The sequence below is a fragment of the Haemaphysalis longicornis genome, unplaced genomic scaffold, assembly GCF_048455015.1.
Source record: "Haemaphysalis longicornis isolate Haplotype H1 unplaced genomic scaffold, Haemaphysalis longicornis Haplotype H1 scaffold_6, whole genome shotgun sequence".
Lineage (NCBI taxonomy): Eukaryota > Metazoa > Arthropoda > Arachnida > Ixodida > Ixodidae > Haemaphysalis > Haemaphysalis longicornis.
The window spans coordinates 52,519,544-52,663,722 of record NW_027526407.1 but is presented as its reverse complement, the minus strand read 5'-3'; the positions used below and the strand labels follow the sequence as shown (position 1 = coordinate 52,663,722).

General features: G+C 48.4%; 2 protein-coding genes and 3 long non-coding RNA genes across 6 annotated transcripts in view; 1 reads left to right on the top strand and 4 right to left on the bottom strand.

Annotated features, from left to right (window-relative positions):
• LOC144142672 (uncharacterized) overlaps positions 1–1,663 on the bottom strand; it is a 9,134-nt gene extending 7,471 nt beyond the window's left edge. The window contains exon 1 of the long non-coding RNA XR_013317026.1: positions 1,424–1,663. This is a non-coding gene — a long non-coding RNA (uncharacterized LOC144142672). The remainder of the gene's footprint in view (positions 1–1,423) is intronic.
• Positions 1,664–10,827: 9,164 nt separating this feature from the next.
• LOC144142671 (uncharacterized) lies at positions 10,828–18,395 on the bottom strand. The gene is made up of 4 exons (XM_077674331.1): positions 18,229–18,395; positions 15,399–16,641; positions 13,389–13,672; positions 10,828–12,054 (listed from the first exon to the last, which is right to left on the bottom strand). The coding sequence occupies exons 2-4, from the start codon at positions 16,628–16,630 to the stop codon at positions 12,005–12,007; spliced, it is 1,566 nt and encodes a 521-aa protein (XP_077530457.1). The 5' UTR covers positions 16,631–16,641; positions 18,229–18,395; the 3' UTR covers positions 10,828–12,004.
• Positions 18,396–38,066: 19,671 nt separating this feature from the next.
• On the bottom strand, positions 38,067–47,166 carry LOC144142670 (uncharacterized). Its single transcript, XR_013317025.1, has 3 exons — positions 46,999–47,166; positions 42,474–43,716; positions 38,067–40,725 (listed from the first exon to the last, which is right to left on the bottom strand). It is a non-coding gene; the product is annotated as an uncharacterized LOC144142670 (long non-coding RNA).
• A 40,795-nt stretch (positions 47,167–87,961) lies between these two features.
• On the bottom strand, positions 87,962–113,764 carry LOC144142669 (uncharacterized). Of its 2 annotated transcripts, none has more exons than XM_077674329.1 (4): positions 113,031–113,764; positions 110,750–110,892; positions 106,472–106,745; positions 87,962–88,485 (listed from the first exon to the last, which is right to left on the bottom strand). In XM_077674329.1, the coding sequence occupies exons 1-4, from the start codon at positions 113,713–113,715 to the stop codon at positions 88,463–88,465; spliced, it is 1,125 nt and encodes a 374-aa protein (XP_077530455.1). In that variant the 5' UTR covers positions 113,716–113,764; the 3' UTR covers positions 87,962–88,462. The 2 variants fall into 2 exon arrangements, with proteins under 2 accessions (XP_077530455.1, XP_077530456.1); XM_077674330.1 differs by having other exon boundaries at positions 106,685–106,745.
• A 14,564-nt stretch (positions 113,765–128,328) lies between these two features.
• Positions 128,329–143,298, top strand: LOC144142668 (uncharacterized). Its single transcript, XR_013317024.1, has 3 exons — positions 128,329–128,463; positions 129,986–131,231; positions 132,833–143,298. It is a non-coding gene; the product is annotated as an uncharacterized LOC144142668 (long non-coding RNA).
• Positions 143,299–144,179: the final 881 nt, after the last annotated feature.

Here is a 144,179-nt window from a genome sequence, read left to right as displayed (position 1 = left end):
CGTGTCCTAGGGCCGTACGTCGGCCGTTCTTTTTTTGAACAACGGTCGCCGAAAGTACACTGACTATCTGGAAACCGGTTATGCCGTTGCGTGTATGGACGCGGGCGGCCGCAGAAATACCGAAGTGCTGGTGGCCGAATGTTGGCTGCTCAACGTACAATCAGTGGCTGCAAGTATATTGGTGCTGGCCGGACATGCCAGGGAGCGGCCGTAGACTGGCCGGTAACCAGACACACTTTCTGTGATGCCCAGAATAGGGATAACCACACAAGAGCACCGGGAAAACAATGGGCCACAAAACAACTGCAGCGGAAAACCCTAGCTTAGCGTCAAAGCACCTAGTTATAAGGTTACATCTGTGTGCGCGATTTTGTTTGTCCTCCCTCAATTCAGATGAAAAATACTTTACAGACTTCGTAGAAAATTTGCTACTTGAGGAAAATAAATTTTTCCGCCGATCCAGCGTGGGCTAAATGGACATCTATTCGTTGGAAAACTTGGGCGAGTTATGACGCCGATCATCAATATATTCTCATCATCATCCAGCCCAAAACTTGAGTGACAGAGAAGCAGATTGATACAAAAACGGCAGAAATGCCCCGCTGTTATTTGACAGAATTTGTATTCACGAACTGTAGCAGCTTTTAATTGTAACAAGCGTAAGATACTATGGTGGGACAGCGTTCATATATATTAGCGTTTATCTTGGTGTTCACCACGCTCACAGCACCCGGACGAAGACAAAGAGCGAGACGACACGGCGCTAACTCGCAAATATTTGTGTAATGAAAAGACGGAAGGATATACTAACTACTCCACTCGGAATGCGTTCATTTCGCCAAGACAAACATCATGAAAGCAGTTTTCAAATGGAATGTCGACAATGTGAAGCACACTTAGCAAGCATAGGGGAGGGCGTTGAAGAAGCCAGAACTAGCGTTGAAAACTTAATCCTTATTCAGGTCCATCAAAAAGGAACAATGGGCTAGCTTGACCCCCACACAAAAAGTTAGACGAGCACTTCCGAAACTATGTGCTTTCGACGAGATCCCCTCCTTTCAAACAACAGTTCCGCCGCTGAGGACTTGGATCTGTGCCCGACAAAACTCCAGCTCCGTCGTGTTACAGGCCTAACTGCGAAACTACAACTATAACTTGAAAAAAAAAACAACGCGGGCTCATACCATGATGAGGAACAAGAATTACTTAACTGCCGGACATTCAAAGAGAAAAACGCGGCAGCCGGACATAATTAAGCCCAATCACTTCAGGCCCAAGGACCCTACAAGAAACTTGCAGCAGCCACGACGATCTTTGGTCCTTCTCATTTACAATGGTGGTCAGGATTGGGCACATTCACTACTGGATTGTTCTCTCCCCAGACATTAGGTCACACAGAATGATTCGAGGCTGGCACACTGACCTCAGCTCGCCTGTTCTTCCGAGTTCCCGCGTTGAACTTCGCGCACGAGTGTGCACACTTGGTATGTTCTGCTCCTCTGGTCGGGACGTGACGTTTTATTGGTTTTTTGCGAGAGCGAATTGAGACACTCCATTTCCGAATCCCCGCGCCCATCGTCTTCTCTTCAAGCGACGACTTCCGCTTGAAGCAACATCCGTCCGCGCGCCGGGTAACGCGCCCTGGAGCCTCCGGTATATCTTTAAGTAAGGCCTGACGCATGCAGATTATGCTCACACCCACGGTGGGGCGGCGTCAAAACAGCCTGCGACAAAACGTCATGCCACAGAAAAGCACTGACGTAACAGCACAATGTCAAAGTTTCACGCGGCAAAACAGCACGCGACAGAAGAGCACGGTGTCAAAAGCGCACGCGACAGAAGAGCACATCGACAAAACAGCACAGTGTCAATGCAGCACAGCGACAGAAGGGCAAAGCAGTTATAGCAGTTCATTTTATTGTTGTTATTGACGGGGCATCCCAAAATTTCTACACGTGGCACAAACGCTGACTGCGCGTGGCCAGCTTTTTGAGTCGTCCACTATTTTTGTTTATCCCGGGATCAAATTTTCAACAGTATTTTAATTAAATTGAAAAACCTTTATTTCTCGTCTTGGCGAGACGAGTCCGCGACTAAAGGTGCAAACAGCCTCACGAAGGTCCTCAGCTCCCAACACATTGGGTCAGTAGCATTGCAATGTCAGCAGGTAATGAACAGAACTTATAACTCAGTACATCTGTCTGTGTATACAATCGAACAGAGCAATCGCTACCACAAATATGGAAATAAGGAAAAAGATAAAGCACTTTATAGCGCCGAAGTTTTTTCAGGGACGCCGAAGTGGAGAGCTCCGGTTTACTTTTGATTGATTGATTGATTGATTGATTGATTGATTGATTGATTGATTGATTGATTGATTGATTGATTGATTGATTGATTGATTGATTGATTGATTGTAGGGTTTAACGCGCCGACGCAACGCAGGAGATGAGGCGCGCCGTACTGGAGGGCTGCGGATTAAATTTGATCACGTGGGGATTTTTAACGTGCGCCGAAATCTCGTACACACGGGCGTTTTTGCTTTTCGCCTCCATCGGAAAAGCGGCCGCCGCGGCCGGGAATCGAACCCGCAACCTCGTGCTCAGCAGCACAACGCCTTAGCGACTGAGCAACCGCGGTGGGTGCGGTTTACTTTTGACCCCCTGGTGATCCTTAACTTGCGCCGAATTATCCACACACACGCGTTTACGATTCTCGCTTCCATCAGAAAAGCGGCCACCGCGGCCGAGAATCTAACCCGTGTCCTTGGGCTCAGCAGTAACAGGCTTAGCCTCTGAGTCACCACAGCGGGTCGTGTCGAAGTTTTGCGCTGACTTGCCGCTAAATTAGTACGAGGCAACTAGCCAGATTATGACTATTGTATAGATTACGCTCATTTTTCAAACACATGCTTGTCTCTTTTCGGAAGAGTAGCGTGAACGTGCGTTCAGCACGTTTTCTGTGCAGATAATGCAAACACTGCACTAGCCAATATCTCAAGAAGTTTCGGCTGGTTTTCTTGGATTTAACATGTCGATGCTACACTCTTCACCACATCATGGCCTTCCCTTCGAAGTTTGCGCGCTAATATGAAGCCAAGAATCTGAGGGTGCTAGTCGAAAATGGGAGTATTTGGAAAACGCTTACAACAGTGTAGAACGCACTTTAATGAAATCAGGTTAATTTAGTTACTTTAAAAAGTAAAGGGAACTGCACTTCATGGTATTTTCGTTCCGGCTGTTCAGTAGTGGTTTTAATAATGTAGAGAAAACACCTGCTCACCTATGATTTCACTATATAAATATATACCTTGAGGTACCTATTAAAAGCCAGAACTTTGCGCTCAGATGAAGAAATGGCTGCGGCTCAGCTCAGGTAACCCTGGATATTCAAAGCGAAAGCTTGCTTAGTCTGATTAAGTCGTGAATTCACTTGTTTAACCTTTGATTCAGTTGTAATTATTATACTAATCGTCCAAAGCCTGCCTTCGTCTACGGCCGTGATTCCATTTCTGGCTTTTTTCCGGGGCCAACGGTGCGCTCTTTCTCAATCTCCGACTCAGTCTCAGTTTCAGTCTCAGTCTGCGGAGACTCAGTCTCCGCTCTTTCTCAGTCTCAGTCTCACATCGGTTGGCATTCCTCCAGTGTAGCACCTCGCCCGGCGTTATACGAAGGGCGGTGAGACGCTGCTTTCCGCTGACTGCTCGAAGCTTCCACCTCTTGCGCAAGGCTCTGAGAGTAGAAGACGGCCCGGAAACCCTCTCATCCATGGCCAAGCACGCATCACTCGCACGCACGCGGCGAGTGACGCAGCCAGGAAGGGAACCAGCTACGGAGAGCGCATGCGCGAAGCCTGCACTGGCGAAGCACTGGGGATTGTTCTTACCGTGAATCAGCCGTGGCATTGCCCACTCACGCATGTAAATGAGTGATAACGCGTGTTTACTGTATATACAATTCTAATCCAATCCAATCCGATATAATTCAATTTAATCTAATCCAATCAACTTCAATCCGATAATAAAGATCGTTGTGTAGTTCGTTTCCCCGAGGTCCGGTGTCGATCAGGAACCCAATCGCCCGGGCTCCGGTTGATTTGGCAGGAGGCTGGCAGGGCGATGGTGTTGAAGGTCTTGGAGATGGCGGTCGAATTGACGAACTCGAGGCGTTGGGGTTGATTAAGTGAAACGGAGAGTTTATATACAGCTATTTACAGTAGGAAAACTGGGTACATGAGTAATCCAAAGAAAACTTCAAACTTCAGCTAGACTCTAGCTCCAAGTGCGCACAAATCACTTGAGCTTCTCAACTTCGTCTAACTCTCCTATTCTTGGAGCGTACACAAACCGCTCTAGAAACCACGCCCGAGACTCTGTCTCGCCGCAAGATCCGTCTAGTTGCCTGCGGGCAACTAGACGGATCTAGAACTAGACTTGCCCTCTCCTCGCTCGCAGGCTTGCCTGCGAGCGAGGAGAGGGCAAGTACTTGCCCTCTTGCAAGTACTTGCCCTCTTGCATAGTACTTGCAATGCTTGCAGCGCTCATGCGGCATGGCGACAAGACAGGCCTGCGAGCGAGGAGAGGGCAACATGTCGCAGTGGGACACGCAGCCTCGCTCCCGTCATCTCAACTGCGCATGTCCGTGCGTTTTCTGCGGCCGCTGCCAGGTGACGGCACCTGTATCTTCGGCCATGCGCTCCGCGGTTCGCATTTGAATTGTCAATGACTGTACACTGGGCCATTATCTACGAGGCACAAACATCGCATGCTGCTCCCAAAACAGAACCTCTCGTAAAATATACAGATATTCTGGCCGACTATCGCCAAAGCAGAAGAACATTCCCGGCTTCACATCCACCGTTATCGAGAGAAGAAGCCACCAGCCTGAGAAGAATACAAATAAACTCCTGTCCTCATCGCATCGTTCTTCCCGCGATCTACCCCACCATACACCCGGCAACCTGTAATGTCTGTCCCTTGCCCGGCACGCTATAATACCACCAAATACGGGAGTACGGACAAACCACAGGCCTACCCCGCAACCCTTCACCCTCTTACGAGCAGTGGGCGGCCTGCCTGAAAAGTCCAGACCCTGGGACCCATCGCGTACTGGTGAAGAGGGCCTGGTCTTTCAGCCAAGGCCAGGGTATCCCGGACCAAGGACGCCCCACACCGGGCGGGTGCAGTGACAGCAGCACCAGCGCTCGCGAAATAAACGTTTATTCCTCCTCCTCTTAATGGATACGTACTCACGTGGGCTGCTTGTGTTCTGCGGCAGAGTGGTCTAATCGTCTTGACAACTATATGTTCGCTTGATGAAACGTTGCTTGTTTTCCCGTGCTTTGTCGTTCCACACAACGGACCCTCACTGCTATTTTGATGACGCCGTTTCCCGCCGTAGGTGTATACTGGGAGTTGAGTGCATGTCAGTTGTGACGCTTACTGTTTGTATGCATATTAAGAGGTATTTTTGTTCTATGGGGAAGCAATCATGGTGTCTGTACCTGCTACTCCATTTCGTTATGATTTGGAGCGCTGCTGTTGAGATCAATGTTTTTACATACAGCTGCTATTCCGTTCAGAAATGCAACGTAATATCAATTTTTGCTGTATAAAGAATATCCGTCAGTGGGGTAAGCAGAACAGCTGTCCGCTGCTGTTCCGTCCCTAAAGCTTATAGTTATGTCACCATCATTACCTCAAAGACATGATTTCTTAACACAAACAACACGATAATCACACTTACATTTCTGCGTGATAAAAGGGACATTTTTTAAACAATGTATCAAATGTTCATTAGAAATTTATTCCGATAACAGTTTTTATGTGATCTATTCTAAGTCTATTACGAATTTCAGGGATGATTTTTGGGCGCAGTCCTTTGGAGGCCGTCTCTGTGCTGAACCGTGTTGTCGGCGTAATCGAGTGAGCGATGGCAGAACCGGTGAGTGAAAGAAAAAGCGAACGATGAAAGAAAGCAAAGGAGGACAGCGTCGCGAAATTAGGAGGGCAGGGCGATTTGCCATGGCGGCGCGACATAGCGCTCTACGAAAGTGTTCGTTGGGGAGGAGAGAAGGCAGTATGCTGTGCCCGCACGAGGCGCTCGACGGCGTGACGCTTGGTGAAAACGTGAGGGGGGTGTGCGCGTGTCAATGAAGTTCGTTCGCTTAAGACACAGTTCGCGGTCCCTTCCTGGGACCCACTTCGCGCCACCGACGCAGAGGCTCATCGTCGCTGCTTTTGGAGAGAACTCACGAGGGAATGCTGCCTCAGCGCACTGCTTCTGGGCCCAAATATCGCATTAGGGAGTATCGTAATCGCCAGCCATTTTTTAAATATTGAGATCCCTCACGCTCACACTGTGGCACATCCCCCTTAAAACATTGGTAATGCCTGGTAGCATCCGCCATAATATGCCTGAAAACAACTGGGAAAGCTTCGCGATCAGATGCAATGATGCAGTATGGTGACTGAGCATGTTAACGGTATACGCTTTTTGACACGTAACACTATTAGCTTGTCCCGGTTCCTTGTAGTTTCTTTTTGTTCAGAAAGGAAGTGGTATTTAAGGGCAGCATGGCCGCACTTATACACAAATGCAGGGTTCAGATAGAGGCGGTAATATTCAGTGTCACGATTGGATGGCTTAGTTCCACACAGTCCTATGTAGTCCATGTCAACTTCCCCTGGAATGGAGATCGGCTACAGATGAGTGTTACGCAAGTAACGGGTCAATGAAGATGGTGGTCTTGGTCAGCCGTGGATGAGCTGTTTGATGTTACTGTGGAGAGCGGATATTTCATAAAATATTTTGGGAGCATTTCCGAGGCATGGGACAATGATTGAAAAAGGGAGCAGATCCAGATCATTGCAGGGTGGTACGTTATCGTCGCGGAATTGATAATGCGTGAACTGGTTAGCGTTGCAATTCTGCGTCTACCTATAGGGAAGTGGCGCAGATAGTTGTGTAGTGTGGTTCTGTATATTAGTGTGTACATGTTGAGGACGTTTTGAATGGAAGAGCATGCGAAGAGTGCCGCTCGCTCTTTATATGTTCTGTAGGCAGAATTTCCGTTTGTAACAAGGCACTTCTTTCGCATTGCCTGAACATTCAGCGCCACAGCACAGTGTAACACATCACGCTGCTAACAGCGGCCGCAGCACAACAGCGCTACACAGCACCGACCGCTGCGGCGAGCCGCGGTCGCAGCTCGGTTGGGCCCCTGTGAACCCGCGCCCTCCATAATTGCGCATTCGGTGACGCCGTTAGCTCGGAACATGATCCGACGGCGGGGTGTCGTCACCTAAACACGGATGCCGCCCAGTTCCAAAATGGCGCCGCAATAGCTTGCCACGATTCTGACTGGACCGAGGAACACTCAGTCACCAATCTTGAGCTCATCGCTAGCCTTGCCATTACTCGAAAGTGGAAAGGCGGGATCCGTCATCTCGCACCTATTATTTTTACACCGACTCGCAAGCAGCGTACGCCTCCTGCCGTGCAGGGGGAGCGGACTACTCCGTTCTTAACACAATTCGGATAGAAACCCGTCGCCTACGGGAGGAAGGCTACAACATAGTCATCAAATGGATTCCTGCGCATGAGGGAATTACTGGGAACGAAAAGGCACACCCGGCAGCTCGCACTGCAGCTCTTTCCGCACCTTTGCCTGGATGCGCTGTCGTGTCCACTTCTTCGGCCACTGCCGATGCTGCACACCCACCGTCGCCTCTAATGGATAGGGCCGAGACATGGCATCCTGCTCAATGCTATCGCCGAATCATTCTCCGGCACTTTGCCAACCCCGAGGAAAAATATCGGCGACCGCACTGCACTCTTCGAAGGATAGAGGTGGCAATTCTTCGCCGAGCCCGGCCAACTCCTGTCCCCAGCGCGGCTACACCTCATCAACCCGCGCTCATACGTTACCCCACAGTGCCCGTTATGCCCCGAAAAAGGCACGACTGAACATCTTCTGTGGCATTGCCCTGCCATTACCGCGGTTCGGGAGACTGCAATTCAGTCTCTCGGCGGGCGCCGCCCTGGCACCCTGCAGAACTGTATCGATCCACCATCACACATTAGACCATCGGACGCACTCCGGCTCTTGCGGGCTTTTCATAAACATTTTAAGGACGAGAGAGGACCCGGACGCTTCTTTGCAGAGCCGACCTCGGAACCACCCCACCTCGAGGACGTGGACAGCGGCCCCCTCCCCCTCCACCACAAATTCCCCCATTTCTGTCACAAGGTTTATAACCTGTACAATGCAGAAATAAAAACGTAAAAAAAAACTATTAGGGGCGAATCACCTTAGGACCTCGCTTTGTCCGGGCCTTATCGTCCAGATACACCGTGTTGCGCATGCGCGAGGAGCATTTGATTGGATTCAATTGGATTTGGATTGGATTCAAATAAATTGAATTGTATCGGATTGGATTGGATTGGAATTGTATATATTGTAAACACGCGTTGGCGCTCATTTACACGCGCAAGTGGGCATTGCCACGGGTGATTTGCGGTAAGAACGATTCCCAATGCTTCGCCCACTCGTCATGATTGACTTCATGGAGATGTGTGAATCTTTTTCTTACACCGTGGTGCAGGAGTAGGGCGGCTCAACCCATGAGGGAGATGTTAGAGCCATATTGTGACGAAACAGCGCGGCACGTTGTTAGTGAGCGCTCATCCGGCCTGATTTCTTCTTGGTGAACTCGTCAAGCCGCAGTTCACAAGGAGAAGAAATTAGACAGGACGAGCGCTGACTAACAACTGGCTCCCGTGTTTCACCACAATGTTACAACACCAACTCGCCCAACTCTCCATTCTTCTGCGTTGTAGCCAGATATTAAAGGGACCCTGCAACACTTTTTTCAACCTTTTTTTTTTTAATCTTAAATGCTTGCAGAACGTACTCACCCAACACACCTAGTACCAAGATTAGGGGGACGCAAAGTAAAAAAAAAATTACTGCTCTATGTCCATCAGATAACTTGTAAGTAAATCAGATAACATGTGTGCAAGGACCCAAGCACTAGGTCAAAGAGCGTACATGGAGGAAGAGTGCATTGCCAATTCCCCTGCCCCGCTCGTAATGTTTGTACCCGGAAACGGGGTGGAGTGGAGAGAGGCCACACAATCTGCCTCTTTTCAAATATGTCGTGATAGCCAGACATAGTCCCACCTGATTCATATTTCTTCTCTCTATCCTTTCATAACGGCTGTTTTGGTACCATTGATTTTCCGTTGTATATTAACTATTTATCAACTCTTGTGGAGCCTAACTTTCAAATTTGATTGTTTGCAGATAAATGTGTATTGTTTCGTAAGGTGACAGGTATTAATAATCAGAATGAACCCAACAACGACATTCATCAAGTCGAAAAGTTGTGTGTAGAATGAAGAATGGATCTCAATGTTGAAACAAGAGTAAATTTTTCTGCGAAACAAAAAAAAAACCCCAGTGAACACGATTATAATCTAAAATCGCCTTCACTTTAACAGGTTGAGAGGTATAAGTACTCTGGAAAACACTCGCAGTTAAGTTATCATGGAACTTGCACTTAGATAATATTTACTCATCCGCCTTTCCCAAACTGTGCTTTTAAGATGGGAACTACGAAATTATCCGTGAAACCTTAAGCTTCTCACTTACTTTTCGTTCATTAAGCCGAATTGGTTATATGCGAGTTTCGTGTGCAACCCCGAAACTTCATAAAACATTAAAATCTTGGGAGGACTCAACGCAAGGCCTTTTCTTTTGTCTATTCTTACATTTTGCGAACAAAGTCCCCTACAGAGCTAAGTCTAGCTAATACTATTTATTCCCTTCAGGATCGAAGAAATAAGTCCCGCCTTGATTTTCTTTCTCTTTTCTGTAATCGCAATATTGCCCTTGATCCAACCCCAGTTTCTAGTGCGCACGTGTTGAGTGGGTGCTTTCTGTACTGATGTTTGCGTGTTGAATGGAATTAAATCAGTTCAAGATTATTTTGCATCCTTTCCTATCTCATTGGTGCGCCCCTGTCCTCTTAAGCTAGTAATCATGGTTTACTATTCTACGCGCTGATTTCGCCAGTTTGTATCCGCAAACCACGTCTTTCTCTAGCTGGCTGCCCTCAACCCTGCGGAAATCTGAAACGGGAATTCCTGTGGATCAGAATGCATGTTGCCCCTCTGTTCTGCCAGGCTGCCATCAAAACCGTCATCACTTACATGTTGAACTTCCACTGATTCAATATGCTTTGACTGGCTGCCGTGCCTCTTTCCTCCAAAACCTAATTTGCTAACGAATGACACAATGGCGGGCCAACCGCGTGCGGGTTTTTATATTAACTTCAAGAGCACGCAGGCTTGCCAGGTTACGTTTAAAGCATCACAAACACGAGCATAGTCGCGCACATCCACACACGTATGTGCGTGTGCGCGCATGCGTGCGACACGGACAATCTTTGCGGTTTGAAAATGTGATTGCCGTGATTAGGTTAGGTCACTTGTCAACTTCGTTTTGAAACGAAAGTGAGAGCACCATGTGAAAAAGACTAATTTTCAGGCAGTTTCATCTGTCCGGTATTACGTAGCCGTCAAAGTGACTGCAGTGAAATGATACTTGGGTAACGCGGATGTGTTCCGTCATCGATGAGTAAAGGCATGGTTGAGAAACAATCTGTGAAGTGGACACCATAATACATACACTGCGCTCATCTCCTTCATTAGGCCTTTCTATATCTGAGTGGGGCCTCATTTTTACAACGTTCCATTTATTTGGATCTTAATACTCAGGGTTGCAATATGCTATTCAAAAGCAACAAAAACTCATCTGGGCCTCTTTATGAAGACAAAACCGGTTTATTTATTTTCAAACATTCAAACATCTATTTTCAAAGATACACGGAAGCACTGATTATAAGCATCTTGCAAGAAGTATACATGCTATTTTTATGGCGAACAGTCACGTAGCACTCAGCCCATAGAGTACAATCAATGCACTATGACATCAGAGACCTTAATAAATGGCTTAGATGGATTTTGAGGAATTCCAACATGATAATCCTGCACATCGCAAGAACACCAGCAGGAAGTACAGTTTGGTAGGAGCAAAAGTCACTAATGCCGGATCTCGACTTAATTTATGTGAAAACATGTATACGCAGTATCCGCGCACGCGTTAACACAGAATAAAGTTCCAAAAAAATTACAAGTACAGAGAAACTTTAGATATCAAGTACTGCACGTCGCGGACACTGAAAAAAAAATAGACGCAGCTTACACTACCTGTGCAAGGCTGGAAAAACAGAAGAGCGGGGGCCCCTCCCCTTTCGTCGCCGATCCAGTTGTTGCATCTCAAATAGATTTCCGAATTTGGCGTCTAAAGTTCTTCATGTTTTTCAGGCACGGATCGTTTTGTCCGCAGGCTTTCGCATCCCACCAAAATTGGACGGCGTTAGCACACGCTACAGCCCACGGCAACCGGCTTCGCAAGCTGGGCGCCTGTAGCGCGAACTCGGCGTCTGTGCTCAGCATTTCACGCCCGAACGAGCGTGCACCAGCGAGTAGAAGAGCACGCGAGATCACGCGATGAGCGCTGGGCAGAGTTTTCTCGAAAGTCGAACTGGCAGAAGTCGGGCGCTCCTGTCAAGGCATACACACGCTCACGTGAGCTCGTTATTCTTTCCTAGTATATTCGGTGAGCTGGTCACGTGGCGCAAACGCAGATGCAAGCATTGACGACGCATGGTGCTCTTACTGCTGCCCACACTGCGGTTAAACAATCGGCCAAGAGTTGCTTGGCGCAGGTTGCAATCAAATACGTGCCCTCACCCCGCCCTGTGTCACCGCAGCTATCCGGATAGGTACACGGACAGATGCAAGTGGTGCAACATTGAAGCAGCCACACTACAACATATGGTCGGCCAATTCCCCAATAAACGACTGTACATATAAGAAGTAGTGAGCAGTGGCAAGCTGCATAGCTTAGCTGTCCTCCCGAGATACAACCTGTTGTCTCACAACTGGCAGAGGACGCCGCCGGGGACCACGGATTCCTGACCGCCGTCTGATGGGACGAAGAGAAAGAGAGAAATCTCTTTATCAGAGGAGAAAGCAGAGAGTTTTGCAGGAATCGTACCACCGACATGCTACTCGGCGGGGGAATGGGTAGGGGTGAGTAGAAAAGGCTCTATAGATACAGGGCAGAAGAATGGGAAGAAAAGAAGTCATGTCACAAACTACATGATGGGACGAAGGCACCCGACATTTCCTCACGGTGAATTTGTTTAAAAACGGATGACAATAACGTTTGCTCTCTCTCTCTCTCTCTCTCTCTCTCTCTCTCTCTCTCTCTCTCTCTCTCGTGCGTTTCACGAAGCGCACACTCACGCGCGTTGGGCATTTTTTCTATGCGGTTTTCTTTTCATGTAACGCTGGAGTGCGGGGCAATATATGTAAACAGCTTTGCTTTTAAAATACTTTCACTTCAATTGTGTGCCCCATCGACGCAACTGCTACGTACCTGGCAAACTCAAGGAAATGCACTCTCGCAATTTTTTCTGATAATATAATCGTGAATATATTGTCTAGTCAGCTGATCCGGGTGCCTAGCGAGGATTTCAGTGTTCTGAAATAGCGGCTTGCAATCATCCCTAATGTAACCCGGCAAGCAAGAATGCTGTCTCAGGTTTCCAGGCTGCTTGAGTTGGTTCAACCTCTGGTTTACACATTGGCTTGTCTGACCTATGTACACAGAACCGCAGGTGAAGGGTACTTTGTATACGACTCCTGTTGCGCACGGAATGAACTTTTCGAAGTGATTCACACCGCATCGGTCTACTCCACCTGTAGCTGACAAGACGTGAACTTTCGCTTCATGGTAAGACTTGCCTGACTCTTCCTGAACACGCTCAATGAGGGATGTCTGAGCTTCGAAAAGCTTGAACGCTTCGGCACACAGCATCTCAGTGTTTCGCCGCAGTACAAATCGAACAGCGCGGTTAAGGCACACACGGTTTTTCATTATTGCGACATGGATTGCTGTCTGGTCAGCATCCTTCTGGACATTGTTTATGGTGAAGGAGGTTATAAAGGGGTTCTGAGCCACTCCCTCAGAGAGAATATCAATGCATTCAGGGCTCACTGGTGTGGACATCACTGAGATGTCGATCTCATTCAGAGATCTACTTTTTGCAATCACATTTCTTAAATGTCTTGCACCGTGCGGTTGCATATTACGGCATTCAATTCCTAGGCAAGTCACGGTCGTGTTGAACAGAAGACCCCCCGCTACCCTCGCCGCCATAATAGAAGTTTCCCAATTCTGAATCAGCTTCACGCTTTTCAGGGATACATTTTCTGCGAGTGCATAGTACAGGTCGTCCTCGTAGTCGTACTTGCCTATCGCAAGGCGAAGTGTCAGGCTGCGGACCAGGAGGCTTGAAGACAATGCCTTGCACACAAGCGCGCAATTTTTCTTGTCCAGCTTAGCAATATCGAGTTCCAAATCGATAGCTCGGAAACGGAGAGATGCAGCGAGGCCCGAAGCGTCGTAGTCACTCCACTCCAGTTGCACGCGTCCGTACAAGTTCTTCTCCCGTAGTTTGGTGGCCAGCGTCTGCCTAGTTTTTTCCAGAGTCGCCCAGTACCTGTTCAGGTAGAATGAGTCGTTCTCGTTCGCTGGTCTGAAAAAGAAAGGGTGTTCCTTTTAGCACAATGTCCAGTAGAGTGGAACTGCTGCAGGTTTGTAGACGAAAGATCAACAGTAAACTGTTTTAATTAGACTGTTTCCTGCCTTAGAATGCGTCTAATATGGCTTCAACTTGAACTATTCGTCAGCCTTGTGTAGGTCACCAGTGCTTCACTAGTAATTTGGGATCACGTGACTCCCTGGGGACCAACAGGTAGGTAGGTCATGAACTGGTCAACACACAGGGTCAGCGGTCCAGCAGGCAAACCTGCACAATTTCCCGCTGACATTAGGGACAGACATAGACATCATCCCCATCTTTGTCTCTGAAAATCCCAACCTTTCGGGAACCCTATAAACCGGCTCAGGGAAGCGCTGTTTGGTATTCAGCAAGGAGTCGACCTTGAACGTAACAAAACACCCTCTAAATACTTTTTCGGGATTCCAAATTCTTGCCGCAATTCATTGCCGAAATTTTTTCTCCACATACATTTCCATGGGATAGTTTCATTGCGCTGGAGCGTGGTCGCGCTGAATTCTAAAAACAAAACTGCGAACAAATCAAGCTTTCACTTCCAACATTAACCCTGCGCAAATATTGTGCATTGCGCTGAAGAACTGCAGAGTCATTACTGCTGAAAGAACTGGGATGAGTGGAAAAGGTTCACTTTAAAACAAAATTTTTCCGCTTGCCAAACCCAAGGAAGACTACCGTCACTAAAAATGTTACAGGACTTACTGCAGATGGTTTATTCTTCGAGTCCCAGTTTGTGACATTGGAAAACTTTACGCTACTTTGACACAGCTCATTTAAATGTCACACAACACAGGAAATGTCACAAACGCAGCGAAGCAGCGAAGCCCGAAGCGTTGTAATCACTCCACTCCCGTTGCACACGTCCGTACACGTTTTTCTCGCGCAGTTTGGTGGCCAGCGTCTGTCTAGTATCTTTCAGAATCGCCCTATACCTGTTCAGGTCGAGTGGGTTATTCTGGTTCGCCGGTCACGACCTGTTCTACGCGGTGAAAGAACAAAGCAGTGGGAGAATTTCCGGGTACTTCCTGGTATCCAAGCAAAGATGACAACATTCAACGCGAGGATATTACTCATGACAGGCCGATTCTACGCTAACGCACCAACCTATTCTGATACTAGTGCCTTTATTTATGAAAGTACGAGCCCGCATGGCTCCGCAGCAAGCACTTGCCGATATTTCTTTATATACCGCGAGCATGTTTTCCTCGAGATTTACATTATACATGGCCACCGATGTATTACTGTGCACGAAACAACGTTTTTAAAATGGCACGATATTCTATCACGCAATACGCGTAATGGTGAAGGGGCCTGCGGCAACCCAACGGGAATTCTTCGCCCATCTGCTCCATTACCTGGAGACAACCTGCCTCACGCAGCGGCTGTAGCCCGGAGTGCAGTGATTGGCTGATATGCCCGGACTGACTGCTTTCTAGGACTGACAGCTCTCTTTATACCTTTTTCTCTCTCTCTACCTTATCCTATCACTCCCCCTCTACTACTCTACTCCCCTTACCCCGCACGGGGTTGTATGCAGGCGATCTCCCTGCCGAGCTCAAAATATCCCCAGAGCATTTCCTTTCCTTTAATGTCGCAAACCACAACCACCAAGTACATGCTGAGCATGTACTTGGCTGAGCACATGCTGACCGAAATGTGCAAATCCACACGAAAGCTTTCTTACCTGTTTATTGGCGGTGGCTCCAAACAGCCAAATTTCACTGAGCACATGTTTGTTGTCAATGCGTCGCATAAACTCAGGACTGACTGAAAATCCACATAGCATTCGGAAATGTCCAGACACTCCAGCGTCTTGTTTTCTGATAGTCCCTCGGCAATCAGTTTTCCGAAGGCGAAATAGATGATGGCATCCCGAATTGTGAGGGAGTGAAGGCTTCGGTTCTCTGAGAGCAGTACATTAAGCTGTAGCGGATTCGAGTTCTGTAATCCGCCGTGGATTGTCAGGCGTTTCAAAGTAGTGTGGTTTAGAAGAGCCCTCAGGACGTCATTGATAGAACCTTCATCGCTGCCCTCACACGGCAATTCTAGTTCGGTTAGTGTTTTGTTTTCGCTTATGAAGCTGCAGAATGCTATTTGTGCTTTCTCCTTAGGCGGGAGCCAAAATATCCTCAATGTCCTATTCGATCTCAGGAAGTCGTCAAGGCTTCGTATCCCTTTTGCGCCTAATTCTCCAGGATAAATCAACTCCGTCAATTTTCGGCATTTTGCTATACCTTCCATGAGCACATCGGAGATATGTTCATCTTCTTCGATGTTTCGGTATCTCGCGGTGGCGTCCATGAGCGCAGCAATGCCGCCGCCCCCGTAGTCACTGCACATGAAGCCCTCCACATAAACTTTCCTGACAGATTCCCTATTGGCTGCCAACAGCTCAGCTAACGTTTTAACCGAGGTAGGGCTGGCATGGATATGTAACAGCGTTAGGCTTTCGAGGTTTTCTATGGGGCCGATGGCGTCGAGAAGAGAAGCCCAGTTGTCGGGGGCGTGGCCTCCAATGGAGATGTGACGCAGACTGGACTTCAACTCGGCAACAGGTTCGGGTACAGTTACGTTTCCAAATGACCCGCTTTGACATTGCTGCATCGACACTTGGTCCTGATTGTTCAGCCGACCAATTTGGAGTGTTTCGATACAACGATGCTTCTTTAGTAACCACACAGTAATAGCGGCTGTGTCTTCAAGTTGCTGGAGGTTCGTTGCAGGAAGCGTCACATCAATAGTCAGGCAAATCTTTCCGAGCGACGATTCGGAGAGGCGGATGGCGAAATTAGTGAGAGCAACATTCCACTTTACAAGCTCGTCGCATATCCAGCAGCTGTCCGAAGAAGCGGAGCAGTCTGGCTGCTCTTTGAGGTTTGGCCATTCCTTTTTCCACCATTCTTCAACCGCCGTCATCTGTGCAGGTGCTGTAAAAATTGTGAAAAACGTTCTTCTGGTTTAGTCACGATAAGTACTCTTTGAGCTGGTTTCGGAACTCCGTTTTCATTCATAAACAGATGTCAGAAATTCGAACGTTCTTTTTTTCGTTCCCGAAGAGTCCCCGTTTCATAAAATATCAATCCAGCCTTTGGGTTTAACGAGGTATGGGAAAATTTGAAATATTGTGCTTTTAGCTGCTTCAAAAAGCCCACAGAACCACATTTAGTTCACACCATTCTGTGAAATGCAAGGAAATTGTGGAAGACCATGCATGGTTTCCAATATTTTTCATGTACTTCCTTGAACAACTCTTTAATAATGCTCGCATCAGGTCGCATAACACCAGCGTATGCAGGTAACACATACACAACCAAGCTTTAGGTTGGTGGCGAACAAACCGAATGTTTTGGTGAGAGCGTACTACAGATCGTAGGTTAATATTGTGTTTTTCTATCGCTGTCGGGGTGCGCGCTCGGACAAACGTAACGGCATTCGCATCGTTGTTACCATAGTGTTGAGCCTGAAGGTGCAAATTCTCTTCAAATGTTAACTTTCTTTGGGCTCTCCCTTGCCTCAATTCCTCTCTGCAGTTTGAAGTTCCCAAAATACGACCAGTGCGTTGCTTCGGTTGACGATATTTAAATATACGTCGGTGTGAACGTATAAACGGACTTCTGGCATGCCTGTTGTAAATAAAATATAACCACACAGGGGCACTCTCAAAACAGTGTGCTACAAAACAACTGCACGGAAAAAAGCAGCCTGAAAGTAAACAGAAATAAGAAAGTCACATCCGAGGCCGCTACATTGATAACCGGCTCCATTTAGCTGAAAAATATTTTCCATGCTCTCTCGAAAATTTGACAATTCAGGACAGTAAGCTCTGCAGCCAATAGAGCGTATACAAAACTCTCATTCATTTGTTGGAAAACTTAGGAAAATAGTGACGCCTATCATCTATGCACGATAACGTCCCATCCAGCACAAAATTTGGGAAGGACAGAGGCTGATACAGAGAAGCTTGAAATTCCCCGCTGTCTAGCGACGTTATTTGGGTTCACAAACTGTAGCGGCTTTAAGTTGTAATATGCGTAAGGTACAATGGTCCGAATATTTTTTTATCCAAGTTCGAAAAAAAACTAAAAACGCCTCGGCTAGCCGCGCACCAGTACAAGCTGTTAGACATGCATTTGCGCATTCCGCAAAATCTCCTGCCACGAAATCACAGTTCGACCAATGGGCCCTGTGACCTGCCACTGATGAAACCCCAGCTCTGCGTGTTACAAACATATCTGTGAGAGGCCAAGAGCCACTTAAAAAAACTAACGCAGGCTTCTAGCGTGAGGAAAAACTATTCAATGGCCTTACATCCAAAGAGGCAAATGCAGCAGCTCGTCAAATTTAGGCCTAATTGCTTAAAGGAGCTAGCGAACTAGCAAGAAACTTGCAGAAGTCACGAACTTATTTTTTCTTCCCCAGTTATAATAGCGGTCCGAATAGGGCCCATTTACTACCGAATTGTACTCTCCACAGGCATCAAGGCACAAAGAATGATTCGAGGAGAGCGCACTTACCTCAGCTCGTCCTGTCAGCGCAAATGTTGGCGCTGCACTTCGCACACGAGCGCGGCACACCTGCCAATGTCTGCTGCTGCTCTGATCGGGTTGACGTGTCAGTTTATTGCTTTGTTCCGAGGCCGATTAGATGCACTCGACGTTCCACTCACCTGGAACGCCTTGATACCAGCGCGGAGACACGCGTGCGCTTGTTCAATGTCTCGCCTTCACTCTTGAGATAACATACGGCGGCGCCGCTGATAATGCAATCTGGCAGCTCAGGCAGGCTCAATGTCCAGCCTGGATATTGCTGAATATCGCGAAATAATTTTCCGGTCAGCGTAAAACTTCAACACGCGGGACAAACGATGACTGTGGGTGGCCAGAATTGTGCGTCGTCCACCCATTGTGCTCGTCCGTGTTGCAGTTTTCGAGTAATTCAAGCGGTTTAACCCGCCGCAGCTACACCTGGCGTATAAAGTGCACCGTAGCGCAGGGGGGCGGTGTAATTTTGACCTCCTGGGTTATCTATGAAGTTCGCCAAAACCTCGACACGTGGTGGTTTTCGCTTTCCGCCACCGCGGCTTGAATCGAACCCACGCCCTTGGATACAGCAGCACAACGCCTTAGCCACTGATCCAACTCGGCGGGTCGTGTTGGAGTTTGGGGCTGATCTGGCGATAAATTACTATAAGCCAACAAGCTTGGATTGTACCTATTGTAGATTACGCTCATTTTTCAACTCCAGGCTCGTTTCTTTGTGACAGAGTAGCCCGGTCGTACAGTTAGGATCAGTTTCAATGTTATCGCGGTACCATCAACCAAGCAAGACGAGAGTGCCATTCCGTTGCACTTCTTTTCATTTGCGAGGATAATGTTATGCTAGCCTCTCTCGCGCCTTGGCTGTTACATAGGATTCGCTCACCTCCTTCTACAGAGTGTGAATGCCATATTTATTTTTTTCCTTTTTAGATCACGTATGGGCGTTTCATTCCTGTAGGTTGTTGTTGATTTTTATAATACCGCGGATAGCTCCCCGGTGCGGCACGGCTGAAGCGCATTTTCATGACCCCCTAGCAACAACTTGTGAGCGCTGCCCCTGTGGACCGCACTGGGGAACGCTGCTGTATGTATACAACAGTTTTAGATGTGACTGCATCTCATTCACTCGCCTTGTCACTCCATACGGCGTTGTTGTTGTCCGTCCACGCCCCTCCCCCATTCTCCTGGCCGCGCGAGCTGCGCTCTCCGCCGCTCACCCTCTCTCCTCTCCGGTAGCGAACACTTTCTCTCGCGAGGGGCATTGGATTGGATTCGATTGGGTTGGCTTGGCTTGGCTTGGATTGGATTTGGATTTGGATTTGGATTGTATTGGATTAAAGAGGATTGTGTTGGATTGTGTCGTCATATCCGCGCCACGTTGCGTCATAGCCGCGGTCGTTCCAGCACCGGCGTTCCGATTTCGGGCACGTGCATAGACTTGATCTTCGCTGCAAATTGCACGGTGTTCCCGTTACTTCACCATCCACTACCCGTACACTGCTGCGACCACAAGGCCTCCATCGTTAACGTTACGCCGCGTGTTAAATAAAGAATACATCATACGCGTTCCTCACAGGTTTCACGCAATTAGAGAATCAACCCAAAGGAAACACCAAGTGAACCCCCAAGATGCGCGCATCTCCACAGGGTTCCCCTCGCGGGAAGGTGGGGTACTTTTTCTGAACCACCACTTCCCGCATCTAGGAAGACACCACTCCATGTATCCTACAATTTACCCTTCAAACAAATATGCCCTTCTTGCCCAACTCAGTATGCCTCTCGTTACCATATTACGTGGACCTTCCCCAACATTCCAAGCATTTCCCAAATACCCACCCAACTCTTGAACAGTGGAAAGCTGCGTTGCTCAGCTCAGATATGGAAGATCAGCGACAGCTAGTACGACGGGCCACGCGTGCAGTCAGAGCTACCGGGCCCTGGAATTGGGGCACCTCCCCTGCTTAAGCTGACGACACCAGTTCCTAACCAGTGTAAAATAAAGTTATTCCTCCTCCTATCGCTGAAGTGACACTTAAACTATATATGCGTCGCATTTTAATGGGAGGATATGAAATAATTTTTAATGACCACGCATCTTTCAACGTCGTTGCAGTGGCGGCACGAAATGGAAATTTTTTAGAAAATCTCTTTTACCGGTGTCAAACGAAAACAAGCAGTTTTGCAACAGCTTTTATTCCTGCAAAAATAATGTTCATACTACATATGGGGTTCTTCCCTGCTGCGCGACAACTCACTTGTGTTTGGAATTGATGTTCTAGGATGCCATGGCATAGTACTTGTTAGTCCACCAGCTCACTCCTTCACTTTGGGAAATCTTCCTGGCTAGAATTCCCACAGAGATTCCACAAGGTCGGTGTCTTCCAGAATCCTATTCTGTTTTGCATGAATGGTTCCCACACGTGTTTTCAGAAACATCAATCAAAATGCATGCAAGCTAGGTTCCCCTTCATGACACCCCATCATCATCATCATCATCATCATCGTCACCAGCCTATCTACGCCCACTGCTGGGCAAAGGCCTCTCCCATTATTCTCCAATTACCCCAGTCCTGTACCAACTGTGACCAATTTATTTCTGCAAACTTCTTGATCTCATCTGCCCATCTAACTTTCTGCCGCCCCCTGCAGCGCTTGCCTTCTCTAGGGATCCACTCTGTTACCCTTAATGACCAACGGTTATCTTGCCTTCGCATTACATGCCCTGCCCACGTTCATTTCTTCTTCTTAAACTTTACTAATATGCCCTTAACACGCGTTTGTTCCCTAACCCAGTCCGCTCTCTTCTTGTCCCTTAATATTAAACCTATCATTTTCCGCTCCATTGCCCGCTGAGTCGTTCTCAATTTAAGTTGAACCCTCTTAGTGAGCCTCCAAGTTTCTGCCCCGTAGGTGAGTACCGGTAAGATGCAGCTGTCATACACTTTCTTCTTCAGCGACAATGGTAGGGTGCTATTCATTATCAGAGAATGTCTGCCGCATGCACTCCACCCCATTCTGATCCTTCTAATTATCTCTGCCTCATGGTTGTGATCTGGGGTAACAACTTGGCCTAAGAAGAGCCTTCCGCTGCCTCGCGAGCCTTCCGCTGCCTCGCCCCCTATCACGAACTGCTGTGCTGTCCCGAGGTTATTGATCATTACGTTGGTTTTCTGCATATTAATTTTCAGGCCCACGGTTCTACTCTGTTCGTCCAGTGCAGAAAGCATGCTTTTCAATTCGTCCCCCGAATTACTTAGCAAGGCAACGTCATCAGCAAATCTGAGTTTACTGAGGTATTCTCCATTAACCCTTCCTCCCACCTGTTCCCAATCCAACGTTCTGAATACTTCTTGTAAGCATGCTGTGAATAACATTGGAGAGATTGTGTCTCCTTGTCTGACACCCTTTTTCATAGGTATTTTACTGCTCTCCCTATGGAGGATGATGGTAGCTGTAGACCCATTGTAGATATCCTCTAGTATTCTTACATAATGCTCATCTACCCCCTGGTTCCGTAATGCCTGAAGGACAGCTAGGGTTTCGATCGAGTCAAATGCTTTTTCATAATCTATGAATGCTATATATAGGGGTTCAGTATACTCCGCGCACTTCTCTATCACCTGATTGATCGTGTGAATATGGTCCATTGTTGAATAACATTTACGGAACCCTGCTTGTTCTTTAGGTTGCCTGAAATCTAACGTTGCAGAAATTCTATTAGCGATTACCTTGGTAAGTACCTTGTAGACGACTGACAGTAAGCTGATCGGCCTGTAAATCGACACCCCATACATTCTCAATTAAATTGAGGTCTGGTCTGCACGATGGCCACTCCAGTTGTGTATACCGCTGTTTGTGAGATTTTGTAGAACTGTAGCTTCAGTAGGTACAGGGCACCCGTCGTGCTGCAAGTAACAGCAGCCGTCAGGAAAGGGTTCGTTGACAGCATCAGAGAGAATAATGTTTTCGCAGATTTCTGTGCAGCCTTGTGCTGTCAGACTCCCAGAAATACGGTACAGCGGACCGAAACCCGCATAGCTGATGTCCCCCAGACATTCACGGAGACACGTGCGCTGGCACTGACGTTTTGGACGTTACTCTTGTATCTGAAAAAAAAGCTCAATTCTTAAACCATCATATTCGTGCACAAATTCACTTCACCGTGATCTTTTGGCTGGCCAGCCGCGAAGTCGCTGATTCTTGCATCTGGGAAGTGTGGACTCATCACTGAAGATGACTTCTCGCCACTGGTCTGACGTCCAGTTTAGGTGACGGTCAGTGAACTGCATTCGCCTTTCACGGTGCACTGTTGTCAAAAGCGGTTATCTGGCGGCTACAAAACGCTTGACCCCTACATCGTGAAGTCACCTTCTGATCGTATGCAGACTAACGTGCAGCCCCAGCTCATCAGTCATCGCCCTTGCTGTCATGAAGGGGTTGCACGCAGCTGCAGCTAAGATTAACTCATCTTCGGCTTTCGTTGATTTCCAGGGCCTACGCTTAAGACGGGCATCCTCGAAACGGCTTTCTCTGAAATAAGCCTGCAGAATTGGGTTCACTGTTTTTTGTGGGCGACACACTGGTTTAGCTATTTCCCTTCTTGAAAACGACGCTTTTCGCAAAGCGATTATTTCACGTCTCTCCTCTAGCGTCAACCGCCGGGCCATCGCTTTTGCAAGTGAAGCCACATGTGAAGGGTGCCCCCGTTTTCTTTGTTTTTTGTCAACCGTATATTCTAGGTTGCCAATACGCCGAACTATCTGGGAGAAATGATAACGAACAATGGCATCGGCTGTACTTTTTTCGTTCCATTTTTTATGCTACAACTCCGGTAGGCGGACTTATTTGCACTGAAAGGATACGTATAAATGTTATCTATAGCAATGACGGCAGAAAAAATAAAGAAAAAAAACAAGACAATCGCGGCTGTTATCGCTTCTGACGGCAATCTCGTTCTGGCAAATACTGAGAAATGTAACGGGAAGGCGCTGTCGTCGCGGTCGGTGATAACCTTCAAATTGACACCGACTGTACACTAAGCACGTTTTCCGCGCAAATGTATGCCAACACTGCACCAGCCAACATCTCAAGACATTTCAGCCGTATTTCTTTGGTTTTACACGCCCATGCTAGACGCTTCACCACATCTAGGCTGTGCATACGGATTTCCCACACTAACCCTTACTCGAGTGCATTTGCGTGGGAATTGAAAATGTACTTAGAGAATATATATAACTGTAAGTAATGCACTATGGCGAACATAAGTTAATTTAGTTACTTTGAGAGGTATAGGTACGCAACTTTAGTGACATTTTTTTTGTTCTTGCAAGTCAGTGGTGATTGGAATAACGTAGGAAAAGAACTGATTACCATTTGTTTCACTATCTTTCTGTACCCATTAAAAGCCAGAACTGTACGCTAAAACGAAAACAGAGATGTGATGTTGTAAAAACATTTATTAAAGCCGGAAACCGATGTGAGATGCCTTCATCCTGCACTGGACCTAGTGGAATGATGATGAGGGGGATGATGAAATACACAAAAGAAAAGAAAGGGAGCGAAACGTAGGCTGCTTCTTGTTACATAATTTCAACAATGGTCGCTAAGAAAAACTAAAAAATTGCTGTTCTCCAGATAATTCAGATGTTTTCGAATGATTGAGGCAAACTAAATATCATTTCTAAAAGACAAAAACTGTTGATTGAATTAAGCCTAGCGAAACGGCCGTTGGTTACGACTGCGAATCACATCAGGATACAGCCTCGCCCCGTCCATTTTATAATTGCAACTTCACAAACCCAAAATTTGTAAAATTCGAAGGTGTCGGCTCCTCCACCTAAACATGAAACTTCAATGCGGCCAGAAAATATTCCTGACCGTCTTTTTGTTCTGTTACGCCGAAGCACTTGCACGCATCTTGCGCCCGCTTTTATCTCTTTAAAGTGGCATTATCACCTTACACTATCGCATAGCTCGAGTCGAGCCAATACCAATACAGGAAGATAACGTTTCTCTTCTGAGCTATATGTCCACTTTTCTGAACACCGATCAGTTATTCTGGTAATTTAATGGGGTAATAGTAACGATCTGCTTTATTGCATTCCTAGGTACGATAAATACGGGCTCGCTTTTGCCTTATTGTCTCCAACAGGTTTTATCTCGCACCACTCAAACTGATTTCCCCTCTTAATTCCTTCTTTCTGTTGACTGATGGTTCCGTCCAATTTTAAGCAGCATTTCTGGACGTTCTCATCATTTTTACCAACTCTCGGCAAAATTCTAGTTTCTGAACTTATACTCCAACTTAAAAGGAGCAGAGATTCATTGATTGAGGGGTTTAATGCGCCGACGCTTTAAATGAGCCATGAATAGAAAATACAACTTCGTTTAATTTGAAAGAACTAGTATTCAGTATCTCACTCAGTTCCATTACAGCCACAAAAGATGTTTGTTTAACGAAAAAAAAGCTAGAAGTATTTAAAACTTTCAAATTTTGCGCCACAGTGACGTGTTTGATCAAGAATAACGTCATACGGGCCAACAATAAAACATAATTTTCAGTGCGTTAACTGCACGTTTGCATTCAAGTCATGCGGTCAAATGGAACTAGAGGCCCCATTAAAGACGTCCAGTCATGTGTCGTCGCGACAGGTCAGTTAGGCGGCCGCCAATCGCACAAAGAAGGTTCCGTGACGTCATAGAAAAGTTGCGGGAAATTGTCTAGGGGGGTCGCGACTGCTTCCCACGTTTTCTTTATTATCTTTGTTATTTGTTCCAAGATTGCGATGATATTGGTATCATCGTTATCGGGGCTAAGCAGTCTTTCTAATAAACCCAACTGGTATTTTGTCTTCATGGCTCCTTTAAAGGCAGTGAGGCGTGTCGTAATAGAGGTCTCTGGAATAATTTTGACCACCTGGGGATCTTTCTCGAACACACAGGCATTTTTGCTTTTTACCTCCATCAGAAAAGCGGCCCCCAAGAAGGGAATTGAACCCACGTCATCGTGCTCATCGTTGAGCCACCACGGAGGGGTGGAAAAAGGAACCAGGAAAGTGTTTTTTTTAAATTGTACCTCAAATATTTCTGCGCACAAAATTCGCGGTCTTGAAGATGGGTCTCAAAGTGTTTTTAAAATTTTCAATTATTAGGTACTTTAATGTGCTATTTGTGGTCCGTGGTAGAGTGATGTAATCACCTTTGCCTGGAGTAGTATATATAAATTGCGCGGCACTATATGTCCGCTCGTTGAAAATCTGCTGGTTTACCCTGCCTTACTTGTCGTTTCACAGTGCCGTTTTGATGAAGCAGTATCATGCAGTATCCGAATTTAATTTCATCCCCCTTCTACCCTCCACTTACGAACGTTATCAATGGTTTGTTTTAGTTCATTCTGAATATTAATACCTGTGACTTCACGAAACAATACACAGTCAGCTGCAAACAATCGAATTTGAAAATTGTGGTCAACCACAGCTGCTAAGTCACTAATTTGCAACAGAAAAAGCAGTGGTCCAAAAACAGCCGCGATCAAAGGATAGAGAGCAGAAACAATAAAACGGCTAGGCTAAGTTTGTTGCCTCTCGTCCACTCCTCAACCTTCCCAGGCACGAAAATTTCGAGAGGGGGGGTGGAACAGGAGGGGGGAGGCTTGGCAACGTATTCCTTTTCCATGTACAGTGCTCAGCGATTGAAACGCGATACTCGGAGCGCGTGGCTGCCGGTGCTTGTTGCGCCACCGGTGAGCGCTTGTGAAAGCGAGCTGACGCATTGTGGTATACGGTGAGGGTGAGAGCGTTCGTGACGCAGGCTGACTGCATCCGGGAGACAGCCCTTCAGTGTGCGGTTCTTGGCGGCGCCATAGGGGTGCTACATGCCATGGCTTCAAAACGCTGCGCCTGCGTGCCACGCCACGCCCCGCGAAGCTGGGGGCGAGCTGGCACCGCGCACGTTATGAAGAAGTTGAATGCGCATTTATCGCGATGGGTTATCGTGGCGCGCACGGCACGCAGGCGCAGCGTTTTGAAGCCATGACATGTTGCACCCCTATGGCGCCGCCAAGAACCACACACTGAAAGGCTGTCTCCCGGATGCAGTCAGCCTGCGTCACGAACGCTCTCACCCTCACCGTATACCACAATGCGTCAGCTCGCTTTCACAAGCGCTCATCGGGGGCGCAACAAGCACCGTCAGCCACGCGCTCCGAGTATCGCGTTTCAATCGCTGAGCACTGTACGTTATATGGGATAGTGCTTGGGCCCTTCAAACATTTTATCCGCCTGATAACAGCGGCGGAATGGGGGTGTGCCCGTATACCCCACTTCGAAGGAGAAAATAAGGATCTGTGACGGTATAAGTCTCTGACTCCGTTCTGTCTTTATTATAAAAACTTGATAACGAACGTTCTTCCTGTAGTGTATCCGGAACTAACTCCGTAACTCCGTAAAGGAATGAAACGATGATCGCAATAATCATGGCTTTTTTTATGAAAAATCTTTATTTTTGTTAGGAACGGACACTTAACAGGGAAATAGTTTAAAAATTTCGTAACAAAATCGTTTCAGCATATTAATCCCGCAAACGTATCCCGCAAACGTTGGTGTGATGGATTCTATCCTACCTGTCAAAACGCATGCAGTTTGTTGAATGTAATGGTTCCAGGTGTAATGTGTTACCGGTTTGTCAGGGGTCCCACAAGGATCTGTACTAGGACCATTATTTTTTCTGACATTCATAAGTGACATTGGGAAGCACATTGATGAAAATGTACACGTGAAATTGTTTGCTGATGATTGTGTTCTCTATTCTGTTATTGATAACTGCGATTCTGAAGTTCGTTTGAATAACAACATATGTAAACTCGCGGACTGGTGCGGACGTAATGGAATGTTAATTAACTTCTCTAAAACAGTTTCTATTACAATAACACGCATGAAACTTCTGTTGATTCGTTGCTACCAAATCGGAACGTGCTACAATGGCACTAGGTCTTCTGTTAAGTATTTGGGCCTAACTATTACAAATAACCTTAACTGGAACACACATTGCGAAGACATTTGCAACAGAGCTTTAAAAAGCTCGATTTCTGCGCAAAAAGCTGAGGCGGTCCCCCAAAAAAGTTAAACTAGAGGAGTATGGGGGAATTTTATGGTGTGCACACCCCCAAAACAAATTTAAAAAATTGAGCGGATCCAACGGCTGGCTGCACGGTTCATTGTTTCTGGTTACAGACTCCCATCATCCTTTACTGATATGTTAAAACAGCTAGAGTTAGAGCCACTCCAGAAGCATCGGCAGATTGCAGAGCTAAAGGTTTTGTATCTGCTTTATCCCAAAAAAATTCGCCTGAACAATGGTACATATCACTCCCTGCCCCACACACTTCAGCCAGAATAAAACACTCAAAAACGACACCAACGTTCTACGCCCATACTGAAATATTTCAAAAATCTTTTTTTCTCTTGTAAAATTGAACACTGGAATGCCCCTCCATGTGATTTTATAAACTGATGTGTTGCAGATTCATTTGAGCACTTGTTATCATCTCTTCAGTAAACTAAGCACACTCCTCTATTACCTGATTCCAGATCCCAACCACGAGGCAGAGCTAATTAGAAGGATACGAATGAGCTTGAGTGCATACGACAGATATTCTCATGTATTGACTGGCAACCTACCATTGTCCCTTAAGAAGAAAGTGTATGACAGCTGCATCTTACCGGTACTCACCTACGGGGCAGAAATGTAGGGGCTCACTAAGAGGATTCAACTTAAATTGAGGACGACACAGCGGGAAATGGAACGGAAGATGATAGGTGTAACATTAAGGGACAAGAAGAGAGCGAAGTGGGTGAAGGAACAAACGCGTGTTATGGACATATTAGTAGAGTTTAAGAAGAAGAAATGGACGTGCGCAGGGCATGTAAGGCGACGGCAAGATAACCATTGGTCATTAAGGAGTTCGGATTATCCCCGTTCCCCCGTGCGTGGATAATCCGAGCCACGTCACGTGACATTTGCGCGGGAGGTTCAAACACGATTTGCCACAACACGCTGGCCGGCGGCGGCGACGCGCTGCCAGATAACAGCGAAGTTAACGGCACCGAAAAGACTGCAGCTCGCACTGCGTCCAAATTTCCTATTAGGGAGTATAGTAATCGTCAGTGCCTTTTGTACTGATGTGAAGCTATCTTGGCGTGAGCTTAGTTTTGGCCAATGTTTCAATTTAAAAAAATTGCGAGCGATAGCGGCACGACCAAGGGAAAAACAGGGTTCCCTAAATTTCGTGTTAAAGCACTCAAACCACATTTATGGTTTTCGTTGCTCGTTTCCCTGGTTATAAGATTTGCATGGCCTATTTAGTATCCCGTATTTCCAAGCCAAGCGTGGCCAATAGATAGTATGGAGTGGACCCAGCATCGATGTTTGTCACCTGTGTTTATCATCGGTGTTTATCACCGGAACACCCCTGAAATTATCTGACTCCGTATACCTCTCTCACTCCCTTTTCTATCGCCCTTGTTTTCGTCTGTGCTATTACTTACCAAATATATGTACTGTAATGTAAAAACTGAAAAAAAGCGTATCGGTTTATTTATTCCTCAAAGGACTACAATTTTATTGCACACGCGATCTGTTTGTTTTTGTTTGTTTACAGGCGGGCTATGCCAACCACTGAACTGTATTTCTGGATACGCCAAAGAGATCACCATGAAGTTAGATGATGAACTGCGAACCTATTTTAAACACGTGCTCCAAAGTGGCGACACGTCCTGGGCATGCTCCACCGACTTCTTCCTTCCCGGCAGTTAAACAGCGGGGGTTTGGTGCCCAATACGTCGCCCCACCAACATGGCCTCAAATACAGCCCTACTAATTGGCTACGACGAAATGGGTATCGAGTGAGGACTGTCTTCCAGGAGGATGGCGATGATCGGGCAATACTGGGCTAGGATAGCTATGGTCGCTTTGTGACTTGCTAGGAAACGTCACGAAACAATGCAAGTGAAACGGGGGAGAAAAACGCTAGCTCTACCTATTTTTTTTCTACCTACTCTGTTGACAACTATCCCGAACCTGCGACACGCTCTATACGCTGATGACCTCACACCCTCGGCTACTACGGGCTCCATAGGTGACCAACAAGGCGCCCTCAAAAGTGTCATCCAAGTAGCACAACAACACCTGCAAGCCAGGGGGTTGTACAGTGCCCCCGAAAAAATACGCCTTACTTACAGTGCGTAAACAAACACCTAGACAGCGCGCCAACTCTATCCCGGATCCTGAACTCACCATAATAATCAACCCGTTCCTAACTTCCCCCACCTCCGAATTCTGGGGCTCACTATTACAACAGACGGGTTGGGTGCCCAAACAATTCTGCCCCTCCAACATACTCTCCCACAATTATTTCACCTTATCTTTCGAGTTTCTCACGGATGATTTGGGCTCCAAGAATCAGATACTGTGCGGATAATACAAGCCATCCTGATCAGCCGGATTGCATACACTGCTCCGTAGCTAGCCCTAAAACACCCCGAACAAAACAAACTGAACACCGCGATACGGCAAGCCTACAAAACCGCACTAGGATTGCCCCCCAAAACGGCAACAAACAAGTTCTACAACTGGGCGTCTATAATACGTGGGAAGAAATCGAAGAAGAATACGCACCGAATTTCTCAATTAACACGCCTCCAACTTACTACCATGGGAAGAGCGACCCTCCGCCGGCTGGGGTATTCGACCTCACAACAGCAAGACGGGAAGGCACGCATTCCCAGGCCCATTCGACAACACATCAGAGAGGTTCAAATCCCACGTAACATGCATCCCACGCACGACGAGCAGCAAGGGCACGAGCAATTCATGTGCAGTATGACCACCTCCCCTTCACTCACTATGAAGACGCTTCTCCATACCCCCACAAATCTTCCCGCGCTGCCAGTGGTGACCGATGCCAACGGAAAAGAGTTAACCGCAGTAACGAACATTACAAAATCGATAGAAACTGCCGAAAAGTTGCTATCGCCCTAGCTTCTACCACTTGCGAAGTCTACACAATTATAGTCACAGACTCCCAAGCGGCATGGCGCAATTTCCTAATCGGACGAATATTCCTACCAGCATTGGCTATACTGAAACGACTTCCTGAACTACAGATTGTCTAGTCACCTGGCCACGAAAGACTGAAAAGAAATGAGTCCGCACACGCCACTGCCCGCGTCCATACACACCGGGCCGTTTCCCAAGAGGGGGATAAACTACAAAATGACGACATCCTCGAGCCTACGCCCCTGACAAATATGCCGAAATACTCGCCCACTACTGGCGCGGGCGCCAACGATACCCAACACCCCACCCACACCTATCCTGAACCGAAGCTACAATATTACGACGACTGCAAACAAACTCTTACCCCCACAATACCCTACTCCATGCAATGTATCCCACCCTCTACCAGGCATCTTGCAAATACTGCCCTCAGCCTGGCACCCTCTACCATCTGGTATGGGGGTGTCAACAAACCCCGTCCCTTACTCCTAATCCCCAACCTACATACGAGCAGTGGGTGGCACAGCTGACCAGCTCAGACCTCTCACCCAGCGTAGCCTGGTGGAGAGGCCTCGAATGGCCAGCGCAGACCCAGGGTTCCCCGGACTATAGGAAACCCCCACCGGGCGGGGGCCCAGACATCGGCACCTAAGGCTCGCATACATAAACTTTATTCCTGGCCCTCCTCCTCAGCAAGCAAGGCAGCGTTTGCTGTCGAAGAAAAGCTGGGAGGGTGTCACAAACTGCAGGCCAGGCCCTCCATTTTTATATTCGGGCGGCCGACATGACGGCCTCCCGGACGGAGTCGGCCATTTTGCGACGTGGTGTGGAATCCGGGGTCCCCCTCCGGATCGCTGCTAAGGTTTTTAAATGCGAATGCATTTCGTAGTCGGGGATTGTCGTGCTTCGTCGGCGTCGGCCTAGCAACAACTGTGGCGTGCGCCTGCATTCCTCCAGCGCGAGCGAACGTGAGCGCGCACCTCGTAGTTCTGCCTTCGTCGTCGTCGTCGTCGTCTTTCCTCCAGCGCGAGCGCACGTGAGCGCGCGCCTCGTAGTTCTGCCTTCGTCGTCGTCGTCTCGGCGCGGCTTAAATGCGAATGCATTTCTTAGTCGGGGGTTGTGTTCCGTCGGCGTGCGCCCACAGGTGTTATCTCTCCGCGCTCCTCCTCGCCCCTAGAAAAAGCTGTGGCGCGCCTAGCAACCGGAGCAGGTGGTAGCTCGGGCGGGAGTAGCGGAGGGCAAGGGGAGAGGAGGAGCGCGCTCGGGCGTGTGAGGGCGCTCGCATCGCGGAGCTCGGGCGGAGTAGCGGAGAGTGAGTGGAGAGGAGGAGCGTGCTCGGGCGTGTGAGGGCGCTCGCATCGCGGAGCTCGGCGGGAGAGAGAGCTCGCGCGCGGGGCGGTCGTGTTGCGCGGGTCTCTCTCTCCTCTCCGCGTACCCTCGCACTGATAACTCAGACAGCTGTACGCGACACGCGAAACACTCTAGAGGCAAACACTTCTTTAAACCTCGACAATGGAACTCCAAAAACTACTAACAAGTACGCAACTCGCAAAACACCCTAGGGGCAAACATCGTTAACCCCCGACAACAGCACTTACTATAAACGAATCTAGCAGCTCTGCAAGCTGTACACGACACGTGAAACGCCCTCAAACATCGTTACCTTCGACAACGACAATTACACAAAAAACCAACTTTCAGCTCGTTAGCTACAAGTGACGCTAGAAAAAAAAACCCGGAAGGATGCGGATATCTTAATCCGAGGCAAATAAGAAAAACAGCGGGAGGGGCGTTGTAAAATAAAGCCTCTATGAGGCAAGGAGAACACGCCGGTTCACTGATGGAAAACCACGAAGAGGTGCAGCCGTCCACGCCGGGCAGCCGCTTACGTGTTTCGGGTCTCCTGGGTGCAGAAGCTGGTTGGACATGGGACTCGCGGCGACGGGCGAACTCGAGCGCTGAGCCGAGGCGTGGACCGATCCTTCGCGAGCCTACCGATGCACTTCCGCTAAAGCGCGTCACCCCCGGACCCTTCCCCGCATAGCACGTTCACCAATCTCCAGCCGACTGCCCCAAGCGACCACTTGCGTCCGCTTAAATAACCTCCGCCGGCCGTCCCGTAGGCCCCCCCTCTGGGGGCCCTCGGTAACTCGCCACGATATACGCGCGCGTCCGAGCTAGCGATCGTGACGTCACCCTCCGCACCTGCACGCGGGAATGCCGCAGTTGGCATTGTCCTCGGAGCTGGCAGGGCGAAACAAAGAACGTGAGCACTGAGCCAGAGGGGGACCCTGGATTCCACAGCACGCCGCAAAATGGCCGACTCCGTCCGGGAGGCCATCATGTCGGCCGCCCGAATATAAAAATGGAGGGCCTGGCCTGCAGTTTGTGACACTTGCTTCCTCCTAAAGAATATTCTCCCAGAATATTCTAACCTACACAAACAATAGGCCACCACTCATACACACTGCTCTAGACAGGCAATAAGGAAAAGCAACAAAAAGGTTCGTGACGAGTCACTGTCTCTCTTGGTCGCACCGCTCCGATGAATCGTTGAAACGCGCACTCACGGATCTGAGCACGCTCCCACCTGAAGATCGAGTACTTTCGGTCGACTGCACTGCGCAAGTTCACGCGCCACCACATCACGCACACAACTGTTCCAGTTTTCCACGCACCGTGGGCGCTCGCCACTGACGCACTCTAGGTCCACTTACGCGAAAGTACACAAACGAGAAACATTGCACACTTTGTTCTCGCAAAAATCCCCCAAAACAAACGCATCCTCTGCTAAAACACCTTTCACGTGCTTAGGAGACACGCGTGCGCTCCACTACTTACGGAAAGAATGGACGCGCACCACACTCAAAAAGTCACCCTACGCGGAAACTCTATTCGCGTGCTTCGGGGACACAAACAGCCTCACGCTGACAACAACACAAAAAAACCTACAGCATAATAAACATGCAAAATGTGTCACGACTATCCAAACACTCATGCTATAGGTAGCTGACTCCGCATGCTCAGCCAGATTGCACTTTTTGGCAAACGGTTCGCCTGAGAGGTCTCCCGACGGGGCACAAAACGACAATCGCCCAGATTACTCCTGAACCCCACATGCGACGGCGTGGGCAGCATGCCAGACAGCCATGGGCCCCTATCTCTCTCTCTCCCGCGGGCGTCTGAGCTTCGCGAGCGCTGGCCTCCACGTCCCTCGCGCCTAGCGAGCATCGCTCTCTTACGCGCATGTACCAACTAGTAGTCGCACCCACCGGATGCCGGAACACAGTTGATCATAATCAGCCGCCCACCACTTCGACGAAAACTCGGGGCATCACCCGACTCTCCTCCACGACGTTTCTGACCCTTACGGTCACCTATTTTGCCCTGTGGCTCAGACTTTCCACGGCTCGTTAACTGCGCCTGAGTCTTGTTTCTCTCGCTTTCTGGCTTAGACTTTCCACGGCTCGTTAACTGTGCCTCGGTCTGGTTTCGCTCGCCCTCAGGCCCAGACTTACCACGGCTCGTCAACTGCGCCTCAGTCTTGTTTCTCTCGCCCTCTGGCTCAGACTTTCCACGGCTCGTTAACTGCGCCTCGGTCTGGTTTCTCTCGCCCTCTGGCTCAGACTTTCCAAGGCTCGTTAACTGCGCCTCGGTCTGGTTTCTCTCACCCTGTGGCACACACTTTCCACGGCTCGTTAACTGCGCCTCGCTCAGGTTTCTCTTTTCCTTTCTCCTCTGTCTGTTTCACTCCAGCTCTTCCAAACTACTGCACTGGCCAACTAGGTATATCTCCACCCTATGGTTCTCTATCTCTCGTTCAAACCTTTCTCTCTCTCTCTGCCTTTCGGCCTCTACCTTCAGCCTTTCGGCTTCCGCCTCCTCCTTATTCCTTTGCCGTTTTCCATTACGCTCATCTCTACGCCTTGCTATCTCCTGCTGGACGAACTACATCAACTTACTTCCCTCCAGTCCGAAAATTCGTACCTGTTCGATAAACTTGTCATTCTCCGCCATCTCGAGCGCAAGGAGAACACCCACAAAAAAATATCTGCTAGAAGCTCCTTGTGTCGCGACGGCTAGATCAGCTACTGAGGAACCTCAAAGAAGAAACACGCGAGCCAGCGGCTAGCGTTACTACAAGTGAGCCTCTCCGATTCCAGCAATCTCAACACGTGGCCGACCAGTCCTCCCGTGGACGCAACTTATTGTCACAAACCCCTCCCCTGGATAATTGCGTCCGCTTGCAAAATACCAAAGAAGGGCGCGAGCCAACAGTTATTTATATTTTAGCAGGGTGGCCGACCCGTGAGTTTTCACGTGTGCCGAGATTGCTGGGGTGAATAAATTCACAACGGAGATGCTCGACTACGTTTTGAACTATACAGATTTACTGCACAAACAAAAAAGATTACAGGGCACCGCCCGACACAAGAAAAAAAAAGCCTTCACACTGCCATCGGCCTTGTGCGCGCAGGTACTAATCTGCCGTACACTAAGCGCACGCGCGCGCTGGGAGGCTAGAGCACGGCGCTAGCCAGATAGTAACACAACAAAGGAAAATCAAATACACAAGGTGGCCACTATGACGACACTCGATCCGCCGTGGCCTACGCCTTAACTTCCGACCTCGCACTTATAACTCAGACAGCTGTACGCGACACGCGAAACACTCTAGAGGCAAACACTTGTTTAAACCTCGACAATGGAACTACAAAAAAGTACTAACAAGTACGCAAAACGCAAAACATCCTAAGGGACAAACATCGTTAACCCCCGACAACAGCACTTACTATAAACAAATCTAGCAGCTCTTCAAGCTGTACACGACAGACGGTTATGGAACCCTCGATCTTTCCGGTGAAACAAAAGGTTACTCAGCCTTTAGTGTTCCTTTTGTACCCTGAGGTCAGCCACCACTTGATTTTGCACTTCGTTGTAGCTTGTTCCGGCAGCCATTCTGTGTGGGTTGTTCGTAGTAGGGTGCGTAACTGTTCATTGCATACAATGCCATCTCGGCCTAGTGTGACATCACTTGTTAAGCAAGAAAGGGGCGATGACTCAGGATATCCGTGTATTTGGTGCAGACTTGTTGGAGTATCTTTGTCTGAGCTTGTGTGCCATGCGGGCGTATCGGGAAGCTGTGGGAGTTCTTTTTTTCTTTTGGAATAGTCGTCCAATTTAAGTGCTATCGGGACAGTTGGTGTCTGTTTCAGTATAGGGTGAGCAACAGCCAGGGCTTCAGTTTCTCGGGAGTGATGATTAGCTTTTTTTTTACCTGCCATCCCTTCTTGCCCAGGTACACACTGCTGTGGTAATGTCTAGTTTATCCGTGTATTTATGGCCGCTGCTTCTGTGAGTTGAGGCTGTTACTTGCTTAGTAGTAGTAGTAGTAAACTTTATTTGGTGAAAAGGGGGGAGGGAAAAGGGGGAGCTTAAGAGTTCGGGACAGTCAATTCTTTTGTCTGCATATACGTGTGTGTGTTTGATGGGGCTGCGTGCGTGCGCATTGGCCGAAGAGATTGCTGAGGGTTCAACCTAGCCGGGTTCCATAGAGGGACGCATTGCTTTTACCACAATTATGTCTTGAGGTCACCATCCGCTTTGCTTGCTGATGTATCCGTAAATGAGCAGTGCGCGTGTGTGTATACGTGCATGTTGAATCGGTAATCATTTCCGGCTTGTCTAGCTGGACATGAGGCTCGAATGCTTCGTTTGACTTTGCTTCATTGGAAATGCATTGGCAATGCTTCGTGTAGGTGCAACATTCACAAAGTTGGCTGTGTGTGGCTAAAACATTCCATGTTCATGATTCGCTACTTGGTTTTGTACACAAAATTGCGGGGTTGTTGCTTAGAGTCGGAGGTTCTGGTTATACCTAACAAGGGCAACCGTTTTTGCAGGGTACTGGGTGTCACTTTTACAAGAAGCCTCTTTGCGCTGGTGTTGATCGTTATCTCTAGCGTACTCCTCGTTCATTCCTCATCAAAGCGTTATCTATATTTCGCAGTGTTCGGGCGAAAGTGCTGCAATGTAGTACCTTATTTTAGATATCATGAGCGCATCCCCCTGTCGGAGAAGGGTGTGTTACTCGAGATCATATCGCGTGTTTGTGACTGCCCATAACATGTTAAGAAATTTTTCTCCTTGCGGAGGCATGTGCTACGTGGTCACATGACCTCACGTTCCCCTTGAAGTGTAGCGCCCAGGTAGTTGATTATAAACACTCTTCAAGGGAATTCAACGTTTCCGTTTTCGATGATAACAGATGAAGGCTTCCATAATGGCTAAGACGTTATCCTAACCAAGAAGATGCAAGAAATATTCAATACTTTCTCACTTCGCGTCTACAGGGACGTAATCTGGACCAGCAATAAAAACGTCATTATCGGTGTGTTGTCTACACGTAAGCATTCCAGTGGCATCAGAACAATTTGCCAGTCACGTGTCTTGGCGGTCGCTTTGGTCGGTAGTTCACAATCGCACAAAAACGATTTTGTGACGTCACAAAAAATGCCAAAAAGTGCAGATGAGTCTCTGGGGCTTCATCTGTTTTTCTAAACGTCTCTATTATTTGTTTGAAATTTCGATAGAATTGTATTATTATTATTTTCGCGACAAAGCACTCTTTTTACCCAACCGAACTTGTATTTTGTCTTTATGGCCCCTCGAGGTGTTCAGTTTATTCCGAAGAGTTAAGGGGATTTCAGAGCACCACACTTGGGCAAATATAGCTGCTTCCTAGCCATTCTAAACTGGCGAAGGGTGCTTATTTTGTGCAGTGATAACGTGTTTCTAGTGCGCACGTGTTGACTGTGTGCTTTGTGTTTGCGTGTTGACCTGATAAACTGATAAACTTGAACTGATGATATCAGTTCAAGTTTATTTTGCATCGTTTTCTATCCCATTGGTGTGCCCATGTCCTCTTAAGCTAGTAATCATGTTCTACTATTCTACACACTAATTTCGCCAGTTTGTATCCGCGAACCACGTCTTTCGGTAGCTGGCTGCCCTCAACGCTGCGGACATCTGAAACGGGAATTCCTGTGGATCAGAATGCATGTGGCCCCTTTGTTCTGCCAGGCTGGTATAAAAACCGTCATCTCTTACATGTTGAACTTCCACTGATTCAATATGCTTCGGCTGGCTGCCGTTCCTCTACCCTGCAAAGGCTAATTTGTTAATGAATGACATAATGGCCGGCAAACCTCATGCGGGTTCTGATGGCTAACTTCAAGAACACGAGGGCTTGCCAGGTTACATTTAAATCATCAAAAAAACGAGCGCAGTCCCGCACACCCACACACGTATGTGTGTGTGCGGGCATGCGTGCGTCCGTGCGTGCGTGTGACACGGACAATCGTTGCTATTTGAAAATGTGATTGCCCTGATTAGGTGACTTGTCAATTTCGTTTTGAAATGGAACTAAGGGCACCATGGGAAAAAACAAATTTTCAGACAGTTTCAGCAGTCCGGTATTCACGCAGCTGTCAAAGTGACTGCAGTGAAATGATACTTGGGTAACGCGGATGTTTTCCGTCATCGATGAGTAAAGGCATGGTTGAGAAAAAACTTGTGAAGTGGACACCATAATACACATACACAGCGCTCATCTCCTTCTTTGGAGTTTCTATATCTCTGTGGGGCCTCATTTTTACAACGTTCCATTTATTTGAATCTTAATACTCAGCTTTGCAATATGCTATTCAAAAGTAAATAAAACACCATCTGTGCAACATTATGAAGACAGAACACGTTTATTCATTTTCAAACATGTACGCAAGCATGAATACCAATATATACACACGAGCACTGATTTTAAGCATCTTGCAAAAAATATGCATACAATTTTTATGGCGAGCATGCAATCACGTAGCGCTCAGCCCGATGAGTAAAATCAATGCACAATGACATGCGAGACCTTAATAAGTGGCTTAGACGGATTTTAATTAAGGCATTCCAAATTGTTGATCTTGTACATCGCAAAAACACCAGCATGAAGTACAATTTGGTAGAAGGTAAAGCCACGAATTCTGGCTCTCGACTGAATTTTTATGAAAACATATATACGGAGTATCCGCGCACGTGTTAACGCAGAATACAGTTCCAAAAAAATCACAAGTAAACAGAAACTATGGATATCAAGTAGTGCACGTCGCGCACACTGGAACAAAAATAGGCGCAGCTGCAAGGCTGGAAAAACAGAAGACTGGGGTCCCCTTCCCCTTCGTCACCGATCCGGATTTTACATCTCACATAGATTTCTGAATTCGACACTGAAAGTTCTCCATAATTTTCTGGCCCGGATTGTTATGTCCGCAGGCTTTCGCATCCCCGCAAAGGTGGATGGTGTTAGCACACGCTAGAGCCCACGGCAAACGGCTTCGCGAGCTCGGCGTCTGTAGCGCGAACTCGGCGTATGCGCCCCCCAGTTCACGCCCGAACGCGCGTGAACTATAGCGAGTAGAAGAGCACGCGAGATCAAGCGACGAACGCTGGCCAGAGTTTTCTCGAAGGTCAAACTGCCGAAGCCGGGCGCTCCTCACAAGGCACACGCTCACGTGAGCTCGGTATGCTTTACTAGTATATTTGGCGAGCTGCTCACGTTGCGCAAGCGCAGACGCAAGCATTGCCGACGCATGGTGGTCTTACTGCTGTCCACACTGCGCTAAACAATGGGCCAACAGTTGCTAGGCGCAGGTTGCCCCTCACCCCGCCCTGTGTCACCGCAGCTGTCCGGATAGGTACACGCATATGAGTACACGGACAGATGCAAGTGGTGCTACATTGCAGCAGCCGCACTACAACATCTGGTATGCCAATGCCCCAGACAAACCACAGGCCTTTTAACAAGCAATACATATAAGAACTAGTGAGCAGTGGGAGGCCGCATTGCTCAGCACTCTTCCCTAGATACAAGCTGCTGTCATACAACTGGCAAAGGACGCCGCCAGGGACCAAGGATTCTTGACCGCCGTCTGAAGGGACGAAGATACCCGACATTTTCGCATGGTGGATTCGTCTTAAAAGGGATGACAATAAATTCTGCTCTCTCTCTCTCTCTATCAAATATATATATATATATATCTCTCGTGCGTTTAACGAAGCGCACAATCACGTATCACGTGCGTTGCGTATTTTTTTCTTGGCATTTTTTTCTAGTAACGCTGGAGTGCGGGACTAAATGCTTAAACACCTTTTCTCTTCAAATACTTTCGCTTCAATGGTGTACCCCGACGCCGTAACTGGTACGTACCTGGAAAAATCGAGGAAATGCAATTCTTGCCATTTTTTACGATATGATAAGCCTCAATAGTTTCTCTAGTCAGCTTATCTATGTGCTTAGCGAGGATTTTAGTGTTCGCAAATTGCGGCTCACAATCATCCCAAATGTAATCCTTCCGGCAAGAGTGCAGTCTCAGTTTATTTTCCTGCTTGTGTTGTCTCAACCTCTCGTTTACACATCGCCCTGTCTGACCAATGTACGAGCGACCGCAGAGTAAGGGCACTTCGTACACGACTCCCGCCGCGCACGGAATGAACTTCTCCTCGTGATCCACACCGCACGTGCCCGCTTCACCTGCAGCTGACGTGACGGCAACTTTCGCTTCACTGTCAGACTTGCCCGACTCTTCCTTCACACGCTCAATCAGAGACGTCTGAGCTTGGAAAAGCTTGAACGCTTCGGCACACTGCTTTTCAGTGTTTTGCTGCAGTACAAAGCGAACAGCGCGGTTAAGACACACACTGTTCCCCATTAGTGTGAAGTGGATTTGTGTCTGGTCAGCGTCCTCGTGGACATTGTTTATGGCGAAGGAGGTAATAAACGTATTCTGAGCCACTCCCTCAGAGAGAATTGCAATGCATTCAGGGCTCACTGGAGTACGCATCACTGAGATGTCGATGTCATTCAGAGATCTACTTTTTACAATGACATCCCTTAAACGTTCTGCATCATGAAGTCTGATATTACGGCATTCAATTCCTAGACAAGTCACGGTCGTGTTGTACTGCAGACCTTGCGCTACTTTCGACGCAATACCGGAACACTCACAATCCTCAATCAGTTTCACGATTTTCAGGGATACATTTTCTCTGAGCGCATCAGACAGGGCTTTCGCGTATTCGGACTTTCCTTTCGAAAGGCGAACTGTCAGGCTGCGGACCAGGAAACTTGAAGCCAGTGCCGTGCACACAGACGCGAAACTTTCCTCGGTCAGCTTCGCAGTATCGAGTTCCAAATCGATGGGTTGGAAACGCAGAGAAGAAGCGAGGCCCGAAGCGTCGTAGTCACTCCACTCAAGATGCACGCGTCCGTACAAGTTCTCCTCACGCAGTTTTGTGGCCAGCATCTGCCTAGTATCTTTCAGAGTCGCCCAGTACCTGTTCAGGTAAAATGGGTGGTTCTCGGTCACTGGTCTGAAAAAGAAAATGCATTCCTGTTAGCACAATGTTCACTAGAATGGAACTGCTGTACGTTTTTACACGAAAAGATTAACATTAAACTGTTTTAATTAGACCGTTTTCTGCCTTTGACTGCGTATAATATTGATTCAACTTCAACCATACGTCAGCCTTGTGTAGGTAACCAGTGGCTCACTAGTAATTTGGGATCACGTGACTCCTTGGGTACCCATGGGTAGGTAGGTCATTAACTGGTCAACACTCAGGGTAGCGATCCAGCAGGCAAACCTGCACGATTTCCCGCTGAAATTAGGGACATATATAGATATCATCCCCAGCTTTGTCTCTCAAAGCCCCGCCCTTTTGGGAACCCACTAAACTGGCGCAGGAAAACGGTGTTTCGTATTCTGCAAGAAGTCGACCTTGACCGGAACAAAACACCCTAAAAATACTTTTCGGTATCCGAAATTCTTCCCGCAGTTCACTGCCGAAATTCTTTCTCCATACACATTTCCATGGGATAGTTTCATTGCGCTGGAGCGTGGTCGATCTTCATTCTAAGCTTAAAATCTGCGAACAAATCAAGCTTTCACCTCCACCATTAACCGTGCGGAAATATTTTGCATTGCGCTGAATAACTGCAGAGTCATTACTACTGAAAGAACTGGGATGAGTGGAAAAGCTGCACCTCAAAACAAAATTTTCTCTCTTCCCTAACCCAAAGAAGACTACCGTCATTAAAAATATAACAGGAATTATCGCAGATGGTTTATTCTTTGCGTCACAGTTTGTGACATTGAAAAACTTTATGCTACTTTGACACAGCTCATTTAAATGTCACACAACGCAGAAAATAACGTCCACAAAAAAGTCATAAGGCGCTGTTGCAAGTCGATGGGTCGGACGCGCAGCGAAGCGTCTTGTCACTCCACTCCCGTTGCACGCGTCCGTACAGGTTCTCCTCGTGCAGTTTTGTGGCCAGCGTCTACCTGGTATCTTTCAGAGTCGCCCAGTACCTGTTCAGGTCGAGTGGGTTGTTCTGGTGCGCCGGTCATTTCCTGTTCTACGCGGCGAAGTAACAAAGCAGTGGGGGATATTCTAGCTACTTCCTGGTATCCAAGCCAAGATGACAACATTTAACGCAAGTATGTTAATCATGACAGGCCGATTCTAGGCTAACGCACCAACCTATTCTTCTACTAGTGCATTTATTTATAAAAGTACGAGCCCGAATGGCTCCGCAGCAAGCACTTGCCGATATTTCGTTAGACAGCGCGAGCATGTTTTCCTCGAGGTTTACATTATACATGGCCACCAATCTATTACTATGCATGAAACAACGTTTTTTTAATATGGACACGATCTATCACGAAATACGCGTAATGGTGAGGGGGCCTGCGGCAACCCCACCGGAAGTCTTCGCCCATCTGCTCCATTACCTGGAGACAACCTGCCTCACGCAGCGGCTGTAGCCCGGAGTGCAGTGACTGACTGATTTGCCCGTACTGACAGCTTTCGAGGACTGACAGCTCTCTTTATACCTTTATCTCTCTCTCTCTCTGCTTTATCCTACCACTCCCCCTCTACTCCTCTTCCCCTGCACTGGGTTGTATGCAGGTGAGCTCCCTGCCGAGCTCAAATATCCCGAGAGCATTTCCTTTCTTTTTCTGTCGCAAACTACAACCACCAAGTACATGCTGAACATGTACTTGGCTGGGCACATGCTGAGCGAAATGGGCAAACCCATATGAGAGCTTTCTTACCTGTTTATTGGCGGTGGCTCCAAACAGCCAAATTTCACTGAGCACATGTTTGTTGTCAGTGCGTCGCATAAAGTCAGGACTGACTGAAAATCCACATAGCAGTCGGAAATGTCCAGGCACTCTAGCGTCTTGTTTTTCGATAGTCCATTGGCAATCAGTTTTCCAAAGGCGAAGTAGATGATGGCATCCCGAATAGTTAGTGAACGAATGCTTTTGTTTTTTGAGATCAGTGAATTCAGCAGCAACTGATTCGAGTTCTGTAATCCGCCGTGGATTGTCAGGCGTTCCAAAGTGCTGTGGTTTTGAAGAGCCCTCAGGAGGACGTTGATAACACCTTCATCGCAGTCTTTACACGACAATTCCAGTTCGGTTAGTGTTCTGTTTTCGCTCATGAAGTGGCAGAACGCAAACAGTGCTTTCTCCTTAGGCGGGAGCCAAAATATCCTCAATGTCCTATTCGATCTCAAGAAGTCTTCAAGGCTTCGTAGCCCGTTTGTTCCTAATTCTTCACGATAAACTAATTCCATCAAATTTCGGCATTTTGCGATACCTTCCATGAGCACATCAGAGTCATGTGCATCTTCTTCAATGTTTAGGCATCTCGCGGTGGCGTCCATGAGTGCAGCAATGCCACCGCCACCGTAGTCACTGCACATGAAGCCCTCCACATAAACTTTACTGACGGATTCCCCATTGGCTGCCAACAGCTCAGCTAACTTTTTAACCGAGGTAGGGCTGGCATGGATATCTAGCAGCGTAAGGCTTTCGAGGTTTTCTATGGGGCCGATGGCGTCGAGAAGAGAAGCCCAGTTTTCGGGGGCGTGGCCTTCAATGGAGATGTGACGCAGACTGGACTTCAACTCGGCAACAGGTTCGGGCACAGTTACGTTTCCAAATGACCCGCTTTGACGTTGCTGCATCGACACTTGGTCCTGATTGTTCAGCCGACCAATTTGGAGTGTTTCGATACAACGATGCTTCTTCAGTAACCACACAGTAATAGCGGCTGTGTCTTCAAGCTGCTGCAGGTCAGTTGCAGGCACCGTCACATCAATAGTCAGGCACATCTTTCCGAGTGACGATTCGGAGAGGCGGATGGCGAAATTAGTGAGAGCAACATTCCACTTTACAAGCTCGTCGCATATCCAGCAGCTGTCCGATGAAGCGGAGCACTCTGGCTGCTCTTTGAGGTTTGGCCATTCCTCCTTCCACCATTCTTCAACCGTGGTCATCTGTGCAGGTGCTTTAAAAAAATGTGAAAAAATGTTGTGGAAGTTTAGTCAGAATAAGCACGCGGGTTTGGGGACCAGGTTTTCACTCATAAACATTGGTCCATTGATTGATTGATTGATTGATTGATTGATTGATTGATTGATTGATTGATTGATTGATTGATTGATTTATTGATTGATTGATAGTGGCATCCTCATTGAAACGGGGAGATAACGTGTCATCTTACCCAGAAAAACTATCTCTGTTTTGTAGTTTCGTTTAATTCTCGCGGTGCCCGATGGCAAGTACAAAATACTTTCTTTTCTGATACCGAATGGTCGCTGTCCTAGGCATTATTCCCCTGTCTTCTTTTCGTCCAACATTATTCTAATCTTCTTTTAGTCTTTCGACATCCTTGAAATTGCCTTCCTCTGTTTTACCCTTAAATCCTACGGCTGGCTTCTTGAAGCCGAATATTTCCCTCATGTAGATTTGGACACACACGCTCACATTCTATACTATGTGCAGCACATTTTCAGTTTCTATTCCGCAAACCACGCATACCCATCATTTTCTGTATGCTTCCCAACAAAACTCTTAGTTCTCAAGAAACCTCTCTAGCCTTAAAAAGCAAAGCACTGCCCTTGGATTTACCGCAGAAATTTTCCTTTGTGATATCCAATTTCTCTGCCATGTACATTTCTAACGACGTTTTAGCTTCCATTTTTTCGTTCCATTTATTCGTTTCTACCTGCCTTGCTTTTTTTCCGGTTACCTTGGCTGATTTTGAACCTCCGCTGTTCTTTCTGTATTTCATAATTAGCCGTCTAGTCTTTCTTAACCACTGCGTGTCCGCCAACAAAAATGGCAGCATAATCCCATGCCATCATCCCTCGCCATCATCCATTCCGTATATGATGGCGAGAGTGCGGTGCTTGGGAACTCGAAATGACATCCAAGTTGCGCCCTGAGTGACACCCGATTTTCGCCCCGAGCGTTATTCAGTTTGAGCAGTGAGTTGCACTTTGATTATTCCTTAAATGAAACCAATTCACGGCTCCAGTCGAATTTCGCCTGATTTTTGCCTGATGGTGGTGTGCGCACGGATGGAGGCGAACGGAGATTGGGAGGTCCTAACGCACTCTGCACCATTACAGGCGAGGGGAGTAAGCCGTTTTACTCTCGGGTACTAACTGATGGTCGTAGCCCAATGGGTGAGACGACTGACAGTAACTCTGTCTGGTCTACCGGTGCCTCTGTGATTTTTTACGATTTTAATTGCTATGCCCACGGACGCGGACGGACATTGTGCGGCCCTAAGGTATACTCCGCACCTAAAACTTTAGCTGTTCACCTACGTTTATCCATTGCTCTCATCCTCCTCTCAAGGGATATTTTACTCTAAGCTTCTCAAAGTTCAAACGACGCCCAGTCTATATCTCCCTGTACTTCTTTGTTAGTTGTTTTACCATGTGCTCCTTAGGGCACACGACCTACCGTACTTGCCGTTCTTCTGCTGACAACCGATCACCGAGGATAACCTGACGGATAACCTGAAACTATACTTCGGCTGATCACCTTATCAACACTGGTTGCCAAATACTGTGCTGCCGGTCGCTTGCCGTCATTCTGCTTAAGACCGCTGGCCGTACAAAAAATGTACGCTCTGCGGCCGTATGTCGGCCGATCTCCTTTATAACACCCGTGACCCGAAGAACAACATTATTCTTCCGTCGGACGCTTGCTGTTCACCATATGCGAAAAGCAAATGCACGGGGGCCGCACTTCGGCCGTTCTCTTTCCGAACCGCAGCTGCCACCAGAATACGAATCCTCTGTAGCCGGTCGTTTGCCGTGATTCGGCTGAACACCGCTTCCTGAAGAAAAAGCGCGTGTCCTGGGGCCGTACGTCGGACGTTCTTTTTCTGAACATCGGTCTCCGAAAGTACACTGACTATCTGGAAACCGGTTGTGCCGTTGCGTGTATGGACGCGGGCGGCCGGAGAAATACCGAAGTGCTGGTGGCCGAATGTTGGCTGCTCAACGTACAATCAGTGGCTGCGAGTATATTGGTGCTGGCCGGACATGCCAGGGAGCGGCCATAGACTGGCCGAAAACCGGACACACTTTCTGTGATGCCCAGAATAGGGATAACCACACAAGAGCACCGGGAAAACAATGGGCCGCAAAAGAACTGCAGCGGAAAAAACTAGCTTAGCGTCAAAGCACCTAGTTATAAGGTTACATCTGTGGGCGCGATTATGTTTCTCCTGCTTCAATTCAGATGGAAAGTACTTTACAGACTTCGTAGAAAATTTGCTACTTGAGGAAAATAAATTTTTACGCCGATCCAGCGTGGGCTAAATGGACATCTATTCGTTGGAAAACTTGGGCGAGTTATGACGCCGATCATCAATATATTCTCATCATCATCCAGCCCAAAACTTGAGTGACAGAGAAGGAGATTGATACAAAAACGGCAGAAATGCCCCGCTGTCATTTGACAGAATTTGTATTCACGAACTGTGGCAGCTTTTAATTGTAACATGCGTAAGATACTATGGTGGGACAGCGTTCATAAATATTAGCGTTCATCTTGGTGTTCACCACGCTCACAGCACCCGGACGAAGACAAAGAGCGAGACGACACGGCGCTAACTCGCAAATATTTGTGTAATGAAAAGACGCAAGGATATACTAACTACTCCACTCGGAATGCGTTCATTTCGCCAAGACAAACATCATGAAAGCAGTTTTCAAAGGGAATGTCGACAATGTGAAGCACACTTGGCAAGCATAGGGGAGGGCGTTGAAGAAGCCAGAACTAGCGTTGAAAACTTAATTCTTATTCAGGTCCATCAAAAAGGAACAATGGGCTAGCTTGACCCCCACACAAAAAGTTAGACGAGCACTTCCGAAACTATGTGCTTTCGACGAGATCCCCTCCTTTCAAACAACAGTTCCGCCGCTCAGGACATGGATCTGTGCCCGACAAAACTCCAGCTCCGTCGTGTTACAGGCCTAACTGCGAAACTACAATTATAACTTGAGAAAAAAAACAACGCGGACTCATACCATGAGCAGGAACAAGAATTACATAACTGCCGGACATTCAAAGAGAAAAACGCGGCAGGCGGACATATTTAAGCCCAATCACTTCAGGCCCAAGGACCCTACAAAAAACTCTCAGCAGCCACGCCGATCTTTGGTCCTTCTCATTTACAATGGCGGTCAGGATTCGGCACATTCACTACTGGATTGTTCTCTCCCCAGACATTAGGTCACACAGAACGATTCGAGGCAGGCACACTGACCTCAGTTCGCCTGTTCTGCCGAGTTCCCGCGTGGAACTTCGCGCACGATTGTGCACACTTGGAATGTCTGCTGCTCTTCTGGTCGGGACGTGTCGTTTTATTGCTTTTTTGCGAGAGCGAATTGAGACACTCCATTTCCGAATCCCCGCGCCCGTCATCTTCTCTTCAAGCGACGACTTCCGCTTGAAGCAACGTCCGTCCGCGCGGCGGGTAACGCGCCCTGGAGCTCCGGTATATCTGTAAGTCAGGCCTGACGCATGCAGATTATGCTCACACCCATTGTGGGGCGGCGTCAAAACAGCCTGCGACAAAACGTCATGCCACGGAAAAGCACTGACGTAACAGCGCAACGTCAAAGTTTCACGCGGCAAAACAGCACGCGACAGAAGAGCACGGTGTCAAAAGCGCACGCGACAGAAGAACGCATCGACAAAACAGCACAGTGTCAATGCAGCACAGCGACAGAACGGCAAAGCAGTTACAGCAGTTCATTTTATTGTTGTTATTGACGGGGCTGCCCAACATTTCTACACGTGGCACAAACGCTGACTGCGCGTGGCCAGCTTTCTGAGTCGTCCACTATTTTTGTTAACCCGGGCTGAAATTTTTAACAGTATTTTAATTAAATTGAAAAACCTTTATTTCTCGTCTTGGCGAGACGAGTCCGTGACTAAAGGTGCAAACGGCCTCACGAAGGTACTCAGCTCCCAACACATTGGGTCAGTAGCATTGGAATGTCAGCAGGTAATTAACAGAACTTATAACTTAGTACATCTGTCTGTGTATACAATCGAACAGAGCAATCGCTACCACAAATAGGGAAATAAGGAAAAAGATAAAGCACTTTATAGCGCCGAAGTTTTTTCAGGCGCGCCGAAGTGGAGAGCTCCGGTTTACTTTTGATTGATTGATTGATTGATTGATTGATTGATTGATTGGTTGATTGATTGATTGATTGATTGATTGATTGATTGATTGATTGATTGATTGATTGATTGATTGATTGATTGATTGATTGATTGATTGATTGATTGATTGATTGATTGATTGATTGATTGATTGTAGGGTTTAACGCGCCGACGCAGCGCAGGAGATGAGGCGCGCCGTACTGGAGGGCTGCGGATTAAATTTGATCACGTGGGGATTTTTAACGTGCGCCGAAATCTCGTACACACGGGCGTTTTTGCTTTTCGCCTCCATCGAAAAAGCGGCCGCCGCGGCCGGGAATCGAACACGCAACCTCGTGCTCAGCAGCACAACGCCTTAGCGACTGAGCAACCGCGGCGGGTGCGGTTTACTTTTGACCTCCTGGTGATCCTTAACTCGCGCCGAATTGTCCACACACACGCGTTTACGATTCTCGCTTCCATCAGAAAAGCGGCCGCCGCAGCCGGGAATCCAGCCCGTGTCCTTGGGCTCAGCAGTAACAGGCTTAGCCTCTGAGTCACCACAGCGGGTCGTGTCGAAGTTTTTCGCTGACTTGCCGCTAAATTAGTACGAGCTAACTAGCCAGATTATGACTATTGTATAGAGTACGCTCATTTTTCAAATACATGCTTGTCTCTTTTCGGAAGCGTAGCGTGAACGTGCGTTCAGCACGTTTTCTGTGCAGTTGTATGCAAACACTGCACTAGCCAATATCTCAAGAAGTTTCGGCTGGCTTTCTTGGATTTAACATGTCGATGCTACACCCTTCACCACATCATGGCTGTGCCTTCGAAGTTTGCACGCTAATATGAAGCCAAGAATCTAAGGGTCCTAGTCGAAAATGCGAGTATTTGGAAAACGCTTACAACAGTGTAGAACGCACTTTAATGAAAGCAGGTAATTTAGCTGCTTTAAGAAGTAAAGGGCACTGCACTTCATGGTATTTTCGTTCCGGCTGTCCAGTAGTGGTTTTAATAATGTAGGGAAAATACCTGCTCACCTATGATTTCACTATATACCTTGAGGTACCTATTAAAATCCAGAACTTTGCGCTCAGATGAAAAAATGGCTGCGGCTCAGCTCAGCTAACCCTGGATATTCAAAGCGAAAGCTTGCTTAGTCTGATTAAGTCGTGAATTCACTTGTTTTACCTTTGATTTAGTTGTGATTATTATACTATTCGTCCAAAGCCTGCCTTCGTCTACGGTCGTGATTCAGCTTCTGGCTTTTTTCCGGGGCCAACGGTGCGCTCTTTCTCAATCTCCGACTCAGTCTCAGTTTCAGTCTGAGTCTGCGGAGACTCAGTCTCCGCTCTTTCTCAGTCTCAGTGTCACATCGGTTGGCATTCCTCCAGTGTAACACCTCGCCCGGCGTTATCCGAAGGGCGGTGAGACGCTGCTCTCCGCTGACTGCTCGAAGCTTCGAGCTCTTGCGCAAGGTTCTGAGAATAGAAGACGGCCCGGAAACCCTCTCATCCATGGCCAAGCTTGCATCACTCGCACGCACGCGGCGAGTGACGCAGCCAGGAGGGGAACCAGCTACGGAGAGCGCATGCGCGAAGCCTGCAATGGCGGCAGCACCTAAGGCGGCAGCCAACGGGGTAACGGCAGACCTCTGCCCGGCGAGTCACGTGCGGAGCAGTTGCGGTGTAATGAAGGTCAAATACTCCACGACGGCAAAACTCATGGACGAGAGTAATAAAGCTTTTCTTTAAAACAAAAGTATGTTATTCAAGAAACTTTCATTGTAACCGTGAAAAAATGACAGAAGAAAAATTCACGTATCTCCACGAAGTGAATCATCACGAGTGGGCGAAGCACTGGGGATCGTTCTTACCGTGAATCACCCGTGGCATTGCCCACTCACGCATGTAAATGAGTGATAACGCGTGTGTACTGTATATACAAATTCCAATCCAATCCAATCCGATATCATTCAATTTAATCTAATCCAATCAACTTCAATCCAATAGTAAAGATCGTTGTGTAGTTCGTTTCCCCGACGTCCGGTGTCGATCAGGAACCCAATCGCCCGGGCTCCGGTTGATTTGGCAGGAGGCTGGCAGGGCGATGGTGTTGAAGTTCTTGGAGATGGTGGTCGAATTGACGAACTCGAGGCGTTGGGGTTGATTAAGTGAAACGGAGAGTTTGTATACAGATATTTACAGTAGGAAAACTGGCTACATGAGTAATTAAAAGAAAACTTCAAACTTCAGCTAGACGCTAGCTCCAAGTGCGCACAAATCACTTGAGCTTCTCAACTTCGTCTAACTCTCCTATTCTCGGAGCGTACACAAACCGCTCGAGAAACCACGACCGAGACTCTGTCTCGCCGCAAGATCAGTCTAGTTGCCCGGTACGGCGCTGCACCCTAAACCTCCGACGCGATCTTAACCTCGACTAGGGGGCTCACAAATCCCAACCTTGCTTTAACGGTCGAGACTCCTTGTCCCGCCGGGAACTGCCCAGCTCGGCGCTCAGACAAGAACGATTTCCAACGGCCAAGTTCGGCCTTATAAAACCTCGAGATAACCCTCTCTCGGGAACGCCCCTGTAGCGTTCGTACACGCGTATGGAAGTGCCCAAATTCACGTAGACAGCTGTCACTCAGCACGCCATGGAATATTCAATGAGTCGCCGCCATCTTCGGGTCAACGGCAGGCTCGCAAACGTGCAGGTGCGAGCGACCCCGCGGGGTGAAAGCGAAAGACGGCGACAGTGCTCTGCGCCGGCGGGGGCGCTTTAACAATGGTTTCTTGCACGGCGCGCGCTTCGACGTCGGTAATCCCACCTCCTCCGCACGTCACGCCGATGGTGGTTCGCGGAATCCAGCGGCACTGTCTGCTTTCTCAATGGAGGATTATCCTTGTGGTATGCGGTCGGCCAGGCAATCCGTCTCCCGTGCATGCCGTGACGAATTGGCGACAGATGCAGCGCAGTGTTGGCAGTGCTACGTTGCCAGACAGAGTGGCGGGTTCTCACGCGCAGCCCGGGCTCCTGGCCACTGACCGCATAAGTGGACCTTACACAATCCAATCCAAATCTAATCCAATCTAATGCTCCTCGTGCCTGCGCAACACTGTACGCGGACGCAAAAAAAAACCCGGACAAAGCGAGGTCCTAAGGTGCTTCGCCCCTAATACAATACACGAGAGTTGGCAGCCTCTTCTTATATCAGCGTTAGTTGTGCAAGACTGGAGAAACAGCAAAACTGGCGGCACCTCTCCCTTCGTCGGATACCCGACTGTTCAAAGCCAGCGCTACGGATAACCCAAAGAAGACGTTGCTGTGCGCCCGGAATGCTATGATTTAGCTCAATCAAATAAACGCCGGTTAAATAACGCAAGGAACTCAGGTTTTTTTCTCGCCACAAAACGCGTTTTTTGTTCCCAATTGGCGTATTTCCGCTTGCGTTGGACAACTTATAGTGCTTATAGCCGTATAGTGTGTGAACCCACGTGGTTGACAAGCCGGGAGCTAGCGCGGTGGCCTACGCCGGAGTACTGGCTATGTCGCCCCTATGAACCCCACGCCCCAAACTACAGACCGTCATCAAATTACTTCCTCTTTTTTCCGTTATGCCGTATCACTTGCACGCGTCTTGAGGCCGCTTTCTACCTCCTTCAGGTGGCATTATCGCCTTAGACTACCGCATCGCTCAAGTCGAGTCAATGACAGACGAAGGAGTTGACGGTTCGTTTGTAATTATTTGCCCATCTCCCCGATCACCGGTCTACTTCTCTTGTTGTCTCGTGGGACAGTAGTTGCGAGCTAAATGATTGCATTCCTAGACACAAGAAATGACGTGCTTTTCCCTTATTGTCTCCCAAACGTTCTACCTAGCACAACTCAATAATATTTACCATCTTCATTCTTTCGCTATGTTGTCTTACGATTAGTTGCAATGTCAAACAATATTTCTCGACTGTGTCGAGAGTTTTACCAACCTTTGGCCAAATTGCACCTTAAGAACTCAAACAACATGAGGGGAGCAGAAAAAAAGGTTTCTAAGTTGTGCTACAAATATTGCCACGCAGAAAATTCCCTGTCTCGAAGACAAGGCTCAAGATGTTTTTTTTTTTAATTTTCCCGGACACACATCCTTCGCGGTAATGAGGCGGCCCACCCCGCTGCCCGATCGCACGTACAGTCATGGACAATTCAAATGCGAACCGCGGAGCGCATGGCCGAAGATACCGGTGCCGTCACCTGGCAGCGGCCGTGGAAAACGCACTTACATGCGCAGTTTAGATGACGCGAGCGAGGCTGCGTGTCCCACTGCGATATGTTGCCCTCGCCTCGCTCGCATGCTTGCCTTGTCGCCATGCCGCCAGAGTGCTGACAACAATTGTTAGCGATGCGGCGCGAGATAGTATCTGCGGCGACTGTGAGCTCGGCTCACACGAGCGCCTGCTCCCCGTATGTGCCGGCGTCACATTGCCGACATAGCTTTGCATGTGGAAGGCAGAAACTTGTTCAAATAACGATAGACCCCTGGGTAACGCCCACATCATGCTCAGTAATGCCCGCTCCTCGGATTTCTACAAGAAGTGAGGTGCCTACCAAAAACCAAACGAAAAAAATCGGGCCGCCAAAACTGATATGCAAGGGCAACTGGGCTATAGAATGGTTGGACCGGCATATCTTCTGAATTTTTGTGAATATTTCAATTCTGCCAGTGATTTTCCCAGCTCACACAATGGTTGCAGTTAATGAAAATGATTGGCCGGATACGGCTTCGTGTGGTATATCTATTTGCTACAAGCATGAATCCACCAAGTGACTCAGCCATGACTCCGTCGCACAAAGGCGCATTCTTGTTGGCGGCCAGCTCATTGTTCGATTTCCGAGCCACTGCACCACGAACGCAAAACAATGCGATGCCATCAGAAGTTAGGCGGAATGCTTTTATTTTTGTCTCCATTTATGCGCGCTGGTTTTCTTCAAGAAAGCATGATGAGCTCAACAGTATGCCTTGCGAGAGCGTGCACGCGTTTCCCACGGAAGCACTGGCCACATCGTCAAGCAATTACGCGCCGCATTGCTCTCAACGCGACCAACACCCTCAGCTGCAGCGGCGATAGTACTTGTAATGCTTGCAGCGCTCATGCGGCATGGCGACAAGGCAAGCCTGCGAGCGAGGAGAGGGCAACATGTGGCAGTGGGACACGCAGTCTCGCTCCCGTCATCATCTGCGCATGTCCGTGCGTTTTCTGCGACCGCTGCCAGGTGACGGCACCGGTATCTTCGGCCATGTGCTCCGCGGTTCCCATTTGAATTGTTCATGACTGTACACTGGGCCATTATCTACGAGGCACAAACATCGCATGCTGCTCCCAAAACAGAACCTCTCGTAAAATATGGAGATATTCTGGCCGACTATCGCCAAAGCAGAACAATATTCCCGGCCTCACATCCGCCGTTATCGAGAGAAGAAGCCACCAGCCTTAGAAGAATACAAATAAACTCCTGTCCTAATCGCACCGTTCTTCACGCGATCTACCCCACTATACACCCGGAAACCTGTAATGTCTGTCCCTTGCCCGGCAGGCTATACCACCGAGTATGGGAGCACGGACAAACCACAGGCCTACCCCGCAACCCTTCCCCCTCTTACGTGCAGTGGTCGACCTGCCTGAAAAGTCCGGACCCTGGGACCCATCGCGTACTGATGAAGAAGGCCTGGAATGCCAGCCAAGGCCAGGGTATCCCGGACGAGGGACGCCCCCCACCGGGCGGGTGCCGTAACAGCAGCACCAGCGCTCGCGAAATAAACTTTTATTCCTCCTCCTTTAATGGATACGTACTTACGTGGGCTGCTTGTGGTCTGCGGCAGAGTGGTGTAATCGTCTTGACAACTATATGTTCGCTTGATGAAACGTTGCTCGTTTTCCCGCGCTTTGTCGTGCCATAAAACGGACCTTCACTGCTATTTTGATGAAGCCGTTTCCCGCGGTAGGCGTATACTGGGAGCTGAGTGCATGTCAGCTTTGATGCTTAATGTTTGTATGAATATTACGAGGTATGTTTGTTCTATGCGGAAGCAATCTTGGTGTCTGCACCTGGTACTCCATTTCGTTATGTGTTTGAGCGCTGCTGTGTAGATCAATGCTTTTACACACAGCTGCAATTGCGTTCAGGAATGCAACGTAATTTCAATTTTTGTTGTATAAAGAATATCCGTCAGTGGGGTAAGCAGCATAACTGCCCGCTGCTGTTTCGTCCTTCACGGTTATAATTATGTCACTCTCATTACCTCAAAGGCATGATTTCTTAACACAAACAACACGATAATCACACTTACATTTCTGCGTGGTAAAAGGGACCTTTTTTTAAACAATGTATCAAATGTTCATTAGAAATTTATTCTGATAACAATTTTTATGTGCTCTATTCTAAGTCTATTACGAATTGCAGGGATGATTTTTAGGGCGCAGTCTTTTGGAGGCCGTCTCTGGGATAAACCGTGTTGTCGGCGTAACCAATTGAGCGATGGCAGGACCGGCGAGTGAGAAAAAAAAGCGAACGAACAAAGAAAGCAAACGAGGGCAGCGTCCCGAAATTGGGAGCGGAGGGCGGTTCACTGGGGCGGCGCGAGCCAGCGCTCTCCGAAAGTGTGCTGTGGGGGAGAGGATGGGGCAGTTTTCTGTGCCTGCACGAGGCACTCGATGGCGCGACGCTGGGCGAATACGTGAGGGGGGTGTGCGCGTGTCTATGATGTGCGTTCGCTTAAAGGGACCCGGCAACACTCTTTGAGCAGTGCAAGTAAACCTGCGTGACGTTTAGATTACACTGCCAGGAATACCTGAGCCAAATATTACACGTGCACGTGAAGCGGTCAGCGCGCAAATCGATGTGAAAGACGCGGAAAAACCAACCGCTCTGTCTTCAGTTGTCCTCATTATGCAACCCCTGTCATCGCCTAAGGGACGTCACATAGGCCATGGCTGCCCGATCGGCTGTCATTGGTCAACTTCGCGGCTAGATTCTCCCATTTCCGTCGTCGTCATTGCTGTGTACGAACCTCTTCTATGCCTGAACCTGTAGGCACAGTTTTGCCGTTTCTTTTGTGTTTTGAGTGCGCGCGGAGTTTTAGTGATGAGCTCAATACTTCCCTTTTAACGGGACCACTCGACTACAAATGTTTATTGCTTCAAAAACGCCCTACCAGCCCGAGCGCGCACTTGCGAGCAGGCACCCATGCCTTCTTTTTTGTGGCACCAGACCGGAAATAGGCCCCTCCGCGTTGCGGAGAAAAGGAGAAAACTACCCGGCATGTGATATATCGAAGGCCGCCGAAGAGAACGCCGCGAGCCGCCCCCCTCTCCGGGAGAGAGCGGGCAGCTTTCGTCGCGTTGTTCGCGGTCGAGTTGAGAGGGAACTATTATGCGAGATTTCTCATCGCACGTAGTTTCGTTAATTGTGAACGGATTTTCATAATTCTTGCGGGCGGAGATTTCTGGGACAATAGACTTTATCCCAAAATGCATTACTTGTAGTCGATGGCAAGTGTTGCAGGGTCCCTTTAAGACGCAGTTCGCCGTCCCTTCCTGAGACGGACTTCACGCCGCCGACGCAGAGGCTCATCATCGCTCCCGTTCGAGAGAACCCACGAATGAGGGCTGCCTCAGCGCACTGCTGCTGCGCCCAAATATCGCATTAGGGGGTAATCACCAGCCATTTTTTTTTTCATATTGAGATCCCTCACGCTCACACTGTGTTACGTCCCCCTTAAAACATTGGTTATGCCTGGTACGATCCACCCATAATATGCCTGAAAACAACTGGGAAAGGTTCGCGATCAGATGCAACGATGCAGTAGGGCGACTGAGCATGTTAATGGTATACACTTATTGACACGTAACATTATTAGCTTGTCCCGGTTCTTTCAAGTGTCTTTATGTTCAGAAAGGAAGTGGTATCTAAGGGCAACATGGCCGCACTTTTCATACACAAATGCAGGGTTCAGATAGAGACGGTAATAATCAGTGTCACGATTGGATGGCGGTGTTCCAGGAAGTCCTATGTAGTCCATGTCAACTTCATCTGGAATGCAGTTAGCCTACAGATGGGTGTTACGCAAGTAACTCGTCAGTGAAGATGGTGGTCTCGGTCAGCCGTGGATGAGCTGTTTGATGTAACTGTGGCGAGCGGAGATTTCGTAAAATATTTTGGTAGCATTTCCTAGGCATGGGACAATGATTGGGAAAGGGACCAGAGCATTGCAGTGTGCTACGTCGTCCTCGCTGAATTGATAGTGAGTAAATTGTCAGTTCTGCTGTTACTCGTCTACCTAGGGAAGTGGCAGAGATCGTTTTTTGAGAGAACAATTAAGAGACATAGCTCAGTTTACACATTTACTCTTTCTACGGGCGATGAACTTAAACACCAGACTATAGACTGAATGCCTCCAGTGTCTATCAGTGTCAGTGCTTCAGCGCTGGGCATACGTGTCTACTCCAACTTCTCTTCATTCTTTCTTTTCTCTTTTTTGCCTATTTTCCCTTTCCAACGTGCAGGATAGCAAACTAGGCTCTAGCCAGGTTAACTTCCCTGCCTTCCTTCTACTCCCTTCCTTCCTTCCTTCACGCTGTTAACAGCGGCCGCAGCACAGGAGCGCTACCCAGCACCGACCGCTGCGGCGAGCCGCGAACGCAGCTCGGTAGGGCCCTTGGGACTCCGCGCCCTCGATAATGGCGCATTCGGCGACACCGTTAGCTCGGAACGCGATTCGACGGCGGGATGTCGTCACCTAGGCTATTAGGAGTGAAGCACCTTAGGACCCCGCTTTGTCCGGTGCTTGGCGTGCATGTACACAGTGTTGCGCATGTGCTAGGAGCATTGGATTGGATTGGATTGAATTGGATATAAATTGTATTAAATCGTATAGGATTGAATTTGATTGGCATTGTACAGGGTGGTACGGCGATAATTGGAACACTTTAAACTTTTTCCCTGCCGCTCTGTTCGCGCTCAAACTTCACACGAAGGTCGCATTTTGTGGTCTATTTTGTTTGACACCGTGATCTACGACGGTATTTACCTGTTTATTCTGAAGATAAATTACAACGGTTTTCGCCTATGGGAAAATGGCGGCCGATTTGGAAGTGAGTGCAAGCCAGCGCTAGTTGATCTTGGAACGACGGCGCCACCTGGGGTGCTCAGAGCGAAACGCACGTTTGGGATTCACGGTAGGACAGAGCCAACTGGCGTAGCAGACGATCAGAAAATGTGAAATTTGGTTTTGTGATTGTCTGCTAGCCCATTTGGCTCCTTCCTAGATGCATTTTCTGATCGTTTGCTGCACCATTTGTCTCCTCCCTGCCGTGAATCCCAAACGTGCGTTACGCTTTTAATACCTCAGGTGGCGCCGTCGTTCCAATATCAATTTGCGCTGTCTCGCACGTAAAAATCGGCCGCCATTTTGCCGTAGGCAAAAACATATTTGTTTTTATTTTCAGAATAAACAGGCAAGTACTGCTGTTGTTTCCTGTGTCAAACAAAATAGACCACAAAATGCGACCTTCGTGTGAAGTTTGAGCGCGAACAGAGCGTTGGTTATTTCAGGAAAATTTTTTAAAGTGTTCCAGTTATCACCACACCACCCTGTCTATACTGTAAACACACCTTGTCACTCATTTACATACGCGAGTGGGCAATGCCACGGCTGATTTACGGTTAGAACAATCCCCTGTGCTTCGCCCACTCGTGATGATTCACTTCGTGAAGATGCGTGAATTTTTTTTCTTACACTGTTGTGCAGGAGTCGGGCGGCTCAACTCATAAGGGAAATGTTAGAGCCAGATTGTGACGAAACAGCGCGGGAAGTAAGTCAGCGCCCTTCCTGTCTGATTTCTTCTTGGTGAACTCGTCAAGCGGAATTCACAAGGAGAAGAAATCAGACAGGACGAGCCCTGACTAACAACTCGCTGCCGTGTTTCGCCACAATGTTACAACACCAACCCGCCCAACTTTCCATTCTTCAGTGGTGTAGCGAGATATTAAAGGGACCCTGCAACCCTTTTCTCTACTGTTTTTTGAAATCTTAATTGCTGGCAGAACGTAGTCACCCGTAGTCAGGTAGGCAGACCAGTACTTAGATTACGGGGTCGCAAAATACCTCTGCAACAAATTACTGCTCTATGCCCATCAGATAACTTGTGAGTAGGTAAACTCGCTGAAAAGATTTTTCTTTCTTTCCCGGCCTTGACGTTCTTCGACGGCTCTACTTACGTCACTGAGGCCATGTAGCGGCTCTTGCCCGGTTTTCTTTTAGTTGCAGCAATGAACGCTTTTCGATAGCAACTTTTAAAAAAGCCACAAAACCAAAGCAGAAATGGAAGGCGTATCTGGTGCGACGAGGAGATCGCGCAGTGCCACTCTGTGCTGGCGAGAAATATAGCTTTCGCAGTGGTTCCATGCGCAAGGAAAGAGTGAAAGTGCTTATGAAAAGTGTTGCGGGGTGCCTTTAATGCGCTGAAACAATTTTGTTAGGAAATTTTAAAACTATTTCCCTGTTAAGTGTCTGTTCCCAACAACCAGAATGACTTTCAGAAAAAGGACAAGAATATTTTGAGAAATGTACGGAATTGCCCCCATAGTTTTATTCTTTAACAGTTTTACCGAGTTAGTTGCGGATACAATACAGAAAGAACGTTCATTACGAAGAGAGAGAACGAAATAAGAGCCGTATGCCGGTACAGCACCTTATCTTCTCCTTTGAAGCGGAGAATTCTGGCACACCCCCCATTCCACCGCTGTTACCAGACCGATAACATCTGTGCAAATACCCCAGCACTAGCTCAAACAGCGTACGTGAAGGAAGTGTACACTGCCAATTCCGCTGCTCCCCTCGTAATGTTTGCACCCGGGAACGGGGTGGACTGGAGAGTGGCCACAAACTCGGCCTCTTTTCAAATATAATGTTCTAGCCAGACATAGTCTCACCTTGTTCATATTTCTTCTCTCTATCCTTTCATTACGGCTGTTTTGGTACCATGATTTTCCGTTGTATATATCGATTTATCAACTCTTGTGGAGCCTAATGTTGAAGTTCGATTGTTTGCAGATGACTGTGTATTGTTTGGTAAGGTCACAGGTATTAATAACCAGAAGGAACCCAACAAAAACATTCATCACGTCCGTAAGTGGTGTGTAGAATGGAGAATGGACTTCAGTTTGGAACAAAGGTGTAAATATTTGTGAGAGAGGACAGAAAAACCCCAGTGAACATGATTATAATCTATAATCGCCTTCACTTAAACAGGTTCAAAGGTAGAAGTACTCTGGCGTTACACTCGCAGTTAAGTTATCAGGGAACTTGCACTTAGATAATATTTACTCATCCGCCTTTCCCAAACTGTGCTTTTAAGATGCGAACTACGAAATTATCCGTCAAACGTTAAGCTTTTCAGTTACTTTTCGTTCATTAAGCCGAATTGGTTATATGCAAGTTTCGTGTGCGACCCCGAAACTTCACAAAACATTAAAATCTTGAGAGGACTCAACGCAAGGCGTTTCCATTTGTCTATTCTTACATTTTGCGAACAATGTCCCCTACAGAGCTAAGTCTAGCTAATAATACTTATTCCCTTCAGGATCGAATAAATAAATCCCGCCTTGATTTTCTTTCTCTTTTCTGTAATCGCCAAATTGCCCGTGATCCAACCCCAGTTTTTGCCCCCTTAATCACAAGAGCCCCAAGACATCACCAACCTAACGCACTAACTGCGTACTATGCAAGAACAGACATATTCAAATTCTGGTTTCTCTGGCGCACTATTTCAGACTGGAACCAGATAACCGAATCCCGTCCTTCCAAAACTGGGTTACTGCATGGGCATTGTTGGTTGAGTCTGTGTTACGGGCATTGTTCTTTGCACTGTACCCTGCCCTCTTGCTTGGAACGAATTGTGGTCTGCTGTTATAAACGGACCATCAGGCGTTGGTATCATTGCTGTCGTCGCAAGGACGTGGAAGAAGGCCACTCCGAATTGCACGCTGGAGTGCATGACTCCTATGTTACAATTTCACTGTCTAGTACCGCAAGGGGTCCACCAACACGGTGGCAGATGCTCTTTCTCGGCTGCCAGCTCCCACGGCCGAGGCAGAGCTGGCAAAGGAAGAAGAAATTGTGTCGTTGGTCGAGCCGGCTTGCGTGACGAAGGAAGACTTCAAGCAAGCCGTGATCAACGATGGCTGTCTGCAAGCTGTCAAGTCGTTCGTGCTCGGTTCTTGGCCACCACAAAAGGCCGTACCAGAGGAGGCAAAACATTTCTAATCTGTGTGCGAAGAACTTTCTGTTCTTGATGACCTTCTACTGCGCGCAGAGCGCCTCGTTGCTCCGTCCTAGCTCACGGCTCAGTTCATCGCCGTCGCCCACGAGACACATCCGGGCATCACGCGCACAAAGACGCGACTTCGTGAGCTGTTCTGGTGGCCACGAATGGACAAGCAAGCTGAATCTGCTGTGAAAAACTGCCACATCTGCCTGGAGGCAGAAAAGTCCGCCAAAACATCGCCAGCGCCATTGCAGCCTGTTGACTGGCCTGAAAGGCCGTGGCAGAAACTGGTCCTAGACATCGTTGGCCCATTGGAACATGCACATCACAATAGCCGATTTGCTATAACGTTGGTCGATTACCATTCCATATGGCCAGAGATATATTTTTGCAGCGAAGTGGCCACAAGCACTGTGAAAGACTTCTTAACCAGTGTTTTTGCCCGTGAACGATACCCGGAGGAGATTGTTTGCGACAATGGGCCGCAGTTCACTTCACGTGAATTTATCACCTTTCTTCAAAGCCGAGCCATCAAGCTGTCTCATTCGTCTGTATACTGCCCCCCCCCCCCCCCCCCCGCGAATGGGCGAGTCGAGGGGTTCAATCGAACGCTGAGGAGCTTCATCCAAGTTTCACTCCTCGAAAGGAGACCTATCCGACAAGCAGTCACGGACTACCTCGCTATTCGCCGCTGTACTCCACAGGCTACAACTGGGGTTGCCCCAGCAGTTCTGCTGCATGGGCGAATGCCCCGAACCAGATTGGATGTTGTGGGGTTTTCGCAACCAGCGTTTGCAAAGGACCCAGCAAAGGAACTGGCGTGACTGCGCCAAAGGGTCCGGCTTCAACAACAAAGCAGCAAGGAGTACACGGACCGGAGGAGAGCTCCTAAGGAACCGAAGATAGCTGTCGGTGATTTCGTTCGATTCAAGAAGCCGTCAGTTCGCTTCAAGGGGGATCGCTCCTTTTCCTCGCCAACTGAAGTGTTGGAGAAGAGGGGACCTGCCTCTTTCCGACTTGCAGATGGCCGCAAATGGAACGCCTTCAAGCTGTCCCGGGTTTTCGAGAGGGGCACGAGTCCACCATACCAACGTTCAGAGCTACCTGCGCCGCAGCTTCCGGTTCGAGTGCCGCAGCCTGCCCTGCCGCCGGCTCCCTCTCCCGGGTCGCAGCTACCGCCCACTGGAGTACTGCAGCCTGCCGTACCGCAAGCGCCTGCTCCTGATCGGCACCTGCCTGTTCCGGAGCCTGCCGTGCAGCAGCCGCCTTCTCCTGGGCCGCAACGGCGGTCTGCTGGCGTGCTACAGAGCTCTACGAGCTCACTAGCATCTCCCGCCTTGCAGCCGGTGCAGCGTCCTCATCGGCCGTCTCGAGAGCGCCAGCCACCGGCTTGGCTCAAAGACTATCAAACGCACTAGTTGTCTGTGTGTATACCACAGTGTGTATGTAGAGTGTAAACATGTAACTGTATACAGCGTGTAAATATGTACAGTGCATGCTGGGGGTTTCTAACACTTACTAACAACTAATCACTAAATATTTAAGCTTCGGGTTACTTTTGTGTTCTTTTACCCCCAGGGGGCGCGTGCGTTCTTTATGTATATATTCGATGGGCTGTCTAGAATAAACGGCTTTCGTACGGTGGTGCTGCCCGTGCTTACGTCCTTCGCAAACACCACATGACGGAGACCTTCTTTTTAACCCCCGGGCCATGACTCGAGCGTCTACGACATTTCGAGAGTGCTCGGCCAGCGTTGAACCCTCTTAAGCTCCCCATGGCACCAAGACTGCCAGAACAGAGGCCCTCGCTAAGCATGTAGCGAATCAGAATAGGAAATGAGGGGCTGGTTGAAAATAAGACAGAAATGAGAATTGGCAGTCAAGAAGACCTCGGAAAGCAAGGGGGAGGATGTAGTAGCTGAAGATAAAGAATTTGGAAAATAAGAGGGTGGAGAAAAAATGCCCGCAAGGTGGGATTCGAACCTCCGACCTCCAGAATACCGGTCTGTTGCGATGACCACTACGCTACCGCCGGGGCTACTTTAAACTCAACTTTCTGGGGTATTTATGTTAACGTGTTTTTGTTTCCTGCGCTTGGGGGTGGTAGCCAGCGCCACTCTGACTACTCGGGGTGAAGTGGACCTTCTTTTTAACCCCCGGGCCGTGACCCGAGCGTCTACAACATGTCGAGAGTGGTCGGCCAGCGTTGAACCCTCTTAAGCTCCCTATGGCACCAAGACTGCCAGAACAGAGGCCCTCGCTATGCATGTAGCGAATCAGCAGGAAACAAAAACACGTGAACATAAATACCCCAGAAAGTGGAGGCTAAAGTATCCCCGCCGGTAGCGTAGTGGTTATCGCACCAGACCGGTATTCTGGAGGTCGTGGGTTCGGATCCCGCCTGGCGGGCACTTTTTCTTCACTTTCTTATTTTCCAAATTCTTTATCTTGGGCTACTACATCCTCCCTTTTGCTTTGCGAGGTCTTCTTGACTGCCAATTCTCATTTCTGTCTTATTTTCAACGAGCCCAACATTTCCTCTTCTGATTCGCTACATGCTTAGCGAGGGCCTCTGTTCTGGCAGTCTTGGTGTCATAGGGAGCTTAAGAGGGTTCAAAGCTGCCCGACCACTCTCGACATGTCGTAGACGCTCGAGTCACGGCCCGGGGGTTAAAGAGAAGGTCCCCTTCACCCCGAGTAGTCCGAGTGGCGCTGGCTACCACCCCCAAGCGCAGGAAACAAAAACAAGTGAACATAAATACCCCAGAAAGTGGAGGCTAAAGTATCCCCGCCGGTAGCGTAGTGGTTATCGTACCAGACCGGTATTCTGGAGGTCGTGGGTTCGGATCCCACCTGGCGGGCACTTTTTCTTCACTTTCTTATTTTCCAAATTCTTTATCTTGAGCTACTACACCCTCCCCTTTCCTTTCTGAGGTCTTCTTGACTGTGAATTCTCATTTCTGTCTTATTTTCAACGAGCTCCTCATTTCCTATTCTGATTCGCTACATGCATAGCAAGGGCCTCTGTTCTGGCAGTCTTGGTGCCATAGGGAGCTTAAGAGGGTTCAACGCTGGCCGACCACTCTCGACATGTCGTAGACGCTCGAGTCACGGCCTGGGGTTAAAAAGAAGGTCCCCTTCACCCCGAGTAGTCCGAGTGGCGCTGGCTACCACCCCCAAGCGCAGGAAACAAAAACACGTGAACATAAATACCCCAGAAAGTGGAGGCTAAAGTATCCCCGCCGGTAGCATAGTGGTTACCGCACCAGACCGGTATTATGGAGGTCGTGGGTTCGGATCCCACCTGGCGGGCACTTTTTCTTCACTTTCTTATTTTCCGAATTCTTTATCTTGAGCTACTACAGCCTCCCCTTTGCTTTCCGCGGTCTTCTTGACTGCCAATTCTCATTTCTGTCTTATATATATTGTCATGAAGTGCCTCGAGTGCGGGAAGCACAAGCAGAAATCGCGACAGAAAGACGTAGCAAGTACGCGGGTGGCGGTGTGAAGAGACAGAAGCGAAGATCGGAAGGTGCTCGAGACAAGGGAGGCGAGAAAGAGGAGGAACGAGGCTCCGGGTTCGAGAAAGATCGAGAAGGGATCGAGGGCAACCAGCGGATTGTCTACCCCGAGGTAGCCTGGCGGACCAGCGGCAGTCGCCCGGACTCCGGAAGCGCTTCCCCAAGCACTGTCTGTGTTCCCGACTACCAGCTTCTTCGCCAAGACGTCATGGCGCCGTGACTGTTCTCGAATGCCGGGGCCACGCCGCGCATCGACGGGAGCTTCTACTCGCCGCCGCTCCCGCCGCCGCCAAAACTGTGAGGCGCCTTGTGCAATTTCCCGCAGACTTGGACACGGACTCTTCTTGTGCGAGAGTGTGTTCGTGTGCTGCTCTGGACTTCGCGCACTTGTGATGTTATGGCAGGTTCAGGGCTGTAGTGGGAACGGTTCACACATGACGAGGCAGGTGACCATGTTGCAAACAACGGAAGAATTTATCAAAAAAATAAAAAGGTAGAAAAGGAAGGAGGAAAAAACGAATAAACATGTCGCGAAGTCCCGAGTAGCGCGCGAACACCCTCTCGCACAAGAAGAGTCGGAGTCCAAGCACGCGGGAAATTACACAAGGGGCCTCACAGTTTTGGCGGCGGCGGGAGCGGCGGCGAGTAGAATCTCCCGTCGAAGGTGACTACCACTGGCGGTTGTTGTAGTTGATGCGGCGTGGCCCCGGCATCCGAGAACAGTCACGGCACCATAACGACTTGGCGAAGAAGCTGGTCGGCAGGAACACGGACAGTGCTTGGGGCAGCGCTCCCGCAGTGCGGGCGACTGCCGCTGGAGCGCAGGGTCTTCACAGGTTCGGCGTACCCGCAGTCCAGTCGACTGCCGCTGGTCCGCCGGCTTGCTCGGGGTAGACCATCCGCTGGTTCCCCTCGATCCCTTGTCGATCCTTCTCGAACCCCGAGCCTCGTTCCTCCTCTTTCCTTTCACGCCTCCCTTGTCTCGAGCCGCCTTCCGATCTTTGCTTCTTCCTTTTCACTCCGCCACCCGCGCGCTTGCTGCGTCTTTCCGCCTTGATTTTTTCTTGTGTTTCCCGCGCTCAGGGCACTTCATGACACACACACAAACACAGATATAAATATATATATATATATATATATATACATATATATATATATATATATATACGCACACTTCCCTTCCTTTCTATATCTCAACAATTTCAAAAAACCACTACATCTGTTTCAAGAAGCACAAATGACGTATACATCTTCCCCTTTGCTTTCCTTGGCATTCTCGACTACCGACCCTAATTTCTATCTTCATTCAACGAGCCCCTCATTTCCCATTCTGATTCGTTATATGCATCACAAGGGCCTCTTCTGTGGCTGTCTTGGTGCCATAGGTAGCTTAAGAGGATTCAACGCTGGTGTGCCTGCCATGTCGTAGACGCTCATGCCACGGCCCGTTGATTAAAAGAAGGGCCGCCTCATCCCGAGTAGTCGTAGTGGCACTGGCTACCACCCCCAAGCGCACAAAACAATTATCTTAACATAAATACCTGACAAAGTGGAGGGGAGCACAGCCCCGCCGGTAGCTTACTGGTTATCGCACCAAACGCGTATTCTGGAGGTCGCGGGTTCGGATCCAACCCGGCGGCCATGTTTTACTCCACTTTCTCTCTTTCAAACCTTTCAAAAAAGACTGTGCCTGTTCTAAGAAGAGTAAATAACGCACCACATTTTCCCCTTGACCTTCGTTGGTGCTCTTGACTGCCTACCCTTATTTCTGTCACCCTCCCTTCCTACCTCTTTCTCTCTCTCTCTCTCTCTCTACACACACACACACACCCACACACACACACATATATATATATATATATATATATATATATATATATATATTGTAGAACAGAGACGTACGGGACGAGGGATTCCGTAAGGACACATATCAGAGTTGCAGTCCTTATTGCCAGTGCTGTTTGGCGTTTTAACAGTGTTTTATAGTGCCAAATGAGGTATGATTGCATTTTTTTTTGCAGGAATAAATAATTGAAAATTCAAGTCGAGAAAAAATGCGCCGTTTTTTCCGGAAGCGGGAATCGAACCCACAACCTCCGCATAACGCGTGCGGTGCTCTACCATTGAGCTAGTTCCGCGGCGACTCCCTTCTCGACTATACGGCGGGGTTTTGTATTTACGACTGCTCAGAGCCCGGTCAACTAGCGCCGCCCCTCGACTACCGCGGGAAGACGTAGAACGTCTTTTCCCAGCGGCCGCACGTGAATTTTCAATTATTTATTCCTGCAAAAAAAAATGCAATCATACCTCATTTGGCATTATAAAACACTGTTAAAACGCCAAACAGCACTGGCAATAAGGACTGCAACTTTGATATATATATATATATATATATATATATATATATATATATATATATATATATATATATATATATATACAGGGTGTCCCAGCTATCATGCACCAAGATTTAAAAAAAGAGAAATAGCGTAACTCGAAAAAAACCTAGTGCATAATGTTTGCAGTACTGTGAAGAAGCGGAGAGTAATTTTTTAGTTAATGATACTTAATTAATTAATTGTAATTAATTATCTAACTCGAGAAATAGTGTCCTAATCACTAAAGTGTCAATGAGGCACTTGTAGGTAACCACGAGGGACATCTAACTCCGCTATTTTCAGCGACGAACTAATTGCGTACTCATTTATTCTGACTGATAAAGGAAACCCGCGAAATATGAAAAATACCACGTGACGACGCTTACGCGCGCATTGTAAAGCAGCGTCCCCAAACAAAGCTGATTGAAAGCAGCTGCTTCGCGTGTTACCCGCCCGAAGAGACAGCGCATCACCTTGATAATAGCATGCATGGAAGCAGCAGCAGCAGCAAGATTCGCGGGACGCGTGTGCAGATAAGGAACAAACTCGGTCGCGATTTCTTCTTTCTTTCTTTTGTCCGTTTCATTCTGGCTAACTCAGTGGCAGCCTGTTTGAGGGCGTTGCTTTACGGTGCGCGCGGAGGCGCCGTCACGTGGTATTTTTCATATTTCGCGGGTTTCCTTTATCAGTCAGAATAAATGTGTACGCAATTAGTTCATCGCTGAAAATACCGCAGTTAGATGCCGCTCGTGGTTACCTACAAGTGCCTCATTGACACTTTAGTGATTAGGACAGTATTTCTCGAGTTAGATAATTAATTACAATTAGTTAATTAAGTCTCATTAACGAAAAAATACTCTCCGCTTCTTCACAGTACTGCAAACATTATGCACTAGGTTTTCTTCGAGTTACGCCTTTACCCTTTTTTTAAATCTTGGTGCATGATAGCTGGGACACCCTGTATATATATATATATATATATATATATATATATATATATATATATATATATATATATATATATATATATATATATATATATATATATATATATATATATATATATATATATATATATACATATATATATATATATGTGCCTTGTAATGAAACTGCGATCGTATTCTAGGACGCCATGTTTATTCTCCCCTAGATCGCGCTCCACGCTGCTTCTTCCTCTTCCAATCGGCGGCCGTCCTCTTCGGTTTAGTAGTGGATTGCCCGCTGACCTTTCTTTCAGCTTCTGCTGAATTTTTCATGTCTCTAGACTCGGCCACGCTGAGAAGAGGCGCACCACCGAGCTGTTTGCGTGGGCCCCTGGCTCTGTCTCGACGGTTGACCCACGAACGGCTGAAGAGTCCTTATTCAAGAAAGATCCTCTCCGGCGTTTCTAAGCGGCGCGTTCTGCTGTCAATTCAGTTCGTTTGTTTGAAGGTGTTCCTGTGCTTGAGGATGTTCCTGTCGCTCATGGTGATCTGGTCATCTTTTCCATGCATGAATGAGCCCATCCTTTTATCCGTATGCCTGTATTCAGGATTCTCATCGCCTGCTTCGAAAATTGTCGCTAATACATTCTTGTCTGTGGCAGATGCATCCCTAAGTTCAACTAGCTTTTCGTCTTTAGTTTGGGCGTTTGACACGGCCTCGTTGGTGGCTTCGGCCTCATGCCTTTGAGCTGAAATGATAGCTTGACCATTACCAGAGTCTTCATAAAAGTTTGAGGAAGAATTGCTCCAGGGATTGTTCTCGATCGTCTTCTCGCGATCTGGTCGGCCCAAGATGCGCTTCCTGGACGGGTCGTTGGCGTGACTCGTCGCGGAGAACGTAACGTTGTCTTTTAGCGCCATTTTGGGAGATTTTTTAGGTGGTTCTCTACCTTCTACGACCTTCGGGTTCGTCTGTCTGATCACCTCCTCTTCTTTCACTACCATATCATCTAGTTCGGGACCAGGGCCACGGTACTCCTCCGGGATCTGCAGTGATGCCCGTAGGTGAGGTTCCTGTGCCTGCCGGGTTGCACTCTGCTGCAGTTCTATGGCCAGGTCGATAAAATTGTGCAGGCTCAAATCCGGTGGCTGAAACGGGAGAATTGCAGCTTGAGCAGTGTCAGCAAGGCCATCTATGACATATTGCTTCGATGCAGGAGACAACCAAGGGAGGCCGGAGTCTACCAGCAGGCGGAGCTTGTCAAACACGTAGTCCTTGATGCCCTCACCACGGCCTTGGTACTGGCTCCGCAACTCCATGTAGCGGGCGTCATAGGTACCTGTGAAGTTACCGAACGAAGCAAGCAGCGCCCCACTCCAGCTTGCCAAGGTCGAATGCGTCTGCCCCTCGTACAGATGCCATGCCCGGGCAGCGTCGCGTAGGCGTTTTTCCGCGACTGACCTATTCATGTACTCGGACCACGCGTGGCAAGCAAGGGTGTCAATGAGCGGCACCTACCGAACACCGTCGTCCTGGAATCCACGAAATACCGGGACGTCTGTGTGGGCAGACGATGACAACGCGCTGCCAGGGACCGCGTATCCCGGGGTGGGCACGACGTCGGCGAGGCGCCGGCACAGCTCTGTGACGGCCTGGACAGCCCAAGAAGGGTGGCCGCCACGCGCAGCACTGGTCGTCATCGGGAGAGGTTACGAAGGAGAATCCAAAGTGAAGAAATCACGGCGCGAACGGCGGACGCAGCGGCGAGTCAAGGAGACGTCAGCCGCTGGGGAAGGTCGTGCCCAAGGCTGGCTAACCTGGGGCTGGGCGTTGCTCGAATTCGCGTTGATGCCGGGACCACGGCTCCACCGATGAACTCGGGCAGCAGGCTGGAAGGCGTGCCAAGCCTTGGCCTCTGCTGAGGGCCGTCCCTGCGGCTGGATCGCCGCGAGGGAGAGCAGGTCCGGAGGCAGGGTCACCTCGGGGTTTGAAGGTGTGTCGGCTGCGCCACTGGTAATGAAACTGCGACCGTAATCTAGGAGGCTATGTTTATTCTCGTTTATTCATGTTTATCCCCTAGAACGCGCTCCACACCGCTTCTTCCAACCAGCGGCCTTCCTCTTTGGTTTAGTAGTGGATTGGCCGCTGACCTTGCTTTCAGCTTTTGCTTGATAGTGTAAAGACGTGAAATATCAAGCAAAAGCTGAACGCAAGGTCAGCGGCCAATCCACTACTAAACCAAAGAAGACGGCCGCTGGTTGGAAGAAGCGGTGTGGAGCTATATATATATATATATATATATATATATATATATATATATATAACACAGAAAATAAGGGTTGCCAGCCAAGAAAACCTCGGAAAGCAAAGGGGAGGTTGTGGTAGGTCATTGGAACAGATAAAGAATTTGGAAAGAAAGAAAGAAAGCGGAGAAAAATGCCCGCCAGGTGGGATATATCTATTGCCGCGAACCATGGGTTTTATTATTTATTGTTTGTTTTTACTGTCGGGCCACGCCCGGATGTGTTATCTACGTTCCAAACGAACCACGTCTTACATTCTTTACTTTTATGCCGCACGGGCTATCACATTCAGATAAGCAGACTGTTTCGCCCTAACGCCACTAGCCCAGAATAATCTTCTGTGATCTACAATGTTCTGGATGTGAATCGACGTTTCCAGAAACACTTGCGCCGAAAGATAAAACATCCCCCTCGCGAGGGGCACGATCAAATGCAGAGCATTTCCGCGGGGTGCGCGCCTGCAAGTCGTATGGATTACGTATTGGTTGTTGTTGTTGTTGTAATTGTTGTCTTCCAGCGTAGACATTGTCGATGAAGTCGATGGTGAAACGTGAAACGTGCCGGGAACCCCCTGCCGCGGCTATGACGCAACGTGGAGCGGCTATGACGCAACACAATCCAACACAATCCACTTTAATCCAATCCAAATCCAAACCAATCCAAGCCAAGCCAATCCAAGCCAATCCAATCGAATCCAATCCAATGCCCCTCGCGAGAGAGTGTTATAGCGCCGAAATCACGCCACCACACGAACGCGTGATGTTGACGTCACGATCACGCCACAGATGTTAGCGACCGGAGAGCGCACGAACGACATATGTGGTTTAAGCGCGAAGCGATAGCGGCGAGAGAGCGCGATGCGCGCGAACCTAACGCGGCGAGAGAGGGTGTTGCGCACGTCCCCACCTGCTGTGCGCCCGAACCGAACGCGGCGAGAGAGGGCGTTGCGACCGGAGAGAAGGCGAGGAGGACGCGGGGGAGAGGGCGCACCTCTGGCCGACGGTCCAATGAGTCAAGGATATAAGGCACGTTCGTAACCTTCCGTTCTGTGTCGGCTTTGTGGCTCAGTTGGTAGAGTACCGTGCACCTTGCGTTCCGCCCGCAGAGTCGTAGGATTGAAACCTGGCGCCGGCAAGTATTTATATAGTGTAGGGGGAGCGATGCGGACGCGGACTACTGACGCCAACGCGGGTGACATCGTGAGTTACTGAAATGCTCTGCACTTAAAAAGCCTGAAGAGCAGACGCCGCGGCATTCATTCGACGACACTCGTCTGTGCTAGTGACTTTGTTGACCGCTGCTTCGCCGCCTCTGTATTCTTTTGAGTTGTTAGGGGAGCACAAGTTCGCTCCAATAAACTTGTTTCTCCTTCAAGACAACTGCGTCGTCCTTGGCTTCGTGACATCTGGTGGTGGTGCGGGGTGCTACGCCTTTATGCTCTCTACATCTGGAAGCCGCCAAGCCAGTTCAACCAGAGAAAGCCGCCGACTGCAAGGACTGCTACCCGAGTTCGGTCTTCTGCCAGAAGGGCCCAAGAGAAGGAACGCTGCAACCAACACCATGGTGCAAGAAACAACGTCGCCAATCATCCTGCAGCAGCCCCGAGAACCGCCATCGTTCCGCGTATCCCCCGGTGAAGACCCTGAAGACTGGTTGGAGAAAGTGGAGCGCGTCCGCATCTTTAACAGGTGGGATGACGAAGAAACTTTCCGTCACGTTTTCTTGTATTTAGAAGATACGGCCCGAACGTGGCTTTAGAACCATGAGAGCTCCCTAACCAACTGGACTCTCTTTAAGAGCGAGTTCCTCGAAACATTCGCTACCGTCATGCGGAAAGAACGAGCCGCCCTTTTGCTGGAAACGCGCATGCAACATCCCAACGAAGGGGTCGTGATCTTCGTTGAGGAGATGAAGCAGGTATTTCGCCGCGCGGACCCCGAAATGACGGAAGAAAAGAAGTTGCGCTTCTTAATGCGCGGTGTGAAGGAGGAACTGTTTGCTGGACTTGTCCGAAATCCGCCAGAGACCGTCGCCGAATCGTGACCGAAGCCAGCACCATTGAGAAAGCCCTCGAAATACGTGTGAAGCAGTACGACCGGAACTATGTTGGCATGGCCAATGCGAATTGCGTCGACAACGTGCGCATTTCCGAAGATAGCCTACGGGAGACTATCCGCGAAATAGTGAGGCAGGAGCTGCGGAAACTGCTCCCAACGCCGCCACAACCACAAGTCGCTTCTCTTACCGACGTCTTAGAAAAGTGCAGCAAGCGCTGGGAACTTCAACGACGCCAGTAGCACCTTGCGAGCCGCAAGCCATGACCTACGCGGCTGCTGTCCATCGTCCTCGCTCACCTGCACCCTATCGTCACGAGGCTCCGTACCGTCGTCCCCTCTCGCCGGCCCGACCACCTGCGGCGGAACCCCCCGCCCCAAGGAAGACCGACGTGTGGCAAACGTCCGACAATCGTCCGCTGTGCTACCATTGCCGAGATGCCGACCACATCTACCCTCGCTGCCCCTACAGGAGGCTCGGTTTGCGAGGGTTCTCCATCGACGCACCCCGCCCCCGAACTGGCCAGCGCCCATCGGAGATCGAAGAGTACCTGTCCAACACCAGCCGTCGACCAGCCCGTTTCAACCGTTCGCCGTCGCCCTACCCATACCAGTCGCCGAACCGCCGTAGCAATGCTGAGTTCTCATGTGGAAGGTCCCCCAGCCCACGCGGGGGAAACTAAAGGAAGCAACTTCTGGAGGTGAAGTTGCTCTACGGCGAAAAACTGGAAACCCTCCAACGACGCAAGGACGCGCCGAAGACACCGATTCACGACATGCCCTCATCCCGACGACCCGACCTAAACCTGACGAGACTCCCGAACACGACGACAGTTACACGGCGCGACGCGTACCCGACATGACCGAGACTGCCGCTGAGAAGACAACAACGACGCACAGTGCCAGACCGTCAACACGCACAAGCCGAGACGCGACGCCCCGACGCACCCGGAACTCGAGGAAGGCGGCGTCCAACGTCCAGTTGTCCATCGACGGCTTTGACGTTGTCGCCCTCATCGACACGGGAGCCGACTACTCTGTAATGAGCGGGTCATTCGCGTCTAAGCTGAAGAAAGTTATGACAAGATGGGACGGTCCACATATACGCACAGCAGGAGGCCACCTCGTGACGCCAACTGGAACGGGCACATCGCCCGTCACCATAGACGGCACGACGTACTCAGCGGCGTTCATCATTTTGCCTAACTGCTCCCGCGACGTAATTCTAGGAATAGACTTTTTGACGGACAACGGCGCAATAATCGATCTGCAGACGAAGTCGATAACTTTTTTCTCAGATCACTCCATGAGGCCGGAATCGAACCCCGCACACCGTGCAGCTGTAAGGATCGCCGATGACCACGTCACCCTGCCAACCCGCGCAAGCTTGATGGTCACCGTCTACTGTGAAGGTGCTGCTCCCGACGTCGATGCTATCGTGGAGAGTGACCAAAGGTTGCTTCTCGACCGCGGTGTATCTGTCGCAAGAGGCATTGCTCGGTTTAAGCAGCGCAAATCCCATGTTTTGGTCACCAATTTCACTGAGGAGTACCAGCATTTAAACAAGGGCGCTTCAATTGTGTTCCTCGAAGAAACGCAGCAAGCAAGTGACGTGATCGCAGTAGCCGACTTTGAACACGCACCCGACGATACTTGCAAGCTTCCACATCCCTTCGACGGGAATCCGGCGCTACCGCAAGAAGAAAAGAACACGTTATTGGCTTTGCTGCGTCGCTACAGCGGGTGTTTTTCGTCGAACTCCAAGTTACGCCAGACACCTCTGACGAAGCACCGGATAATAACCGAGGATGGAGCCCGACCTACCCGACAGTCACAATACCGAGTCTCTTCACACGAGCGCGAAGCCATCCGGACTCAAGTCGATGAAATGCTCAACGACGACATTATGCAGCCATCGAAAAGTCCGTGGGCGGCGCCGGTCGTACTCGTGAAGAAAAAAGACGGCACACTGAGGTTCTGCATTGAATACCGGCGATTGAACAAGATCACCAAAAAGGACGTGTTCCCCCTGCCACGAATCGACGACGCCCTCGTTCACCTCTGCCACACGAAGTACTTCTCATCGATGGATCAGAAGACAGGCTACTGGCAAATTGAAGTGGACGAGAGAGATCGAGAGAAGACTGCATTTATAACCCCGGACGGCCTATACGAGTTCAAGGTGATGCCCTTTGGGCTATGCACGGCGCCAGCAACGTTTCAAAGAGTCATTGATACTTTGCTAGCTGGCCTGAAGTGGCACACCTGCCTCGTATACCTCGACGACGTTGTGGTATTCTCCCGGACTTTCGACGAACACCTTGCAAGGTTGCAGTCTGTACTCGAGGCCATCCGTACGTCGGGGTTAACGCTGAAGCCTGCAAAGTGCCGCTTCGCGTACGAGGAGCTCAAGTTTTTGGGCCATGTCGTCAACGCCGCGGGAGTCCGGCCTGATCCGACGAAAACTTCCGCCATAGCGAACTTCCCAAGACCGAAAGATAAGAAGGGCGTGTGGAGATTTCTCGTACTATGCGCATACTACAGGTGCTTCGTCGCAAACTTCGCCCACATTGCAGAGCCACTCACCCGCTTGACGAAAGATAGCGCCCCTTTCAGCTGGGAAAATGCCCAAGAAACAGCCTTCTGCGAGCTGCAACAATGCCTGCAAATCCCGCCTGTGCTCGCGCATTTCGACGAAATTGCCGAAACGGAAATGCACACGGACACCAGTGATATAGACTTGGGTGCCGTCCTCGTGCAAAAGCAAAGCGGGTGCGAGAACGTAATCGCCTATACCAGCCGTAGTCTGTCCAAGGAAGAAAGAAACTACTCCGCCTCTGAGAAAGAGTGCCTCGCTATTATAAGGGCCATTTCAAAATTTCGCCCATACGTGTATGGAAGACCATTCAAGGTTGTGACAGACCACCATGCGCTGTGTTGGCTCGCAAATTTGAAGGACTCCTCTGGCCGTCTTGGTAGATGGAGCTTGCGCCTGCAAGAATTCGACGTTACAGTAGTCTATAAATCCGGGAGGAAACACTCCGACGCCGACTGCCTGTCCCGTGCCCCCGTCGACCCACCACCACAAGACTCCGATGAAGAAAGCGCGTTCTTCGGAGTCGTGACTGAGAGCGACCTGGCCGCCCAGCAGCGTGCCGACCCCTATCTACGCGTCATGATCGACTACCTCCAAGGATGCAACGTCGCCGTGCCCAGGGCCTTCAAACGCAACTTCCCTGCATTCAGCCTGAAAACTCCGTCCTCGTGAAGAAGAATTTCAGCCCCGGAACGAGAGCAAATTATCTTCTTGTGATCCCGGCAGATCTTCGTGACGAAATTTTGGAAGCGTGCCAGGACGACCCGTCTTCCGGACATCTCGGCACAGCTCGCACAATTGGGAAAATCAAGGCGAAGTACTACTGGCCCCGCCTTGCATCCGACGTCACCCACTACGTCCGGAGCTGCCATGACTGCCAGCGACGAAAAACACCACCGACAAGACCCGCCGGACTTCTGCAACCGATCGGCGTCCCATCTAGGCCCTTCCAACAGATCGGAATGGACCTTCTGGTCCCGTTCCCTACATCCCGATCCGAGAACAAGTGGATTGTTGTAGCGACAGACTACATGACGCGCTACGCAGAGACCGCAGCACTTCCGAGGGGGACTGCACAAAAAGTCGCAAAGTTCTTCATAAGCCAAGTTGTGCTGCGACATGGAGCCCCGGAAGTCCTAATCACGGACCGCGGGACGGCCTTTACTGCGGAGCTGATGCAAGGGATATTACGCTACAGCAACACGGATCACTGAAGAACGACGGCGCACCACCCCCAAACGAACGGACAAACGGAACGCCTGAACAAGACAATCGCGGCTATGCTGTCAATGTACGTCGATGTTGAACATAAGACGTGGGACGAAGTGCTACCGTACGTCACCTTTGCGTACAACGCGGCTATCCAGGAAACTACGCAGATGACGCCGTTCGACCTTGTCTACGGAAGACGGCCGACTACGATGCTCGACGCCATGCTTCCGCACGTAGAAGACGACGACATCAACGCCGACGTCCAAGGATACCTTCAGCGTGCGGAGGAGGCCCGCCAGCTGGCTCGAGTTCGTACAACCGACCAGCAGCTGGTGGATGCCGGGCGGTACAACCTCCGACGCCGAGAAGCCGAGTACCACCCTGGGGATCGTGTGTGGGTTTGGACTCCCATCCGTTGACGCGGACTAAGTGAGAAGCTTCTGCGACGGTATTTCGGACCCTACCAGATTCTACGACGTGTCGGCCAACTTACCTACGAGGTGATCCCTGATGGTGATTCAGGAACATCACGACGACGCACGCAGCCCGAAGTCGTCCACGTAGTTTGCTTGAAACCTTACTATGCAAGATGACGAACTTTTTTTTGTTGTTCGTTCCGACTGTGTTTTATTTTAGCATCGGGTCGATGCACTCGTAGAGGGGGTAATGCCGCGAACCATGTATGGGTTTGATTATTTATTGTTTGTTTTTACTGCCGGGCCACGCCAGGCTCTGTTATCTGCGTTCCAAACGAAGCGGGTCGTCTTACATTCTTTACTTTTATGCCGCACGGTCTACCCATTCAGATAAGCAGACTGTTTCGCCCTAATGCCACTAGCCCAGAATAATCTTTTGTGATCTACAATGTTCTGGATGTGAATCGACGTTTCCAAAAACACTTGCGCAGAAGGATAAAAGCCTGCAGAGCAGACGCCGCGGCATTCATTCGGCGACACTCGTCTGTGCTAGTCACTTTGTTGACCGCTGCTTCACCGCCTCTGTCTTCTTTTGAGTTGTTAGGGGAGCACAAGTTCGCTCCAATAAACTTGTTTCTCCTTCAAGACAACTGCGTCGTCCTTGGCTTCATGACAATATATATATATATATATATATACATTGCGAATCAGCTGTCATACACTTTCTTCTTAAGGGACCATGGTAGTCTGCCATTCATTATTTGAGAATGCCTGCCGAATGCACTCCACCCCATTCTTATCCTTCAAATTATCTCTACCTCATGGTTGGGATCCGGGGTCACAACTTGGCCTATGTAGATATTGTCATGAAGAAAAAGACGACGCAGCTGTTTTCAAAGAAAACGAGTTTATTGGAGCGAACTTTTCTTCCCCTAACAACTCAAAAAATACACCGGCGGCGAGAGAGCAGTAAAAAAAAGTGACGTGCGTAGGCGAGCGCCGAGAGTCAAATGCCGCACCGTCTGCTCTGCAGGCTTTTATCTTTCGGCGCGAGTGTTTCTGGAACTATTGGTTTATATCCAGAACATTTTAGATCAAGGAAGATTATTCTGGGCTTGTGACGTTAGGGCGAAACAGTCTGCTATCTGGATGAGATAGCCCGTGCAGCATAAAAATAAAGAATGGAAGACGCGCTTCGCTTTGGACACAGATAACGGAGCCGGGCGTGACCGGACAGTAAAAACAAACCATAAACAAACCCATACATGGTTCGCGGCATTACCCCCCTCTAAGATTGCAGCGAGCCGATGCTAAAAAAAGACAGCCCGAACAAACAACAAAAAAGTCCGTCATCTTGCATAGTAAGGCTTCAAGCGAACCACGTTGGCGACTTCGGGCCGAGTGCGTCGTCGTGATGTTCCATCATCACCATCTGGGATCACCTCATAGGTAAGTTGGCCGACACGTCGTAGAATCTGGTAGGGTCCAAAATACCGTCGCAGAAGCTTCACACTGAGTCCGCGTCGTCGGATGGGAGTCCAAACCCAAACACGATCCCCTGAGTCGTACTCGGCGTCTCGGCGTCGGAGGTTGTAGCGCCCGGCATTCACCAGCTGCTGGTCCGTTCTACGAAATTGAGCGAGCTGGCGGGCCTCCTCCGCACTCTGAAGGTATCCTTGGACGTCGGAATTGAGGTCGTCGTCTTCTGCACGCGGAAGCATGGCGTCAAGCATCGCAGTCGGCCGTTTTCCGTAGACACCTCGAACGGCGCAATCTGCGTAGTTTCCTGGATAGCCGTGTTGTTCGCAAACGTGACATACGGGAACACTTGGTCCCAACTCTTCAACGTCGACGTACATTGACAGCATGTCCGCGATTGTCTTGTTCAGACGTTCTGTTTGTCCGTTAGTTTGGGGGGTGGTACGCCGTCGTTCTTCCATGATCCTTGTTGCTGTGGCGTAATATGTCTTGCATTAGCACCGCAGTAAAGGCCGTTCCGCGGTCCGTGATTACGACTTCCGGGGCTCCATGTCGCAGCACAACTTGGATTATAAAGAACTTTGCGACTTCTTGGGCAGTCCCCCTCGGATGAGCGGCGGTCTCTGCTTAGGGTGTCATGTAGTCTGTCGCTACGACAATCCACTTGTTCCCGGATCAGAATGTAGGGAACGGGCTCAGATGGTCCATTCCAATCTGTTGGAAGGCCCTCGGTGGGACGGCTATCGGCTGCAGAAGTCCGGCGGGTCTCGTCGGTGCCGTTTTTCGTCGCTGGCAGTCACGGCAGCTCTGGACGTAGTGGGTGACGTCGGATGTAAGGCGGGGCCAGTAGTACTTCGCCTTGATTTTTCCAATTGTGCGATCTTTGCCGAGATGTCCGGAAAACGGGTCGTCGTTGCACGCTTCCAAAATTTTGTCACGAAGGTCTGCGGGGATGACAAGAAGATAATTCGTTCCCGTTCCGGGGCTGAAATTCTTCTTCACGATGATGATGAAACAACATTTATTGAGCCCAAAAGGTTTGGTAGTGCCCACAGGCACCAGACGGGGGTGGTTCCCTATTCACGGGACCCATATGTCCCCAACAACTCCTGGCCCCTGGCCACCAGAGCTACCTGGGTCGGCAGGGCGGCGCTGGACAGCAAGGTCTCCCATCGCTCAAGGAGTGGGGGTGGAAAAGTGGAGGTAGTATAGGGCGGTGTAGGAACGTGCATTCAGCCATGACGTGCGACAGGGTGCCTTCGGTCTGCTTGCAGATGGGACAGGTGGCGTCGTGTAACTAGGGATACATTCGGTGGAGCAAGGTTGGGTGCGCGAGCGACCCCGCCTGCCCTCTGCGCAGCATCGTTTGCTGTTGCCTGGTTAGAGAGCGGTGCGGTTCGGGTCAGGTGCGTCGTTCTTCTCTATACGGTCGAGTAATCTCTCTGTAGCTTGTCATTGGGCTCGGGCTGTCCGCATCATCGCGCGACTCGGTGGCTGCCCGGAGCGTCATTTCGCGGGCGTGGTAGTCGGCGATGGTGTTGCCTGCTACCCCCGAGAGAGCTGGTACCCACACGAGTCCAACGGCTCGTCCCGGTGTCACCTTCTTGTTCAAAATCTCAAATGCCGCGGAGGAAACGCGTCCCCTTCGGTAGTTGCCGTACACAGTCTTGGAGTCTGTGACCACGGCCTCGACGTCCGGTTGAACGAGCGCCATAGCCACAGCCACTTCTATTGCCGTCACGGGATCTCTCGTCCTCGTCGACGCTGTGACGATCAGTCGGTCGAGTGTCGTAACGACTGCCGCCGCCCGGTCACTGCCTTTCCTAAGCGAGGCGTCCGCGTATAGAACCCGGGGATTCTCCTCCAGCTGTCGGGCCAAGGCCTTCGCCCGCGCATCGCGCCTCCCGTCATCCTTACCCGGGGTCATGTTACGGGGTAGGGGCTTGGTTTCGATTGCCTCCTTGCACCTCTCGGGTAGGGGCGCCGTCGTGGGTATCGGTTCTATCCGCCGTCCCAGCTTGCGAAGGACGGCGCGTCCGTGTTCTGCGCTACTGAGTCTGACGCGTTGATTAGAGAGGTGAGCTTCCACCAGCTCGTCCACCGTGTTGTGGACGCCCATGTCCTGCAGTCGTCGGTTCGAAGAGTATATGAGAACACCCAGAGCTTGCCTCGTTGCCTTGCGAATGAGCGTGTCGAGGGTGTTTCTGTGCGTCCTCGTCAGCTGGAGATACGGGACCGAGTAGGTGACCCTCGGAACGACAAACGCCCGCACCAGACGGATGGCGTCGTCCTCTTTGAGGCCTCTGTTTCTGTTAGACACGTAACATGCTGAGTACCTGTTCCGTGGGGGTTTTGATTTTAACGACGGCGGCGCCCGGTTTTCCGTTGTTCTACAGCAGCAGGCCCGGTATCATACACTGCTGCGTCGGCTTAATCTCTATGCCGTCGATTCTGACCGTGATGGCTGGTTGGGGCGCCTTCTTGGGTCTTCCCGGCTATATGAGTAAACGTTCCGACTTCTGCGGTGCGCAGCTCAACCCACTCGACTTTGCGTACTCGTGCACGGTCGTGGCCGCACGCTGCAAGGAGTCCTCGATCCACCCGTCGGAAGCGGCTTTCGCCGTCCACACCGTGATGTCGTCGGCGTAAAGGGAGTGGTCAATGCCGTCTATTTCTTCGAGTAAATGAGGTAACGGGAGGAGAGCTAGGTTGAAGAGCAGGGGAGACACGACAGACCCCTGAGGGGTGTCCCGCTCGACGAGCTCGATGGTATCCGACTTCTCCCCTCCTACTGTGATGGTGGCTGTTCTATTGGTCAAAAAGTCCCTCACGTAACCGAAGGTTCTCCGGCCGCACTTTGTCTTTTTCAAATTCGACAGCACGCTCGAGTGAGTCACGTTGTCGAAGGCACCTTTCAGGTCGAGAACGACGATCGCCCGCGGACCGTGCCTCGTGGTTTTTTTCTCCACCAGCTCGTGAAGCTGCACCCCATGCGCTCCATGACTTTTCCGACGCAGGACGAGAGGGATACGGGACGCCTGTTGTCGATCGAGGGGGCCTTTCCGGGCTTCAGGATGAATCGTACATCTGCTTCCTTCCACTCGCGCGGCCACCGAGAGCTCTCCCAGGCTTCGTTGACGTGCCCAAGGAGCTCGCGCACCGCCGTACCGCTCATGTTTTCGAGCAGCTTGTAAGTTATGGCATCCTTGCCGGGTGCGCTTCTCTTGTTGCTCTCGTCTATAGCAGCCCACAGTTCCGCCATGGTAAACGGTCTCTCGAGGTCTTCGTTCTCTGGTCCTTCGTACTCCTCCGGGATCGGTTGGACGCCCTTCTCGGTCTGGAGGTATTTGTCCGCGAGGGTCTTGACAAGCCTGCGGCCGTCGCCATTGTACGAATTGAGCACCTTGGTGAGGGTGCGGTTGGTCGCCGTTTTGCTGCTCGTCGGGTCTATGAGGTGGTGAAGGAGCTTCCACGTCTTTCCCACGAACAGCTGACCTTGCAGCATGTCGCACATCTTGAGCCACTTTACTTTGCATAACTTAGCCGCGTATTCGCTGATTTGCTTGTTAAGCAAGACGATGCGTCTGGCGATCTTTCTATTGCGTCGCTGGCGCTTCCACCTTCGAGTTAGCGAGTGACGGGCCGCCCACATATTGGACAGCCTGGCGTCGACAAACGGCGTCTTCGTCGTCGTGGCTATTTCCTGCGTGAAATTCTGAAGGGCCTTCTTCTGGTTACGTGGCCATTCCTCGTAAGACTGTGTCGTGTACTCTCGCCCGGCGTCTTCGCCCGTGGCGTCTTCGTCTTCCTGGGTGAACTGTCTCATCTTGTCAAGGTCGGTGATCCGCGCCTTGCCCAGCTCTGCTCGGAAACGGGGACCGCGGACGGTGATGCTGGTGATGCTGTGGTCCGACCCCAGGTCGACCTCTTCGCATCTCTACGACGCGTTGAGCGACCCGGCCAGCCACGACAGGTCCGGCGTGGTGTCCCTGGCCACGCTGTTGCCTCTTCTCGTGGTGACTCTTCCTCTCTTGGACAAAAATTTGTAACCCCATAGCGTGTGTGGGGTGTTGAAATCACCAAGAATCAGGAGCGGCCTGGTCCCCGCCAACCTCTTCGCCTCCTGCACGGTGCGGTCGAAGTCGTACTGCCTCTGTGAAGGCCCGCAATACGCACTCATCACGAATATACTTCTTGTGCTGCCAATTTCCCGTGCGTGGACTTCTACCAGCGTGTGCTCGCACACGCTCTGCGCCGTGATGTGCTGGGTTGCCGCCACGTTGTTGCGGACGGGAACGGCTGTCCCCGTTCCCGAGGGGTACGTGTAAGTGATGTATCCCGGGAGTCGCGGCTTGCCGTTCGTTTCATGCAGTGCACTGATGGCAGGCGGATCATCCTGTCCGCTGATGTACAAATTGAGCTCCATCTTATTGTGACGAATGCCCCTACAGTTCCATTGATAGATGCCGGTGGGTGGACTCGCTGCCGTTCACTCGCTTGCGACGCTGCTTACTTGGGTACATGTACCATCCTTGTTGGTACTGTACAGTCGACCGCGCCTCTTCGCGATCGCGTCTTTGATTCTCTCGGCGCGTTCCTTCTTCAGGGACGCAAAGCGGGTGCGAACCTCAATGGCAGCAACCTTCGTTGCTAGACGTTCGTGCTTCACTTCCAGCGTGTTGAGACGATCTTCTATCCTTCCTAACGCTGCCAGAATGGCCGTCAGTGCATCCCCTTGAGGTAATTGCGTTTGCTTCTCCACTTTTGGTGTTGCAACGGTCGCCTTGCTAACCGGGGCCTCTTCGGCGTCCATCGCCTTTTGGGGCTTTTCTGTTTCGCGCTGCTCTCTACCGGAATCGCTGTCTTCGGGTTAATGGCGGGCGGAGATCCCCTCCGCGGCACCTTGCGCGGACCTTCAGCGACGTTAGCCTTCAACGTCGGGCCCTCTTGCGGTCTCTCTTCGGTCGAGCCTGAGCTGCCCGCCAACTTCTGCATCTTGGACATAAGTGCCCTGATTTGGGCATTCTGCTACTCAATGTGTGCGTTCTGGCGTTCGATAATTTTCTTTAGTTCTGTTACCTCGCGACCGTCCTTTTGCGGGCTCGGGGTCTATTTGAGAGGGCAAAGCGGAGGGGGGGAATTCGGAGTAAGGGACTCGAGCCGCGGGAGACCCGCTAGCCCAGCCCACCTTGTTGCTGGTGTTCCATCGCTGGTCTCCGGGTCCTTCGCTCGATCTCGAACGGCCACCCGGACTCCGGTCCATTCCCGCCAGCTCGCCGTCTCGAACCACTCCTCTCCTTCGACGTCGCTCTGCCCGCCGTCTCCCAGTGCCGGTTGCCGCCAGCACCACCGCCGCCGCATCCGCTCCTTGCGGGCTTCGACTGGGAGCGGCATTGACAGCCACCTGTGTAGCCCCGCAGCCGCGATTGCGACCGGGAGCGGCTCTGATGGCGGCCGTCGCCGCTCCTGGCCGGCGTCTGCGATCTTTCTCGGCGCCGCGACGAGGTGCTACGATGGGGTCCGCCTGCAGGACCTCGCTTGTCTCGGCTTCTTCTTCTTTCGCAGACTCCTTCATCGGAATGCTCCTTCTCCCACCGGCGTCGACGAACGACGTAGGGAGTCTTAAATCTTGCCTTGCAGGCTTTGTCTGCCGTGAGGTGATTGCCTCCACACCGGCTACACTTGGGGTTGCACGTGTGGTCGGCCATCATAGCCGCGGCAGATCGTGTTCGAAGGGTCTGGACACACGTCCATGCAGTGGCCCAGTCGCCCGCATGCGTAGCACACGTCTATCTGCTTTCTGTGCAACGTACACTCCATCAGTAAGTTGCCGTACCTGATGTAACGTTTCCTGCGAAGGCAATCACCACCGACCGGGTCTTGCTAATGCGGTCGGCCGGCAGCGCCGTCGGGTTGAATTCGTGGACAACGTTCGCTTGGATTTCTTGAGGTGTGTCCTGTAGCGGGATATCTCTTATCACCCCCTTCACCGTGCCGTGAGGGGCAGCTTCGTAGGTACTGACCAACGTTACTAGAATTCTAGTAACGTTGGTACTGACCTTGTGGGTCGTGCCACGTACGTTGATCCGCTCCACGGCAGCATACCGGTCGCCGTTCTCCCTCTTGGAAATGCTCACCACCACGATGTTCTGCTGCACGTTCAGACAAACGACGTCTGTTCTCGATTCTATTGCGGGGATCTGGGCTGCCGCCGTTAGAGCTCGGCTGAGCTCCACTCGGGTAACGTCGCTGACGCGGAGGCCTAAGCGCGGGCGCACGATGATCTACATATCTTCCCGCGGCAGGTCTGGCATGCGCGCGCCTTTCAGCAGCTTGCCCTTATTTATACGCTTCCCTTGGAGTGACGTGTCCCACCGTCGCGGGCGCCCGCTCCCGAGCCGCGGCTGCCGCTGTTGCTCAGGCCGGTGACGTCATCCGTGTCCTTAGCACCTTCTCGACTGTTGCGAGAAGGGAGTTTTTCTGGCTGAATGCTGGTAGGTTGCGTTTGAAGGTTCTAGGCATGGCGACGTTGCCTCCTTCCAGGTAGTCGATTATGACGCGCGCAAGTCGCTCTCGGCACGCTGCTGGGCGGCTAGGTCACGCTCTGTCACGATTCCGAAGAACGCGCTGTCTTCATCAGGGTCTTGTGGTGGTGGGTCAACGGGAGCGCGGGACAGGCAGTCGGCGTCGGAGTGTTTCCTACCGGATTTATAGACGATTGTAATGTCGAACTCTTTCAGACGCAAACTCCACCACCCAAGACGGCCTGAGGGGTCGTCTTGGGCGATTATCCACAGCGGGCGATTATCGGGCGTTCGCCACACGTCGGTCTTCCTCGGCGTCTGGTTTTGGGCTGCAGGGGGTCGTGCAGACGACAGTGGACGGTGGTACGGCGGGGCTTCTTGACGACAGTTTGGAGAAGGTCGGGGTCGACGAACAGCCGCGGGGTAGGTCATCGCTTGTGGTTCGCGGGGTGCTTCCGACGGTGTAGAACTCCCCAGTGCGAGTTTGACTTCTCGGATCACGTCGGTCATGGAAGCGATCTGGGGTTGTTCCGTGGTTGGGAAGAGCATCCTCAGTTCTTCGCGAACGACGGCGCGGATCGTTTCCGGCAAGTCTTCCGCCGTAAATCCAGGGGCGTTGACGGGGTTCGCCAAAAACGCGTTCAGTGGTCGACAGTATTGCCTCGAACACTTCTCCAGGGTCCTCTCGATCATCGAAGCCTCTGCAACGAACTCAGCGACGGTTTTGAGCGGCTTGCGAATGAGTCCAGCAAAGAGCTCTTGTTTAACTCCCTTCTTGTTTAACTCCCTTGTTTAACTCCCTGCCTTGTTTAACTCCCTGCCATTTCGGGGTCAGCTCGTCGGAACATCTTCATCTCCTCAACGAACACCACAACACCTTCGTAAGGGTGTTGGACTCGCCTCTGCAACAACACCTCAGCTCGTTCTTTCTGTATGACAGTTGTGAATGTTTTCAAAAATTCCGCTTTGAACATGCTCCATGATGTTAGGGAGCTCTCGTGATTTTCAAACCAGACTTGAGCCGAGTCTCCGAGGTACAAAAACACTTGCCTCAGAGTTTCTTCATCATCCCATCGGTTGAAACTTCGGACGCGCTCTAGCTTCTCCAGCCACTCTTCCGGGTGTTCACCAGGGGATCCTCGGAATGATAGGGGCTCCCGAAGTTGCTGCAGAACTACTGGAGGATTGGCTTGGTTGACCATGGTGCTGGTTGCGACGTCTTTCTTCTTCGCTTTCTCGTGTAGTAGACCGAGCTCCGGTGGTAAACCTTGCAGGTTGAGGCTGGCTCTTGTTGGACTGGCTTGGCGGCTTCCAGAGGTTGTAGGGAGCATGAAAGGTGCGTGCCCCGCACCTCCACCAGATGTCACGAAGCCAAAGATGACGCAGTTGTCTTCAAAGAAAACGAGTGTATTGGAGCGAACTTGTGCTCCCCTAACAACTCAAAGTATATACAGGCGGCGAGACAGCAGTCAAAAAAAGTGACGAGCGTAGGCAAGCGTCGGGAGTCGAATGCCACGGCGTCTGCTCTGCAGGCGTTTATCTTTCGGCGCGAATGTTACTGGAACCGTCGGTTTACATCCAGAACATTATATATCAAAGAAGATTATTCTGGGCTAGTGACGTAATTAGGGCGAAACAGTCTGCTTATCTGAATGAGATAGCCCGTGCGGCAAAAAAATAAACAATGGAAGACGCGCTTCGCATAGGACACGGATAACAGAGCCGGGCGTAGGCGAACAGTAAAAACAAACAATAGATAAACAAACCCATAAATGGTTCACGGCAATATATTCGCTTACTACTTTCACAGCCTCGCCACCTATCTCAAACCACTGTGCTGTCCCGAGGTTATTGATCATTACTTTAGTTTTCTGCTTAATAATTTTGAGGTTCATGTTTCTACTATGTTTCTCCAGTGCGGTAAGCATACTTTGCAATTCCTCCCCCGAGTTACTTAACAAGGAACGTCATCAGCAAAAATGAGGTTACTCAGGTATTCTCCATTAACCCTTACTCCCACCTGTTCCCAATCCAACGTTCTGAACCCCTCTTGTAAACACGGTGTGCATAACATTGGAGAGATTTTGTCTCCTTGTCTGACGCCCTTCTTTATAGATATTTTACTGCTCTCCTTATGGAGGATGATGGTAGCTGTAGACCCATTGTAGATATCCTCTAGTATTCTCACTTAATTCTCGTCTACACCCTGATTCCGCAATGCCTGAATGACTGCTGAGGTTTCTACCGAGCCAAATACTTTCTCATAATCAATGAAGGCTATATATAGGGGTTCAGTATACTCAGCGTACTTCTCTATCACCTGATTGATCGTGTGAAAATGGTCCATTGTTGAATAGCCTTTACGGAACGCTGCTCGTTCTTTAGGTCGACTGAAATCCAAGGTTGCAGAAATTCTGTGAGCGATTCTGTTGCAGGGGGTGGCAGAAAGTTAGATGGGCAGATGAGATCAAGAAGTCTGCACGGATAAAATGGTCGCAGTTAGCACAGGACCGAGGTAATTGGAGAATAATGGGAGAGGCCTTTGCCCTGCAATGGGCATAGATAGGATGTTGGTGGTGGTAGTGGTGATGATGATTATGATGATGATGATAGCGAATAAGAATAGGAAATGAGGGGTAGTTGAATTAAGACAGCAATAAGGGTTGGCAGTCAAGAAAACCTCGGGAAGCCAAGGATAGAATGTGGTAGGGCATTGAAACAGATAAAGAATTTCGAAAGACAGAAAGGAAGTGGACAACAAATGCCCACAGGGTGGGATCCGAACCCACGACCTCCACAATCCGCATGTGGTGCGATGACCACTACGCTAACGGCGGGGCTATTTTTCCCTCCAATTTCTGGGGTATTTATGTTGACGTATTTTTGTTTCCTGCGCTTGGGGGTGGTAGCCAGTGCAAGTCGGACTAGTCGGGTTGAAGGGGACCTTCTTTTTAACCCCCTACGACATGTCGAGAGTGGTCGACGAGCGTTGAACCCTCTTAAGCTCCCTATGGCACCAAGACTGCCAGAACAGAGGCCCTCGCTATGCATGTAGTGAATTAAGACATAAACAAGAAATATATATACACTGCTTCGCACAACCGACCGTTGTAGCCTCCAATCTCACCTAGATGCTATTCTTGGTGCTTGTAGTCTGCGCCGCGATGTGGCGCGGGCCGGCGCAGTAAGCTCGAGTAATAGCTTGTTACCGCTGCACTTAATGGGACTCCCGTGCCAAACAAAGCTGCACATACGAAAAATGAGGTAATGATGTGATGGCGAATTGTATTAAAAATCGCCATCTGCCCCCATTACGAGAGCGGCAATCGAATATTCGCCGCAGTGCTAGACCTAACATCTGTAGGTGGTCCTGTTAGCAGACCGGCCGGCTGCTCCCAGCCCGCATCTCACCATACTGCCTCGCGCGTCATTCTCTAGCCGCGGCAGCAATTAGCACTCGCAGAGCCTGCATCACGTCCACGGCTGCTTTTTGGGCGGCTGGCGAGAACAGTACGTGGGGGATTTAGCAAAAACTGCCGCCGACGCGGAATCGGCAGTGCTGCGGTAGCTCTGCCTGGCTCTGCTCTTCGGTAAAGCTTGGCGACTGAAAACAGTCCGACAGTCACATCCTCCATGTGAGCGAAGGAGCTGGCCGAGCGGAAGTCCGGCTGCGCTGATGTCACGACCTCCCGCGGACTCCTTCCCTGAAATTCTCCCTCGTCTTAACACAACTTAACATGTGTGCGAGAGCAGACGCCACCATAAGGTAACATAGTACAGCAGCGCCACATGGTAGACCCACATGGAAGAATTAACTTGCAACACTGTGACGTCTACGCTCCAATGGGCGCCCAGAAACCGAAACCTGTTGACATGAATCGCGCGAGCATACATTATTTACTCAGAATATGCGAATGTGAGAGCACGTATCATGCTTTCTAAAACAGTATGAAACGTTTGCAACAAAGAACGCACACCTGCCGCAGTGGCTCAGTTGCTAAGGCGTTGCGCTGCTGAGCACGAGGTTGCGGGTTGGATTCCCGGCCGCGGCGGCCGCTTTTCTGATGGAGGCGTAAAACAAAAACGCCTGTGTGTACGGGACTTCGGCGCAAGTTAAAGATCCCCAGGTAGTTAAAATTAATCCGGAGCCCTCCACTACGGCGCAACTACAATCCTACAATCCTGCGCAACAAACCCTATAATCAATCATCAACAAAGAATGCACAAGCAACAAATCTGATGTCTTAACCCCCTTAAGTTTTCTGGTGATTATACTGTGCAAAACAAGACCCAGTGAAAACGGACGCAGGACACAAGATAAAGGAAGACAAACACGCCATTGCACTAACAACTGATTTATTCCGCAAATACAAACATATATACGTCCGCGCACGCGCACACTTTCAACCGGAAGAAACGTGGTTACGTAGATAAAAAGTGATATTCTTCATCCGTTAACGCAACCGGGGGATCGCTGACAGATCTGTTCTAATCTCGTGTTCTAACTGATCTAGTTCCTGTAAATTACACCTATTGTAATGCCCCAAATGAGTAGACAACACTGTAAATGAAATTTAATTATGGCAGAATATCAAGCTCGTTGCAAACCCTGCTAGGAATTTGTCGAATGGTCACATCAAGAGGATGGAGTGGGGAGGCTTTGGCAGACGGGTGGGAGGGGAGATGACTTCTAGGGTGAATGCTAGTCTCGCGGTTGGAGGGGTTGTCGTCCACTCTGCCCGAAGCACAGCCGCAGGAGATGCGTGGGAGATTAATGTGCGTTTCTTCTTGATTCTTCTCCGACGAAGGTTACTTAGCATCTTCATCTAGGTGATGTGTGGTGTCATTCAGCACTCACCATTATAGCTGCCTGAAAAATTAAAAGAAGAACATCGCTTTAAACGTTCATGCCGGGTGGTGTCTCTGCTATCACAAGTAACAAACGACGGTCAAGTGGGCACATTTTGGGAGCATGAACTTCTAGCACGCCCCTGCAAAAACATTATTTTGCAAATGGGTTAAGACGTGGACCTTACGCTTGGCCACGACTATTGCTTCTGTATCGTGTATGTAGCTTGTGGTTAGGTAATTAATAGGCAAACAACAAGCACACGTCTGTTGGCAGTGAAGAATTGTAAGGCCACCGCATGGTTGTCCTCTAAAACCACGGTTATATGTAGGAATATTTGACACGGCCTTGCTCTGAATAACAAAGCAAGGCATATTTCAGATAGAGAGCTGAAGGTGAAAAATTCTGTTTCAGGCAAGGGGCTTTACTTCCACAGAAATTTTACACTTGCGCCAAGTCGTTGAGTAATATCCCACTTTGGTTAGGTGCATTCACATTTGCTCCTGCTGGGCATGACCTACAGCCTTGCACACCTCATTCTTGTAGAGTCCACCCCACAACCTATCCTGGCGGGTGGCATGACTATACCCTATACAGCTCGCCTATACTGACTATACGCATGAGCAATATGCTGTAAAATGATATGCAGACTACTGTAATCTATTAGTACTACCAAAGTATTCCATTAAGTAGACCAGGCATGCTAGGCTGTTAAACAAGTATGCTCTCTTGGGCAGGACCAAAGTGGATAAAGTTGGTACAAGGCCCTCGCTATGCATATAGCGAATCAGAATGGGAAATGAGGCGGTTGAATGAAGACAGAAATAAGGGTAAACTGTATACGTCGTTTATTCTTCTTGAAAGAGATATACTCATTTTCTGAAATTGTGGAAAGGAAAAGAAGCGGCGTGCGTATATATATATATATATATATATATATATATATATATATATATATATATATATATATATATATATATATATATATATATATATATATATATATATATATATATATATATATATATATATATATATATATATATACATATTTATAGTAATCCCTCGTTATAACGAAGTCAGTGGGACGGCTAAAACTTTCTATAAGCAGTGTTTCGATATAAGCGACAACTCTAGAAAAGCTAACGCATTTGAGCTCTGATTGTGTCACAGCTGTGAGGAATCAAAACACGATGTATTGCGCAAAGCAAAACTTTATTAAATAGCAAAAAAGGCAGCGAGCTTTTGCTGTTTCGAGCTCTCGCTGGACGCGAGCAACCGCTGCTCTAATTTGGCCAAGCATTGCATGACGCTGCGGTCACCGCACATTAAAGTGTCAATGGCAGTGGTCACTTTTATAGAGGGCGTGCGGGGGTCACGGAACGCGCGCTGCAAAAGCAGTGGCTCGAGTTTGAGGTTGTATTTGTTGAGCCAAAAACGATTAACCGCTCATTGTGGGTTCACAGCGCAATCATCAAAACCGAGCTGTTTTACACTAGGGGCTTTGCATGATGACATGACAATTTTTTCCCGAGCTGTGCAGCCGTTAAATTAACGACACAAGAGTTCTTTGGCGCCCTCCCGACACTGCTGATTCTATGGAACTAGTGTCGGTGTTCGCGCACCATCACATCCACGCGATTGCCCAATGTCCAGGAACAAGATTCAATGGCCCTACCACGCATTTGGACCGTTTGTCTAAAGTCGGTGGGGGCGAGTCCAGCATGACGGGCTTATTCTGCGAGATTCGCAGAATAAACTGGTGCCCGACGACTGCGGGCCTATGCCTAACAATATATATATATATATATATATATATATATATATATATATATATATATATATATATATATATATATATATATATATATATATATATATATATATATATATATATATATATATATATATATATATCAGTGTGTCGAACCGGAAAAAATACCGGTTCCGTTAGTGAATCTGGTTCAGGCGAAATCATTTCCTTCGGGTTCAGTTCCGGTTCAACAAAATCACGTACGGAACCGGTTCGCGAACCGGTTCGTTGAGTTGAATTATCACTAAAATTAGAAAAAAAAACATTTAGTACTTTAAAACGACAGTCAAGCCCAAATACAAACAAAAATTCAAAATGCTGCTGTTCCCCAAGGGCAGTGGCGCAATTGCAAAGCAAACTTTAAACAATTATGAGATTTTAGAAAAACAGATGAAGTGGCGACGATTTACCACCTACTTTCTCGCCCAGACTTTATGTTGTCTAAGCGGCTATTCATAAAGCCACGGCCAAGAGATATAACGGTGGGATATATTTTCTGCCCTTTCCTTTTTTGTTGAAATCGCCATCGTCACTGTGGAATTGCCCATCACGCTAACCTTGAAGCCTTAAATTTAGGCCTGTGTACTGGCGCATTCAAATACCAGCGCTTAATACCAATGGCGCACATTTTTTTATATTTGCCACAAAACCGAAAAATCCTACAACAGGCACATAAATACTATCAATGAATTAGATTATTTGGTCACCCTGAATAATTTGTTAGCTGTCACCTTATCGAATGTGTTAGCCACACTTTTGTTAAAAGTAAGGTTTAGTTAACGCTCATTCACTCCATTATTGCTCTGACCACTACAATTCCTTTTGCGAAAGCTATACGGGATGTGTGCATTACAATCAGTATGTCATCGTACCGCCTGACCCCTGGCCATCGTTCCGTGTGCTACATTGCGGAATCTTATAACCGATTATGCTGTTACAAAATGAAAGGGAAATTTGACGCACGGAGCATGAGATGGGACTTTTTTGGCTAGACGCTCTTTAATTCGTCAACAGCAGTACTCCCCTCCGGAACGAGTAGCAGTAGAAGTAATGTAGCGAGTTGGGCAGTTAGTACAAGTGCACCTTCGAAAAAAAGCAGATCTGAAAGACACAAAACTGTAGAACAAGCAGAAAAGATGATCGCTGGGCGAATGGGACAGTGTGAGGTACCGGCCGGACCTTCTGCACGTGTCATCTGCTTTATTACTGTTTCTGCTTACAAGCCAAGGTCGAGGGCTGCAGTTTCTTTCCAAGGGATTAATTGCGCACCTTAACAGTTTTTTATGACATATCTTTTGTAATTTGTATATGTAAAAAACGGAACTTGTCCCCTGTACTGTGCTCAAAAACTGACCACGGAACTCACTTCCTTCGCATTGATGACACGTTTGATTGTGAAAGGCAGGGCAAAAAAAGTAAAGTGCATTATCCACGTTTTGGGGCTTTTTTTTACTTATTCGGCTTTACTTACTTCATGTGTAATATTTTAAGGAAACGTGATTCGCCTTTTCTTTTTTGTTGTTTTCCGTGTGAACGCATTTTAAAAAGAACTGGCGCATTTGATGCCCCGTGCTATATCTCTGCTCCGAGGCGCAGCTTACGTTGCAGGCCGGCAGACTTATTTTGACCATGTGGTGATATTAAACGTGGATCAAAACCTCGATACACAGACGTTCTCGATTTCCATCTACTTCCGAAAAACGGTCGTGGGGAAGGGAGATCGAGGCAACTTGTCGTCAGCAGCAAACGGCTTAGCCACTGAGCAGCTCCTGCGGTCACACTTCTCAAGTATTACCAATTTGCAGGTGTCGGACCTTTTCAACAAATTATGAAATGCAAAAAGTTTGCACACATCGGGTGTGGGCTTTCGCTGTTGCGCCGTTGAGCACTCCTGCAGCCTGATTGCTCCAATACAGTCGCAGCTAGGGAAGGCCAAAGTCGTTTTATATACCCTGCAAGCTTCCGAGAATGACATTTCGTTTGGTCAGCTTGCAGTACGCTCGCGCTTCCAGCAGCAACAGAAAAGTGCTACATTGGCGCTCATTCATTTCCCCTGTTGTTACATAGAGCGTGATAGTGTTCAATTGTCTGGAGGGGAAAGTGCGCGAGCGGCTACGAAGTTGATGGTACGTGAAAGAAAAAAAGGCCTGAATTGCATTGACTGTGCAATATCAACAACGGCGGGTCGAACCTTTTCGGCATGAACCGGTACCCGTTATTTGTTTTTTCGGTTCAGTTCCGGTTCGGGTTCAGTTCTGGCAAAAATACCGGTTCAGCTCCAGTTTTCGGTTCGGTTCGGTCCCGGTTCGACACCCTGATATATATGTATATATATATATATATATATATATATATATATATATATATATATATATATATATATATATATATATATATATATATATATATATATATATATATAGGTTGCAGTCGTCATTGCCAGTGCTGTTCGGCTTTTTTTCGAAATATATAATAGGGCCGAATGACGTGTGCTTGTCACGTTTCTTTGATTCATTGATAAATAAGCGAAAATATAGGTCGAGAAAAAATCCGCCGTTTTTCCGGGAGCGGGAAAAACGGGAAGCGGGAAAAAAAGCCGAACAGCACTGGCAATGACGGCTGCAACCTTGATATGTATCTTTACCGAGTCCCTCGTCCCGTATCTATCTATCTATCTATCTATATATATATATATATATATATATATATATTTATATACAGAAAGATAGGTCACCAGTCTACAACGCCAAAGGAGGCATAGGGGTGTGGTTAGGCTCTTTTCTTTTTTTTTCCACTACATTTAATTAAATAAACATTTTTTTAATTATACAGAAGAAAGAAAGAAAAACACGCGCCCAGAGTGGGGACCGAACCCACGCCTTTCGATTACATGTCGAATGCCTTACCAATTCGGCTATCTGGGCGACTGTGTTCTCCTTCACTTTCTGGGCTATTTATATTTACTAGAAGTGTATCTGACGCTTGAGGGTGGTAGCCAGCGCCACTCTGACTACGCGGGGAGAAGGGGACCTTCTTTTCAACCCCCGGGGCGCGACTCGAACGTCTACAGCCTGTCATGAGTGGGTAACTGGAGAGAAGCCCTCTTATGCTACATAGGCATCAAGGCTGCCAGAACCGAGACCCTCGCTAGGCTTTCGCAGAATAATATAGTAAGGAAATGATGGGCTCGTTGAGGAAATACAGAAAGATAGGTCAGCAGGCACAGGCCCGCAGTCGTCGGGCACCGGTTTATTCTGCGAATCTCGCAGAGAGCTACAGGCTAGCGAGCTCAGGTCGAGCGCAGAGATCCCAGACCACACTGATGATGATAGCGTGGACGATGATAAGCGCGGCGAGAGAGGCAGGTGGCACATAGCAGTTGGCACGTAGCCACTGAGGAAAATGTCCCCATACAGATACAGCTGCTAATGCCTCCCTTAGTCAGTGCTTACTTACAATATATATATATATATATATATATATATATATATATATATATATATATATATATATATATATATATATATATATATATATATATCCGGTGAGCAGCGAGCTCTGCGCCCTCCTCTTCTACGTGTCAGCATACCAACTCGATCCGGTTCCACTGCGACATACCCTACGCAGGCGATTGACTGCCGACCAACGTGAGACAACTTAGCGATCGTTTTGTACCTAACACTGTAACAATTCCTCCGCCCCCACCCCCCCCCCCCCCGTGAAGAAGAAGCGCACCGAGCGAGTTAAGGGGTGCGGCTATCACAACGCTTCAGCCGAGCTACATGCATGGTCTGGGCCTTGCACTAGCGACGGTCCCGAGTAGTAACTTTTGCGATAACATAGTTCATAGCACTTAGCTGATACAGCACTACAAAGGATCCAGAGTACGTAGGCAAAAACTTTTGGTAGTGGCCTCATTGGCGAACTGGAGTCCACAAACAAACGAGTTCGCCCGAGTAGTAAGAGACTGGTGGGTGGCGCTGATCGTAGCGTGCTTTGGCTCGCCCCTGGGAGCTGAGGGCGTCCATACAGATAACAGCAAAACTTTTGGACATCGATCAGAACGGCGAGGCATTCCAGTTCCGTGATAGTGTAGTTGCGCTCGGCTCTGGACAGGGTGCGGCTGGCATAAGCAATGACGTGTTGTGCCCCTTCATGTAACTGGACAAGAACAGCTCCAACGCCCACGCCACTCGCATCAGAGTGGAGCTCGATGGGTGCCGTGTGATCAAAGTGGCGCAAAATTGAGCCAGAAGTTAACAAACATTTAATCTTCTGAAAAGAGGAGTCACATTCGGACGTCCAAGAAATAGGGATGTCTTTACAGAGTAAGGACGTCAGGGGATGGGCAATTTGCGGGAAGTCTTGAATGAATCGTCGGAAATAGGAGCACAGACCCAGGAAGCTCCTCAGCTCTTTCAGGGATCGTTGTGCTTGGAAATCACGCACGGCGGAGTTTTTCTTGGGATCCGGCCTGGTGCCTTCGTTATCTACAAGGAATCCTAGCACGAGGGTTTGGCGCTCCCCAAAATGACATTTTTCTGAATTCAGCACCAATCCCTCTTCCTCGAGGCGGTTCAGGATAATGGCAAGCCTGCTATTGTGCTCTTGAGATGATCTCCAGAAAATAATGACATCGTCGAGATAGCACATGCAGATGTCCCATTTTAAGCCACGCAGAATGGTGTCCATAAAGCGCTCAAATGTAGCGGGCGCATTACACTACACCCAAAAGGAGAAGGACCAGATAGCCTTTATTACATCAGGAAGACGCTAGGTCAAGTGGGGGAAGTGGGAGTAGAGGGTGGGATATTCGTAGCTTGGGATATCACGTTGAACGCAAAGAGCCCATCAGGCGTCACGAACGACGTCTTCTATTTGTCGGATGAGTGCACAGGGATTTGCCAGTAGGAGGGTTGCAAGCTGGGCTAGTCTAGTTGGAAAGATGGATAAAGCCAGCGCGAACTCAGACGAAGTCCTTGTGTTGCCCTTCCTTCGTCTTCATCTTTGTTCGCCCTGGTTTTATCCAAGAATTTGCCAGTAGCCAGACCGGAGGTCGACCGAAGAAAAGTACGACGCGGAATGTAAGCAGCCGACGGCGTCGTCAATGCACGGAAGCGGATATACATCCTTTTTTGTCACAGCATTCAGTCGATGATAATCCGCACAAAAGCGCCAAGACTTATCCTTCTTATTTACAACAATCACAGGAGCTGCCCACGGACTTGAAGACTCCCGAATGACCCCTTTTTTGAGCATCTCCGCGTCTGTTCAATTATTACCTTGCGCTCAGAAGGGGACACACGGTATGGCTTTTGACGAATGGGTGCCGTATTCTCAGCGATAATTCGATGTTGCATGCGTGACGATTGCAGTAAAGTTTCGTGTTCATCCCGAGCAAAATCAAATACCGCAGCATGTCGGGTAAGCACCTCAAGTAACACCTGCTGCTTATGAGAAGGAAGCGAGGTATCTATCATGCGCTTGAGCGGGGTGATGTAGTGTGTAGTTGGTAGTCGCGTATGGCGTCCTATTCACCGCATAAATGGTTACGGCAGCGTCTTCGTCGGAACGAGCGAGTTTAAGTCCACGGGGCAAAAGTACGGGTTCACTGGAAGCGTTCACCGCCCAAACGCGGCTGCACCCAACAACGACTTAAACCAGAGCACGGGGTATCAGCACATTTTTCTTAACTGCGTTTGTGGCATCCGACTCCACCAGAACTTCGTAGCTCCCACGACGAAATGTTTCGGATTTAAAAAGAGCCAAACATAGCCGTCATGTGAGGTAGCAGGACATCATCGGTGACAGAAAACAGGCCTCTAGTGTCATTGCACCCATCTTCAACATAAGTAGGTAGAGCTTCCCTTCGGAACGAAAGTTCGCCAGTTCCGCAGCCCAACATCACACCGCAATTACGTAAAAAGTCGATCCCCAATACAACTTCACGAGTTGCCTGGGCTAAAACAATGAACTCCGTTCGAAAAGTGTCTTCGCCAAGCAAAACCGTCGCTGAACAAATTCCAACTGGAAACAAACGCTTGCCTCCGACTCCACGATACTGAATCTTTCGGTCGCAGAAAAACATAACTTTTGGTCCAAGACGGATTTTGAAAGCGAAACTCGTTATTGAAACCGCAGCTCCAGCGTCTGTCAAAGCTTCCGTATTCACACCATCTACAGAAACAGGTACTTTGTTCTTTGACGTAATGACGGGCAAGGGAATTGGCGAAAATGACCGGCCCACGACCTCACCCCCGTCGGCCGCAGCGCCTAGTTTCCATCGGGTGCTGGGCTCATTCGGCGGCGTGGCGTTGGAGATCGGGGTCGTCGAGTGGTCGGAGGAGGAGTGAAGCTCCTGTCGGCACCCGGGGAGTTGTTGCGCATTGTAGTTGGCCGGAACGACCGCTGGAAGGGTGCGTTGGTCTGGTTATCTATGTATGGCCGTCGAGGTGGCGGTTCCTATTGCAGGGGAGACCGGTGGCAAAAACCGGAAATGTGACCGCGGATACCACAGTTGTAGCAAGTGCGCTGTTGACGAAATGCGACCCATTGACCTAAGGAACGCCGTGGTTGGGAGTAGCCGACAGGTGCGTACCGGGTCGGCTACTCGAAGTAATTTTTATACTCCCGAGGTGGACGACTGAAAGCTGTACGCCTGGTATGGTCATCAGTGTAAGCAGTACGCTCATTCCTAGTCCCTGCTCGAACCCAAGGTGTCTGAGAGTGACTCTGGACGGCTTGCACTGTGCATTGCTGAAATACTATATCAGGAAAAGCGCACTGGTGAAAGCTTTGGTCACGGCACAAACCTTGCTGTGCGAGTTCTTCTCTAATACTGCGATGCACCACCGAAGCTATGTTCTAAGAAGGGGTCGAGCCGACGTCCACGCTGGCAACAGCAGTCACGTTCGCCAGGGCCAGGCGTCCAAAGTTGGGGATGATACGTCGCATTTTCAGGGCTTAGAACGCACGGCAATGGCAAACTACGTCCTGAGCTGACGCCAGGTTTTCCTTAGTTATGAGGTAGTTATAGACGTCCTCAGCAATACCTTTAAGCAGGTGGCCGACTTTGTCTTCGTCTGGCATCGAAGGATTAACGCGGCCGCACAGTTTGAGGACTTCTTCATTGTGTGTGGTGCAAGTTTCGCCAGGGACTTGAGCTCTCTGCGGGAGAGTATGCTCTGCCTTCTTCTTTCGGGAAGCCGTGTCGCCAAAGCTCCCCCGAAATTCGTTGACGAAACTGTCCCACGTATCGAATCTGTGCTCATCGGTCTCAAACCACAGTAATGCGAGAAGGTCCAAAGAAAATACCACGTTCGGGAGGTGTTCGCGAGCGTCCCACCTGTTATAATTGCTGACTCGCTGGTAGTGCTTGAGCCAGTCCTCTGCGTCTTCCTCGTCAGTTTCTTTAAACATGCGTGGTTCTCTCTGATGAGGCCAGACACTGGCCCTTCTAGAAGAGGTGGCATCCGTGGGCCCCGTTCGCATTGTCGCTTCTTCTGGAGGTAGACCGGCAACACGCCTGCTGCGTCGAAAATGGGGTGGTTCCGCCTTGTCCAGGGCGGCGAATACCCAACACCTCTACCAGATGCTACGGACGTAACAGATGGATGAAGGCTTTATTTACAAGCCGTGCGGAACCACAGGCAAGACGTGGTACAATGGAGGTTGGTGAGGAGCGAGCCTGGAAAAATTCTTCTTCGGCCTCCTCTTCTGCGTGCCAGCGTACCCCCTCGATCCGGTTCCACTGCGACATAACCTACACAGGCGATTGACTGCCGACCAACGTAAAAGACAACCTAGTGATCGTTGTTTACCTAACACTGTAACAATATATATATATATATATATATATATATATATATATATATATATATATATATATATATATATATATATATATATATATATATATATATATATATATATATATATATATATCTATATATATACATATATATATATATATATATATTATATATATATATATATATATATATATATATATATATATATGTGTGTGTGTGTGCGTGTGTGTGTGTGTGTGTGTGTGTGTGTGTGTATAGATGGGATGCCCCATTGGAGACTGATTTTGTACCTCCTTTTTTATATATCCAAACCATATACTCAACCTTCTGTTTACTGTAAAATCTTTGATTTTGATTTTGAAAGAAGCTCCTATGCGATTGGTTTAACACAGTTTATTAAGAACAAGGGACTCCTGATCTATTTTCCCCGTAAGACATTAAGTGGTTTCAGTCGTATTTCCTCACTTTTCAGACCGCAAAATTCATGTTCCTACAAGTTGTCGCCAATCTCACTTGTCGCGCACCTTTGAGAGACATGCGCAGCCCAATGTACACATTCCGAACGCCGTGCAATGAGAATCTCTAATCAACAGTCTATCATTGAAGATTTCTCAAGCCTTTATATTTTTGTTCTGCTGTGCGTAAGTTACTCTCTTCCTAACTTATTTTTTATGCGCTAGTTTATTTTCTTGGCTATTTTTGTTGAACTATAACGGGCTTAGCTCGAACCTTAGAGCATTGTTTCAGTCTTGTTTGGAAGAAATCAAGACATTACGCCGCCTTTAGTTCCAAAGTTGCGGTACAAGTAAGATTCCAGTAGATCCCCTGTCAGCACAAAGTCTCTAACTTTGCAATTACGATGTCACTACTTCCTAATTCGAGGCATTGAGTACCGTCTAGCAGACAAATGACATGCTTGCCGGTCCTTAGCAAAAGTAGTATTGCGCTTTCATATTGTTCTGCAGACCTTTAGACACCAATATAGAGGCCAGAAAGGTTTCTAGCCTCTGCAGACACCAAGACGTGACTGCACTCGCTTGCTGGCCCTATCGTTGGAGTCACAAAGCGAGAGCTCGGACAGTTGAGTGCTCCAGATAAAGTGAACATCATGATTCACGTCATTACCTTCGTACATTTGCGCTGGGGTATAGCTACAAAAATGTGCCGCTCTTTGGCAGTCAAACACTGCTTTGTGTCATGGCCTCACGTGTATAGGCCTAGTGGCCAGCATCACGAAAGGGACTGGACGCATATTACATATTCCAGTGGGGCGAGAGGACGAAGCCACGCAGCCTCACAACGGAGTCACGACTCCCGCGCTCAATTTCGCCAGGTCCCGTTCTACTTCAGCTGAGTCCCAGTCTGCCGGATAAGTGCCAAAAACAATTGGCCGCGTATCTGCTCACTTCGGTGCAACTGTCGTTGAAAGACGTTAGCCTTCTGCCGCCGTTGTCACGTAAAGTGGGCACGGCGAAAGCGCTGGGCGCAGGTCCCTCATCATGCATTTTAGATGCGACTGCATCTCATTCACTTGTCTTGTCCCTCCATACGTCGTTGTTGTTGTTCGTCCACACCCCTCCCCCATTCTCCTCACCGCGAGAGCTGTGCTCTCCGCCGCTCACCCCCTATCCTCTCCGAAAGCGAACACTCTCTCGCGAGGGGCACTGGATTGGATTCGATTGGGTTGGGTTGGGTTGGGTTGGCTTAGATTGGATTGGAATGGATTTGGATTGGATTGGATTAAAGTGGATTTTGTTGGATTGTGTTGCGTCATAGCCGCGCCACGTTGCGTCATAGCCGCGGTCGTTCCAGCACCGGCGTTCCGATTTCCATCGATGCGTTGAATGGAGCCTAACAATTCTGCTATCGCAAGCGCAACCGTAACAAGCACCGATCACTGTGATAACAGGAATGCTAGCACCACTGAAGACAAGGCTGCGAAGCGGCGTGAACGGCGGCGTTACGGTCACGACCGTGTACCTCGCACCCAACCTCTCACGCGCTCACATCGAAGAGTACGTGCACAATGCGTTGGAGGAGTCTCACTACAGCGTCAACTCGACCACACCGTTCCTCTTGGGGAGACTTCAACGTGGACGTGCGCAGGCACGATTGGTTCGTGCGTCACATGGCGGTGAAGTACTCGCTGGAGTGCATGACGACTAGTGCCCCAACAACGCTACCGGGCACGTGCATAGACTTGATATTCGCTGCAAATTGCACGGTGGTCCCGTTACTTCACCATCCACTACCCGTACACTTCAGTGACTACAAGGCCGTCATCGTTAACGTTACGCCGCGTGTTAAATAAAGAATACATCGTACGCGCTCCTCACACGTTTCACGCAATTAGAGAATCAACCCAACGGAAACACCAAGTGAACCCCCAAGATGCGTCGCATCTCCACAGGGTCCCCCTCGCGGGAAGGTGGGGTAATTTTTTTGTTGTCGCCTTACAGGCCGTACTGCTGTCTGCGTCCGCACCGCCGACACCCGTGTGCGCAGCTACAAACTTCGACGGGCTGCGCAGTGGAAACCAAGCTTCAAGTTTCCGCCAAATCATCGAGGATCTTCCGCCCCTAACGTCAGTTCTAGGCTTTGTGACGTCATCAGCAAGCTCCCCTATTAAAGACTGCACCACTCCGGACGAACCTCGGAAGGCACGGCGAAAGCGCTGGACGCAGGTCACTCATCATGCGTTTTGTCGTCGCCTTACAGGTCAGTTACAGTTCCTTGCGAAGTGATAATAGATTTCTTGTTGTCGTGCCGTGCCCACCCACGTGCGTCCGTATTGCGTATGGCTGTCTTTGTGATTGCACATTGTTGTTTTTTGGTGATGTGGAGGCAAATCCTGGACCCATGGTAGAGGAGATGTTAAAACGGCTTCTCGAATGACAACAGACAATTAAAACTTACATTTCTTACTTGAAAAACCGCCTGGAGAATACGGAAAAATTCATGTATGGTTTTGGTGCTCGACTGAGAAAACTAGAAGAGGAGGTAAAAGAATTGAAAGACAAGGCGCCCCTGAATGAAAGTCCTGACTTAACAGAATTTGAAGAGGCACTTCACTTGCAGCTGGAAGACTGCTTTATTCAGAAAACAGAAGTCGTCGGTCAAATTTTATTGTATTCGGCGTTCCTGACACATCTGCACAATTGGAAGAAGCACTGCGAACCACCATTATTAAATGGCTGTTTCTGGAGAAACTGGGCGTCACTTGCTTGTCGGTCGCTCGAATTCATAGGCTTGGTAGGCCGAGACCAAATCGCCCAGTTATTAATAATTTTCAAGATTACAGGGAAAAGCATCCTATCGAGAGCAACGTTAAAAAACTAAAAGGAACGCGAATTCCCATTCAAAATGACTACTGCGCAGACACTCAGAAAGCGCAAACTACTCTGGGAGAGCCCGAATGCCGATAAGGACGCTGGAAAGAAAGTGTCTTTAGTAAACGATAGGCTCTGGGTTGGTGACACCGCTACACGTGGGATGATGTATCACGCACACGTAAGGCAGAGCCAAAATCAAGCCGTGTAATCCACAAAGTGCCAGTGGCTGTTCCTAGCTAGCGACTAAAGCCTTGCCAGCTACGCTTGCTTTCTTTCAATTCTCGGAGTATTGTAAATAAATCAAATAAACTTGAAGATTTCTTGCTGCTATATGACTTACATGTTTCGGTCATCACAGAAAGTTGGCTAAACGAGTTTATTCGTGATGATGAAGTTGTGTCTCCGGAATATCTGTTGTACAGACGGGACAGAGGCTCCCGTGGCGTTGGCGTAGCTGTCGTGGCACGAAAACGTGCTGACGTACACGTTCTTGACCAAAGTGATAATCATGAAAGTTTCTTCTTGAGAGTTGCGCTTTTTTTAGTATTCCGTTCGTTCTTAGCGCAGTTTATCTCCCTACCGAGTCCAATTCCTCGTACGTGAACCAATTGTACGATCACGTTCTAAAATTTCAGGAAAAGAATGTAATATTAACCTGTCATTTTAATTTGCCTTTTATCGATTGGCAGACACTTAGCTATGGCTGTTCCACCCAGAGAGACATCATATTGGACATAATGCTTTTTCTGAACCTAGAACAAGTAGTGACAGTAAACACAAGACAAAATTCGGTTCTAGATCTTTTGTTTCTCAGTGAATTTTTTTGGAAGTGGAACTCGGTTGGTTGGGAAGGGTATTTCAGATCATAAGTGATTTCTTTGCTCATTGAACAACAGTACTGTTGAAAGGAAAATACTTCTGCAATCACATTTATCAACGATTTTCCTCGAGCGGATGATGTTGAATAATAGATTACCTGGATGCTAACCTTTATGGGCCTTCAAGTAATGTTGCGACAGGATGGCAGCTTTGCAGCTTTTTTATATTGTTATTCAGCATTTCATCAAAAACATCGTGTCAACAAAAACGTTCCGCCAGTGCAGTCAAAACCATTCGATTACCAGAGAAATATTCCAAACTAAACGCGAAATCAAGCTGTTGAGAAAGAAACGTAAAACAGAATCGGAGCAGTTTAGAATCCTGAAGGGCGCTTTGCTAACAGAGGTTAGAGCAGCAAGAAATAAATTTTAGCAACACTCTTGCAGAGTTCATAAAAACGATCCATCGAAATTCTGCCCCTACTCAGGCAACAGTAAAACTGAAGTGTCCAAACTGAATGTTGAGGGTGTTGTTTTGACTAATGCTGTTAGCATAGCGGAGACCTTTAATCGGTACTTTCACAGTGTTTTTTTCTGAACGTGATAATTATGAGCCCCGAACCAGCGCATCGGACATCCCACCGATCATTCTGATAACGCGAGAAATTGTTTTCGCGATGATTTTAAGCATTGATATTCACAAAGCCGTTGGGCCGGACGGCCTCCCAAACCAGTTTTTGAGGCGATACGCCGAACACGTTTCTTGGTTTTTAACGGTATTATTTAATTTGTCGCTGGTTACGGTTGAGATTCCAGATGACTAGCGTAACGCACGTGTAGTTCCGATACATAAGAAGGGCAGCCGGCTTCTGCCGGATAACTACCGCCCGGTTTCAATGACCAGCCAATGTTGCAAGATGTTAGACCATGTGATTGCTAAATACATACGGGATTTTCTTATTCAACATAAGGTGTTGTAAATATACCAACACGGGTTTAGACAAGGTATGCCAACTGTTACCCAGCAAATATCAACGTTAGATGACTTGTTCAGTGTTCTTGACACGGCTGGTCAAGTGGATGGTTTTTAGGGATTTTTGCAAGGCCTTCGATAAGGTACCGCATGGCAAATTGTTATACAAGTTGGAGAGAATTGGTCTTCGTCCCTGTGTTATTAGGTGGATTTCTGCATAACTTAAAAACAGAAAAGAATTTGTACAAGTGCAAAATGTTTCTTCTGGTATGCTTTCTGTCACCTCCGGGGTCCCATAGGGCAGTGTATTAGGACCTTTATTGTTTTTAATTTATATTAATGATTTAGCAGAAATGATACCACATGATGTTTTAATAATATTATTTGACAACGACTGTGTTGTTTGTAAAAAAATCGCGGCCGAAAACGACAATGCTTCTCTACAGGCAACTTTTGTGGCAATTCATTACTGGTGTGTGAAGTGGGGCATGGCGCTGAATACCGAAAAAACTGTCCTGCGCGCGTTACAAGAAAAAATTCCCGAGTGTTTTCACTTATTATCCTAACGGCAGCATTATTAAAGAGGTTGACAGATATAAATACCTAGGGGTGACACTTACCAGTAATCTGTCGTGGGTGGGGCACATTTCCGAAATGTGCGTGTCAAATTTTCAAAAATTGTTTTCTTAAGAGGAAACTTAAAAATGCACTTCAAGTCTTGGGCTTTTAGCCTACAATGCGTGTGTAAGATCCAAGTTAGAATACGCGCCGGCACTATGAGACCCACATGTTAAGAAAGGTATATTAAAACGTGAACGGGTACACAGGAAGGCCCTAAGATTTATTTTTGGCAAATACAAAAGGACAGATTCGCCATCATCGATTATGAAGAAGGCTAATATTACTACACTGGAAACAGGCACGAGAATCAACCGGCTGCTTTTACTTCACAAGTTTCTTTCAGGAAAACTTGTTCTAAATGAGACAAATCTTGTCCAACCTGCTATGCACGAAAAACAAGGCACACTGCTGAACACGCCCTAACCCGTATTTTTGCAAAGACTAATTCATATAAGTATAGTTTCTTTCCAACAACGGTGAGTGAATGCAAGTAATTTCAAACGAAGACGTGCGCGGCCTGTATCTACGACAGGGAAACCAAGAAAATCACTTATGATGGCACAAACGCGCGAAGAGTTTAACTCAGCCACTCAATTGCCCATAGAACTGCTGAACAAATGACAATCAATTAGCCTAACTAGGCAAGCGCACTGCTCGCATTCATGTTATGTCGCTTACTCGAGTCCTCGAAAAGTGAACAGTCATGAAAAAAAAAAAACACTTGAGAGCTGGGGACGCCGATTAAAAAAAGCGCTGCTTTTTGCCTGCCTGAGGCAATTTAGTTACAACCCACAACGACGGGCACAAATAATAAACTAAAAAGACACGACGATTTATTAGGAAGTTAATATGCTCTAGATGAAAACTGCTACGTATACAACTGTGGTAATTTTCTGATATGCAATGATACAACCCGAATTGTTTAGGAAAGACGTCCCAACACTGCCCAATACACTTCCTCACATTTGAAGATTGTTTTTCATAAGGTATTTATAGCAGACGAACAGATTTTGGTTGGAAAAGTGTGTTTTAGAGCCTGCGCGCAGTGTGAATTTCAAGGCGTCAGAAGATTCAGCTGCACAGTGATGTTCCGCCATTGGCTCTTCAGTATAGGAGCGATCTGCTAACACAGGCGTGTTCGATGCTGAACTGTTGCGTAGAAAATGCCGTTGTATTTAAGTATGCTTGTAAAAACTCGGATGCGACGGCACATGTTCGAAGAAACTCCTTTGGAAAGCACACGAAACTTAGTCTAACATTGAGCGAAATTATCCATCTCCAGATTTCTGGATTCTAAATTCTGCCTCTTGTCACTGACAATGAGCGCCCCGTTCCACTGCTGCTAGCGGTTTTTTTTTTTTTCTTGAGTTAGTGGTTCGCGCTATAGGACCAGGTTGAACCCCATAGAGTTCTGGACAATGACTGCTGCCCGGTAACACGTATAACGATCTCAAACTTCACTAGAAAGCGAAACTTGAGGCTGAATAGTGTTTATATAGGCGCAGATTTTGAAAATAGGCCATCATAGGCATTTAGGCACAAACGCAAAAATAGGAATTCGTAGGCACTATAAGAACTCCACGAAAGCATTTCGTAACCTCTAATTAATGATAATTATCAAAGTGGCGTGATAGTAGTGCAAGGAACAAAATAGGCGTTTGCCTAAAATCCAGTATTTAATTAATCATAGCTTCGGTAATCCGTATTTATCTATTACACCACCTAGCTGGTGTGACGGTCGGTCGTGCGTGTGTCCCGACTTCTCCGAGCCAGGTGGAAAAACTTTGGCCGCAGGAAGTTTTCTCGTGGGAACGCGCGGCAGTATGGCAAAGGACACATGTTTCCTTTTTACCTCGGGGCGAGCCAAGCTTCCCTTCGCTTCACGCGTCCTTGGCGGGTGCGCAAACAGCCGCGTCGTTCACCGCCGCTTGTAGCCGGCCCTTCTCGCCCTTCTCCCCGCCGCTGCTCGGACGCAGGAGAAGGAGGAGATAAAGAGGAGCGAACGGAGAGGATCATGTTTGGACTTGGGGCGACCGTCTTGCTATTCGGACGCAGCTGTAGGAGCAATCCGAAAGTGCGTCCCTCCCATGAGCCCGCACGCTTCCAGCGTTTCCTGTCCTGGTCTACACCTCGAGCCCACCGAGCTACCGGTCCTGCCCGGCTTCCCCTTCCTGACCGCGACCTACAGCTCGAGTTCGCCGAACTACCGGTCCGCTACTGCCTCCCGTTTCTGCCCTCGGATTCACCGCGCAGACCTTTCGAGCCACCGGCCCCGCACTGCCTCCATGTCCTGGCCCCGAGACCCACTTGGCCCATCGGCGTCCCGTCGACGTTTGACCACCCCTGCAACCCGAACGATTCCGCCCAACCTGGTGAGGAAGTCGGCACCGCTCAGGCACCCCATTAAACTTGTTGTTAATGTGTTTCACCCGCCTCAGTGTGTCTCATTTCCTCCAAGCTCTGCGTGGACCCACCTTAATATGACTTTGTGACTAACCCATTAAACGAGCGTCACACTGGCATGCTTTGGTTGGCTTCTGCCGTTCCTTGGGTTTTCGTACCGTTCGTATTAGCGCCGGGATCAATCAGGGTCACATTCCAGTTACAACTTCTGTCTTACAAAGCCAAACTCTACTCACCCGGGCTGCTTGACGGCGTTGCCAGTGTTGCAGTAGATAGATCTATGTGAGTACTAAGATGCCTTTGCAGCTGCGGCTCGGTGTCATAGCCACTTTTACATTTTGGACAATATAACTCATAGGAATCCGGGTGAAGTTCGGTCCGGTGTTTCCGCAGCGACTTTGCGTGCGGGAATGCCTCGCCGCAAACGGGGCACTCGTATGGACTCTCGCCGGTGTGCGTCCGAGCATGCATTTTGAGCTTGCCTTCAGAAGAACATCCCTTTCCGCAGTCCTGAGAGAAACAAAAAACAATGTTGCACGTGACCCTCTCGCGAGAACTCGTCGAGAACATGAAACGCACACATGAACACGGCGCTTGAGCAAGACCCTAATTGTGCAAGAGATGGCTTAATTCCTTTAAGGTCTGTTACCACGTTTCGAAGCATTATTATGTAAAAGAGTATGAGTTCTGTTTCAGCTATTTTATGCTATTTTCTAGATTTCCCAGTTTCTGCACTTTATTTCTTCTATGTGTTCTCATTTGTTCGCTACGGCGCTCTAAATTAAACGTTGGCTTCTGTGGGTATCACACTTGCTATATCTATACGAATTGTATTTATTGCTCAGTCAGGCCTTTAAACTTTGGCCTTCTATATACGGTCTTTATACTTTGCATTTTTGAAGTGCAAGCTTTCAAAAAAAAATATCTGCTCGCTTCGCTGGAAATGCCGTTGAAAGACGATAGTTTTCTGCCTCCCTGCCACGTCAACGCCTGTCTTCTTTCCCCTGGCCACCGTCGTGCTCTGCCCCCTCCATCCCTCTCCTCCAACGACAAATAAGGAAGAGGTCCTCAATTCATTGTTCCAGCAATTTACTCACCGCGCGTGGTATATTGGATTCTTTCATTACTGTTGGACTTGCAATGACGCCACAAGGTCTAGGGACGGGCGCGAGCTATTTTTGTATTTTGGGTGAAAATATCCTTTTCAACGCGTATTTTTTCTTTCATGCTGGAAATGTCAAGTGCAAATCTATTTTCAATGCAAGGATCACTGCAAGTACCAGTTATAGGTATTGATGTTTTCCCTCAAATATACCCAACATTTTCTTTTTGCTCGAAGATGTTGACAGCCATGACCTTTTATACCAGGTTTAGTGGTTTGTAAAGATTTAGAGTAAATATCTTCTTGGATCCGATTTTCTCTATATTTTGGCCGGTAGGCTGGATCGAGAAACAGACAGACAGACCAAATTATCAGGTTTAAGTAGCCCAAGAAAAATTGTAGTCGTTACAATTGTTCGTTTTAAGGGGAAAACTTGGCTTCGTCAATTCTTTCAACACATTTTGCCTTCCTTTTCTCAGTCATGCCTTTTCATTGAAAACTGTAAATAAATTTTATGGAGCTATAGATGAACCAAATAATCTTGTCCTCTAGGCCGAGCGTTGGTACATGGGTAAAACACACTGCTAGCTACATTTCGCTTGGAGCGATATCCCCTCTAGATGGGTCACTCTCTAGCACTCTGCTGATTCTCTTATGTGTTCTTCGCCTATCCCCCCATGCTAGGGGATACTAAGTTCAGGAGAAAAACCTGACAGTTTCTCGTTTAAACTCTCCAGTAGATTTCAGATACACCTGACCCCGAATCTTACCAGCCACGGCACATTCTGCGAACACCCTCAGCACCACCCGCTCATAGTCGAGACTAGTGTTTCACCGCTAGTAGAAGCTGGTTCCGGGCTAAGTGCTGACTTGCGCGTTTCACGTTTCACATCAGGGCTAAATGCACAGGCTTGCACGTGCGTACACACACACGCACACACGCACACGCAAACACACAGTATGCTCTGACCGACTTACCTTACAGGCCATACCCTATCTACCCTGAACGGCAACAGTGCCCGTTGGGAACTGATACTGATTGACTGGAATGTGTGCGCTCCGTAAGTAGGACCCAAGGCTGGAGCAGTGCGCATTGTGGGATTTGTTGCCACCCACATCCCTACCTTCCACAAAGGCTTCATGGACTCTCCTTAATTTTGCCCTTTCCCGCACTCACACACACATTTGAAGGCAGTTAGGATACAGCTAAAGATCTGATAAATTGTAGTTCGCATAGGGGATGTATTCGTTCATTTGAGGAAGACTGTAACTTTGTTCGAGATTGCTATTGAAAGCTCTGTTCCCCCGCAGTCAGCGGCAAGCCCATATAAAAAAAGATAGCCACAGTAGGTGATACTGCTCCTGTCCTGCAAAGAGAATATTTGGAGGTTAATTTAAAAACCTATTCGTAGCATCCCAACAAATGCCACGGCATCGAGGCTGACCCTCGTCCGCAAACGTGCCAAAACTAATTCAATATTCAGCCCTTGATACTCGCGGTGTTTTGCTTCTCTGTACTACCAGTGTATTCATTAAAACGTTCTCAAGTGAGCCCCGATGCGTGGCACTGGTTTCTACAGCTGTGGATTTGTACAGAATTGAACTCTGTCAAACAAATACATTTCCCAACTTAGTGGAGCAGGCTGACAGCAAAGGCTTGAAAGAACCACGGAGACAAAGTGCTCGTTTGGTTCATAAAAAGACTGCGTTGTCCCAACAACAAATTATTGACAATTTCCCCACAAACCTCAAACAAACAATGTATAGATATCAAAGAAAACGGATGAAGCAGTGGTGGCTCGCCAGCCATTATCTTGCTTAGGCCTTATTTGACGTCACAGAAACGTTTGTGTGCGACTGGCCCCCGCCGACCAGAGTCACACCTAAGAAGCGTGACTGGGCGGTTGTAGTCGGATCACTAGTTTTGTTTGTTCTTATCACTTGGTTGCAAACGTGCAGTTAGCACACGAATAACTATTTTTAAAAGCGAGGGTGTTTAGCAAATCGTAATCTTTGGGAGACCGTGCTGCTCAGTTCCTGCCCGGAAGATCAACTCTGGGCCGTCCAGCTGGCTGAGGACGCTACCCGAGCCCAAGGGCTCACCGGCGAAGACTACGCAACACAGTTGGCAAACTGAATAAAGTTTACTCTCTCTCTCTCGTGACCACAATTAAAAATACCAAGAAATTGCCGAGCGCACGCACATGAACGCGGGCCTCGCGGCGACCTCCCGGCAGAAAACAGAAACAAGAAAATGTCGAGTGCTCGTGTGTGCGTGCCTCGCGACGGCCGCCCAGCGTCCTCGGCGCATGTTTGTCAAGTCAAGCATACCCCCTTGGTAAGATTGGCCAATACCGGCCGAAAAAAAAATCCTCCAGCGTTCCCCCGTAATTGTGGCAACACTTGCTTGGAGTAAGGGAGACACGTCATAGCGTACGCCCCTCCGAGGTGGTGTCCAATGATTATCACTTCCAAGAAAATGAAGGACGTTCACACTTGCATCAACAATGATAGAGTAAAGGTCGTTGCGGCAGCGAAGAAGCAAATAGTCTTACACCTTCGTGATGGTCGCGAAGGCTGCCTACAGCTTCGCTACCTCCAAGTCTTACGCGTTGGTGTCAACCCCCTTCATTTTTTTTAGTCGAAGCTCTTCGATTAACAGCCTCAGTCTCCGTAATCGGGAAGCTATCCGGCATTCATTTTTTTCTTCACATATATTTTTTGAGCGGGCGATACTTGCACACTATCCACGTGAGTCGGAGACTGCAAGTCGTAGAGACCCATTGTCTCCCTCTATTGCGGCACTGTTGACGTCGTGTAGCGCTAAATTTGAAGGTTTGTCAGTATTTCTTTCGTTTTCGTTGTATTAAAAATTGTCTTTCGTGGCTGGAACACAGTGAGCGAGTTACCAAGGGCCTGTTCTTTTAGGCTGAACAAGGTTGTTGATTAATTGTGGGGTTTAACGAGCCAAATCTACACCTGGGCCATGAGGAGCGCCTTAGTGGAAGTTGCCGGAGTAATTTTCGTTACCTGGCGACCTTTAAGTGAACAAGGTTGTATTTAGTGTTCACGGTCCCTTTAGCTGACGTGGCACTGATATTTTATATCTAGCCTTAGTTTGACGAATTGACGTTCGCAGTGAGCACGGAAAATTCCGCCCTGTGGGTGGCAAGTATTGTGCAACTTGCGAAACTTGTTCTCTCAAGTATAAATGAGCTTTTTAATGGCGCAGTTCACGGGCGTGGTAAACAAAAAAAAATGCGGTACACGACTGTCAGAAAAATTGAAGCATTTATGGCCAATAAGCGGGAAAATATACGAGTACAATTACATTCTACACTGTCAGGGCGATTAGTTACACAATCAACACGGATTTGAAGCCACATTTTGAGTAACAAGAGAAATGATGCACCTGACAAATGTAGCCTTTGTCTTTGGGTTCGTAGGTGAGCTTCCGCTGAGCAGAAGCGACACCCTTTTGGTAATTCATAAGTTTCACGCCATTGTTGAGGCTGCGACTGGCGTTATTCGGTCTGGGCCGTCCGCTGTGCATAGCTGCAATGAAAAATACGTCAGCGTTCACAAAGAACCCGCAAAACACCTCCAAACGATTCTACCCTGCAACGGTTTCTGTATCCCGTTCTTAAATTCAAGTCTAACTTGCATGTCAACTAGAAATTGTCTGCGTATATGCTTGATTCTCAATTTGCGCTCAGGCTGCTCGCGCCCCGTTCGGTGGGGCAGGGAGTAGCCTGCTTCTGTTCGACACTGTTTTTTTTTATAATCCGTTGTTTACTTCATTTACTTTCGCAAAGAGCAATCCAACTTGTATTCCGAATGAAAAGAACTGCGGTACTCGCGGTTGTACACTGATATCTTGCCTCAAACATGTCTGAGGTTATGTAGCGTAAGCTACACTTGCCGAGGTTGAGCACTTTCGCGTGGGCGGTGAAGGGCGCTGCTGCGCATGCGCACGGAGCAGTGACGTCTCACGGCGCACAGCTGGCGCGCCGGAGCCACCGCAACTGGATTGGAGTGGATTGGATTGGATTGGATATCGTTTTAGCAGCAGTAAGAATGATAATCAGCTAATCCTAGACAAGCAGGAAACCTAAGAACCAGCTGAACCTCAGCTCACGCTTCGTATATCCTGGAATAGACGACCTTAGCCACTGCTAATTTTTTGAGCTGAAAAATGGGGGCATAGCTGGCCCACGCCAGCCGTTTTAGTGGTTGACAACCACCTTTCCTTTACAGGGTGTCTCAACTATCATGCACCAAGATGTTTAAAAAGGCAATGGCATTACTCGAAAAAGACCTAGTGCATAATGCCTCCAGTGCAGCTCAGTAGCGGTCAGTGATTTTTTTCGTCAATTCGGTTTAATTTAAAACTCGTAATCAATTATCTGACCGAGAAATACTGTCCTAATCACTCAAACGTCAGTGAAGCACTTGTAAGTACCCACGAGAGGAATCGCGGTATTTTCAGCGACGAACTAACTGCGTACTCATTTGTTCTGACTGATAAAAGAAAGCGCCCAAAGCGCGGTCGGTGACGCTTCCTTCGGTGCAGTGAAAAAGGATCAAAAGCAAGAAGCGTCCCACATGGCAGCGCTTCGAACCGTTCATTTATTGCGTCAGCCCCATTGGCATAAATGTAAATACCACAAATCTAAACAAGCTAGACAATAGCGATAAACAAGTTGCTTGAGGTCTTGGCAATTTAGGAACTGCATCATCCCCTTCGCCGAGAATAGGCGAGCTTAGAAATGACGGTCTTTTACCCGATTGCAGCATTCGGGACAAATGTTCCGCGTCATATACATGATCCTGCCCTGATATATCCAGTACTCTTAAGTGCAGAGCACTTTAGACGCTCGCGTTGTCTTAGCTCGCTCGCTGGAACCAAGCATATCGGCAAGGCGTTATGGTGTAGCCTGTCACGGTCCCTTCGCTGCGGCGTAACCCAGACGCTTGGAAAGCCAAGCGGCTATGCCAGGATATACGTAGCGTGAGCTAAGGCTCAGCTGGTTATTCTTACCGTTCCTGGTCGTCTAGGATTAGCTAATTATCACACTTACTGCAGCTTATCATCCAATCCAAATCCAATCCAAATCCAATTCAATTCAATCCGATCCAAAACCAATCCAAAACCAACCCAAAAAAAAAAATCCAATGCAATTCAATCCAATCCTCGCGCTTGCGCAGCACGGCTCTCCAGGAGCTACACGAAAGTGGTCAACCTCGGCCAGTGTAGCCAATCCAATCAACTCCAATCAAAGTAACGCTGTTGTTCGACGCGTACCCCAGAGGCATCGAAAGCCAAGCGGTTTATATAGTCATAAGCGTTCGAAACTCGTGAAACGCTGGCGCTTGTCATACATCTTGCCGTCGTTTAACGCAATTGTTTTTACGATAGTGAACACAAAATGTGGCAGTGCAGCGCCGTCACGTGCTGGAAGAAAAGCACAAAAAGAACAGAACTCCCGATGGCGCAGTTTCAGGCAGGGGACGCGCGAGCACTGCCAAGGCGGGAAATTTGAATGGCATGGGGTGGTAGCAGTAAGCGGATAACGGCAGTACAGCCCGTTCTGGCGAATCACTGCTCTGCACTTCCGACCGCTTTCACATTGAGTGGAACGGCTTTAATTTTGTGGAATAGCAATGCACAGGAAAATTTTGTTAACTCGTACCTGGGACGCTCGCACGCTGCTGTTGTCTCCCACGTTGTTCAGTCGTTTCCTGAGATCCGTCGGGCACTGTCCTTGCCGAATTCGGATTAGGAGGTCGAGGAGTTTGAACGCTGGTGGCGGCACTGGTCGAAGGCCGCGGAAGATCACTCTGCGGAGGAACATATTTTGCGTCGCCATGACCCGCGTCTTCCATTTCTTTCGCTATGCTAAAGGCTCGTTCCCAAGAAGCTTCATTGGCAGGCATCGCCAAGAGACGGGCCCGGATGGCTTCGCTTCGAAGACCAGCGATGAGCCGGTCTAACAAGGCACTGTGAAGAAAATTGCCGAACTCGCAGTGGGCAGTCATTTCCTGTAGTGCGTTGTTGAAGTCAGTAATGGTCTCGTTCGGCTCCTGTTTTCGCTGGTTGAACCGGTACCTTTCGCAGACTGCGGAACGTTTCGGGGAGTAGTGACTTTTGAGTGCGCTCGAGACTTCTTCGTACGTTGCAACAGAGGGCGTCTTCGGAAAAAGGAGGCGCTGGAGCTTGTGGTAGACGTCGTCAGGGATTAAGCACAAAAGGTCTGCGCGCTTCTGGTCATCGGTTGAATTGTTAGCCTTTGCGCACGCCTCGAAGCGGTCCAGGAAGAAATCGAAGTTTCCGCCCACGGGGTTGAACTTGGGTGGCTTGCAGCGAGTAGCGGCCATATCTTTGCAACGCTGAGACTGCTGTCCGTGCTATTGTCACCGCTCAAAACGCAAGTGTGGAAGAGCGTGACGCACCCTACCTCTGCTGCAGCGAAAGGTTGTGTAAAAGTATCGCAAGTGCTGACGCTTGCCGCCATCTACGTAGTTCCCTATCAAATATACCCGGCGAAGGCCGCTACCCATGATAAAGAGGCGTAGAGGTGTACAAAAACCCCTTCATCGCGATAACGGCCGCTTAGGCTGCGGACGCGAACAATATGGAGGGGCTTCAAAGTGCACAGAGCCAGAACCCATAGGGTCAACCGCCAAGCCCGGCACACCCATGCCTAAACAATTTTGTTACATGTTTTAAAACAGTTTTCAGAGCACTTTTTCTACAGGAGGTCCCGGTAGTCTCGAGAAATCAGGGACGTTGTTTTTATCAATTCATTTTACTTAACAAAGCCTCAGTGTTTCTGACTTATAAAAAGGAGACCATTCCAATGTCCAAGTTTTGATAATATCGAGCCAGCGGGAAGATGGCTATGCCACGATGGCCTCTCACCTTATCTTTGCTCTCTAAGCGGTGGAATTCCGGAACTCCCTGACGCCCCCGCTCTTATCAGGCGGATGAAATGTGGGCATGGGAGCAGGGAGGGAGCGATGCTTTCAGTGATAAAGAGATGTCAGCCTTGCAGCGAGCTTGGCTTGCTACTCTATATGAACATGAGAGGACTCAAATGAGCGAAAAAATCGAAGACACAAAAACGCATATGAACACTAACAAACGCACATGAGCACACAGAAACTGACAGAAGCAGGAACGCACACACAGCACACGCATAGTAGTAAAATTAAGGCAAACGTTCATACACTTTTTTTCCGCCGGATTCACGGAGAAATGACACCAACGCCCGTCCCCGTGTCACCATGGAAATAAGTGCCATGGGAACAAGCAGTCGCACCAATGGTCTAGGCACAAAGGGGGACGTGCCACAACCACCGCTCGATATTTTCGATCCCTGCCGGGGTAGACGCAACATTACCGGTTCTGCCTATCCCCAAACAACATTTTCCCGCCACTGGAGTGACAAGGGCAGCAAGCGGCAGCCAAGCTCCAGCACCGTCGTGTGTTCCCTTCTCTTCACCAGAGACTATTAAAAGGTGGAAAGGAAACTCAAGTTGCTGATTCCAGCAGCCATGCAGGCTCAGTTTCCGTCCTACGCAACCTACATGTTGCCATCTTGTTCCAAGGAGCACGACTTTCTGCTTTGCGCCCCATGTGATCCGTCCATGCAAGCGAGCATTTCAGAAGCACCAGCGTTAGTGGAAAAAGGGAAGAAAGCAAAATGGCCTCCGATGTTGAATGCACAGACAACGGATACCAGACGCAAAAAAAACATATATCTTTAGACGAGTCTGAAGATGGTCAGAAACACTTGAAAAGTGGATTGAAAACTGAAGAATGTCTGACGACATTTGACCTGGTTAGATAAACTGCCGAAACGAAAAGAAATGCACAGCGTTTTACAGTAAAAGTGCAGAGACTAACCGAACACTTTCAGAAACTTCAGCAAACCTGTGATGAATTCAGAGAAAACGTTCACCAATACTGGGTCAAGTGATCTGTAAAATACCTAAACATCCTTTCGGAATACGAGCAAGGAGCACATAGGAGTGCAAAATTTGTCATAGAACAGATAACCAACTTCCATAAGCCGCAGCCGACTTATCAGGAGCCCATGCTGCGGGAGTCTGTGTTGTGGAAGGCGACATCTTGTAAAGGTTACGATCAAAAGCGGGGAAGAAAGCTGCTGAGGCTGCTGTGCTGAGGCTGTTGCACGCTACAAAAGTTCGTTGGATCTTCTGCAGGAGAGACTGGGGTAACAAGCTTAATAAAGGAACGGCTTCAAGTGGAGAGACAATCCTTGGGGTCAGAAAAAGAGCCATACTCCAGCCTTATTACTGACGAATGAAAAAGTGGGCCGAAATGAAACAAGAAATGCCCTGATGCATGCATTTAATGCACGTGGCAGTGGAAAGAATGTTTTGACAGGCACGATAGGCTTCCGGGAGTCTGTGCACACATGGGACATATGGCAACCGTTTCCCTCCACTTTGTGTCGAGCCAACCTGGCGTGGTTTGCAAAGTCTACGATGTTGTGCAGTCCAACAAGGAAGCAAAAATTTCAACATTATTCAAGCAGAATGCTAAACGTAACAACATACTGCCACTGATGAGGGAACGCATCTTATTTCGCACATTTCTGAGCTATCCCACAGAGTGACCAATAGACGGAGCAGGCAAACGAAATTTTTGCTGTTTATTCTTGCCCAGAGTGACAGAAGAGAGCGGTACTGCTTCCTTCACTCCACTTCCGACATTGCTGAGGACATATCAAGATGAAGCACAGCTTACCACCTGCATCTGCTGATGTGCCCGTCACACAGTGGCTCCACGGGTCCTGTGACCTGTGACTCCCAACGCCGTTTGTATACGTTTCAAAATCGAGTGTTTAGCCAGTGGATGGCGTCGATGAAACGTGAACAGTGGTGGACAACAACAGGAGCGAAAGGCAGCCAATGCCGCAGCTACAGCAAGCAAATGTGACCACTAAGCCGGTTAGAGTGTAAAGCACAACGTACGAAAGTCACGTGAGAAACACATGTTGAGGACTTCCAAAGCCAGAGCAAGGTGTGTGCATCGGGCCGAGCTTCAAGTTCACGAGGGAGAAAGACGAAGTGCATTATTAACATTCCACAAATGGATCTTCAATTAATTTTATCCAGTTATGCAACACTTCCTCTTCAAAAAAGCTTTCTTTTTACACAGACACTCGAATCATGCACATAATGACCTCGAGCTTGTTTTGTTAGAAGTTATTCCTAAGCCCTCCAACACTGCATGCCCTACAGCCCAGGTGGAGCTTCAGTACATAAGGCGTTATTATTAGGGACCCTAAGCAGAAGCACTCCTTTTCCTCTTTTCTCTTTCACTGCATGTTCCTTTTTACAGTGCGTGTTCCTGCTTCATGAACATGCACTTACGTATTGGAATTTTGGTGAGCCACATCCCAAGTATTGGCGAAGTCAGAATGACAAGCTGGCAAAGTCATTAATTTCAGTTCATTCGACCAGAAATCAAAAGGCACTCCCACATGCACACAACAAGCAGTGAAATAGTATAAGTTACGGCTTTCTTAATCCGTGGTTATGGCACAAAACCCTGCGGCATTGTTTTGCTTTCGCCACTGGTGTTTTTTCGCGCTATTCAGTCATCCCAACTTGCATCCAAGGCATTTTGCATCATACAAATAGGTGCAATCAAACTGCAGCAAAAGAACTTAGCAAGCACATCGGACACCCAGTCTAAAAGCAAGACTGTCTAGTCAAACTGACCCATCCGGTTACTTTACCTAGAGATAGATTTTGACGACATTTAGGCATAATTTTTTTAACATGTTTGCATACATTAAAACCGAAATAACACTGACCTTTCTCTAAGCAGCATTTGGTTTTTAATGCCCGACCAGTCTCGCACATGTGCTGGAACACTTGCTTTAGTATTGGGTTGTTAGTTGATTTTTGTCCCCTCTAATATGTCAAGACAGATTTTAGACGCAAGTATCCCTTTCCCTCAGCATCAAAGCAACGAAGTTATGACACACCCAAATTTAATGTGCTTACTGCTCACTGCTTCATAATATTCACTGCTTTCGACAGCAGAAATTATTCTTATTTATAGTTACTTAAAGGCTGTTGCGAAACTTTAGAGCTCCCTTATCAGGAGACAGGTGATTGTATGCATTTGTTTTATTATTACGTTTGTGTTTAATGGCTCAAGGGTATCTGCGGCCAAAGAGCGCCAAGACTATGATAGGTGTCCCTCTATGTTAAGTTTGTGCTTAAAATGAGTATGAAATAAGCATGGGTATGGCACTGGCTTAAGAAGTATATATGGGTGTAGAGGGCCCATATACTAAAACAAAAATGCTTGAAATGGCGGATGAGAGGAAGAATGGTTTATACATGACGGCGCCTGGAGCCTCAGAGCATGCTGCACAACCAGGCTCCCTGTGCGCACAAAACAGTCTTCAGAACCTTTTTTAAATAGGAGAGAGTCTAGGGTCTGAAGTCATGCCCTGTATGAAATGAGTTTTAAGAAATTGACATCTGCCAGATAAGATTAAAGACATTTGTAAGAAAACATTGGTTCGTCTCCTAAGAATAGTGAAGGGTGTAGTGGAATATTGTGTGTGTAGAGTTTAGGGAAGTGTCTTTTTCTGGCATCATTCATGGACGTACACTCAGTTAACGCGTGGAGAACGGAGAGCCAATCCCCACACTTGTGACAAACTGGTGGGGGTGCGCCATTCAAACGATATGCGTGTGGGCCGTGTGTGTGGCCTATTCGCAGTCTACAAATGGATACTCTGTGAATCTGTCTTGTTTCTCGGTGCGATATTTACCTATGTAAGTTTTAGCTCTGTGTAATTAGTTGTTGGATTCTTTGTTCCATTCCTGCTGCCACATTTCAGGAAGTCTCCGTCGTATAGCTCGTTTCATGTTCCGACATGGAACCAGAGGTTCATCCACGCGAGTGCGAAGAGCTGCTGCCGCAGCAAACCGCTCGGCGATTTAGTTCCCCGTATGCTGCTGTGCCCCGGCCCCCAGCACTCTACTATCCTCATATCTGAAGCATAAGCCGACATTATCTTCCTAATGAGCTGGTTTAATGGGAGGTTTTTACTTGGTTTTGCCAAATGTAATGCCATCACGCCACTGAGACAACCTGTAAAGATAACAAACTGTTGTATATTTGTTTCTGTGATGTACTCTACCGTAATTAAAATTCCGCGTGCTTCTGCTGTAAAAATGCTGCAGTTTGCATTCAGTGTCTTTGTACTAGTGAGGTTGGGGCCATGTGCAGCGCATCAGACAGCAGAAGCGGTATTCGAAGCACCTGTGTAAAAAGTAGTGTAAGGATACGTGTATTGTAAGTGTAGAAAATACTGTAAAATAAGTTCTCTTGGTGCGTTTCTTTTGCTGATTTGTCTAAAAGATACATCACAAGACCCTGGACGCCGGTCCCAAGGAGCAACGAGGTCGGTGGGAGAACTGTTGTATAAGTCATTAAATGAGACCCCAAGTTCCAGTGCCTGCATTCCCGTTCGGAAGGGGAATGGCAGGGTGATACATGGACGGTTAGAAAAGAGATTGCTAGCTGACGTGTCAGTGATGATAGAATTACATGGATGATTAGTCAACTATGCTATCTTGAGAGCATACGTTACTGCTGTATACGTACGCTGGTGCTCTAAGCACCATTGGTCACACTCAACATCTAGGCTTTGGATGGGGCTTGTGCGAAAGGCACCGGACGCAAGCCGGAGCCCTAGGTGGAGGACTGGATCCAACATTTTTAAAGCTGTTTTAGTGGCGGATTCATATACGACATTGCCATGGTCCAGGTGCGACCTCACCAAGCAGTTGAAGATAAGCAGAAGGCACGTTTACCGCAGCGGGTTCAATCAATCAATCAATCAATCAATGAGCAACATTCAATAAACAAAAAGAAATTTAGTTCCAGGTATTAACAACGAAAATTCTGCAGGCACAAAACAAAAATACCACGTAAAATGCATACAAACGTGAAGTATCACAATTGCCTTTCACACACCTCCCCCTACCACTGCCGAAGGATACTGCTTCATCAAAAAGATGGTGAGGGTATTTTCTGTGAAACGACAAACAAAGCACAAAAAGGGGCAGATTGTCATCAAGCGAACGCATAGTCGCCACGCCATCTGTACAACTCAAGGCCACGCAGAATACAACACTCTGCTAGAAAACACGAACAGCACACGTACGTAATAGCTAAAGAAAAATTTTCAAAATACTTTGAGACCCACAGCAAGATTTGTGATCAGGAATTTTCGACTTGCAATTAAAAAAACCTTTTTCTCTTCTCAATTTAAGTTGTAGTATAATTTCAGAACGCAAAATTTTGCCAAGAGTTGGTAAAAATGTCGACAAAGTCCACAAATATTGCTGAAATGAGGGCGCAATCATCAGTCAACAGAGAGAAGGAATGATGAGGGGAAATTAGTTTGAGTGGTGCGAGACAGAACCTTTCGGAACAATATGGCATAAGCGATCCAGTATTTATCCTGTATAGGAATGCAATAACGTAGATCGTTACTTTTGCTCCATTAAAATACAAGAATAACTGATCGATGTACAGGGAAGTGGGTCAGTACTCCCGAAGTTAAACGTTATCTTCTTGTATTGGTATTGGCTCGACTCGTGCCTTGCGATAGTGTAAGGCGATAATTCCACTTGAAAGAGATAAGAACTGGTGCATGATGCCTGCAAGCGATTCGGCATAACAGAACAAAAAGGTGGTCAGGAATATTATCAGGGCGATTTGAAGTTTTCTTTTTAGGTAGAGAAGCAGACCCCTTGAAATGTTACAAATTCTGTGTTTAGGAAGTTGCAATTAGAAAAAGGACGGGGTGAGGCTGTATCCTTATGTGATTTGCAGTCGTCACCAACGGCCGTTTTGCCAATCTTAATTGGATCAACAGTTTCTGTATTTAACAAATTGGGTAGCGCCGGAACCTAGTTCGGTTCAATTATTTGAAAACTTTGAAATGATCTCGAGAACAGCAATTGTTTTCTTTCTTAGCGAGCGTTTTGACTTTGTGTAACAAGAAGCCGCCTACAATTCCTTCCCTTTCTTTTCTTTTATGTTTAACATGCAGTTCTAGCTTTTAATGGGTACATAAAGATAGTGAAACAAATGGTAATCAGATTTCATGCGTTACTCCAATCGCCACTGACTTGCCTGAACAAAAAAAAACAATTAAGTTGAGTATCTGTTGCCTCTCAAAGTAACTAAATTAACTTATGTTCGCCATAGTGCGGTGATGACTGTTATATATATATATATATTCTCCAAGTACATTTTCAATTCCCGCGCAAGGATACTCGGCCAAGTGTTCGAGTGCGAAATCAGTAGAAATAGTCTAGATGTGGTGAAGCGTGTAGCATCGGCGTGTAAAACCCAAGAAATACGGCTGAAACGTCTTGAGATGTTAGCTGGGGCAGTATTTGCATATAATTGCACGATAAACGTGCTCAATGTACAGTCTCAATCAATTTGAATGCTATCCCCTACCGCGACGACAGCGCCTTTGCGTGTGATTTTCCACAACGAGATTATGTTTGGTTTTGCTTTTCTGTTGGCTGTTCTATGCAGTGCGTACTGCCGTCAGAAACTATAACGGCCGCAGTCGTCTAGTTTTTTTTTCTTTATTCTTTTCTGCCGTCATCGGTATAGATAGCATTCATACGCAGCCTTTCAGACCAAGGATGTCGGCATACTGGGGCTTTGTTGCATAAAACATTGGCATGCAAAATGTACAGCCGATGCCGTGGTTCGTTATCATTTCTCCCAGATATGTCGGAGTATTGGCAACCTACAATATCCGGTCAACAATAAAAACGCGGACACCCTTCACAGGCGGTTTTATTTGTAAAAGCGATGCTCCAGCGGTTGACGCTAGAGGAGTGAACGGTTATAATTTCTCTGGGCAAAACCGTGGTTTTCTCAGAGGGAAATAGCTAAACGACTGTGTCGCCCTCAAAAAACAGTGAACTGATTTCCGCACGCTTATTTGAGAGAAAACTGTGTCGAGGACACCCGTCATAAGCGCAGGCCCCGGAAAAAAAACGAAAGAAGAAGATGAGTTAACCTAAGCTGCCGCTGCGCGCAACTTCTTCATGACAGCAAGGGCGATGGCTGATGAGCTTGGGCTGCACGTTAGTCTGAAGACGATCAAAAGGCGACTTCACGATGTAGGGGTCAAGTGTTTTGTAGACAGTGTACTGTGAAAGGCAACTGTAGTTCACTGACCGTCACATAAACTGGATGTCAGAGCAGTGGCGACCAGTCATCTTCAGTGATGAGTCCACCTTGCCCAGAAACAAGAATCAGCGTCTTCGCAGCTGCGGAGCCAATAGATCACGGTGAAGGGAATGTATGCATAAATATGGTGGTTTAAGAATTGAGCTTTTTCTGTTTTATTGCAGATACGATAAGAGTAACGTCCAAAACGTCAGTTCCAGCGCACGTGTCTCCGTAAATGTCTGGGGTGCCATCAGCTATGCGGGTCTCGGTCCGCTGTACCGTATTTCTGGGAGACTGACAGCAGAAGGCTACACAGAAATGGCCCCCAACATTATTCTCCCTGACGCGGTCAACAGACCCTTTTCAGACGGCTGCTTTCACTTGCACCACGACGGGTGCCCCGTACCCACTTAAGCTGCAGTTCTACAAAATCTCACAAACAGCGGCATACACAACTGGAGTGAACATCGCGCAGCCTGAACCTCAATATCACTGAAAGTATATAGGGTGTCACGAAGGCGAACCTGGCTCGCCTGCATCTTGATAGATGCGACCAAAAACCCTGTGGGAAACCGTTCACGCCGAATAGAATAGGATTTGGGACGATACCGGCCTTGTGGAATCTCTGTAGGAATCCTAGCCAGGAAGAATTGCCCAAGTCAAGAAGCGAGCTTGAGGCACCATCAAGTACTAACTGTATGCCAAGACACCCTAAAACTTGAATTCCAAACATAAGTCAGTTTTCGCGCAACGGTAAAGAACCCCATGTGGAGTATGAGCATTATTTGGGCATGAATAAAAACCTCTTGCAAAACTGCTTGTCTTCATCTGACTCCGGTAACAGCGATTTTACAACTAATTCCCATTGTGCCCCGCTATTTTGAACACGTTAAATATTCCGCTGTCATAAAATAATGTGTTTTACAACCCATTACCACGCGCCGCCATATATATAAAGCTGACATGTCGTTTCAGGGCGAGAAACTCGTTTCAGAAAAACTAATGTATAAATGCAACGTTCCCTAATGCGGCCCTCGGAAGCAAGTGGGTGCTAGAGGGTCATGATAATTTACTTCAGCAATGCGCACTGTGGAGCTATACGTGGTATTATCAAAATCAACAACAACCTAGGAACGAAACACGGACACGTCTTCCAAAGAGGAATAAAGAAAATGAGCGATGAGCATTTGTACAAGTGGGTGAGCGAATTCTGTGCAACAGTCAAGGGGGCGAGACAGGTTAGCGTTACATCATCCTCGCAAATGAAAAAAATGCTTGCCAATCCACCCAATGAAGGTGATTGGAAAGCGAAGCTGTACGTACGCGACACTCGAAACGATTACCCATGCGACATCACTTGAATTCACACACGTGGCTCTACAAAGAGTGAAACCAGAGACAAGTGAAATGCAGTTAACCACACCCTTATTACTTGAGAGAGATATTTTTTGCTAAGGTTAAATCAATGCATGAGTCATGAACGGTGGTTGGTTGAGTTGTATTTGTGAAGCACGTGTGCGGAAACTCTTTTTTTTTTGTAAAAGTAAATAAAGCCCAAACCCTGTGTTAGACACCCTCACTTCTTCTCCGTCTCTTCTGCCGCCGACGCAGGCGACGGGATCGGTGCAGAGACGGAGAAGTGAGATGCCATGCCTTGGTGTGCGCTTCCTTTAATTTTTATGACTCCTGGCGTATGGGTTTTATGGAAGGGCCAGTGCAGTGTGGTAGCCAATCCGCTGAGCCGACGGTGTAACGCTCGCCCAAGGAAAAAAGCCACATCGAAAAGGAAGTAAAAATGAAGGAGCAGTTTGGACAAGGTGGTAGTGAGACGGTGCCCTCGCGGTCTAGGCCCGAGGTCCGTCACCGGCACTGCCATCCAAGTCACCATCCGTCACGGTGTAGGCCCAACGACAGCCCTGGACGCCGCCGTAAGAAGTTTGTTTCCGGCCCTTGAGTGAGCGGCGCGCCGGTGATGCGGAGCGCGGGCAGCGATGCCTCGTTTTGGGCTTAAGCTTTCCCCTCCCGCCGCTAGTCATCGCCACCGTAGCTACGTTCATCGCCGTGGGACCATAACACCGGTTTAGAGCTCCTTGGCGCCCACACCTCGTCAGCTCTGCGGACAGACTGACATTTACCACCGACTCGCCGAAGCCACCAGCCATGTATCCGCTCGATCGACCGTGCCAGCCCCAGCGGACTAAAGTGGACCAGTTCTTCGTTACTCCTCTCCGAGTCTTGCTACCGTTTCCCCGCTTTCCGTTCCTGGCCGGTGGATTGTCTCTTGAATAGAATGCGTGTGTTTCTTTGGAAACAGCACAACGGCTCATGACTCTCCGTGTGATCCTGCCAATTCCTTCGTAACAATGGACAAGGCAAGCACATGGTGGCTACATGTGCAGTGGGCGGAGCGCACAGTGGCGCGAGAGGTAGCGTGACGCTATCCCGTGGCATCCAGCGAGAACTCAGGGGGTAAACCCGAATATGTGCTCGGTGAGTGCACCGTCTGTCTCCTCCGGCTCCGCGTGGCCTCGTAGCTCAATCGGTGAGACAAAGGGCTCTCGCTCCATTTCTCTATTCGTTCCAGGTTCGATTCCTGGCGGTGGCAGTAACTTCTTTTGTTTGTTCGCAGGAGGTTTCTGTCGTCACCAACGGTTGCGACGGTGCCCTTTGCGGGTAGAGGCAAAACGATTCGCATTAAAAAGTGCCACGGAACGGCGCTGTCGTCTTGTTTGGTCGATACTCCCGCGATAACCTTCAAACAGATCCTAAGTGTACGTCCAGGCTTCTCTATTACTATGAGACGAGCCTGGAATTGAAAGATGAGCGCATTCTACAATAGACAGAATCTAAGCTAGTTGGCTCGTGGTAATTAATTTCCAGATGAGCCAAAAACTCCAACACGACCCCCCGCAGTGGCTCAGTGGCTAAGGGCTATTTCCAGGGGCGTGGGTTCGCGATCCCAGCCGCGGTGGCGAAAAGCGAAAACCACCTCGTGTCGAGATTTCAGCTCCCTTCATAGATAACCCAGGAGGGCAAAATTAAACCGCACCCCTACACTACGGTGCACTTCATAACCCAGGTGTACCTTCGGCGCGTTAAATTGCTGGAGTTTCTTGAAAATTTCAACACGGGACGAACAAAATGGGTGGGCGAGAGGGAAAGATAGAAAAAACATCTTTATTTGCCCTTCTATGAAGGCTTCTGCGTTGCTGGGGGAAGGGGCTGCTGTTACCAGTCGCCCCCAAGAACTGCCTCAATGTGTTGGAGGAGGGCCTCCCAGTGCTCCTCTTCTGTCAGTCGTAATGAGGAGGCGGTCAATTGTCGGACTGAGGGTGGGTACCGGCCGCCGCTTTTCGTGCGCATGCGGAGAGCGCGTTTGAGCTGTTTTGGGGGATCCTCTGGGGGATCAAGCCACTCCGCCCAAGCTCCAGGAGAAGGGGAAAGGGAGTCTCTGTATATGTTCCTTGTTTGTATAACCTCTAAGCAGTCCCACAAGTAGTGCTGGTTGTTAGGGTACCCGTGACTGCAGCGTTTGCAGCTAGGGTGGCCAGGTTTATTTTAAGTGCGAATGCAATTTATAAGCGACCCCAAACCATCCACCGCCGGCGGCGGCGGCGGCGGCGTCCGCACTGCTCCTCTATATTTAAAAAAGAAACAGCATCCGGCGCCAGGTTTCGATCCGAGGACTTTGCGGCCGCAGCGCGACGCTCTACCGACCAAGCCACGGACGCGACGCTATCAGTGTTAGTGACGCGCCTTATATCTTTAACGCATTCAAACTACGTCGTCAGCGGCGTGCGTTGGCGACTCAGCGGCGTTATAGCGGCTTGATAACTGCGTGGTGTACACGTGATACTACAAACCCCATGGAAGAGATGGAAGAGAAGGCGGCGAGGCGGTGGGCTGCGGGGGCCGAGCGCAAGCGCCGCAAGCGGGCCGACAACCGTGCATTCGCACTTTAACATTCTCCCCCTCGGGGAAATGCGGGGGAATTTTTATTTAAAAAAGAAACAGCATCCGGCGCCAGGTTTCGATCCGAGGACTTTGCGGCCGCAGCGCGACGCTCTACCGACTAAGCCACGGACGCCACTTTTTTTTTTTTTTACTGCATGGAAAACTACCCTTAATACAGCCTACAAAAGTTATGAGTCATCCAAGAAGATGCATATCACAGCAGCTAAAATTAGCCGTTCGTTAAAACTCTGGCAGGCAGACGCACGCGTCCAACAGATGCAGCCATTCTGGTGGGTCACTTTGCGCCGCATAAATGCTCCGCACCAACGCAGTTTGCTCCCGAAAAAATGGACTTCGTTGGGTGAGGGGGTTCCGCGTGCCTGTCCGTCATGCGGCACTTCCACAAGCTATACAATCCGATCACAACAAATATATCATAGGGCACTCCAGTAACATCTCTAAAAGGCAAGAACCGAATTGTATAAGGGGTAATGTCTATGTCCTTTTTAAGAGTTCGTTGCAACACATCCCAGAAAAACACCGCATCCCGGCACAAAACAAAACAATGATCAATGGTTTCAGGTTGATTGCATAAACGGCAATTGTCAGACCAAGGAATAGACATTCCTTTCTCGCGCAACCATGTTTTCACTGGTAGTGTTGATGTATGCAGCTTAAAGAAAAACGTTTTTGCATTTGGAGGAAGACACATACGTGTGACCCGCTTCAAAACACTGTCCTTATGGTGGCCAATGTAAGGCTGGCGATAAACCGGCACTGGGAACAGACTCTCTAATAAAGTGTTCGTCAAAGCCTTCCTGGAAAGGGTAAACAGATATTGCAGGGAAAACCTCGCAGTAAGGAAATTGAAGGTGTCGACCACCTCCTTTAAAAACCCCCATGGCGGCTTCGTACTGACTTCACCAGTGGAGACAAGCAAAAACGGTAAATGAAAACTTGTGCGCTGTTGAATAACGTTGAGCAGAAGTGGATGATGCGTCACCTTATAGAAGAAAAACCTAGATACAAGCTGGTGTACAAACAAATGTATCAGCCCAGCACCCCCAGACACTAATGGAAGAAACAAATTGTCCCTACGCATAGGTTCCCATTGGGACCCCCACACAAATGTCGCAAAAACTCTATGTAGAGCTTGTACTTTAGAACGCGCACAGTGGAGTACTTGCAGCACATAAACAAGCTTTGCGACAAGGAAGACATTACAAACGTGCGCACGCGCAAACACAGAAAGTTCTCGCCCCATCCATGCCTGAGAGGCTCGCTTGACTTTTTGGAGTGCCAATGACCAATGAGGCCCGGTGTTTCGTATTTGGTGCAAGGGTACACCTAAGTATTGAAGTGCGTCCTTATCCCAAGTAATGCCACCAAATAAGGACGGTTTGGCACCCCATTCACCAAACCAAAATCCCTTTGTTTTTTCCATATTCACAGCTGCTCCAGACGCGTCACAAAACTGCCTGGTGAGATTAAGGGCTTCTTGAACGCTTTTTTTATCAGAACAAAAATAGGCAATGTCATCCGCGTAAGCAAGGACCTTAACCTCACAGGATAGCGATGAAAAGCCCCGTACTCTTTCACTCTGCTGAATACTAAGGCACAGAGGTTCGAGATATATGGCAAACAACAAGGGTGAAAGGGGGCAGCCCTGTCTAACAGACGACTTAATCGAAACTGGCTTAGACAGAACGCGGTTGACGACCAGTTGTGTGGTGCACTGTTTGTAACAAAGCTGAATGCCTTTTAACAACACATCCCCTAAATTTACCGCTGCCAATAGTGCGAATAGAAAATCATGAGAAACGCGATCAAATGCCTTTGAAAGGTCAATTTGGATAAGGGCCACCTGCTCTGCCGAATCAGACACACACTCCAATATTGAACGGGCAACATGTATGTTTGTTTGAATGCTCCTACCTCTAATACCGCAAGTTTGGTGAGGTCCTACTAAACTAGTGATGACAAGTTGAAGGCGCATAGATAAAATTTTTGCGAAAATTTTATAATCTACATTGCAGAGAGATATTGGCCGATAGCCGTCAACTGATTTCAGCTTTTGTTCATCTTGCGTTTTCGGAATTAAAACTGTGTGTCCTAAATAAAAGGTTGGCGGCAAAACATCATGGTCGTATGCTGCTGTGAATATGTCTAACAGAACGGGAGCAAGGATAGCAGAGAACTTTTGATAAAACTCTCCGCTCAAACCATCACGCTGATATCAGTGTCAGTACGCGCCTTATATCTTTAACGCATTCAAACTGCGTCGTCAGCGGCGTGCGTTGGCGACTCAGCGGCGTTATAGCGGCTTGATAACTGCGTGGTGTACACGTGATACTACAAACCCGATGGAAGAGATGGAAGAGAAGGCGGCGAGGCGGTGGGCTGCGGGGGCCGAGCGCAAGCGCCGCAAGCGGGCCGACAACCGTGCATTCGCACTTTCACATTCTCCCCCTCGGGGAAATGCGGGGGAATTTCTATTTAGTGGATGATATGTGGGGTGCGTGGGAAGACGCACAACGCTGGCCACCCACAGTCATCGTTTGTACCGCGTGTTGAAGTTTTATACTGACCTGCAAAGGGTTTCGTGATATTCAGCAATATCCAGGCTATACTTTGAGCCTGCCTGAGCTGCCAGAGTGCATTATCTGCGGCGCCGCCGTATGTTATCTCAATTGAAGGTGAGACAATGAGCAAGTGCCCGCGTTTCTCCGCGCTGGCATCGAGACGTTATCGGCGAGTGGGACGTCGAGTGCATCTAACTGGCCTCTGAACAAAGCAATAAATTGACACGTCAACCCGATCAGAGCAGCAGCAGACATTGACAGGGGTGTCACGCTCGTGTGCGAAGTGCAGCGCAGAAATTTTCGTTGACAAAACGAGCTGAGGTAAGTGCTCTCTCTCGAATCATGCGGTGTGCCTTAATGTCTGTGGAGAGTACAATTCGGTAGTGAATGGACCCTAGTCGGACCGCCATTATAACTGGGAAAGACAAAATAAGCTCCTGACTCGTGCAAGTTTTTGTTAGGTCGCTTAAGTAATTACGTTTTTAAGTAATTAGGCTTAAACTTCAGGAGCTGCTGTATTTGCCTCTTTGAATGTAATGCCGTTGAATAGTTTCTCCTCACGCTAGAAGCCTGCGTTGGTTTTTTTAAAGTGGTTCTTGGCCTCTCACAGATATCTTTGTAACACGCAGAGCTGGGGTTTCATCAGCGGCAGGTCGCAGGGCCCATTGGTCGAACTGTTATTTCGTGACAGGGGATTTTGTAGAATGCACAAATGCATGTCCAACAGCTTGTACTGGTGTGCGGCTAGCCGAGGCTTCTTTTCTTTTTTTTTCAAACTTGGATAAAAATTAGATTTTCGCACCATATACCTTACGCGTATTACAACTGAAAGCCGCTACACATTGTGGATCCAAACAACGTCGCTTGACAGCGGGCAATTTCTACCTTTTCTGTATCAACCTCTGTCCCTCCCAAATTTTGTGCTGGATGGGACGTTATGGTGAATTGATGATGGGCGTCACCACTTGCCTACGTTTTCCACCGAATGAATGCCAATTTTGCATACGCTCGATTGGCTGCAGAGTTTACTGTCCTCAATTGCCGAATTTTCGAGAGAGTATGTAAAGTATTTTTCAGCTAAGTGGAGTCGGTTGAAATATAACGGCCTCGGATGTGATTTCATTCCTTGCTGTTTCGTTGCCAGGCTGCTATTTTCCGTGGAGTTTTTTTGTCGCACCCTGTTTGGTTAATTCTGATTTATAACAGGCATGCTAGAGGTCAGTTTATACGCTCACACCGACGTATATTTAAATATCAGCAACTGAAGCAACGCACTTCTAGTATCTCGAGAACTTGAAACTACTGGGAGGAATTGAGGCAAGGGAGAGCCCAAGGAAAGTTAACATTTGAGGAGGATTTGCACCTTCGGGCTCAACACTATGGTAACGACGATGCGAATGCCGTTACGTTTGTCCGAGTGCGCACGCAGGAAGAGATAGAAAAAGACAACATTAACCAACGATCTGTGGTGCGCTCTCACGAAAACATTCCGTTTGTTAGCCATCAACCTAAAGCTTGGTTGTATATGTGTAGTACATGGAAAATATTGCAAACCATGCATGGTCTTCCACAATTTCCTTGCATTTCACAAAATGGTGTGAACTGAGCGTGGTTCTGTGGGCTTCTTGGAGCCGCTAAAAGCACAATATTTCAAATTTTCCCATAGTTCGTTTAACCCAAAGGCTGGGTTGAGATTTTGTGAAACTGGGACTATTCGAGAACAAAAAGAAAGAACGTTCGAATTTCTGAGATCTTTTAATGAGTGAAAAGCGAGTCCCGAAACCAGCCCAAAGGGTGCTGGTGCTGGACTAAACCAGCAGAACGTTTTTCACAATTTTTACAGCACCCACACAGATGACGACGGACGAAGAATGGTGGAAGGAGGAATGGCCAAACCTCAAAGAGCAGCCAGAGTGCTCCGCTTCATCGGACAGCTGCTGGATATGCGACGAGCTTGTAAAGTGGAATGTTGCTCTCACTAATTTCGCCATCCGCCTCTCCGAATCGTCGCTAGGAAAGATTTGCCTGACTATTGATGTGACGGTGCCTGCAACTGACCTCCAGCAGCTCGAAGACACAGCCGCTATTACTGTGTGGTTACTGAAGAAGCATCGTTGTATCGAAACACTCCAAATTGGTCGGCTGAACAATCAGGACCAAGTGTCGATGCAGCGACGTCAAAGCGTGTCATTTGGAAACGTAACTGTACCCGAACCAGTTGCCGAGTTGAAGTCCAGTCTGCGTCACATCTCCATTGGAGGCCACGCCCCCGACAACTGGGCTTCTCTTCTCGACGCCATCGGCCCCATAGAAAACCTCGAAAGCCTCACGCTGCTACATATCCATGCCAGCCCTACCTCGGCTAAAAAGTTAGCTGAGCTGTTGGCAGCCAATGGGGAATCCGTCAGGAAAGTTTATGTGGAGGGCTTCATGTGCAGTGACTACGGTGGCGGCGGCGGCATTGCTGCGCTCATGGACGCCACCGCGAGACGCCTAAACATTGAAGAAGATGCACATGACTCTGATGTGCTCATGGAAGGTATCGCAAAATGCCGAAATTTGATGGAATTAGTTTATCGTGAAGAATTAGGAACAAACGGGCTACGAAGCCTTGAAGACTTCTTGAGATCGAATAGGACATTGAGGATATTTTGGCTCCCGCCTAAGGAGAAAGCACTGTTTGCGTTCTGCAACTTCATGAGCGAAAACAGAACACTAACCGAACTGGAATTGTCCTGTAAGGACTGCGATGAAGGTGTTATCAACGTCCTCCTGGGGGCTCTTCAAAACCACAGCACTTTGGAACGCCTGACAATCCACGGCGGATTACAGAACTCGAATCATTTGCAGCTTAATTTACTGATCTCAAAAAACAGAAGCATTCGTTCACTAACTATTCGGGATGACATCATCTATTTCGCCTTCGGAAAACTGATTGCCGAGGGACTATCAGAAAACAAGACGCTCGAGTGCCTGGACATTTCCGAATGCTATGTGGATTTTCAGTCAGTCCTGACTTTATGTGACGCACTGACAAAAAACATGTGCTTAGTGAAATTTGGCTGTTTGGAGCCACCTCCAATAAACAGGTAAGAAACCTCTCTTGCGGCTTTGCACATTTCGCTCAGCATGTGTCATGTATGTACTTCTTACCTTTATCTGCATTGCCGGAGACAATATCAAGTCCATTCTCAAAAGGTTGTTTGATACACAATACATTCCGGGCTATGTAAAAAGCGAAACCTGAAGTCAAAGTGCGCTCGTAATATCTTAAGAAATTTCAACAACTGCTCGCTGCAGAGCCGTGCGTTCTTGTTCTTGTATATAAAATGAACTGAAAGCTGAATATGCTAGTGCGTTAGTGTAGAATCAGCCTCTAATGATTAACTTCCTCGGCCTTGTGTCTTGTTGAAAGTTGTCATCTTGGCTTGAATATCGGGAAGTAGCCAGAAATTCCCACACTGATTTGTTCCTTCGCCGCTTAGAGCAGGACGTGACAACTCACAAGCGAACGAAAAAGTGTTGCAACAGCCGCCTCATGACATTTTCTGGGAGTTAATTTTCGGCGTTGCTTGACATTTAAATGAGCTGTGTCAAATGTGCAAAAAATTTTTAATGCCACAACACTGTGACGCAAAGAGTGAAGCGCGAAAATTTTGTTCTGAGGTTCAGCTTTTCCATTCATCGCAGTTCTTTCCGTAGTAGTGGTTCTGTAATCATTCAGTGGAATGCGAAATATTTGCGCAGGGTTAATGTTGGAAGTGAAAGGTTGATCAGTTCAGTTTTAAGCTTAGAATGCAGCGCGACCAAGTTTAAGCGCAATGAAACTATCCCATTCATACCCAGCTTTCTCGCTCAAAATTCCGACTTCTCAGGAACCTAGCAAAATTACTTTAGGAAAATGATATGTGGCACAAAGCAAGCAGTCAACGTGAAGATAAAAACACTAGAAGAATTTTCCAGGATTCTGAATAGTTTATGTGCAATTCGCTGCCAAATCTTACTCCCCATGCATTACTATGGGATAGTTTCCATGGCTCAGGAACCTAGCCGCAAAACGTGCAAGACTTGAAACTGTGCGCAAAGGTAATGTTCACCCCCAATATTAGCAGCGCAAAATAACTTTAGATTAAGCTGAATACGTACAGAGTAATCGCTGTTGAAAAGACTGCCATGAGCGGGAAAGCTGCACATGGAAATGCACATGGAGGAAATTTCGCCTGTGAACTACGCCATGAATTTCGAATCCTGACAAGTACTTTTAGGTTGTTCTGTTTCAGTCAAAGTCGACTCTTTGCTGTATACAAAACACCGCTTTCCTGCACCGGTTTAGTGGGTTCCCTGAAGGGCGAAATTCGGGAGACGAATCTCGGGATGATCTCTATGTCTGTCCCTAATATCAGCGGGAAATCTTGCTGGTTTGCCTGCGGGATCGCTGACCCTGAGTGTTGGCCAGCTGACCTACCTACCCGCGAGTACCCAGGGAGTCACGTGATCTCAAATTACTAGTGAGCCACTGTTGACCTACGCAGGGCTGAAGAATCGTTTAAATTTAAGCAATATTAGATGTATTCTAAGGCAGAAAAAAAGTCTAATTAAAACAGTTTAATGTTAATCTTTTCCTGTACAAACGTACAGCACTTCCACTCTAGTGAACATTATGCTAACAGGAATGCACTTTCTTTTTCAGACCAGCGACCGAGAACCAACCATTCTACCTGAACAGGTACTGGGCGACTCTGAAAGATACTAGGCAGATGCTGGCCACAAAACTGGGCGAGGAGAACTTGTACGGACGTGTGCAACTTGAGTGGAGTGACTACGACGCTTCGGGCCTTGCTGCTTCGTTGCGTTTCCGACCCATCGATTTGGAACTCGACACTGCCAAGATGGCCAAGGAAAATTTCGCGTCTGTGTGCGAGGCAGTGTCTTCAAGTCGCGAGGTCTGCAGGCTGACAGTTCGCCTGTCGGAAGGCAAGTTCGAATACGTGGAATACCTTACCCATGCACTCATGGAAAATGTATCCCTGAAAAGCGTGAAACTCATTGAGGATTGCAAAAGCTGCAATTTTGCCGCGATGGTAGCGCAAGGACTCCGGTACAACACGACCGTGATGTACCTAGGAATTGAGTGCCCGGCCATGAACCCTTGCGGTGCAGAACTTTTAAGCGATGTAATCGCACAAAGTAGATCTCTGAATGACATCGACATCTCAGTGATGCACACTCCAGTGAGCCCTGAATGCATTGGAATTCTCTCTCGGGGAGTGGTTCAGAACTGGGTCATAACCTCCTTCAACATAAGCAATGTTCGCGAGGACGCTGACCAGACAGAAATCCATGTCACACTAATGGGGAACAGTGTGTGCCTTAACCGCGCTGTTCGCTTTGTACTGCGGCGAAACACTGAGATGCTGTGTGCCGAAGCGTTCAAACATTTCCAGGCTCAGTCGTTTCTGATTGGGCGTGTGAAAGAAGCGTCGGGAATATCTGATAAGGAAGCAAAAGTTGCCCTCATGTCAGCTGCAGGTGAAGTAGACCGATGCGGTGTGAATCACGACGAGAAGTTCATTCCGTGCGCAACAGGAGTCGTGTACAAAGTACCCTTGACCTGCGGTCGTGTGTACGTAGGCCAGACAGGCCGATGTGTAAACCAGAGGTTGAGAGAACACCAGCAGTCAGGAAAACTGAGCGAACACTCTTGCTGGAGCGTTTACATGGGGAATGACTGTAAGCCGGAATTTCAGAACACTAAAATCCTCGCTAGGCACATGGATCAGCTGACTAGAGAAACGATTGAGGCCCATCATATCAAAACATTTGGCGAGAATTGCATTTCCTCGGCTTCTACAGGTACGTTCCCGTTGCGGCGTCGGGGCACACAATTGCAGTGAAAGTATTTTAGCAGCAGAGCTGTGTAAGCTTTTAGCTCCGCCGTACACAATTGACAGCAGAAATAGAAAAAAAATTCCGAGTAGAGCCAGGCGTCGACCATGCTTGCGTTTTGGCTTGCGCCACATGAGGAGGGAGCAAAAAACACGAAGAAATGGCGGGCGATTAAGATACTTCCTAATGGGATATTTAGGCATAGGAGCAGTACGCTGAGGCAGCACTCACTCGTGGGTTCTCTCGACGGCAGCGATGATCAGACTGCGTCGGCGGCGCGAAGTGCGTCTCAGGAAGGAACCGCGAACTGCGTCTTAAGCGAACGCACATCATAGAAATGCGCACCCACCCTCCTTACGTATTCACCAAGCGTCGCGCCGTCGAGCACCTCGTGCGGGCACAGCATACTGCCCTCTCCCCTCCCCCACCGCAAACTTTCGGAGAGCGCTGTCTCGCACCGCCATGGCGAACCGACCCCCTCCCGATTTCGCGACACTCTCCTCCTTTACTTTCTTTAACTGTTGGTCTATCGTTCGCTTTTTGTTTCACTCGTTTGCCTTCCCATCGTTCGCTCGGTCACGACGACGGCGAAGTGGCCCAGCCCAGAGACGGGCGACAAAGGGCCGCGCCTTAAAAATACCGAGCTCATGTGAGCCTGCGACAAGAGAGGAGAGTCCGGCATCGGCAAGCTCGACCTTCGAGCACATTTTGCCCAGCGCTCGTGGCGTGAGCTCACGTGCCCTTCTACTCGCCAGTTCACGTGCGCTCGCACGTGGAATGGGGAGCACAGACGGCGAGTTCGCGCTTCACACGCCGAGTTCGCGAAGCCGGCTGCCGCAGCTTCTAGCGCGTGCTAACACGGTCCGCTTTGCGAGAGATGTAAAAGCCGGCGGACAAAACGATCCCGGCTGCCAGTCATGGAGGACTTCCATCGACAAGTTCGGAAATCCATCTGAGGTACAACAGCCGGGTCTCAGATGAAGGGAGAGAGGCCTCCAGCTTCGCCGTTTTTCCAGCCTCGCACCACTAGCTGCGCCATTTTTTTGTGTGTGCGCTACGTGTAACACTTGCACCATATTTTCTTCTTACTTACAATTCTTTTGGAACTGTATTCTGTGTAATGCGTGTGCGAAGGTACGAGATAGGAGCCAGAGCACTGCTCGGTGGTGTGTTAGTCTTATTAAATTGAGAATGAGTAAACTGGTCGGCATTACTATTGTGCGTCTTGCCTGGAGAAGTGGCTTATATCGTTCTGTAGTGGGGTTGGGGCGCCTGGGAACAGGCCTGTAAATGGGAACATTAGGCCTGTAAAATTTATAGTCAGTGCGGCTATGTAGGTGCTACCCTCCCGGCTTCTCGGTCGGCAGAACAAAGACTTAATCTCAGGGTAGTCAGTTCAGCTCCACAGTGTGCGTCAAATTTAGGTAAAGGAGTTACTTAAGGGTTTCTCTACCCAGACTGCAAATTAGAACACAGAAACTATAACAACCACTCATTTTTGCGGTGTCACATGGACACCACAGAGGGCCCAACAGAGGGCCCAACACATTTTCGGGGTGCCTGGTTGTACACACCACCTGCACTGCTCCTTGCGCGTGGCACCGGTACCCTATTCACACCAGCTTTCGAATGAGAGTAGCCAAAAAGCGACACCTGAGAAGCGCAGGTCTCCATCCCGGAGGCCCCCCTGACCTCCAGCGGTGGCTCTGGGGACCCCACCACCACTCCCTTCTTGTCTTCCTCCTAAATACGGGTGCACATTTCTACCTGTATACAGGTTATTGCTACGCCAACGGGCATTCTATCGCAAATAATAATAAAGAGAATGAGCGTAGTAGCCCGCACGCGGTGCCACTTCGTCTTCAACGCAGCAGGCACCGTTGGCGGTGCTGGGGATGCTAATCCTGGGGACTCGTGGAAAGGAAATGCCTGAGGACAAGTTTGGACAAACATGCAACACCACTAGGTTTAGTTGTTTGACTCGAAACAGCATTTTGTCTCCTGCTATTCGGTAAAAGGATACCAGTTTACTGTAACCCCTCCTGAACGTAGGACCTTGGGGCCAATGCGATCTATATGATCGGTCAACCTTAAAGATTCATCAAATGCGAAGACGGTATATTTTCGCGAAGCCCCGTTCAGTATGCTTCTTCTATTTTCTAACATCCTTCTTCGGTCGCCAGGCTCTGTTTTTTCTAAGAAAGGCATGCGGCGTGCGCGCTGACCAGCCGCAAGACGCGGCTCTTAAGGGGGACCATCGGCCGAGCTTGGGTTTCGGCGCGCCCACGGCGTTCCATACCCCCCATGTCGTGTGCGCTGGTCGCTTTAAGGCTCCTGGTCCTCGCCGTAGTTCCGACGACCTCTGTCTTTCGCACTGTTTACTTTAGTTTTTTTGTCTGAACTACTTTATCTACGTCGATAATTCTCCAAGCGCACGCTTTTGTGCTCAAACCTTGTGTCTGTGTTTAAATGGTGCTTTTCACTTTGGCGGGAACATGGCTGATTGGTGTTCACAAGCGTCTCTCCGATTGGCTGCAGAAAGTGGGACCTGCAGAATGCGCTTTTTTTCACGAGTCCTCATGAAACGAATATAAACCTTCTCGGTCGGGTTCACGGGAGAGGGCAGGAGGCAGCGGGCGGCTTGCACAAGGACTCACTTCAGAAACTCTGCTCCCGTCGTCGGGCCTTTTCGCCCGGAGACCGCGATCCAGTCAGCCATGTCCCGTTAAGTACTCTATTATTTGACTGTCTTTCTCATTTGTGTAAAAAGTGTATTGTTTCAAGTTCGTATGGGCTAAATGTCATCAATGTTACTAGTAAAATAAACCAGTTAACCTTAAGACGTCTTTGGCGTCCTGAGTTCTTCGCTGCGATCATCATGCTACCGTAGCGGCAGATGTTGACCAAATTTCGCCGCTACAAAAGTGGTGTAGAGTGCGCGGTATCGAACCCCCCGCTCTACCATCATGAGCTCCTCATCCCCCCTTCTTCGCTGATCGTCCTGCTGCTCATCGTCAAGCTCTCCATCCAGCCGACCGAGCAAGGTTCATTTATTTCACGTCATCCGTCCGCACACCCTGGGCGGCAAAAACAAGTGACGACATGTGCGACAGCGGAAAGGACTTTCCGACTCCACGGCTACCACCTCGCTACCAGCACGGCTGAAACCAGGCCCGTCATACTTGGCACCGGCTCCGGCGAAGAGAAGCCCGCGTCCCAGACGTGAACCTCTAACATCGCCACGCCAGCCTATCTCCGTCATAACGGCAAACTTTCAGCTCGTGCGGTAAGGTGGGAGATTTTTGCCTCTCGGCGCACCGCATGACTGTAGGCCTGTGGGCGTTTCTTCTCCGCGTATCCAGGGCGCCCACTGGTTGTCTTTTACTTGTTTTTACTTCATCACCACCAGCTAGCTATCTGTACCCAGCCGCTGCTGATGCTGGAGTAACAATTATGAGGGTGCAGTTATAAGTTTGTTGTGGGGTAGTGGGCTTTTCGCGTGGGAGTTGAAGGACGGCTTTGTAATCATGATCTAAACGGCACAGGCGTTGGGCTCTCCCGTGCGAAGGGGCACCGAAGGAGAGGAAGACCCCCATGTGCCTATGAAGAGGCTGATTTTCGCGCAAATCTCTCTATTTACGAGAAGGCAGAGATCCGGTTCCTCAGCTCCCTACCACCGAAGTTAGGTTTTGTGTTGAATTAAATACGGCAGCCACTTCGCGGCTGGGGGTTTGGGGGAAACGAGGAGTTGAGAAGATATGTTTACGCTGCACGACACTGCTCGAAGTACAAAGACACCAGCAGGGGTGCCCTGGATGCCGCGGACGGGGAGGGCTAGCGGGTGTGCAGTTCTGCGAATCTGCCGGGTTGGAGACAGTTTCTCGCCACTGCTGAGATTTGGCAGTTACTCTTTTCTTCTACTGTAAGCATGTACGGTAACTAATATGTAGTTTTAGTGTCTTTTTTGTCAATTATTGATAATGTTCTACCTTTATCATTTCAGCTCGTGTTCATGAAAAGTATATATAAATGTTTGTTCAGTTTTATTGTTTGTTTGTAAGCTCTGACGTACGAAAACCGTATGAAATCTGCTTAAAGGATTCGACAGGCGACCACCTTTCTTGTATTTAAGCGTGCCTATCAGGTTTTTGTATTTCGTAGGTTTTATGTTTACAGATTTGCAGTTTTCTTGTCACACGTCTTTTAGCTATTTTTTGTGTTAATTTCGAGTGTTTGATGGTGGTGGTGGTAAAAACATATTTATTGAGCAGCCAAGCGAGCTGGAAAGGGACGTGGTCAGCCTCCTACGTCCAGGAGGCCGCGAACCTGCGCCGAATCCAGGGCTCGTTGCACCAGGGCGATTTGATGCTCTGGCGCCGAGCTGGTCAGCGCAGACTCCCACTGCTCAAGGGAGGGGGAGTGAATGGGGTGAGGGTGGTGGGGACATGAATACACAAGGTGGTAGGTTGTGAGAGGGGTGTCACACTGTGGGCAGTTGTGTGGAAAAATGGACGGAGATATGTGGGAGAGGATAGTGTGGTTGTAGAAGGTTTCTGTTTGTAGACGCCGATATATGTGAGCTTGGTGGTTGGAGAGACTGTGGTGGGGAGGAGGGCATGTTCTTCTGCTGTGTGTGCAGGGCGCGAGGAGGCAGCTGTAGGTAGAGTGATGGGGTTCCTTTTTTATATATATAGTGGACGAGCTAGAAAGGCTGTTTTCGAGCGTGAATATAGACATTTTGTGTCTAGTGAAGTGCCCAACAGTGGTTGGTGTGCGAAGATTTCCACTTGTGCGTGATATACCTTCAATACAATGAACCCTTGTATATAATTTTATTTCTGTGTTATAGTGCCTTCTTATGAACCGTTTGTAATCCCATCTGTAAAGCACTGAGTATTTACTTGGGAGGCGATTGCTGAGACTGCGCTTCTATTTCTTATGTGCTAACTACTTTTGGTTACCTTGCAAGTTCCTTCAGTGTTATGGTTTATGCGATCTGTTGTCCAAGGACAGACTTTTTCTTTCGCGTCCTGCTCCTCAGAACTTTCTATATGTCTTCTATGGCGGAGCTGTTTTTACAAATTTCTTTGGTATGTCATTTTTAAAGTCTGCATGCTATTCCGATGTTCTTCATGGTGTCCTTGTTATCTTCTTGTTGTGTCGTGTGAATGAAATGTTTTATCCTGTGTTGGACAAGAGACTGTGCGCGCGTGAAGTGAAAATTTGCGCCCACCTCCCCGCGAGGGGAACCCTGTGTAGATGCGACGCATCGTGGGGTTCACTTGGTGTTTCCGTTGGATTGATTCTGAAATCGCGTGAAACGTGTCGGGAACGCGTATGATTATTATGTTTTATGATTATTATTTTTTATTGGCCAATTTTGGTCAATCTCTCTAAGTGGTATGCTTGGGGCTTCGCTGTCGCAACGACCTTTACTCCATCATTGTTGATGCAAGTGGGAGCTTCTTTTCTTTTATTGCAAGTGTTAATCATTGCCCCATCATGCGTTGTATCAGTAGCATCTTGACGTAGTTTGAATGAGTCAAGGATATAAGGCCCGTTCGTAGCATTTGATTCTGTCTCGGTTTTGTGGCACAGTGGGAAGAGCACCATGTACCTCGCGTTCCGCCCACAGGGCCGTGGGATCGAAACCGGGCGCTGCTAACTATTATGTTTTTTATAGTGTAGGGGGAGGGGTGTGGACGAACAACGCCGCATGGAGGGACAAGGCGAGTAAATGGATTGCAGTCGCATCTTAAACGGAACTCCATTAGGTGCACGCGTATGTGGTGACTGATTCAGCAGAGATAACTTGTCGACTCCTGTCTATAGAGTCTGTGTTTTGCTTTCTCGAGTCCGCATGCCATGCCATTTCATCGTCATTTCATGTCATGTCATTTCATGTCCTTTTGTCGCATAATTTTAAACTTTGTACAAGAGTGGGAACACTTTTTTCCGGAGGGGAAGGTGTCGCGAAGCCCCCGTTCAGTTTGCTTCTTGTATTTTGTAACATCCTTCTTCGGTCGCCAGGCCCTGTTTTTCTAAGAAAGTCATGCGGCGTCGCGCTGACCGACCGGAAGACGTGGCTGTTAAGGGGGACCATCGGCCCAGCTTGGGTTTCGGCGCGGCCGCGGCGTTGCATACCCCCCGTGGCGTGTGCGCTGGTCGCTTTCGGGCTCCGGCTCGTCGGCGTAGTTCAGACGACCTTTCTCTTTTGCCCTGTTCACTTTAGCGTTTTGTCGTAACTACTTTCTCTACGTCGATAATTAACCAAGCGAGAGTTTTCGAGTTCAAACCTTGTGTCTGTGTTTGATTGGTACTTTTCACTTTGGCGGGAACATGGCTGATTGGTGTTTCCAAGCGCCTCCCCGATTGGCTGCAGAAAGTGGGGTTAGAATGCGCTTTTTTCCCACGAGTCCGCATGAAGCGAATATAAACCCTCTCGGCCGGGTTCAAGAAAGAGGGCAGGGGGCAGCGGGCGGCTTCCACCAGGACTCATTTCAGAAACTCTGCCGCTCGTCATCGGGCTTTTTCGCCGGGAGACCGCGATCCAGTCAACCAAACGCTTATCGCATCATACCAAATCTACTTTCACCAAAGCGAAATTTATTAATTTAGCTAGCCATTCAGATTGGTCCAGAGTCACATCTCTAAAAGATGCCCAGTCATCTTACACTGAATTCGCATCCATTATAAATCACTGCATACTATCTTCAACATCGGTCATGTCTTGCCAAAAAAAGCAATCGTCTCCGCAAAAACGATGGCTAACAGTTGGTCTGCTCAAAAGTCTACGAAAAAAGGATAACCTTTATCGGAAGACTAAAAAGCAGCCATTCAACAGCGCACTAAAGCAACGGTACAAGAAATATTGTACTGTACTCACGTCAATACGAAAGAAAACGAAAAGGGTTTACTACGAAAACCAAATCTCTGTGTCTGGCAGCAATATCGGCAAGCAATGGCGTTTGTTGATTGAGTTTATGCATAACAACATAGGCCGGAATCTGATAGCGGAAATAAATCATGATGGCAATACCCTCACCCTGCCCGATGATATAGCAAATGCTTTCAGTATCTTTTTTTCTGCCCCACCGAGCTCAGCTGACCCGCCTACTTTAGATTATCCGCGACTCGTGCCCCAATCATTTTTCTTATTACCTACTACTCCCAGTCAAGTTCGTTCCACGATTCTTTATCTTAAAAATACGAGTGCGGGCCTTGATAATATGCATGCAAGCTACATTAAAGCCATTGTAGACATCATTTCTGATACTTTTGCGCATATCGTTAACCTTATATTTGAGACGGGCATTTTCCCAAAGGAACTGAAAAAAAGCAAAATTATCCCTGTGTTTAAAAAGGGTGACAGAACCTTGAATTCAAACTACCGACCGATCTCAATTCTTCCATTTTTCAGTAAAGTTGTTGAAAAATTATTCGAACAGCGTTTATTTAATTACCTTGAACAAAAAAATATAGTAACCAAAAGGCAATTCGCTTTTCGTCATGGCTTATCAACCAACCTTGCTCTAATAGCCTTAACTGACAAATTTAAAAAAGAAATCGACCAGGGAAAAATTGTAGGGTCTGTGTTCATAGACTTTACCAAAGCCTTTGACACGATTACCCATAACATACTTTTCCGTAAGCTTGCTTCATATGGAATAACTGGGCCCCCCCTTAAACTGATTCCAAGCTATCTACTTAACCGTGAACAAATTGTTTCTTTATCTGATGTGCTGTCAGATACCAAAATAATTAATATTGGGGTTCCTCAGGGTTCCATTCTTGGGCCGATTTTATTCTTGTTATATATTAACGATCTACCGCACTGCCTCAGGCGGGGAATGGAATGCCTATTGTATGCTGATGACACCACAATTTTTACGTCCCATACAAGTACTGAAGCCATAACTGAGAGATTAAACTCTTACCTCCGAAACCTTAACTTGTGGTGTCAAAAAAATGATTTAAAAATTAATCCGGCGAAAACTCAATTTATGATATTCGGCTCCAGGGTCCAGCACACTGACGGTATTAATATTATTAACTCGCACCCCATAACAAGTACTGCTCAGAGCTCTTTCCTTGGTGTTCAACTAGACAGGCACCTCAAGTTTAATTTACATATTTCTTCCTTAGTAAAAAAACAGCCTTTGGAATTCGGGTACTGGTGAAAGCTCGGCGTTATTTCAGCTTGCCCACGTTAATTACTCTTTATAATGCTTTCATCCATAGTCACAGAAATTACTGCATAACATCTTGGGGGAACACTTACCCGTCTCACCTTGCGTCACTGCAGCATATTCAAAACCAAGCAGCCCGAATAATCACCTTTAGCCCGAGATACACCCATGTAAGCCCTCTTTTGCGATCACTCAACCTTCTCCCAATCAGTGAGCTCGTTTTGTACAACTTAGGAATTACCACTTATAACTTACTCAGCCACTCTCGCCTTCTTTATGTAAAAGGACGGACAAGTCTTACCAACAACAACACGCGTTTTGCAATGCGAAATAATTTCTCTCTTCCTCCAGTCCGCTCGAACTACGGAAAAGAGTCGGTTGAATTCAACATGATAAGATTGTGGAACAACCTGCCGGTAGCCTTGAAACGTCGAAAGCCATTATCATCCTTTAAGAGATCACTTAAATGTTTCTTTCTAAATAGTCCTTCATTCACTCTCACCCTATAAATCCAAGGAAAGCGTATAAAATCCGGGAAAATGTATGTCTCCAGGTCACTGACGTTGATTTCTGTGTAGCATTTCTTTTTAATCCATCCCAGTGAAAGAATGTTGCCTGATTTATCGCCGTAATGCGTTTATTGTGTAATATTAATTTACAGCAATTCTGTTTTCATGCTATGTTTTCTTTATGAAGGCTGAACAAATGAGCCTAGGCTGTTTCGCCACAATTAAACTGTTTTGTTCTATATTTCGACACTGTTGATGTCCAGTGAAGCGTCATTTTTTTTAATACCCCCGCTCTGAAATTTTGGCCTAATCAGTAATGAACGATCATCGCAATTGTTCATTATACCGTTATACCATGTCCATTTGGTTTGTGTATAAATCTACATTATATTTCGGCTTATCTCTTCTGACTGCTCTTGTTTTACCGTTTTTTTATGTATTTTTTAACAAGAGGTCCCCCCACAGTGATAAACTATGGGACCTCTTTCTGTATTTTTTACCAATGTATGTACCGTATTATATGCAATCTTCCTAATAAACTTCAAACTTCATGTCCCGTTAAGGACTCTTAATCCGTTGACTGTCTTTCTCATTTATGTAAAAAGTGTTTTGTTTCAAGTTCGAATGTAAATGTCATCAATGTTACTAGTAAAGTAAACCAGTTAACCTTAAAACGTATTGGACGTCTTGAGTTCTTCCCTGCGAACATCATGCTACCGTAGCGGCAGGTGTTGACGAAATTTCGCCGTTTCAATATAATCCAACCTACTTCTTACAACCTGAGGCTCGATAATAATGGAAGTAGGTAATGAAAGAATAAAAGCACAAATGTGATCAGATATTTTTCTCGCGCTGCACCTTGTACTTGGCCTTGTCACCTTTTTTTTGTTAATTTTTTTTATCTCAAGCGTTACGGGGACATGTCAGGACTTTCTTCGCCTCTGTTTCTCTCTTCCAATAAAACACAATTTCCAACACACCCCTAGAAGCCGACGCAAGCCCCAAGCAAATGACTTCTGCTGCTCCCACTTTCCGCCCAAATAGCCACTCCACTGTTCGACACAGCTTTGAAGACAGGCCGCGGAGGAAACCGCGTTGTGGTGGAAAGCCAATACAGGGTAGTCCTCGCCTAAGTGAAGTGCAAACACGTCCCGAGTGAAGACAGCCGGAACCACACTTCGGAAGCGCATGTGTCCTTAGGTGGATTGGGCGTGGCATAACGAAGACGTTCGGACGTGCTTCGGATGACATTCGGTAGGTGGCGCTTTGAGTGCCACCTCGAGTGGAGGAAGAGGATGGCATCACGGTGCGGGGTCGGTTGACCCTGCTCTACCAAGAGGAGGCGTGGCCGGACCCTCGTCGCGGCTGAGTGGCCTTCTCGACGTGAATGTGTTTGTCCAGCACTCTCGATCATCACTCGAGCACGTCCGGATATGCTCCCTCGCGCTTACAG

Coding starts and splice junctions, on each gene's coding strand:
- LOC144142671 (XM_077674331.1), bottom strand. CDS start 16,630: ATGACGGCGGTTGAAGAATGGTGGAAAAAGGAATGGCCAAACCTCAAA. Junction 13,673..15,398: donor GAGCCACCGCCAATAAACAG/GTAAGAAAGCTT, acceptor TTTCTTTTTCAG/ACCAGCGAACGAGAACGACT. Junction 12,055..13,388: donor GACACTTCGCCTTGCGATAG/GCAAGTACGACT, acceptor TCGTCCCATCAG/ACGGCGGTCAGGAATCCGTG.
- LOC144142669 (XM_077674329.1), bottom strand. CDS start 113,715: ATGGCCGCTACTCGCTGCAAGCCACCCAAGTTCAACCCCGTGGGCGGA. Junction 110,893..113,030: donor GCAGCGTGCGAGCGTCCCAG/GTACGAGTTAAC, acceptor TTTTCATTGCAG/CTATGCACAGCGGACGGCCC. Junction 106,746..110,749: donor ACAAAGGCTACATTTGTCAG/GTGCATCATTTC, acceptor TGTTTCTCTCAG/GACTGCGGAAAGGGATGTTC.